This window comes from Lutzomyia longipalpis, chromosome 2 (genome assembly GCF_024334085.1).
Source record: "Lutzomyia longipalpis isolate SR_M1_2022 chromosome 2, ASM2433408v1".
NCBI classification, from domain to species: Eukaryota; Metazoa; Arthropoda; class Insecta; order Diptera; family Psychodidae; genus Lutzomyia; species Lutzomyia longipalpis.
Window position 1 is genome coordinate 39,956,561 of NC_074708.1, and position 143,098 is coordinate 40,099,658.

Below are 143,098 nucleotides of genomic sequence, written 5' to 3' on the forward strand. Positions count from 1 at the left end.
TATGTTCCTACATCGCTATTACCTTGTGGTCAGTACATTATTCGTCTTATATTTATTTATTTATTTGTTTTTCACTGGAATGCAACTTACGTGAGTCACGAAAATTGAGTGAAGTCTTCAAGTTTTTTTTATCATTCAAAAAAACAATTAAAAGAAATTTTATTAAAAAAAAAAATCCAGAACTTTGAGAATTTTTATCGTTTCAAGCAGGAGGGATTTATCTGGGGTAGATTTTAATTCTTTTGGCGAATTATCCGAGGAATGTCGAATATTCCATTTTAGGCTTGAATTTAGTACTTTTGGCTTCAAATTAGTACTATTCAGGTTTTTTTAATCCTTAATCTCAGGCTTTTTATGACCGAGTAATTTTTTTTCGGCTTGAATTTAATACTTTTCAGGCTTCTTGTCCCTAATCTGAGCCTCTTTAAGGCAAGAGAATGTTTATCAGCCGATAATTTTTTTTATTTTCAACGAATCATCTGAATATTTTCATTTGGAGCGTTACCCCTCAAATATTAGATAGAAACTATTGAAATTCCTCACACTTTTTGATGACGATGACGATGATGATGAAAAAAATAAACAGTCAACAAATGAGGTCAAATATTCCTTAATTAGCTCACCTTGGAATTTTAGCGATGAATGTGGTGAAATGTGTGGCAGCAGCAGCATCCACTCAATCTCTAAACTAAAATAGATTCAATACGTTGATGTGAGAAAGTTTTCTTACGAAAAATCCACGATCTTGACCACTTTTCCCGCCGAGACTTGTCTTCCAGCGAATTGAAACATGATCTACCACCATTTGAGATGCCTTGGAGGGGCCCCCATGAGCTTGCACACTCCAGGAGGACGCGTGGATAAAACCACACAAGGTCACGGGAAATCATCACTCTCTGGTATAAAAGCAATAAAGTGCGAGAAGTGAATCGGTGGGATCTTCATCATTTCTCTTCTTCTTTGATACTTCTTCGCATCATTTTACCACCATTTGAGATGCCTTGGAGGGGCCCCCATGAGCTTGCACACTCCAGGAGGACGCGTGGATAAAACCACACAAGGTCACGGGAAATCATCACTCTCTGGTATAAAAGCAATAAAGTGCGAGAAGTGAATCGGTGGGATCTTCATCATTTCTCTTCTTCTTTGATACTTCTTCGCATCATTTTCGTGAATTTTAATTAGAATTTGATACAATTTTAAGAGGAATTTTTGCTTCTCTCACTCACTATTTCTTTGTTTTTAAGCTTTAAAAAAAATACAATTAAGACGTTTTATAGAAAAGTATTTTTTGTGATGAGCGATAAGAGAAAAAGTCAAAGGTAAGTAAATGAAATAAAATCAAGGAAAGACTGGACATAAAAAATAAGAGAATTGGATTAATCTCACAAGGAGATTTTTCCCAAATGTCTAATAGGAGATACGTTACTGGATGACAGTTTATTAATTTTTTAGATTTTTTAACTTAAAATTAAAGAATAGCCTCGATTCTGTAGAAAATTCTTTTGTGATGATTTGGAATTGAAGCGTATAAGAGAGTTGACATATAGAGAGCGGAAATCACTACTCAGTCCGGTTTAAAGTTTTAAGTCAGTTTTTTAGATCTGACTTAAAATTTTTAAAAGAAAATAAAAAAAAGATAAAATAAAGTAAAATAAAAGAAAAGAAAATAAATCTAAATAAAATAGTTCTTTAATCAGAAAATCTTTCATATTCTCCAGGGCAACTCAGGAAAATCTGAGCCAGACTTAAAAAGTTTTTAATCCAGACTTTAAAAAAAAAACTGACCTAAAACCTTAAGACCGACTTAAAAACCGACCTAAAATTTCAAGCCCGACTGAGTAATAAATTCCGCCCAGAGTGTAACACGAAGGGTGAAATAAAGAGTTTGTGACTGATCAGTAGATATAAATCTGTGTATTAATTATCCCCATACCATAGGAGTACCATACCTTTCTTTTCTAATCCCCTTTTTTAAGATATTAATCTATCAAAGAAACTTAATTTATAATGAGTGTCCCGATTATTTTCTTAAATGAATTCATGTCTATAATAAAACGAATAAACTCCTTTTTAGAAAAATCAAACACGAACTTCCTTCTAAAATGAGCTTGAGAAAACCCGCGCGATGAAAGCTAAAGCGTTGGAAATTGCCACGACTGCCAAGCCTCCGTAAAAAAATATCATCAATTTTTTATCCTATAGGTACCTTCAATATAAATCATTCAAAGGGTTCAACATACCAACCAACCAAAAAATGAAAAAGTATAAAGGAAAAACGAGGGAAAATTAAGAATTTGAAGCGCACACACTTTGCATACGAAATACAATAAATTTTATCGATTTATCGTCTTTAATTTGCATATCTGTGTTGCTTTTACAAATTTCATGTTAATTTTACATGCATATCTCAATTTTTTTTGCATTAATTTTTCAGATGAGAACCTCTCATTTTCTTCCTTCTAAATGTTTTTTTTTGTTTTCTTGTGTTTTTCACTGCAAATTATTTCCTCGAAATATTTTCCAATTTTTTTGTTTGTTAATTTGTTGTTCAATAACTATTCTCATTTCATTTCTTTTTTTTTTAGTTCTGTACTTGTGTGGGTATGTGTTTGAGGTTTGTTTTCTTTTAATAGCATTACTTGGGGGGACTAGCAATTGGGAGGAAAAAAATTGTTAAATATTTATGGATTTTACACAACATCATGTAAAAAATTACGAAATTGTTTTCTCACCACTTTTTTTTATATCTCAAAAACACTAGCTTATTTGTTATTACACTCATTTTCTTATTATTGTTTTTTTTTTCTTTAATAAAAATTGTTTATATTTTATTTGTTTGCCAGTATCAAAGTCATTTTATGTTCAACTATTTCTTTTTTTCTTTTCTTCTTTTATTTTTTAATTACTATTGTTTTTTTTTCTCAATCTGTGATATTATTTTTTCTTTTGAGAACATGAAAAATTCATCCTTAATGTTTTCATTTAATGCTACTACATTATTACAAAATCATGGAATATTTCAAAAATATTCAGAAGACATTCTTTTTAATTGAAAAAAAATGGTTTAGTCTAAATATTTTTGAAATATATATTTATCTGTATATTGTTGCGCATATTTTCATTGCATTCTTATGTTTCATTACTAGAAAAATTATGAAATATGTCGTTTTTTTATTTATTTATTCCCTTTTCTTAATTTTTCTCTTTTTTTCTTTATTTCTTTTGATATTCAGCCAAGGAAATAAAAATGACGTGATTTCAATATTCACGAGAAGCGGAAGAAAATTATATATAATTATGTTTTTTTTTCTTTTACTTTTGCAACGATGAAGATTTTTTCAAAAAGAGGGGGCAGGGTGTAGAAAAATGTAAGAAATACTGCTTAAAAATTGCTATTTTCACTTCTTTTTTTTTCATCTCTCGTCTTTAAAACATGTTTTTCATCACAAATCCTTTTTTTTTTTCTTCCTAAAAATCCCGCATCTACAATTTATTTCCTTTCCTATCTCATCAATTTATTTAGAGAAAAAAAATCACATCAATTTCTTTTTTTTTTCTTTTCTTCTTATGGAGAAATCTCCGTGAGTTTTGGAAGAGAGTTTTCTTGACGAGATATTTATCCTTTTTTTTTTCAATTTCAAATATATTATACATTATTCAATTATAAATGGTTTATATATTCTAATCTGCTCTGAGAAGATGCCAAAGAAAAAATGAAAAGCACTCAGTTTTTACTTTTTTTTTCTCAATATTTTTCATACTTTTTTTTTTAGTCACAACACAGAAATTACAATATTTTCATCATTAGAAAAAAATCTCATCTCTTTATTACTTGTTTTTCCTTTTTTTACTTCTCATCCCTTCTTCGCTCCTTTTTTATTATTTTTTTTTTACTTTTCTTTTAAATATCTGATAAAAATACTACACTACTAGAGTAATAGAAAAAAAAAACTGAACTTTCTCTTTAATTGTTTTCTTTAAAAAAAAATTACCCTTTAAAAATCCTCTGATTTTAAAAATCAAAAGAAATTACGAAAGCAAATCTTTATTAATTTTTGACTGAAATAAAATCAAAGGATTTTTCATTCTATTTTTTTTCTTCATTTTATCTCACAATGTTTAATGAATTATCGCAAAAAAAAACTTCATTTCAGAAATACTTTCTTATTATGGTGACGAATAATTAATTCTTAAACATTTTATGCGCGTTTTTCATTTAGTTTATGATTTTTTTTTAATATAAGAATGATAAGTATTGTTTTCTTTTTTTTTTAATCCCACATTTCTCTCTTTCATTAAAAATTTCTACATTTCTTTAAAAAGAAAAAAAAAAGAAAATAAAACGACCTAAAAATTGATTTTATGAGAATAGAAAAAAAAATCAAAAAAAATTGTAAGAGAAATCAAATATACAAAAGATACTATGCAAGTACATAATTAATAATAAAAAGTATAGAGATATTTAACATAAGCGACTTTTTTTCTTTTAAAACAAAAAGATTTTCTTCATTAAAAAAATGCATAAAAGCCAGTTCTCATCAGTAAAACTAATTGGAAGAAAATTACTTGATTTTTTTTTATTTATACTTTTTTTTTAGATAAATCCGACAGAAAACGAAGCTAATTACAATATTTTAATCATTTTTTCTGAATATCATATTTTTTCTTGTTCTGTCATAGCGCGGTTATAGATTAGAGAAAAAAAAGCTCCATAAAAATCTACACATAAAAATGGATAAAAGCTCGGAAAAATTTATTTTTAAATTGAAAAATTTTCTCTATATAAAGAAGAGCTTTTAATGCGTTTGAAAATTCACTGAATCTCTCCAAAAAAATTTTGGTACTAAATTAACATAGATTTTTTTTTATTACATTATGTTTGAAATGTATTACAATCTCTTTTCTAAATCCTAGTTTCATTTTCACCCTCTTCTTCTTCATTATTTTCTCATCATTTCCTTCTTTCCATTCATTTGATGTTGTTGACAGCATAAATTGGGAAAGAATCGTTCAAAAGGAAATTTTTTTTATATTTTTCTAAATCGCAAAAATTCTCATCAAAAGGAAAAAAAATAAACTTTTTACTCACCTTATTGTAGCCACGAAAAAAAATTAATAAAATTGAATTTACGACAAAAAAATTCTCTTTAAAAAAACGTGCAGTTTAATCGCGAAGTACAGAATTTATCATTTTTTTTTCTTCAATTATATATTTATAATTATTATTTTTTTAATATTTTTTTAGCTGAATTTTTTTTGTATGCTTTCCTTTCTCTTTTGTATAATTTTTTTTCTTCACGTTCTTTCCTTTTCTTTTTCTCCCATTTTTTTCATTAATAATTATTAATTCTTATACAAATTAATGCCGAAGAGAAATGTGATTACATGATCGTTCGAGCACACATAAACCTGAAAGAGAATAATTAGTCGAGAAAACTCTTTTTTTTTATATAAATCACAAACAAAATCAAAATGTTTTTTTGTGGAAAATTTCATTTAGAAGAAAAATCGAAACATATAATTATCAGAAGGGAAAAGGCTGCACATGTGAAAATATTGTTGAACATTGAAAAGAACTCGATATATTCACCAAAATCTCCTCCACCCACCAGATTACGTAAAGAGACTTTTCTTTTCTTTTATTTTTTTAGTAGAAGCGCATTAAAGAGAGAATAGTTTTTTCCTCTGTTCACGAAAAGTCAATGACTATGAAATGCCCAATATTTATGATTGTTTTTTCAACTTTTATTTAATTCTTGTGATTTCTATTCGACTAAGGAAAAAGAATACCTTAAAGACGGATTTAAATAATAAATATAAATGGAAAATTAAAAAAAATATAAACTGCAAAGATAAAAATTAAATATAGCATGGATGGAACAGTATAAAGCGAAAGAACGGTAAGTAAAACTTACAGGCTGTGATTCTTTCTTTGTCAGTGAAATGTGAAGATGGCTGAAAATTGAGGATGGGCAAATTTTGAGGAAGGTTTTCTCGCGCACCGAATCACAGCCAACGCTTAGAAATTTTGTGAAAAGCCTTAATCGTGGGCGTTGGCTGTGATTCGGTACGCGAGAAAGCCTTCCTCAAAATTTGCCCATCCTCAATTTTCAGCCATCTTCACATTTCACTGACAAAGAAAGAATCACAGCCTGTAAGTTTTACTTACCGTTCTTTCGCTTTATACTGTTCCATCCATGCTATATTTAATTTTTATCTTTGCAGTTTATATATATTTATCTTTGCATTTTTATATGTATATATAATGTATATATCTATGCATTTATATATAGTTACTTTACTTTTATATGTGTATATATAAAACCCCCCGCTTTGCGGGGCGTTGGACTTGTGCAACTCAAGATATGACATGTAAACTTTAAAACGCGATATCTCCGGAACGGCTACATAGATTTTCTTCATTTTTGGCATAGTGAAAGATATTATAGCCAACTATAACATATCAAAATATGAAGCAAATCTATAAAGCGGTGCTCGAGATATTCATCGAAAACTCATCGAAAATTTTGTTTTCGATTTTAGCGCCACTTGCGGTCATTTTTTGAACTTGCGATGTTTCGAGCAGTTGTAGGGCTCGTTAATATCTTTCATTTGAGCCCGAGTTGATCAAAATCGGTCAAGCCGTTCTCGAGTTATGGCCAATTTTCGATGAAAATTTGTGACGGCCATATTGGCTAAACGGCTTGGCCGATTTTCGAAAATGACATATCGTTGGAAAGGTCTTGATGGCCCCTACAACATATAAAAATTACAGACCTCTAGCTATAATAGGGCCTGAGATATAGGCAAAACAAAATTTGAGGTCTATTCAAAATGGCGGACCATGGGGTGGGGGGGTGGATTTGACCTCATAATCGGATGTCTTCCACCCGATATATGAACTTTGCCGTTGACCGCAAGTCTCTATCTATTACCGTTCTCACGCAATGTAGCGTTATATTCCGGCCGGACGGACGGCCGGACGGACCAATTTTTGGCGCCACCGTTTTTTGGAATGTAGGGACCCTAATTCGTGCTTATCCCAAGTTTGAGCCCGATCTGACGACTTTGCATTTTAGAGTGTACACAGAAGCTGTGCTTCTTTGAAGAAAGAATCACAGCTAATTCTTTGAAGAAAGAATCACAGCTAATAAAGATTAATCTAAAATAGGAAAAAATATGTAAGAACTTAATTACGGAAAATGGAGAAAAAAAAATTTAACTTTAATTATGCCGTCGTGACTACTGGAGAAAATTCCCTACAAACTCTGAATAAAGTTTTTAAAATCAGGTTTAAGGTTTCTTGGCTTTTATTAAGCCAAGTTGGATCATTTTTAATGCAGGCTTGATTTTTGAAGTTAAGCCTGCTTTTTTAGGAAATAGCTCAAAGCTTTTCAAAACAAGGATAAAGTTCTTTTTAACTAGGCTAACTTTTCTAAAGTCAAATCTTTCAGGTTTTCAAATTAAGACAGTCTGAATCTAAGGCTAAAAGAATTTTTAATAAAATTAAAATTAATTAATTTTGACATGGTAATTCGGAAAAATCATCTAAAATCGCATTCAGTTTCAATTCAGTCACACCTAACCTTAAGACCTTAAATACTTGACCAGAAAAAACTTAAGCTTGACCTAAAATGCTCAAGTTTACTTAAAACCGTAATTTTAAATTTTGAAAGGCACAAAGCCAGATTTAATAAGGAACTCCACCTTACAAAAATATGAAATTAATTTTAGTAGGAAATTATAACTTGTTTAGGTATTTTCTTTACTTATTTAGCATAAAAGTTATCGAAATTCTTCACAAAGCATGAGTTCAAGTTGCGGCAGAATTTCTCCTTTTTTTGTCCTTAATTTGTCTTAAGTCTGTCTTTTTTGTACGCTTAGGAGTTCCTTTTAAATTCCTTCTTTATGTTTAATAAATATAGACAACAAAACTGAACTTAGAATTGAAAAGCCTATAGATCTTTCACGAACAAGGAAGAATCCCCCTTAAATTTTACCCTTTTAACACCTCATTGCATGATAAACTAAAACAAAAATTAATTTTTGAAATTATCTCTGTTGAATTAGACACATTTCCTTGCAATCTAAAACACGATCAAAGCTCATTCAAAATTAATTATCTAACATTGGACATTACATGTCTCCCGCACATTGCATGCAATAAACTTCTTTTCTTCCAAACTACACGCTCGCGCATCTTGATATTCTTTATATTTTCTTTTTTTTTTCTTTTCACTTTACAACACACAAACTGCACGCTTCTTTGACTCTTTTGGTTGTAAGAAGAGCAAAGAAAAAAATGAGGCAAGTAAAAGAAAAATATACAACAACAAATGGTTATATGGATAAATACAAAATTACATGTACATTGCATAAAAAAAATGGTTTTAATTTTTTTTGTCCCAAAGAAAGTGAATTATAAAATTTAATTAACAATTGAATTGAGTATTTTATGTGTGTTGTGTGTTTACACTTTGAAGTCTCTTTTTTTTCTTCTTCTTTCATTTCTTTCTAATTCACTTACTTTGCCAGACTTATTTCCGTTTTATCGCTATGTAGTTTTTTTTCTTATAGTGCACTCGGGCATACTCTAGTAGTCTAACTAAAAGTTTCTTCTTATTAAAGTGCATTGAATGCATTTGAGAAAAGATAAAAAAATTAAAATTCCAACAAGAATAGAAGCTCCAACTTGTCTGTCTCTTCATTACATTTTAAAGCTCAATCAAGATAATCCTTTTTTAAATGAATTTTCCCTTCAAAAAAGGATTAAATTGAGGATTAAATCAAGGATAAAATCATTGAGAAAAAAAAAACTTCAAAAACTCTAAAACTGAAAGTAAGTAAATTAAACTTCCTTCTTTGAATGGGTAATAAATTAATTCTCCTCATCTTGCAAACAGCGTTAATTGTGATGCTGAAATGTAAAGTAATATTAAATGCACAAGAAAACTAATAATTTTATGCTGAATAGCGCAGAAAATATGTAAACACTAACACTGAATTTATAATCAGTTAGTCGTACAAAAGACTTCTTGCATATTACTGAAAGTAAATTACGTACATAATATACCTACACCAATATTTATACCTACATAATCTAAAGAAAAGCAAAACTTTTATTCTTTTCTTCCGCAGATTTTTATACCGTCTTTAATGCCTCTCAATGAGGTGAAATTTTGCAAGAAGGAAAAAAAGTTTTTTTTTAATATTTTTTTACATAACAATATTATTGTTCAATTGTTTAAATGAAAGCTTTTCTTCATGGGACAAGTAAAGGCTTTTAGGAATAACAAAATAGTCTCTGAGATTAGTTTTCAGTCAGAGACATTTTGTTGTGAAATAAATTCCTTATCAAACATTTTTCCCCATCACTGAACCTCTATTAAGTTTCCTTCCAAGCTAAGTTCTGTCGCCATTCTCATTTATTTTCACGACAAAATAAAATCCCAATAAATAGTCAAGTTGAAATAAATATATACATTTTTTAATATAAATATTTAATAACAATAAAATATCAAATAATAAGTACCTACTAAAGAATTAATCATCGACAGTTTATCATTTTTTCAGATTTGTTTTAGGTAGATTTAAATACAAAATGACATTTAAAAGCTTTCCAATTTGTCATACATTTTGCACTTTATGGCCTTTTTATATAAATATTTGTTGTTCTTTCAATATGTTGAGGTCATGAAAAATTGAGCAATTAATCATAATACACAGCAGTATGATTAGTCATTGATTTCCCGTCAAGTTTTGCATTCTTTGCACTTTCTTTGCACTTCTCTGCACACCACAGTTGGTTATTAATTTATTTGATTATTTCTTCAAATAACTTTACCGCAGCTGAAAGCTTTTATACTGCCCTTTTAAGGCCATAGGTAGCATAGGTAAGTCATGAACTTTTTACTTGATAGACATCTTTTGTATAAAGACAACAAATAAAATAATTAGGTAAGGATTTTTTGACGTGATCTGATGCCATTAATTTTTAAATGTTCTTCAGAAAGATTTAAGTTTTCTTAAGAATGTCTTAAATTTTTATAAGATTTCATAAGATTTAAAAAAAAAACTTGAGAAAAAATTTAGGATTATTAAAGTTTTCTTAAGAGAAACTTAAGATTTCTTCAGTCAGGCCTGATACACATTTTCCAATGATTTTTCTGATTGCTTTTGGGCATCGAAATTCGTAAAACCCTTAAAAAAATTGCAATTTACTCTTATTTACTTGAGAAAACTTAAAAATCTTAAATTTTTCCTTAGAATTCTTAATTTTTTTAAAGGAATTTTAAGAAAAGTTATGAAAACTGAAAGCCTTTTTTCAAAAGAAAACTTAAGTTCTTCTTAAGGAATCCTAATGTCTGTCTGAATAGTGAATTTCACTGAAAATCAATTTTTCATGTGAGATTTCGTGTGGAGCTTCAGAAAGGTGTCTTCTCATTATTTTTGCTTAATCCTTTTGAACAAAATGAAATAAAATGTTAAATGATTTAAATTTACTACGAGTCCGCTTAACAGGTTAATCGGTTAACATCCTGTCTCTAGATTATTCTAAACAGCAAATGAACCTGGTTCGATTCCCGACTGGGTCAATATTTTTTTTTTAATCTTAAAAGAACGAAAAGTTAACCCAATCCCTTCTATTTTTTTTTATTATTCTACTAGGATGAAAAAAAAAATGATTTTCCTAGTCATGAGCATAGAATTCTAAGACGAGTAGTTTTCTTTTACTTTGATTGTTTTGTTAGAAAAGTTTAACGTTTGATTTCTCATAAAATTTTCCACAAAAACACCAAAAAAAATTTAAAGGAAAAAAAAAGAAGAAAATTATCTTACCTCTAGTACCCGCATGTAAGCAAATAATCACCAAGTTTCTCTACTATCGAAGCAGCCTGCTGCGGTTGAACTGGATCTTCGTAGATTGATACTATCACCGCTGTTAACAAGACAACAACAACAAAAAACGTTAAGATCTCAATTTATTCTATTGGAAGAAGAAAATAAAATAATTTACCTTGATGGGTCTTCATACAGTGTACACCAACTTTGCCTAATTTGGCACGTATGACTCGGTCGGTACCCGACAAATAAATATATCGTTGACCAGCTAAGGTGACACCACCACTTGTGAGGAGGTCCTGCTTTTCAAAACCTTTCACTAGTTTTGATATTTCGTCTTTTGTCACCTAAAAAGTCATATGAAATTTTATTATTTTTATTATATTTTTGCGTTTTAAACTATTTTTTCTCTTTTTGTGACATTTTCACCGTGAAACTCTTCAATGTCTTTGACACACATTGCACTTAGGTGGTGAGGAGATGTCATAAAATCAAGTACAACATTCAGTGTATAGATGATGTGTCTCTGGCAAGTGCCACAGTGTTATCGGATTTAATACCTACAAATTAATTTTATCTTTTAATCAATTAAATAATTTTTTCTTATTTATCGACTTTCAATAATTTTTTTCTTTTTTTTTTTTGTCTGAAAGGTATTTTTTTTAATGATTTGTAGGTACTATACATAAAAGTATATAATATAATGTAAAACGTGTTTTACAGATTAAATAATAATTAGATGAATTAGCTTTTTATGCAGGAACGAATCGCTGTACCAGAAGCTTTATATTTAATTCACACAATAATAATAGGGGAAACTGGGGTTAAGAAGGTCTTTCACAAATCTTAGGAAAATTCATTTTTCATTGCGTGAAAGTGTTCTGAAAGATTTTATAAGAGAATCAGACAGAAAATGAGTGATTCGATCGAGAGATTGACAAACAATTATCCCTATTGAGGCTCTAACGTTGTAGTACAACCTGATAGCCCCCTGCTATTTTTTTTTCAAAGAAATTCGCAAATATTACATCACAGGTTAGGAAAAATGTTGTAATAATAATTTTCTTTGAAGCAATACCTAATTTATTTTCTAATTTTTTTCTGACGTATTGATGTATTGCAAGAGGCTTCCGGTGTTCATCAGAGGAAAATTCCCGCTCACCCAAGGAAAAGCAGCAATTTATGCCAAAGCTTTCGAGCCTAATAGTGGCTCTTCATCAGTGGCTGAAAGGACATATTTATTCAGAACATTGAAACATAAGTTTTTTACATAGTGAGCGGGAATTTTCCTCTGACGAACACCGGAAGCCTCTTGCAATACAATACCTAATTTATACAATTTTCCAAGAGAAAGAAGCTTATAATTTTCAGAGACTTAAACATTTTTCAAACGACTAAAACGGATTTTTTTTTTTAAATTACAAGAGAGGAAAAACGAGAGGAATTTACATGTTAAACCACCATTTTCATGTAACTAATTTAATGCAAATATGCGAAAACGCGACAAAATGGCAAATAATTCATTTAAAAACTTTTTTTTACATGACATTGTATGGCCCATATCATTTATCAAAACTTCCCTTCGTCCTTTGAGGATTCATCATTGTGTTGTAACATTCACAGAAGATTAGTGTGGTGGAATAAATGTTATATTTTAGGGGAGACATTTTTACACAGAGAGAGAGAGTCAAGCACCAAAAAATCATTTCAAATAGTAAGAGTGGAGAGAAAAAAAAAAGAAACATTATAGCCTAAAGAACTCCTCTGAGATTATATTTTTTTTATTTCCTCCCCTCTATACCTACTTTATAAGTAAGTATTATAACATAAAAATAATAACTTACTTTTGTGTTACAATATACCTAAAAATAGACATTTTGCTCTACTGTGAATGTGGGTCTCCTCCACATGGCAAACTCTCTTCACTTTTTTCTTTCCTCTCTCTCTCATCGCAACTTTATAATATTCTCTCTTTCCATATACTATATACCTACTCATCGTGATATTGGCCTCACAGCATTTTTGCAAAAAGTGCGATGCTGTTGATTTGTGGAAAACGCGTCTTTTATGACTATATATAATACTGAGAGAAACCCGTTTGCCACTGTGTCTCATATATATTTTCTTCTTTCAATTCAAGTCAATGTATTTTACATAAAATTAACAACTACAACTACTACGCAGAATAATAATGTTGTTACTATATTGTTAAAAATTATATTTTTAAATAAAAGAAAAAAAAGAGGCTCTTCCCAACATAACAACACTCTCTCATTAATTTATAACATAGTAACAACACACAAAGCAATCATAATGCCATTGAAATTGTTATTCTTTCTCCGACACAAGTCATGATAGAGAGAAAGAAAGGCTTATGCGGTAGAAATTTTTGAAGAAGAAACATTTGACATGTGCAATTTTCTATGCTCTTTTTAGCACCTGTCTTACTTGTCATTGAATCCTCCTTCTTAATCCATCAACTTTTGCAGATGTTAGTTAATAGGAATTTTATTTTCTTTAGTATATAATACCTACTAACAATATAACTGAAGACGTTCATATTTTTCATAAAGTCATGCTTCTCTCTACACAAGCAAAGAGATACATATCGCAACTAATTTGCCTTGAAGATGATTTTTTTGTGCAATTAAATAAAATTCTATTCTGTCAATTTTTTTTCTTCCGCCAAATATTCTTCTTTAAATTGTATATATACATTTGAAACATTTGCAGCCTTCATATCTTTTTAAGAAATTCAGCAAAGCAAAAAAAATCCCCTTCTGTATAAGATTGTTGCTCATAAGTCTAGTCAAGACCGGAAACTTTGATAAGATTAACCATGAACTAGTTGTTCGTTTTTCTCTTTCCTTAAAGAAGAAACGAAAAGAAAGATTTTCTTAAATCACAATCGCAACAAAAGAGTGCGAGGAAGCTTCATTCTTTTAAACTACAAAACTGAAAGGAAATTAAAATATTTATATTTATTATTTTAACATCACAGAAAGAGCCGACGAATTTTGGGAAATTTTCTACAAAATTTATTCAAGAGATAAATAAACAACCAAAGAAAAAAAATATATAAGAGAAATTGAGGCTTATGCTTTGTAGAAAGGAGTTTATTCATTGATATAATGAAAAATTCTTTATTCTTGGAACAATTGGAAAATAATTAATCTTATAGATAATTAAAAGAAAATTAAAATTATTAGAGAAAATCTTAATTTTCAACTAAGATCAGCTGAAAATCCCCTCATAAATGTAACTAAAAATGCAAAGAATGACGTCACTCGTTTGTTTCTTCGAATATTTCGAAATGTTTTGAAACATTTAAAGGTACAAGAAAACAAAATAATGACGTAAATCTTTCCATTTTTGGGTAAATAACTATCGTTTTTCTTTTTTTTTTTTCAGATGATTTCAGTGAAAAATTAAGAGTTTCTCTGACGATTTCCTATTTTTTTCTAATCCTTTACAACATTAAACCCATAAATGTGAAATATTTCTAATATGTCATTGAATAAACTCCTCTTCTATGAAATCCACATTAGTTAAGACACATAAGAAAAACATAGAAAATATAATGATTGCATCATAACTTGAATTCGAAGTTTCTTTTTTACTTAAAATTATTCCTTGATCCAATTAAGAAATAATTGTACACGGATTCTTCTAAGGTTGTAATAAATTCTTTAAGTTTAGAATTAAATTTAACAACGACAATAACGAAATTTTAGAGACATGTGTCTCGACTAAAACGGTCAAATCATCTAACTGAATTTTTAATCTTCACAGAATACATTTCAGAATGCTAAAAACAAGCCCTTACTACAAGAAAATTGGAAGAAACTAAAAGACGTTCAACATGGAATCCCACCCACTACTCAAAAAAAAAACTTTTTGCTATAAAAGAAGAATCACCAAAGGGGCAAAGACTTTAGATATACATACTTAACGTGAAATAAATGGTGCGTTCCCTCAAAGTAAAATAGTATCAAGATCAAAAATGTTTTGTGTATATTATTTCCTTGATCATGAGATATTGCAGTGAAGCGGACATTTGGTGGCGACACATGTTTTCAATTTCATAGCCACCGTTTGAAGGAATTATACATTTACAAACTTACACAACTTTATTTCCCTGTGAGGTGCGAATTAAAATGCCAAGACAACGCGTATAGCCCCATCAATACAATTGAATTGTTTTTTTTTTTTTATTGCTCACTATCTCTGTGCTTTGTAGGTAGGTAGGTACATTATATATGTATAAAATTTGAACCATTGAAAAGTGATGACGTGAATATATGCGAATATAAGGAGAGGCGAATATGCCAGCACACCACACCGGCAAAAGAGAAGAAGAGTTTTTTGAGAGAGAATTTATTTCACGCGTGCACCATGTGGCGCCTTTAAAAGACTATAGCATGTACATTGCCACATGGTGTGGTGGCAAAAGAGGCAACAGCAACAAAATGTTAAGAAGAAATCACACGAGCGCCAATGTGTGCGACTTTATTTGGATGCATATCCGTTTATGGTATTAAATACATCAACCTTGAAAATAAGAAAGAAAAAAAAAACTCCACAATCCTATACATAAGAGCATTTAAATGTGCATTTAGTTTATATTTATTTAAATATGAAATATCGTATCATGGAGCATTTTTTCCCTTTCAAAATTCATAATAATATAAAATGTTGTTTTGTACTTTTTGCATCACATTAACTTGTTACAAAATTAAATCTTTTATCTCCCACCCTCCCCTTTAACAAGAAAAAGAAAAAACAACAACACAATTAAATACATAAACTATACACGATTTTTGTATCACTGAGTGTCAAGTGCATGTGCTTTTTAAAAATAAAATAAAAGGTAAAGAGAAACAAGTACGAGGATACAGCACACAATGTGATATGTTTAGCAATTCTTATGCCGAGAGAGTCATTCAGTGAGAAGTTTTTTTTTAACTTCTTTTTGAAAACCAAGGTGACAAATACACAGAAAACACGTCCAATGGATTACATTTAAAAGAAAAAGAAAAGAAAAACAACAAAAAGGTTGCTAAATTAGCCTTTTTGCATCATATGTAGGAGAAATGGGAGCAAATTCCACATCAAAACTTAAAATACATAAACAATCTTCATCTTGACATATCATTAATCCTATGATAAAATCCAATTTTCTTTTAAAAAAAAAGGTTTTCATTGAATTTTTAACACATTCTCCAATAAATCATGATGGTTAAGAAATGACGAGAAACTTGAGCAACACTGACTTTGAGTCATTGAAAGAAATGTTTAAACAATTTGAAAATTAAATTTTTATTAGTTTTTTTCTTTTTTTCTTTCTTCATTTTTTAATTCTTTGCTGCATTGCCATAGGAGCTAATTTTTTACTAAGGTTCTTCAGATTTTCAAGATGAATTTTAAAATAAAATCATTCATTTCACTTCAATTTTCGGTTTGATTTTAATTTTTAAGTGCATTCTTATTGTGAATAGGATATAAATAGTGAAATGTGTTAAAGAGATAATAAAAAGGAAGCAGACTAATAAAAAAATTCAAAATCCTTCTCATCGGATTTGAACCCAATGCATTTGGGTTAATTGGACGTGCTTTAACCGATTATACTATTAAGACAGCTAATTTGTTTTTAGGGCATTTATCATGATTTTTTTTAAATTTAACTTGTATGAACAATGTTAAAATAATTTAAATTTTTTTTAAATTAGAGAAAAAAACAAGAAAAAAATTTAATTATTCAGTTAATTAAAGAAAAAATCGATTGTTTGGTAATTGGTTAATAAATCGGACCCGTCTTTCCATTTCTTTTTTATAACTAGGCTTTGGTAAACCTAAGTTACTTTCTTACAGTTTATAGGTTTGAAGCATTTGAAGATCATTTTGAACCATTTATCATTGAAATAAAATTCAGAAACTCAAACAATTTTAAAACGCATTTCAAAATTGAAGAAAAAATGTAAACAAAGACAATAAATGTATATATATGAAAATCATAAATCCGGGTTAGATTAACAATTCTCCTTATTACTCGATATTGATCATCAAATTACAATAGATTTAGAATAGAGAAGCAATCAAGTTAAAATTCTTTCACATAATCACCTCTGTGGTACGTGAGCATTTCTTAAAGTCATTTTGTGGTTTATTTCAATTTTAAGAAAAGTAGAGAAAAAAAACGTTTTTGTATATAAATAAAAATGTGTGAAAATGTATTTTTGTAGAAAAGTGCCTCAAGATTACCCTCGCGGTATCTTTAACTTTTGCCACAATTTCTCTGCCTATCTCCTCCTCTCTTGTCTCGCCATTCTATATCTCCTTCTCGTTTTCACGCATTTTAGCATTAAAATCACATCATAGGCTATAAATACACATAGAGAACAAAGTATAAAATATATTTTATGAAAAGTTACAGCCAACCACACAGTGACATATGTATGTATGTAATGTACTACATTGAGAGAGAGAAAAGTTGCATCATTTACCAAGATAATGGTACTTCTCCTCCTTTCCAACGTACACATACATCTTCTTTGCAGACAAAAATAAAATTTAAAAAGCAAAAAATGAACCAATAAATATTGATGCTTAAATGGATAAACAACATTTCACATTTATATTGGAAAGTTCTTATAAATGTGATGATATTATAAAAAAAATTAAATAAATAAATAAAATAAAACACAGATTAACTTTCAAGTTCACCATTTCAAAAAAAAAATCAATCGTATCACATAAGATATAGAGGAGAAATAACCTTGTTTATATTTCTCATTTCTCATGGAAAGTTTTATAATTTGCTACCTCTTTTTTCTCTCTCCCCCTTTCGTCATTTTCTAAAAACGGTGTCACAACATTTTCTTTTTTCTTTCCTCTTTACATATACTTTTCAATCGCCGCCACAAGCTTTAAAAGAAAATGAAGATGGTTTACATTTAATGAGTTTCTTCTTTCATAATGCTTACATGGTGCCCATGGTCAAAAAACATAAGTAATTTTTCACATGCAATTACTTTTTTTCCCTCTTCTACACCCAAAAATAAACCACATAAAGTTTATTACATAAGCTGCATTAGTTCACATATAAATACATAGCAAAGTAAATAAAATATCAACCAAAAAAAATTACTTATCACAAAATTCGATAAACACACAAAATGCTCAAGAGACGCATGATAACACGTTGGCTAAGTCTCATTGATCCACCAAAAGAGTGATATGCAATAATCAAATTGGGAGGGGTCGGGTTTTTTTTTCTCTACTTTATACCACCCAACCTCAATTGAACACACAGAAGACTCCGTCACAAAGACCCATTTCGCATTTTTATATTATTTCTTTCAATTTTTCTTCTACTCCTGGAGTACCTATACCTTTTGAGCATTGGAAGTATATTTCGTTGATTATTTAGAGAGCAATTAAATTATGCTTTTTTCTGATATTGTCTTTTGTGAATTTTTAAAGAATTTCCTTCATGAATTTATTATTCTGTTTGCATATTGTTTGAATTTTTTTTTGGATTCCTTTGGTATTCAAATAATGTATTTATGTTTTATGATTCAATTTATGCATTAATTTTGTCTTTTTCTGTACGAAAATAATTCTTTTTATTGATTTAAATCCTTTAGAATGAAACTAATGTTTTAGTTCGACTATTGTCTCAATAAGGAATATTTTGGTACAATAGGTAGAGTTATTATTTCACAACGATGACTTTATGGGTTCAATTCTCATCCCATCCTCTCTTTAAATTTTCCTTTTTACCAATCATTACCAATACACCCGTAATGGATTTCTTCAAAATTCAATAAAAAATTAACTTTCAAGTAATTGGAAAGCTTCCATCAGCCAGAAAAGAACATTCAATCCCAAAGAAATGAACATATTTTCTGTCAGATCAACATTCTTTTATCTCACCCAACCAATCTATTTGAGAGAAAAATATTTTAAATTTTCGCGAAAGTAGATCAAAAAGTCAATAAGTCAAAAAGCAGGATAGTACTCAAAAATAAAATGTTCTTCATAAAAAAAAAGTTATGATCCTTGGCTCATCGACAAATGTCACACACAAAGTACTCATGTCATTGCATTTTCATTCAAGCAAACTCATTCGTCTATTGAAAATTTTATAGTTTATGGGTGTTGAACCTTCGTGCATGTGTGTCCTCAAAAAAAGAAAAAAATTCGTCTGTGCAAATAGAATTCACTAGTAAACCCTAGCCCCCAATCACGTGTGAGCAAACTCCATTTTAAGCTATAAAAGAGGGGCGTATATTAGTCAAGGGGGATGAATAATACGGTACACCGAAAAATTTTTAAAATAAAAAATCCCGTTATCTGACCCTTCAGCAGGTAGAAAATGGGAAAAAATCAGTTTTTCTGTGGGGGCGCTATAAAGGGGGGTTGGGGCGGAATCCCATATAGCGCTTGCAACTCGTATTGACCCCCTCTACCCCCATACCAAATTTCATCAAGATCGGCCCAGCCGTTTAGGAGGAGTTCATGTGCCACAGACAGACAAACAAACTTTTCAGCTTTATATATTAAGATTATATTTTTGTGTTTATTTTTATGCCACAGATCTTAATTGAAGCTTCAATAAATTTGTGAAATTTATTATTTCAAATTTCATGACCTCTATATTCTTTTTTTTATATTATTTAATTATGTATTTACTTTCACGTCAATTTCATGCTTTTCATGTTACCTACATCATGATGTGGATGACATCGACATTATAAGAAATTAAAAAATTTTTCATTCAACATCTCCCGTCGACCGTTAATCAATATAATATTTGCTTTTTTTTTTGAGATGATAGAGAAATTAAAATAACGAAAAAAGGTCAAATTGTGGAGATTTTAAACAAAAAAAAAACAAGCTTAATTTCTCTTCAAATGCCATTTATGAAAAATTTTTAAATCCATGGCAAAGTGAAAAGATTTTAGTCGGAAGTTCAGTCTCTTTTTCCATTTTTTTTTCTTCTTCTCACATCTCTAACACCCATGTCAATGGAAAATTGTGTTTAAAAAAGAATAACAACGCTAAACACAATACAATGTGTTTAATTTAGTATTCCCTCTGGTTGTATTTTTTGTTGTTTCAATTTTTTTTTGTGGTACAAAAGAAGAGCCACAAAATGATTAAAATAATTTAATTTTCATCACACATATACATCAAATTTATAATTAGACAATTTGCAATTTAAATTTGTGAGAAAATGCTAATCACATTAAGATGCTCATCGCAGAAATACTTCTTCTTCTTATACGCATTCTATGTCACATAGAAGGAAGTTATGTATGTACTATGGAAGAGGAAGTTCTCTTATTTCCCTCTTGAGACAACCACACCTTATTACTGAGCAAGTGAGAGAGAGAGAGAGAGATGATTTGACAAAAATAAATGTGCAAAGCTTGCACACATAGAGAGATGACAATAAGGAAATTGCGGAAATTGCAATTGATTTTCTGTTATATGAAGAAAAAATCAATAATTTCCATAAAATATCGAATGTCTCGTTTTTTCCTCATGAATCCATCTTCAATTGCTCGCCACGCATTTCTTATATTTCTTCTCTGTCACACACAATGCACGCTCATTGCACACAAATCAGACACGTGCCCACTCTTTTCTCCATTTACCACCTTTTCCCTCCTCCTCCTCTTTCCCTGTGCAACAACAACAACACAAAACGGCGCTATGCTGCACCATGTTGTCGTTCTTCTATGCTTCTGAGTAAACACCACCGCACCACATAAAGTAAATCGTTAAAAAAAGGATAAAAATAAAAAAAAAAAGAACTTGAAAACTTTCGTCTTTTTTTTTAGCAGCAGAAGCATGACTCATGCACATTGCACACGGTCTCTCAGACGCAAAAAATGCATGAATGAATTGACAAATTAAATAGGACATTGTACTCTTTAATGTGCAAATTAATTCACATTTCTACTCTACTTTGAAATTCTACTATATGTCCTATATTTAAATTTTACACTCATCGTGTGAGATTTTGGGGGGGAAATTCATTTTGGGAATGTCCCGCATAAAATAAGCTTGTGATGAATCAACATTTCTCCTCCTCACAGAAAGAAATCTGTTGCCAAGGTCCCCCCCCTTTACATGTTGTGTGTGAATACATATTTTCTCGACATCTCATTCATGCACACACATGCACTATTTATTAATCATTTCAAGTTGTGATAAAAGCTTAAATACCTATAACACAAAAGTTTATAATAATTTTTAACCCTTCGTTAAACCACAAAAAAAATTTAAAAAAAAATCACAAAAAGGAGCGTCATTGAACATCAAAATAAAATAATATTACAAAACGATTGTACTGAATGGAAAAAAAAAGAGATTCTTGTCCCAGTTCATATTCTATATACTACTAAACACAATTTTAAATAAAAATAGACTATGTCAAGCATCATAAATTCCAAGTAATTTGCAACACAACCATAAATTACGTGTAAATATATATATCCACAGAATAGGCTTTATGGGAATATTGTGCGTCTAGTATTTTGTATACAATGTTGCCATTTCAACACAGGGTGGTTCTCAAAAGATTAATAAATCATCTCTCTGTGAATTATCCTCTTGCTTTCATTATTCTCTTTAAAACAATTAACCCTTTGATGGCTAAGGGATGGTCCAAAAATTATTGAAAAACCGGAGGTATTATGATCGATTTTCAAGTTAGGAAAAAATGCTTCTGCAGCAAATGCGCCAAAGAAAAATAATATAACCTCAAAATCATTTATTGGTAGAATTTTGAGAGAAATTTGATAAGTTTCCTTTTAGTATATTTGCATTAAATCGTCTCTTTGAATTGTTTTTTAAAAAAATTCTCAATTTCTAACTCCAAATTAAAAAAAAAGTCTGTCTCAATAACAATTAAGAATTTTCGATGAAGCTTTAAGAACAGAAGATTACTTTTTTTTTCTTAGATTTTCTAAAGAAAGTTGTCAAAAAAAATTAAGACACAGCAAAAGAAACGAGGAAACACAGAAAAGATTATCATATCCCCATAATGCTAAAGATTAATTTAAAAAACTCTTCAACTAGAAATAAAAAGCTTTTTGTTTAAAAAATAAATTTAGAATTATTCCTCAGATTCTGATTTCCAGTTTAAAGTTCAAGCTCAGAATAGATTTAAAAAAAATATCCTGTGAAAAAATTCCCTTTTCATAGTTTCAGAACTTTATGAAAAGTTCTTCATGAATTTTGATCTTGAAGCACATCTTATCAAACCACCGATATGCTCGGATGCAAGAAATTTGAGACGATGTGAAGTTGTTTCCGCAAAAAAAAAAACATTATTTTAACCAATCTAAATTTGATGAAGCATATGCTTCATTGATTTTTTTTTCAATCTTAAAAATCATTAAAGAAAATGCATTTTTTTTTAATAGGATTTTTTATTGACAAAAAAGACACAATTTATCGTTACAAACAACAAATTCAAATTCCAATAAGGACATTCTAATAGGAATCTTTATTCTAATTACTAAAAATTTAATATTAAAAGTCTTTACAAACACCCTGTTTAATTTGCTTTAAAGGGGTCATCCCAAACGTGACCCAATCTAGTAGCCAAACTTTTTTTTATCGAGATGGGAAGCCCCGGGAGGAATTTTCCATTTGCCCCGCGCCACATCACACACCTGCCTGCTGGCAAAGAGAAGAAGGGTTAAATGCCAATTCATCTTGAATGATGACGTGTCGCACAGGAAGCACGTCGATTTACTTTTTCGCAAGTGAGTGAATGCACTGATAAGACGCACAAATCCATCTCATCGGTGGTGGTGGAGAGAAGTCACCATCTCGCGGCTCCTCTTGTACAACAGCAGCTTGTGGTTAAGTATGGTGTAAATACAGCGATGGCTAAATGGTTGTAATTTCATGCTAACTGAACCAAATAAGAACAGTTATTGGCATAAGTAAGTTGCAAATTTTCCTCCAATCCACCGCGCTTTTATCCCCAAGATATTGATGACTTATCCCCGCAGCGTCTTCAGCGGGGCCCCCTTTTCTGGTTGCTGTGAATCATTTCGCCTGGTGCGCGAGGGGTTAACGCGGGGGGAGTGTAGCCGTCCCGTGGTTGAGATTATTTGGCCCTTTGACGCAGAGATGAGGAAGATGCTTTCTTGCAAATACATTGGAGCAACATTTGGCTCCTTTTTTGGGAGTTTTCTTCACATCAGAGCAGCACAATGCGGTGTCGCGCAAAGTGAAGAAACGTGGTGGATGTGATTTGCACAAAATTCTCTTTTTTGACGGCAGCCATCTTGACATTCGCCGGCGATGACTGTGAACGCAAAAATCCCAGAATTTATCACTCACACCACCAACTGACGCACTTTCCTGCCACAAAATCACCTCTGTTGCCAAATGAGCGAATCACCGGGGTGATTGATGCACCGCTCAGGGTGCTCCCGTGGGGAGGAATAGCCCAAAAGTTCCCCAGACGTTGCCACAAAGGTGTCCCACAGCTCCTCCTCCTCATTTTGGTGGATTTTTGGGAGTTTTCTCGCACATCCAAGTAGGCGATGTGGGTACATTCAGCTTCATGGGGGGCAGGAGCACAACAATGGGTGGTTTTGGGGTGCGTCTGTGTCGCGTGGAGCACATTAGAAAGCCGGTAAAGTGCGCCAAGTCGAAGAGGTCACACCCTTGAACTTGCGGCGAGACACCATGCCTCCCGGACGGGCATTTTTCTCCACAATTTTTCACGTCTTCTTCACACTTTTTCACAACAAATTCACTTAAAATTTCACTTTTGCACCCTTTTGGGGCCTTTCTGTGGCACCTCTAGTGCCCCATACAGGTGAGAAAGGCCTCAAAAAGCCATAAATGGACACGAAGCGTGAGAAAATTGTGATTGAGAAGACAAAAGGCGGGTCAGAAATCTTTTTAGCCTACTCCGCAACCACAAAGGATGTTCCGGAAGAGTTTCATTGTGAAAAAAAGGGGAAACATAAATAAATAAAATTGAATATTTACCTCAAATTCATCAGATTTGGCCCAAACGCCACCGTCGTGTCCAGCAATGGCTGCTTTCTGCACGCATCCGGAAGCCATGAGCTGATTGTCAACGTAATCCTGCCAGCTCATTGTGATTTTCTCGGGGGTTGTAAGATTTGCCCACAAATGAAATAAAGGAGAAGTTTACCCCAAAATGACCGTACGGGTTTCACAAGAAGTGTGGAAAATGAGAGCACAAAAGCGCAACTTTGGGGGGTCTCGGTGTGGAGATTTTTTGCCTCTTTCTTCTTAAACCTTCCTCAAATGCCGGGAATTCTCACTCACGGACAAGCTTTCGCGTTTTCTTGAGTGCTGAGCGAAATGCAGAGAGTACGAGGGCAATGTGAATGGGAATTAACAACGAAATCCAAATGTCGTTGTGCGCAACACCCAAAAAATTTCACCACTGCAAGTTGAATGAATCAGCGCGGCGGTGCCTCCTTTTTTTCCGGAACCTTCTTTCTTTCCCTTTTTTTCTCTCTTCCGATCCTCGCGGTGTTTTCAAAATCTTCCTCCGCGCGCTCCCGAATCCTCTGTAATTTCGTCCTGAACGCTGGGGCGCTACGCTAAATGGCACTGTTCACAGAAATTGCAACTTTTCTCGGTGAGAGAAGGAAATTTAACGTCGACAGAAGTGCGAATGGCGACTACGTTCCAGCGGAACACGAATAAGCAAAGGGGTGCGGCAATGGTGGAATCGTACTCTGATTCCGTTGATTCCGTGTGCGCGAATCACAAAATTTGGAGTACTACGCCGAAATCATTTGGCGGCGGTGTTTAGAGTGAATTTTCATTTTTTTTCTCTGCTCCTACTCAATTTTCAGGCTTTTTCTGCTGCAGGAGGATTCTTTGGGGTCCCCTGTATCTGTTCCGGAGGTTTTCTGGGTTTTTTCGGGAAAGTTAATTTGGGAGGAAAAGCCGCCGGCAGTTTTCGTTTTATACTTTTGAAAATGGTTTAAATTCATATTGTTAGGCCTTTAAATAGCTTTCACAAGAGACAGAAAGGAATTTTCTAGAATAGCTAGAAATCAAAGAAGTTTGCACCCGATTTGACACAAAATATGAAAATTCATATATTTCCCAGCGCTTTTCCGGGAAATGACGACGCTTTAAAAATTAAATTTGGTTAAATCTTTGGGGACTAACTCCTAAAAGTCTGAATAACCTTCTTTCATCGCGATCGGATAAACGGTGTAGATTTGTATAGCTGTTGATGGTCCCAGCCGAAAAGTTTTCTTACCTTAAAAATCGAAAAAAAAACACGAATTTTCACATGAAATTTTAAAATGTTTTTAATGCCCTCAAGATTAGTTTTAAAAGATATTTTTCTCTCATTATAAGTTTGAATCTACATGAATTTTTTCTTATGATTTTGTTTTTTATGGAAAATACAAAAGAAAAAATGAAAATCATTCAATTTTTATTTTTTCAATTTACTTATTTCATCAGTTATTATTCAAAATTACATTCCATATATTTTTTTTTTATTTCTGAGTGTGCAAGAAGTTCTTATTCTGCGTTAATTTCTTTTGCAGTGTCCGTAAAATTAATACAAAAGAGAACACATTGACAAAATTTCATACATTTTGGAGTTTTTTTCTTATAAAATAATGACAAAGAAAACAAAACTGGAGCGACGTGAATATTTTCTTCTTTTTTTTGTTTAAAATTAAAGAAAAATGAGAAAGAACTTTGCAGCAAAGAAAATTCTACCAAAAAAAGCTCTTTTAATAATCTCTGAATTATCTCTGAATTCTTTAGAAGGATTTATTTCTTCTTCTTCTAATTTAATTCTTGATAAAACAAAAAAATAAGGTGATGATAAAATATTTTGTTATCATTTTGTTTTTTAAATTAAATCCGCCACATTTGATGGCATCTCCTCAATGGTGGTGTTGTAAAATTGTTCGATGTCGCGAAGTGTTCGCTTATCGTCTTCAACAATAAAATTAATTGCAACGCCTTTGCGCCCAAAACGGCCACTGCGTCCAATTCTGAAATAGTTCAAAATTAAACGGTTAAAAACGGTCAAAATGGCCGTGAGACGAAGTCTTCCGAATCTTACCGATGAATGTAATTTTCACGATTGGATGGTAAGTCATAATTAATAACTAACGACACCTGCTGCACATCGATCCCCCTCGACAGGAGATCCGTTGTGATGAGAACACGCGACGATCCCGTACGGAACTGCTTCATAATGAGCTCACGCTCCCTCATGTCCATATCCCCGTGCATTGCGGACACCGTGAACGTCCTCTTGATCATCTCATCCGTCAAGTAGTCCACCTTGCGTCGTGTATTGCAAAAGATGACGGACTGTGTGATGGACAGAGTGTTGTAAAGATCGCACAATGTGCCCAACTTCCATTCCTCCAGTTGCACATACACATAAAACTGCTTAATACCCTCCAACGTGAGTTCTTCCTTCTTCACCAAAATCCTCACGGGATCACGCATAAAGTACTTGCTCACTTCGAGCACATCATTGGGCATTGTAGCGGACAGCAGGATGACCTGAACATCATTCGGTAGTGTGCGAAAGACATCTTGAATTTGATCCTTAAACCCCCGCGACAGCATCTCATCCGCCTCATCCAGTACGAACAACTTAATCGACTTCGTACGCAATACCTGACGTGAAATCATGTCAAACACCCTCCCAGGTGTCCCAACCACAACGTGCGATCCACTCTCCAACTTCCGCATATCATCACGTACATTTGTACCCCCAATGCAGGCATGGCATTGTGCCTGCATGTAGTCCCCCAGGGCAATCACCACCTTCTGGATTTGCGATGCCAATTCGCGTGTTGGAGCCAAAATCAGTGCCTGGCACTCGCGGTTTTGTGTATTAATTTGCTGTAGAATTGCAATTGAGAATGTTGCTGTCTTTCCAGTACCTGTGTCCAACAACGGGAATCATTATTTATCCGTTAAAGGAGATTCAGGGCTAAAAAGCTAGATCCTTGAAGTCTTTAAACCGTTTCGTCTAGCAGACTTTAGTACTAGATTTCACTAAGACGGCAGTGGCCGCAAGACTAGTACAAACGTATGTAATTTAAGTAATGATTTAAAGAATAAAATTAAAAATTGGAATTAAAGCTTTGGCTTAATAAATTCGTGAAAAACACATTAGGCAAATTCAAGAAAGCCAGGATTTAAAGGAAAATCAATAAATTTTCTAATAATTTACGGAGCCTAAACAAAAATCGACTTATTTTCTTAAAACGACCTTTAACTTTTTAGCTCAGACTCAAGTCTTTTTTCTTGTAAAAATCATTGAAAACTGTATTGAGCATTCAGCGTGAACTAATTTTAAAATGTTCAAAAACTAAAGCCTAGCTTACAAAAAACCTAAAGCCTGGTTTAGAAAAAAAATTAAGGCTAGAATAACAAAAGTAAGGCCTAGCTTTAAAAATAACTGAGACCTATAATAAATTTATGTTTAGGACAACCTAGAAAACCTAACACCTCATAGGTCTACTAGAAACTGAGATGTTTTCACATTAAGCCTAAACTTTTTAGATCCATTATTCCCGTTCTACATAAGCTAGCAAGTTCAAAAACCTATCAATAGAAAGGCATTTTTAAACTCTAAAAATTTCATTCCTTAACGTTAAGCTTTTGTTTTTATTAAATTTGACAATTTTTGGGTTTTCCATTGTTTCACATGTTAAAGCCTATGATTAAATACTTTAATGCCGCAAGAGTAGTATAGTGATTTAAAAAAATAAAATTTAAAATCAAAATTAAAGCCCTGACTTTGTAACATTTTATGAAAATTATTTTTGAAAAGTTAAAAAATAAAAAAAACTTAGATTTAAAAAAAACAATAAATCTTGTGATAACTTACAAGAGCCGAAAACTTTGTAATTAACAAGTAAATCTACTCCTGAGATGAGATTCACAACTAAATTCGGCATAGTTAGTTTTAAACTTCTATTGCATTAAAGTTAGATTAGACTAAATGGATTTTCTTGGTTGTTTAATCATTTTTTTGGTCCTATAAGACAATAAAATATGCACCTGACTGTTTATACGAGTTAAAATCATCTGGAGCTATATTCAGATCCGATTTAGACTAAACTAATTTTGAAACCCTCAAAATCTGACTTTAAGAAAAACTTAAGGCTAACTTTGAAAACTTAGGCCCGCCTAAAAAACCGTAAAGCCTGATCAAGACTTAAGTCTTGAATAAAAAATTAGGCCTAGCTAAAAAAATGTGTTAGGTTTGATTTTAAAAAAAACTTAAAACAGACTTAGGAGTCAAATTTTTGAAGAAATATTTTATCAGGTTTGGGTTCTTAATCTACGTTCTTAAGCATTCTATTTGGCCTAACTTTTCTTGAAAATGAGTTACAAAAAAGGGCGTGGTTTTGTTGTTTTCTTTTGCAATTTGGTTCCATTTTTTTAAGGCGAATCTAATGGAATTTAATAAGTTTAACTCTTAAGATAAGATTTTTTTTTATTTCTAATAAAGAACAAAAATGAATAGACTCCTTCATTCTGCTACAATTTAATCTGTTTTTTCTCTTGGATTTTTTCTTATATCTTCGATCTCTTTGGCAATTTGCCATGAGGCGTAATCTCAGGATTTTTTCTCTTAATTTTTTCAATTAAAGAAAAATTTTAAAAAAAATCTGTAATATTTTTTTGTGAATTAAACTTCTTTTCAGACTAATTTAGTTTTTAACAAAATTTAATTCGGAGGCTGAATAATCACCTTTTAATAATTCTCATAATTATGTTTATAAATTAGTTTGATAAAGATCCTGATAAGCGATTTAATTTCAATCATTTTAAGCTTAATTTTAATTAAATTGTTGAAAAAAACGGAGCCACGCAATTCTGGAAATTCTAAGGATATCTCCTAACGGTCTTCTCCTAAATTTAATTCCCTTTTTCCACTAAATAAAGGATAATAAATTAAAGGAAATTATTAAGATTAGTTTTGCTTAAAAATAATCTCAATAAATCGTCTCATTTGATTTCAGGACAAGATCTTTCCCATTCCTACCTCAATAAAACACCCCAAATGATCACCAAGCACTTCCTAAATCATCTCAACACCTTCTCTATCTCCAAACTAGGTTAGTAGTGTTGTTGAGGTGCCTCAATGTTGGGCTAGGTCAGTTCAATGAAACTCTTTTTTTTTTTAATCGAAATGACGCAATTTCTTTTTTTTCGTGCTGAAAATTAGTGGAAAATTTTTTTCTCAGCTGATAAGAAACTTTCAGCACACCCTTTTCTGCTGCTAATTTGGCCAGAGAGATACATTGATAAGGAGAGACAACAGAGATCAAAGGGAATTTCTTATTTTTCTGGGAATCCCCTTAAAAGTATGAATGGAAAATTTTTATGTTCAACTAGTGTGTGTGACTCACAACCCTTTGTGCCCTCACAGGGCCTTTGTTGAGCATAATGTGCAACACTTTTAGGGCTAAGAAGATACTCAAAGAATGAATTTAGAGAGGGAAGCATCTTTGGAAGAAGCCCTCAGGCTGAACAAAGAGATTTAAAGGGAATTATTCTTCTTACCAGACTGGGCCTGGGCAATAACATCGTGTCCCTTGATGCATGGTAGAATAGCCCTCTGCTGGATTGCAGATGGTTTCTCAAAGCCATAGCTGTAGATCCCACGGAGGAGTTCTTCTCGCAAATTCATATCGTCAAAATTGTCCACAACTTCATTCCAATTGGTCTCGATCAAGCTATCAGCATCCATTGCGGCACTTGATCTCTCATATACGGACTCATCTCTCTTGCCATCATCCCTGCAATGGGCAGACACAACAAAACAAACTATAATACAGTTCCCAAAGGACTGGACAAGTTGTTCTCCTGGACAACATCCAGGAAGCTGAGAGAAAGGATTCCCCCAACAACAACTTCTTCATTCAATGCTGCGCAAAACTCCCTTCCTGACATTCCTCCTTCATCCACAGGCAAGATTCCGCCCCGAGTATTCTCTGGGTGAGATATTCTTCCCACAAACTCCACTGGATGGAAGGAAAAACACCGTGAAAATGACATTTTCCCCCCAGAGGAAATGGGTTTGTTTGGTTTAGAATTTTCCCCAATTTCACCCACAAAACCCCATTGCGGCTTGAATTTTCCACCCCAAGTGAATGCGGAGGATGTCCAGGAAGTTCGTGGTGCAGCTAAAATGGAAGAAATCTCACGGATTCACGTACATTTTCCCACAAAAAGTTTGGCACTTTTCCACAAGCAAATCGCACTGATGTTTGATTATTAGAAATCAAACGAAGCCATATTGGCGAAAACTACGCTAAAGTTTTTACAAAAGTTTCAACCAAGTTTTTTTTTGCCTGTTCAAATGAAAAATCCGTTGGTACACTGATAGTTTTAAGACGATTTTTTCACAAACGAGATGGCATGAGAAAAATACTTTCCTCTCACTCTGGCATTTTGTGTAAATGAGTTTTTTTTTTTGAGTGTGTGCGTGAATTTTGAAATTGCAACGGTCGGAAAAATTTTAAAAATTAGTTCTTCCAGGAAAAACTCATTTTTGGGGCGCCAAAAGTTGGCGGGTGGCTCAGGGGGGCCAAAAGTAAATACGTTCAGTAAAACTGGCTTTTTCTGCCGCGAATTTTGAGAGTTTTGAACTGGGGACGCCAATTGATGCGGCGTCGCTTCCTGGATTACAAAAAACCTGATTTTCCCGTGAAAACTCGGCGGAAAACGCGAGAAAATGGCAGAAAACTGAATGTGTGAGGGAGACGGATAGCAGGAAAATGCATCCATCTCATTTTCTCTTGAGCAAATAGTACCAAAAATGGCGCCAAATTCAAAAATTCGCAAAAAATGCATGAAATTTGTATGGGGGCGCTATGAAGGAGGGTCTGGGGAGGAAATGAATACGGCCACTCGAAACCACCTAATATAGTGAGCCTCTGTGCCGATTTTCACCACGATCGGGCCAGCGGTGTAGGATAGGAATGCATAACATAAAAATAAATAAAAATTGCTTTTGTTGGGAAAATTAGATTTCTCGATTTTCTTGATTTTTTGACTTCTGACGTTGAATGAATGCTGGAAAAATGGAAAATTGATTTCTTAAAAACGTGGAAAAATCAAAATATTGGTTTTACTATAGCCAATTTTTATGTTTTTTCCCCATTAAGAAATGATTTGAGCACCCCAAGAGCCCCCTAAAGTGTGAAGTCGGAAAATTATATCAAAATGGTAAGAAAATGGAAAATCCAAACAGAGAGGCTGCTTATTGTGTGAAAAGCTTCTGAAATCTTTCTATTTTCTTTCCGAAAAATCATAAGAAAAATACCGGAAAAGCGCCGATTACGTCAAATATTAATTTTTGAAGAGAATTTCACGGATTTTATTAGATTTATAAATCAAATTGTTAATAAAGTACAAATAAAATAATACAAATGTGTAGTTCCTTTACCTTTTTTGCTCCTTCTTCGTGGCCCAATGGGTAGCTTCATCTTCTCAAAAGCAATCTTCCTTCGGTTCGAATCTCCCCCCATTCATCTTTTTTTTCCACCCAATTTAATAAGATCCAATTAAAACAAGTAAAGGAAAATAAAGAAAACTCCCAAAAATTATTCGAAAAATACCTTTATTGATATCTCAATTAGTGAATAGCTATACTCTCTCTATTCGTAAAACACTATCCCTAATACAACGGATATCACAGGTAAGAGACTTCAAGTTTGAGAATAACATTATTAATAAATCTTTTCTTTAAAAAAAAAAGTAATTTGAGTAGAGAAAAAAATTCAAAAAATTCATATTTTTGCGTTGAAATTGTAAGTCAAATGAATAAGAATTGAACTGTGTTAAATGCTGAATATTTGGGGCGGCATTACCACTCCTCATCTTCTTCCTGTGGAGCCGGACCACCCCCTTTGCGGAAATCATCCTGTTTGTGAAGAAGAGAAAAATGATAATTTTCTTTCATTTCTCTTAATTTTCCTGAAAAAAAAAAATTCTTTACCTTTCGAATATCCGTCCCTCCGAATGTTCCTCCACGTCCAGCAGACATCCCTCCGCCGTATTGCTCAAGAAAGTCCGGAATTGGTTGATTTGCCTGTCCCAGGATAGTCACCAACTTCGCACCAATGTCCGAATCTTTCTCCGAATCAAAGAAACTCGTGGCTTGTCCACGATTCCCCAAACGTCCCGTACGCCCAATCCTGTGGACGTACTCATCAATCGACTTGGGCATATCAAAGTTAATCACGTGCTGCACATTCGGGATGTCCAGACCACGTGCAGCCACGGATGTAGCAATCATTATCCCCATACGGCCACTCTTGAAATCCCCCAGCGCCATTTCACGTTCCTTCTGCAGGCGATCACTGTGAATTGAGGTCGTCGGGAAGGTTGTCTCCGACAAGTACGATGCCAGGAAGTCAGCACCTTTCTTCGTTTCCAGAAACACCAAAATTCCCTTTGGATTCTTATTGGGGCACTTGTTCAAAATTTCCTGGAGAAATTTCAACGAAAAAATGAAGTTTTTAAAATTTTTTTTCTTAAATAGACAGTAAAGAAATTATTGAGATAACAAAAGCTCTAAAAAATTATTAAATCAATCAGTTTGATGATTGATTGATCAATAATTGATAAATTAAGTGAGATAGTCAATTATTGGTCAATCTCACGTCAATTCAGATCGCTCAATAATTGATCATCTATGCGGACACACATTGACTCAATATTGAGTCAACTATAACTCAATCAATTATTGATAATGGATTGGCCAACCGATGATCAACTATTTGTTTTTTTTAATTCTTTTATCAGTTGGTCAATTTACACTCAATTATTGATCAATCAATATTGACAATTCAGATTGATTACAAATTGAGCCACAATTGATCAATTATTGACCAATCTTTTTTTTTATCAATCAGTTTGTTCAATAATTCAAGTAAACTTTGCAGAGAAGGTCTAGGGTAGCCAATGAAAACAATTTGTACGATTTTATCAACCAATCAGAGAAGCTTTCTCTTAAACATTGATTCTTCTTCTTCATTTATGTGTAAAATTGATGAAAAAAAATTGAATGAAATCGAATAATTGAAAATAAGCTTAAAAAAATTTAAAATCTGAATTAAATTCTCTCTTTTACAATTTATTTTAGAATGTGATTTGAATTAAATTTAGTCGAAGGTGAAGCATTGATGCAAAGTTTATTTAAACAGAGAATATCAATTTTTTTTTAAAAGTATTCACAGCAACTTTGCATTAAAATTCAATCAATTTAAAGAAATCTGATTTGAGTTTATAGAGATCATTTCACAATTAAAACGTTCCTACAACATTTCTTAATGAAGTATCAATGAAGAAAAAGAAGAAGGATTCAGAGTTCTTATTGGTTATTTGGACAATTTTCTGACATTTTGATTGGTTGACAAATTAAAAGAAATCTTTTCATTTGTCAATTTACGCTTCTTTAAAGGTTAGGAAATTCAAGTTTTTCTTTAATGTTAAAAAAAAATATTTTCACGATAAAAAATACATTAAAAAAAATTAAAAATTAGTTTTTAATCATTAATAGAAAAAAAAACATTGAACGTTAGAGAAAAAAAAACACTTAAAAGAAATGTTAAAGGAAACAAAAAATAATTAAAAAAGAATTGGAAAAATAGCAAGAGAAATTAGAAAAAAAGTAAAATATTCGTAAAGAAAAGAAAGTCATTTTAATTCATTTTCAAAATTTTTAATTAAAAAAAAATATATATTGAATAAATTACTGATTACGCCCCTGGTCCAGTTTCTATTTACAAGTGGGTGGAGCTTTAGTGCAAAGTAAATTTAAATTGATTTTTTTTTCTTTTTCGAATAAGATAATTTCCAATATAAAATTTTATTTCTATATTTATTTAAAAAATTCATTAAAAATTCACCAAAAAAAAAATTTAAAAAAAAAAACTCACCATGAGCATATCCCTCTTCTTCCTTCCGGGCACTTCAACAATGGTCTGCTCGACGTCTGTGCAGGCACTCCCAACAATCCCAACAGCCACAAAGACGTAATTCTTGAGATACTTCCCAGCTAGATGCTGAATCTCTTCGGGGAAAGTGGCGGAGTACATGAGAGTCTGCCTCTCTTCTGGCATCTCCGCCATCATCTTCTCAATGTCCCCAATGAAGCCCATATCGAGCATTCGATCTGCCTCATCGAGAACCACAAAGCGAATATCCTTGAAGCTGATGTAGCTCCTATTCATAAAATCCAGAAGACGTCCGGGTGTTGCCACGAGGATATTTGTGCCACCCTTAAGGGCATCTCCTTGGTACCTTGTGGCTGTTCCTCCGTAAATCTTGTGCACCTTAATGTAGGATTTGTGGGCAAATTTGTGTGCCTGCTCTGTGATCTGGATACAAAGCTCCCTTGTGGGCGTAATAATGAGCACATGGGGTTGTCCAACAGCCACTTCCCGATTTTCCGTGAGCAAAGCATTAATGATCGGCAGGAGGAAGGCTGCTGTCTTCCCTGAGCCCGTTTGAGCGCATCCCATGAGATCACGTCCATTCATTATGACGGGAATTGAGTACTTCTGAATCGGCGTGGGGACTGTGTAGCCGGACTTTTCAACATTTGTCAGCAAAAACTCCCGGAGTCCGGATGATTTGAAATCCGTTATTGGTGGTGGAACATTCTCTCCGGAAACATTAACCGGGATCTTCTGGAAATTCCCAAAATTAACACCCTGATCGATTTTTGAGCTGAAAATCTCCGTTTCATCCGTCGGCAGCTCCGGAGGAATGTAGAACTCTCGTGGTTTCTCCTGATTCACATCATCCGACACCAAATGCGCGGGTTTCTCTTCGCTGCACCCAAAACACGATGTTCTCGAGGCAAAATTCGCCTTGTCACACGCAGGGCATGTCCAATCACCCGGACGTGATCCAGCACGTGGTTTCTCCGATGGGTACGAATCCCCCCCACCATTGTCACCGCTCTTGGGCTCCTTGCAGCTGAAGCATTCTCGGCGTGAAGCAAAGTTCGTCTTCCCACATCCGGTGCACTTCCAATCATCAGCCCCAAAGGTCCTCCTGGCTGTGCTTCCACCACCATCATTGTCACCTCCACCACTCTTTGGCTCCTTGCAGCTGAAACATTCCCTGCGGGATGCAAAGTTTGTTTTCCCGCATCCGCTGCACTTCCAATCATCTGGGCCAAATTCCCTCCTACCTCCTGTTCCATTGGACATCCCCCCATCACCGTCACCACTGGCCACAGCGTCTGAATCATCCTTCATCTTGTGGCAGCCAAAACATTCACTGCGTGAGGCAAAATTGCTCTTTCCACACTCAGAGCACGTCCAATCTCCTGCACGTGGTTGACGTCCTCCTGAGCCGCCGCCGCCTCCTCCTCCTGAACGGCCACCTCCCCCGTATCCTCCTCCTCCACCTCCACGAGATCCTCCTCCGCTGGAATCATTCCCATACCCATTCCCATAGCCCTTGTCATACGATGAATAGCTCTTCTTGTCATTGTTAAACTCCACACCAGCATCACACTGAAAATCAACAAAACAAAAATGTTCCAACAACCATTTTTTTTTTTCAAGAAGAATTCTAGGAAACAGATTCCTCCAAAAAACTTTCCTTTTTTTTTAATTTTTTTTATAAATAAACTCACCCCATCATCCCATTCGTCACCCATTCTGCGTCTGTTTCGTACAACGCATTTAGCGTAAAAGAGAGAAAAACAGTAAAGTTAATAATGTGGAATAAATTATTCGTTGTTTAATTTAGTAAAACACCAAAAAAAAGTTATTTCTTCTTGTACAGTTTCTTTTCTTTGTCGAAAAATGCCGGTAAAATGTCATCTGTGCGCACCATCAGGGATGCCAATCTTGAAGCAACAAAGAGTTATGAGAAGAGAATTTGACTATTTTTTATTTTTGTAACGAATTTTTTTTAAAGTGTTTTTCATTAAAAGGACTTTAGTCAATTTTATATTATTGGAAAATTCTTCATTCTTTTCATTCGAGGACTATTCGGGAATGTCGTAATCCTTGTTAGGGACAGAAAAGACGTCAGACAAACTTGTGATTTTTTTCATAGGTAGGTATTAGCTGCGTAGTCAGTAAAACTTTGTCTAAAAATGCAAAAATTACGTCACTATTGTAGTTGTTATATCTTTTAACCCATACAGCATTAATAAATTAATATATCAATACTTCGTTGATGATTTTTGATAAGGAATAACGTTTCATTTATATAAAAAATGAGAAAAAACACAAAAATGACGTCATTCACTAGTCAGTCTTAAGAGTTTTTTTTTTAAATTTTCTTAAACATGTGTTAATTTTTCTTAACAAAAACTTGAGATTTCTTGAATTTCCTTAAACAAAATTCATAAGTTCTTAAGATTTTGATAGATTATTTTTCATTTTCTTAAGATTTATTAAGTATTCGTATGAAAAACTAAAGATTTTTAAAGTATTCTTAAGCAAAGGATAAGATTTTTTTATTCTAGCTGAACCGGACTAAATAAATATTTTTCGAAGATTTTTTACGAATTTCGATGTCCGAAGACAATTAGTAAAACCTTTGAAAAATATGCATTTAGTCCAATTCAGAATTTGACTTAAGAAATCTTAGCCTTTTACATTTTCTTTAACCTTTATTAGAGCTAGGAAAAGCCGGGAAAATCTATCTTCTTTCTGAATAATTCATTTTTTTGTTAAATGATTTTGTTTTATAATTTAAAATTGTTTAAAGGAAAAATCCACAGGAATAATTCAACTTGATGTATGATTTTGCTTTTTTTTATGCATGACGCAAAAGCATCAGTGCTTCATGAAAGATATTCTGCTTTCTCAGGTACTCGTTAGAACATTATTTTAGCAGCTAAATGTCTTTAAAATCTTATCTTAACATGCTGATTACATTTCACTTGTTGTACTTTAATTAAAAAGTGAAATAAAGTTAAAGCTTTGAAGCATATGCGTATACCGTATACGCTTTTTTCTTACAAAGAACCAACACACAGCTTTTCATATTTTTTCAATTTTCTTTCGATTTTTTTTAAAAGAATAATTAAGATATTTTTTTTAAGATTTGGCTCTAATTTAATTTTTTTTAATGTCACAGTCTCAATATAAAAGTGAATAAACTCTTTCGTCAATTTTATTGTAAAAATTGTTCAAAATTTCTTTTTTTTAAGACTTTTTTTATTTATCTTTTATTGGATTGATTTGATTAAAATGTAATTACACAAAACAGCAAAACCAAAAGGAATCAATTTAGAGGAATATTTGCCCCAATTTCCCTAAAAATCAGCCTACTTTGATCTTCTCGATCGTAATGAGAGCTTTTAGCAAAGTTCTTTGGGAGATTTTTTTGTTTCAGAGGATTTCTCAGAAAGGAGGATAAGATGCAATTTCTCTATTGTCCATCACCCATTTCCCCATCTCTGTGTACTCTGGGAGCCCTCTATGTGGGCGCTAACTGTTTTCACGGCCATAAAACCCGAAACAACATTCCGGGAATGAGAAAAAAGTGCTGAACAATGCAATTTTGGGATGCGCGTTATCTTGATCTAGAGAAGGGTTCTGTTTACAGGCACACCATGGAAGATTTTATTGGATGCCCAAAAAAAAGCCTCAATAGACGTTCTTTTGAAGGGGGGTACCAAGGGAGCAGCTTCAGGGAAACTCGAAGAAATTGCTCATTTTCCGGAAGCCCGCGCGCGAGACAAAAAAAAATGGTGGACAAAAAATCTCCCCCTCGCGGCACGTGGGTTGAAAAAATGTGCCCCATCAGCATATTTTTATCTCAAACTATTGTCTGGGAATGCAATTTGTACACCAAAAGGCCATTTATAAGACAAAATCATTGCAAGAAATGAAAATCACGGCGAAAAACATTTTTTTCCACAAAATGGTGGAATGTTCTTGAAGGAAAATTTTTCTTTCATTTTATTTTGTTAAATATCTAACAATTTTCGCAAATTTTACATGTGAAAAACACAAAAGACGTGCAATACTTACATTTTCCGGAGAAATCTGTCGGGGGAAAAGTAATTTTTCACGTGGAAAAACTTTTTTCAAGATTTTTTTCACTTCTGCTAAAAAATTGGCGCACTCGCGACTGAACCAAGGGGTGATACAATTTTGTGATTCCTTCAGATTCTACGAAGATTCTCCATGGATGAGTTTAACTCACCCACCACTCGTCGTGTGTGGCGCTTGTGAAGTTTTGCGTGGAGTTGGTTTTTTTCATGCCAATTTCTTCGATTTTCCCTAATTTTCTCATGCAAAAAGCAGTAAAATTGTGTTGGAAATTGTAGAAAACTCGCGGGAAAAGTGTTTAGGTGAAGTGGAGTATAAAATTTCATTGATAAACGTGATTGTTTTGTGAGAAAATCAAGGAAAAGAAAAGTTTCAGAGGAAAGTCTGGCTGGTGGAAAGTCATTGTGGGCGAATTTTCGAGACTAAAACGTTTCTTGTGCGTGTGCGGGGGTGTTTACGAGTAAGACAGGCTCTGCAATGGATGCAATGGGATCACAGGGCTTCAGCCCCGATGCGGGGTATCGCTACAAAATGAAGCGGAACAAGGACGATCGGGATCGGGACTACGGAAGGAGTCGCCGTAGTCGCAGCAGAAGTCGCTCCAGGTAAGTCCTCCTGGGCTATTTTGCTCTCCGAATGGTACTAAAATGTGTTCTTTGTTGCTTTTAGGGAGAGATATGGGCGTAGTCGTCGAAGTAGGACACGTAGTCGCAGCAGAAGTCGCAGCCGGACCCGGAATCATTCGTATGACAAGCATAGGAGCTCCGAGAGGGATTCGTACAAGGATTCAGGGGATGACTATCATGGGGATCGCGATAAGGGCTACTATAGCCATCGTGAGAGAGACAGAAGGTTTCCAAGAGCATCTCAAAATGCCTGAATTATTTTTTCTCACAAATCTCCCTGAATCCCTGATTTTAGGGACAGAGACGGCAGGTCCAGGCGTCGCAGCTACTCGCCCAATTTCGACGATGAGTACGACAGTCACGATAGGTGAGTTAGCGGCAGGATTAAGAGGCAACCTCTACTGGATTCTCATTAAATCCTCCTTCCTGTTTTTTTTTCAGTGACACTGGAGAGCGGTACACGACAGCAATCCCATACAACAAGATCATCGTCCGTGGATTAGCTCAGCACATTACGGAAGCAGATGTAAGTCACTTTCCTGCCTCTCTTTTGTCTGCGCTTTTTGGTGGTTTTGTTGTTGATTTTGGAAATGCATGGAATTACCCAATGTTGTTAAATAAAAGATTAGACTTTGATGGAGGAGGAAGAAAAAACAAGCAACAAGGTGTGGTGGTTAAGGTGCTCCAAATTATTCATTGGATGATAAGAGAAATATTTCTTTTCAATTAATATTTACTTTTTAGAATATTTATCTAAATAAATAGAACAGAAATAAATAAATTAGAGTGTGTAGAGCGAAGGAAAAACAAACAAATAAATCAAAGAAAAAGAACAAAAATACGTGAGCTGATAACAAGAAAACTTTTTTTTTTTAATTTTGCATTAAAGTTAAACAGAAAATGAAGGAGTTTTAATTTTTTTCACTCATTTAAAAGCTTTTTTAGACTCAATTTCTTTGAAAAGTATATAAAGAGTCATTAAATGGCTGAAATCAAATTTTTCCTGGAATATTTTTATCCACCTCTCCCTATTTGTCTAATTGCTGAATTAAAATGCATTTAAAACATAAATTAAGTTTCAGAAATTATTTTTTTTTAATTCCTGTAGGGGAGACCGGGGTAAAAATAGTCAATTTGCGTAAATCCTTATCTGCAGGATTCCCCAAGGGCAAGAAAATTTCCTCGATAGGTTATTCTTATAGGAAATTTCCTGGCCTACAACTTTGTCTCAGACCACTTTTCGAGCTTTTCCTAAACCCTTCCGCTTCTGACTTTTTTTTAAACGCGGCGGGTAAATATAGTCACCAGTTGGCTAAATAAAGTCGGTCGAATTTTCCGGCATTTCCAATGATTTTCCACCTGAGAGATTGATAGTAGTTGATAGCTAAACTTCTCACCTTTTGATCCGCGACAAGGAATTTCACTTTTATACGCACTAAAACAGAGAATTTTGCGATTTTCTCAATCACGTCATTTTGCAACAAATGGATAGAAAATATGTCGAAAATTTCGAACTCCCATATGATTTACATGGGTAGACCCGATCTACCCCAAGAGGTATGTTTTGATTCAAATAATTGTTCAGAAAAATCATTAAAAGTTAATGAAAAATTCATCTTGGCAAAGTTTTCTGCACTAATCCAGCTAGTGAGAAAAATTATCAGATGGGAAAACTGCTGAAGGAAATGTTCGGAAAACGCGTTTTTCTCAATACGCAAAAGTTTGGGAAATGGGCCAAAAATCTATTTTCATTTTTAACTCTTAAACTATTGCTCGGATAACCTCCAAATTGCAGTCAATTATTAAAGGTTGGTAGGGCTTTCCACCATAATTTTTTCAAATTTTTCCGGTTATTGGAGATATTGCCATTTGAAAATTCCAAAATTACTTTTTTTACCCCGGTCACCCCTATGTACATAGGTAATTGAAAATTTCCGATGTGAGGAAATTGATCTCATATAAATTAATTATTAATTATGGGAGAGAAAAAGTAATTTTTGTAGTTACATATTAGTATGTTAATAAAGTGAGAAATTAATTAAAATTCTTGGCAAAATTAGAGCACTTTGATGGTCTTTTATATTGTATTAAATTAAATATAAAAGGAGAAAAGTTTTCAATATATAGGTAACTATATAATATATTAAGTATATGTACGAAAATCATGCGAAAATGTGAAGCAAAGTGGCGCAATATATTATAACCAAACACATTTGGTGACTCATTAAAACTCCTATTAATTCCTCCTCATATTAATTTATAAGTAACACAATTCCTTTTAAAACTTATAAAGATATTAAGATGGTGCACATAAGTCAACTCTCATTTGCTCTTGTTTAATTATTATTTGCTACCACCACACGTTATATAATTTCTCTCTTTACATAAACTAATAATAAAATATATGCAATCTAAACTTGTACCTAAAGAGTTATTTTATGAGAAACTTAAATATGTCAACTTCTCTCTACTGAAAGAAAATATTTCCCCAGAAAAATGAATAAATATTTTATTCAATTTCAAGCAATTCTCAACAAAAAAAAAAATGTACTGGTAAGCTGACCAAGCTTACGAGAGCTGTGTTTCTTTCAGTGTACCAATTTTGTGAGAGCAAACTAGAACGCGAATTTGTTTAAAAACGCGCAAAGTCGGGAAAAGTTGAAAAGTCATCCCTCAAGAAATCTTTAAAACGCCTTATCTCGGGAACGGCTTCATAGATTTTCGATTTTGAGCTATCGTTGGAAAGGTCTTAGCCTCAACTATAACATATTAAAATATGAAGCAAATCGATAATGGCGTTTTCGAGATATTCATCGAAAACGCATCGAAATTTTTTTTTTGATTTTTGGCCCCCTAGCGTCACTTTTGAAACTTCGGATATTCTAGAGAGTTGTACGGTTTGTTGATATCTTTCATTTGACCACGGGTTGATGAAACCGGTCAAGCCGTTTTCGAGTTACGGTCGATTTTCGATGAAAAATTGTGGTGGCCATATTGACTAAACGGCTTGACCGATTTTCGAAAATGAGAAATCGTTGGAAAGCTCTTGATGGCCCCTACAACATATCAAAATTTCAGACTTTTAGCTATTACAGGGGCTGAGATATAGGGAAAACAAAGTTTGGGGGTTATTGAAAATTGGCGGACGGGAGGGTGAGGGGGTGGATTTGCTTTATAATAGGATGTCTTCCAGTCGACTTTTAAACTTTGCCGTTTACCTCAAGTCTCTATCTATTACCGTTCTCTCGCAATTAAGCGTTGTACTACGGCCGGCCGGAAAAAAAAATTTGGCGCATACGTTTTTTGGAATGTGGGGACCCTAATTCGTGCTAATCCCAAGTTTGAGTCCGATCTGACGACTTTCGATTTTGCTCGGTACACAACAGCTGTGTCTGAAAGAAACACAGTTAAAACTCCTCTCTTATCAAATATTACCATCAACAATTAAAATAACCAACAACAACAACAAAAAATAGTTTTGCGGTTTATGGTTGAAAAGTTTTTTTTTTGTCAAATAAAAATCCATCTGGGTTTTCAATGTTCCTGACATGACTTTCCCCGCATTATTGTATGTGAAATGAAAAGGGCTCTGGGTGAGAAGGAAAATTCCTGTAAAACTCTCTGCATTTGCAACATTATTGTTTTGTTGTATCCCACCACCACCAGCAATGTTATTTTACCACACTTTTGCATCGCTGCAATTGATGTTTTTAGTCGTTTCCCCAGAGTAAAATATTAAATTTCGAGGAATTTTTTTTCACGTACAGAGGGATCCCTCCATAGATTTCTATTGCAAAATATTATATTCACTGCAAAATGGGGTTGGCAAAATTTGCATTGAGTCTCCCACAGAGAGTTGCTACTCTCAATTACTGTGAGAATATGCATAATTCTGTGTCTTTTTCAAAATATTCCATGTTGGGGCATTTACTACAAACACACAAGAGATGAAAATAGTATAAATACAAATTACTACATATTTGCTCCCTTCAAGTTGGGGTTTTTTTTCAGGGGTAAGAGGAAGGGGTGGATGAAATGCAATTTTCACAGAAAAGCTCAGGGAAAATGTTTAGTTCAAACATAAGTACTTACTAAAAGGCTTTGTAAATTTTAACTCGTAACATTCATTGGTTAATTTTATGTTTTCCACTTTTCTAAAGGTAAAAGCTCATTTACGTAGGAAAAAAACACACATACTGAGGTTGTTATGAGTGCATATGAAGTGTCCAAAGGCCAAAGAAAAAGAATTAAGCGGAAATTCAGGTCTTGTGGTTAAATAAATTAAAAAATTAGTGGTATGAAGAAAATTTTTTTGTAAAAAAAAATAATTAGAGGAATAGAGAATGATCAAGGGGCAAAAGCTCGTAATTCGTATTATTTTAAGAAGATTGCAATATTGAGATTAAAAAAATATGTTCTGAATATTTTGCAAATATAAGAATTATTTTAACCATGTAAAGGCCATGTAATTACTTATACGGAAAAATTAGCAAAATATATCCCTTTTAAAATTGTATAGGTTTTCAGCATTACGGTGGCAAAGGTTACCACAAAGCTAAATACATACATATATATTGTGGTGTTGTATTTAGTGATGTTTTGTGGATAATTTTCATTAGGAAAATTAATGGGAAATTATAGATTTTAATATCTATTTCCACTTCAACTAATTTATTCCTTTTATCTGTATATTTTATCTGTATTTGAAATTATCATTTGATGATGTTTTATTTAGAATAACATTTTAGAACATAATTATTTGTTGCATTAATTTAACAATGTTTTAGATGGAAATTATTATATTGAGAATTGACCGATAAATTGGATATTTCCATCATTAAATTTCACATGAAAAAGCCTTTTTTTTATTGTCCTTATTTTATGACGTAATCAAGCTTTTGTTCATTACATAAACAAAACTCAACATGAGGACAATATTGGCTTTTGCAATTTACAGTGCAATCAGAGTGTTATGTTGTTAATTAGTTAGTATATGCACAAGTTTAGAGAGAGTAGGTATTGAGTGGGAGTAGTATCTTGGAATTGTTTGAAAAGTAAACTTGCTTAAATTGGAGACTAAAACGTTGTATTAGAAACTTTTGAAGGTCTTAAAGGATTTTTTTATGTGATTATTAATTATTTTGGCTTCTTTGTGCAAAAACTATAATTTATGTTTTTAGAATTTTTTTTATTTTTAAATAAAAATCATAGAAAAAAATCGATCAATTTATTTTAAATTCTTTTAGTAAATTAATTTTATTAAAAAGAGTTTTACAGGACATTTATAAAATTGATTCTCACAGATCATTTTGTTCTTAATTATAAAATTGATTCTCACAGATCATTTTGTTCTTAATTTAACCACAAAGTAGATAATTTTTTGACCTCTTCATCATCCTGCGAATCTAGATTAAGGATTTCTTAAGGTATTCAGCATACCTAACATTTTCTTGTTTTTTTCTCTCTTTCCACCTTTTCCAGATAAGCAGTGATTTGATGCAGTATGGATTGAAACCAGTCTCAATTCGTTTAATTAGGAGAAAGAAAACAGGTACGGTATTGCGGAAAAGCGTCGACTATGTTGAAGAAAATATATATTGAGCTTTTTTGAGTATATTATATATATTGGGTGAATTTTACTTATTTTGTGTTAGAATAAGAAAAAGAAGAAAAAAAAAGAGAAAAGTGTTTGAGTAAAAGAGGAACTTTTTAAGTTTATCGGAAAAGTTCCTTTTTTTTGTTTGGTACTCAACTCATACGGGTAAGTATGCGTATATGCAAAAGATCTTCTCTACATGGTCAAAAGGGGGTTGTCGAAGAAAGTAAAAAAAATCACAAACATTGAAAAGATGGTAAATAAAACGATCCAGTGCAAATGCAGTGAGAGACAGACTGAAGAAATGCATCTCAATGCATTGAATTTGAAAGAAAAAAGTTTATTTCTTGGTGTTTTATCTAAAAGTTTTTTTTTTCTAACTATACTAAAATGAAGGAGTTTCACTACCAAAAAATAAATAAATAAAGAGACGAGAAGTTTAGTGATTTGTATTTCGGAAGAAGAAGAAAGTTGAGAGAGAGAAAGAAAATGAAAACTACACACATGATACACAAATTTTTGCCAATATTTCAAACAATGATGAATGTACGTTAAAAATATTTGTGTTTTGCTCTATTTCTTGTATACTCTAGGTGCATCACGAGGATTCGCATTTGTCGAGTTTAATACTGAACAGGAGGCAACACGTTGGATGGATTATAAGCAGGTATCAAAAAGTATCACAAAAACAGCCCCCAAAGAAACCAAAAAAAAAAAAACGTTCAAACAATGCTCTGGGGAAAACGTCCGGAAATGTTCGCAAAAGAAGAAACATATACGAAATGAGAGAGAAAAAAAAGAAAACCACGATGGGAAAATTCTACCCTTCCCTGAAATAAATAAATAAAAATGTATATATCATGGTGGTGAGCCCTCAAAATGCGGTGTCGGCAAAAGATGTCGTCTGTTTCGTTTGGAGAGGAAAAGGGGGCACACATTGGCAGGAAAATTTACAAAACAACACTGCCTAGAGAGATTCTCGAGAGAGAGAGAGAGAGCGAGAAACACGAGAGACATGGCTGTATTTAGGTGGAAAAGTTTTGTGCAAAAGGAATGTGGAGGAGAAGAAAAAAAAATCCTAATTCAATGAATGTGCGAAAGATAAACAAAAACAATATAGCTTTAGGGGCAATTGATAGGCTGAATTGAATAAAAAAAAAACGAAAGAAATTCAAGTGAAAATGTTGCTACAACCCACCCACGAATCTGGATTTCTGTATCATCCCCATGGAATTGAAGTATTTTCCCAAAAATTTTTAACACTAGTTCATCTTTTTTTTTTAACTCTTTTTTTCGACTATTGCGCAAATTTTATCATCTTTGCATTGCCCATGGCGACTAAATCGAAAAGTATGGGGGTGCATAGCGGTAAAATATTATGTTTTGGCTACCACGTATGAGCTTTGGGGTGAAAATGGAATTTTGGCACATGTTAGAAAAATATGCATTAGATTAGAGATGTTACCAAACGGAGGGTTTATCACTTACACACTCATACTTGTCTGGAAGAGAATTTTGTGAGGGGGGAAATAAATATTTTAGAAATAAAATTAAGACTAAATAAAAATAAAAATTTATTGAAAATAATTCATAATTCAATAATTCAATTTATAGGATATCGACTTGAAATAAAAAGCAAATAAAACTTTTTGAGTTTACGCATCTTTTGGCGGCAGAAGTTTTCAGATATCTCAATCCAATCAAAAATTAATCGCGGTTAAAATCATGCCCTAATTTCCTGGCCATCCTGTAGATCGTTAAAAAATTAAAATTATCGATTTTTTTCAATTGAGAAGTGAAAAGTTGTTAGAAGATTGATTACTAGCTGATTGATGTAGGGTATAGATTAATCATATTAAATTAATTCTTTTTTTTTTCATCCAAAAATATTTTATACGAAGACTAAAATTTCAGGAAAATGCTTAAAAATTAGTTAAGAAGACAACAGGAGAAGGAAATATTTTAAAGTTTTAATTATAAATTTTTCTTTAAAATTAGAAGCTTAGGAAAAATTAAAAAGAGACGTCAAGGCTTTGCCTTTGTTTTAAGCTTAAAAATAAAGCAAAACCGGAAAGGAAGATTTTAATCTAATAAAATTCTTTATATTCATTCAAAAACTTTTTCCTTCAAAATTTAAAGCTTAGGAGGACAGCAAAGTCAGGAAGGAAGACGTCAGACCAAGCCCTAATTAATTCTTTATTTTTATTCCAAAAAGAAAAATATTCGATCAAAATTAGAAGCTTAGAAAAAGAACAAGAAAAAGCCACTAAAGAAGATATCGGTCTAAGGAAATTCTTTGATTTTGATTAAAAAAATAATCTATCCTCAAATTAAAAATTTAGGCCTCGAAGAGGAAAGTCGGTAAGGAAGACGTCAGGTCAAGGAAACTCTTTACTTTTTTTCAAAAGTGAAATCTTCCTTCGAACTTAAAAGTTTAGAAAAAGGAGAGACGCATAATAAAGCATTTCCTTATTTTTTTCTTAAAGAATTTTTGTTCAAATTCAAAAGCTTAAAAAAAGGAGAGAAAAGCCGGTAAAGAAGATGTCAGGCCAAGGAAATTATTATTTTATATGCAAAAAATAATTCAAGATTAAAGCTTAATAAGAAAAAGGAAAACAAAGCCGGTTAAGAAAAAAATGTAGAATATTTAACTACTCACTTGGGAATCGAACCTGCGTCCTTCTGGTCCTTCTGTATGTATTTGTATAAAATGAAGTTGGTGCGTTTACCGATTAACCTACCAGACTTCTATAAACTTTTTGGAAGTGATTTTTAAATTTATCATCTTTTATTTAAATATGAAAAAATCATTGAAAATACCTTCTAAAATTCTTCTAATTTTGAGAATTCTGTCAAGTTCATTTAATTCAATTTGTTAAAATGAAGAGAAAAAAAAACATAAAGAAACAATCTAGTCTAATGTATATTTATATACCTACCCGTGAAAAGAAGCCAAAAATAATATTTTCTTATCAAAATTTAATTCAACTTCCCCCATATTTTTTTGATGCAGTCTGCAATATTTTTTTGGCAAAATTTCAAGAATTTTTCATTCGTGGAAAATTGAATTTTATATTTTCCTTTTCAATTCATTCAGTATTGAGTGACAAAGAGGAAGCTTTTATTTTCTTATTTTTGCTTTCAATATCTTTTTTTTTTTTTTTGAACTTACAAAATAATGTCATCTCCCATATTTTCTTAAAAAAAAAAAAAACTTTCTAATATGTGAAGAAAATCGGAGAATCATGATGCTGTCGCGTATGAAAAAAAAAACATATTTATTAGATTGATAGAAAAATAAATAAAATTAATCATCATACAAAGTTTCATCTTGAATGCAATTCCTCGTGGAATTTGCCAAGAATGAATCTTTGCACCTTTCACGTGAGAAGAAATGCAAAAAGAAACAGACAAGAATAGTGAAAGAAGGAAAAGCAAAATTAAGGGGAATGTTGTAGTTATTTTTCAATTAATTGATATTAATCTGTTCCTTCTTCTCCTCTGTGTCTCCTTTCAGGGTATCCTTATGCTCCAGGATCAATATCGTGCTGTTATGCAATACAGTATTACGAAGGAGCCTCCCTGCGTGACGAAGGATAAATATGTTACGGATTGGTATTGTGCCAAGGTGAGTAATATATCTTAATTTATTTTTGTTGAGAGTGGAGAAATAGTTTCTTCTTTCTTCTCTTTTTTTTTTGTTAAATAAAAAAAATCCCTGCAACTACTCCATTCTGCAGGGAAGTATGATCTCATGGGGTTTGGGATCATGGTTGTGAATATATATTACCCCTTTCCCTTTGGGGAATTTTATGTATATAATATTGAGTGAAGAGAAAAATTATTTGCCACCTTCCAAAGTACCTAACCTACCTATGTATGTATGTATATGTGGGTAGTTGAAACTCGTTAAAATCTCATCCTCAGACAGCATTAATATTTCACAAGAGATGAAAAATCTCTCATTTCCCAACCATCGTATCGCTGAAAGAATAACTCTTCGCGCGACGAAAGGCATTGTCTTGCGGTGACCTTTTTTTTTTTTTTACTTTTCGTGTCCCCCGCCGTCGACATAAGAAAAGTTGCTCAAGACACCGCAATGCATATCTATATCAAAGTAATTTATCTAAAATGCAAGATAAGCACAAGAAAAACTTTCGGCAGATGAGATTTTTTTTCGAATGGGGAGAACTATACAAAATTTATATAAATGTGAATGAATTTTATTATAATAGAGGGGTTGGTCAATTGTGATGACTTTCACGAAGAAAAATCGGGGAGAAAAAGCCAAAGAAAAAAGCTCAGTTTGAATGTTGAGAGCTTTCGGGATTTTTTAAACGAAGATTTTAATATTTTAATGATTGAATAAAGCGGAAGAAGTTTAATTAAGCTATATTTGGGTGTGTGTAGTAAAATTAGTACAGTCGAAAAATTTCTTTGTTTTTAGTACTAAAGGAGCTCAATTTGTAATTAAGAAGTATAATTTTACAATTACTAACAAACTACTAAATTCAAGTCTAAAAAGTTGTAAATTAAAAATTATAAAGTAGGTGCTAAATTAAATTCTAAAGAGTACTAAATTCAAATCAAAAATTATTATATTTAAATCGAATAGAGTGGTTCATTTTTTTAGTCTTAAAAAGGTTTAGATTTGGGAGAAAAGATTAAGAATTAGTACTTAATTCAAGATCTAAAAAAATGACTAAATTGAATCCTAAAGAGTACTAAATTCAAGTCTAAAAATGATTGAATTTAAATCGAATAGAATTGTTGAATTTTGAGTCTTAAACCCAAGTTTGAGCCCGATCTCATGACTTTGCATTTTAGGTGGTACACAGAAGCTGTGCTATTCTTTTCTTCGAAAGAATCACAGCTAAAAGGTTCGAATTGAGGAGAAAAGGTTAAGAAAAAGTACTTAATTGAAGACCTAAAAAAGGAGTAAATTTGAACTAAAAAAAAGCACTAATTATATAAGCTCAGTTTTTAACAAATGAAGTTTCTATGATCGAAAAATTCGGATTTGCCATTCGGATAATTCACACACAAAAATCATAGGGGAACGTGGCCCAATTCTGACCTCCAGTGGTCCGCGAATAAAAAGGATGTTCTTAAATTTGGTATCATTTTAAAGCCCATTTAATGCTCTTTCTACTCCCATAATTTTCAATATTCAAAGTTTTATCAATTTCAAGTTACAGCTGATTAAAAAAAGACCTAAGGAGTACGGAATTGGGCCACGTTCCCCTAATATTTAGCAAATAAACACCCCTTGTTTTTGATAGCTTGAAAATAGTATAAAAAATTCTTATTTCTCACAAAATTGCATTAGATTCCGCTAGGAAGAGTTTTTAGAACTTTGTATAAGAAATTTCGAAAATTTTGGATAAGAAATAACTTTTCTAGTTAATTTTAAAGTCTGTCTTTGAGTAAATTTAATATGTTAATAATTTGGAATAAAATGGAGGCGCCTGGTGAGTATATACTAAACACCCCCAATTTATTTGAAAGAAATAATTTTCAGCTTCACAAAAACATATAAAAGCTAGAAAAGCTCAAATTAGTTTAATTTCCTTCTGAAGTTTTTTTTTTTACTAAAATAGAATATTTTCAAACATAACTACCAGGCGCCTCCATTATACTGAAACTCTATGTATGAAAATATTTGCAATTATACTATTTCAAATAAAATCCAAGCTGAATTTTCATTAAAGTAGACAAATATGAGCTTTTAGAATGTGATGTGTGGACAACACATTGAGAAATAATTGGAATTTTCAAAGCAATTTAACTTTAAAACAATGTGTGACTATTATGTTGACACTTGGCAAATATTAACCAGAATATGCTGTACCTATATATATAGGATGATAATTTGCAAGAATTAGGCTACACAACAGACTACACAGGCTACAAACCAAAAAAAAAGAAAAACTATTTCTCTTTAAAATCTTTTTTTTTTGCAAAATTGTAATTCAAGCTCAAGAGAGTGATTCCTTTTGTGTTTAAACTGATAAGAGAGAGAGAGGGAGAGAGTGTTGTGGATAACACTTTTATTCCATGTTCATACATATAGTATGATTCATTAAATTCAACCGTCCAACTTTTGCTAACGAATAAAATAATGACTTGCTGCTTGCATAGTTTTAAAATATCTACGTGAATATTCTCTCTCCTCATCCAACCATCACAACTACGGGATACAGAAAAAAAGTGAAAATATTTGTTTAACCACAAAATGGACGCGAGAGGCGAGAGAAACGTGTTAGGGGGAGGGCTATTTTCACATCATAGCTATAAAATAAAGAGAGGGAGCGAGGATGGATTGTTGCGAAATCCATTGTGCAAAGTTTTCGTATACACACCACATAGTTTAATTTGAGATTGAATGTCTAATAATGTTTCTGCATATAGCTCCCATCTTTCAGTCCATTGAATTGATTATAAACACCGCAATATATACTATCCAAGATGCTCTCAAACTAATCAACTCTAAATTTTGAACTGACTACATATTGCTTGTTTTCTATGAAAATTAATTCACTCTGCGGAGGATAAAAGCTCTTCGTTGTGAGTTTAACTAAAACATTATATAGACTATAAGGTTGTGTATAAGACAGTTCTTCAATACTTTCCAATTAATATTCTCTTCCGTATTATTGTACATAAGAGTTTGTTGCAATTTTGTGTACGCTAAAAGGTGGGATAACACACCTTTTTCACATTGTAGTAATTAAGAGCGAAAGATACCATCAATCATTTATTAAAAACTTTTAAACTATAATATATAACCTGAAAAGGATTTATTGGAAAATCTAACAGAGACAATTACTCTTACATAATGAAAAGAACATGTTCTTCCGTTTTATGATAAATTGGTTGCATCCTCTATAAAATAATAAATTGCATTTGGATACCTTTTAAATTAAAAGCTTCTTTCAATGTCAGATTTTTTTTTTCAAGGGAAGAAAAAAGGTTAAAGAAAATATTGGGAAATGGAATAAATTTTTAAAATTCAATTTGATTTAATTTCCTTTTAATTTTAGTTATGAAAAAGAAGCAGTAGACAAAAATTTCAAGACTACCAGAGAGAAAATGATAATTAAAAAGGAAAGACTTTAGTGCTCATTTTGTCATCTTCTATGAAAGAATAAAATATTAATTAGTTTGAATAACATTAGGTATTACTTAACTTTCAAATTTATTCTGAATATTCTTTTGCAAATTCTTTGCACTTTTGTATAATGTTATGAATCTTATTATGCTGGAAAAGTTTTCATAAGGATTGCATAAAATTGTTTTTTTTTTAAAGTGTTGGTATAGCTTTCATGTAAATGGATCAATTCGAGTTGTTGTTCATTAAATCATTTAAAAAAAGCTATTTAATAGTGAGAAAAAAATTCGAAATAATTTTATTTCTTGGTTTTAATTCAGTTGGATTTTTTTTAAAAGCATAATTCCCTAAGGGAATACATAATCACAAGATTTCCACGTCACAAAATTATGCTAAAATAGTCAATCAATTGCAGAATTATTCATCATTCTTAATACCTACTATTTGGTACTATTAGGGAAGCCACAGAAAAAATCATTAAGCTTTTTGCTTCCTCTTTCTTTCACATCTCTGTGATCACGTCGTACCCCTAACACAGTGCAAGTGGGTAAAAGCCATTTAAAATTCTCCCTCAATTTTAGGTTTTTTTTCTGTGCAGCAGCACCAGCAGTTTTTCAATCAGTGGTGCATCTCTTATTGAGATTGCGGTCAACCTCCAATTCAATTAATGTTTGATCCCATTCATGTGATTACACGATTAACAATTCAAGAATTTTGTGAAAATCTACGAGGTGGTTTTTCGCTTGATTTTTTTTTACGGGAAATGTAGAATATTTTTCATTCTATTTAAATATTTAGTGTTTATTTGTGGTTGAATAAAGCTAAAATTAATGAAATCGCTTTTCCAGTGCTTGGAGAATTTCTAAAAAAAAAGGATTTTCATTCAGTCAATTTTAAAAGTAAAAGTTCCAGTTTTTTTTATTGAATATCAGAGCCAAACTATTACAAACTTTTGTAAATTCCCCAAAAAAATAATTTAAAATAAAACAGCAAGAGAGAAAAAAAATCAGTAAACATTCCTTCACAAAAATCTAATCTATCATAACAAAAAAATATTATAAATTTTTCATCGCCGTAAAGGAGATTTTCTAAAAATAGGATGAGGTGTGTGCTCCTTTTTATGCGGCAAGAAGACATTCATTTTTCCCGTGTATTGTTGTGGAAGTATATTCAGTAAATATGTGATATTTTGGCAACAAATACACCACCCCCGCACATACTATGATGTAATATAAACATCACATATACACACAATTCTTTTCTGAAAAGAAATTCCATTGAGAAAAGCCATGAAAGAGTTTTTCGGGATGAAGGAGTGAATCGCATTGAAGATTTTTTTTTAATAAACCCGAGTGTGTGGACGTGGCCTGGATAATATTTTCTCAACTCACCAGTATTGAGATAATTTTCTTTTTTAAAAAACTTATCCATTTTGATGCCTTGAAACTAATCAAAACATCATTTAAATGCAATGAACTTTATGATAAAAAAAAGTGAGAAAGAAAAATTACCAGAGGAAGTCCTTCTTCCGACAAACTTTCCATTTTGCAACGAATAATCGCATATTAAAGCGGATAAATATGGATTTTAAACTGCTTTATTTAAATCCTTATTAAATCAACATTTTAAATTCGAACAAACACTCCAAAACAAGTACACCGAAAAATGATAAATACTTAATCGTATTTTCCTTTTATATAGTTTTCTGTGAATGAAAATTCATCCATGAGAGTTAATTTCTAGCAAATGTTTCCCATGGCACAAGAAGCGAAACCAAATGGGTTTTGTATATAATATAAATGGCGTCATGACGGCATTTAATTACTTCAAGTTTCAATGAAAGAAATATGTCTTCAAGCACTAAACAGGGATTTTAACTAATTAAAACTCCTTATTAAACTTGTCGTAAACAATAATGCTTTGAAATTTTAATATACAGTCGTGCTCACACATTTTACTCGCATGTATCAGATACCAACTTTACATTACATTATATATGTACATATGTATGTAGGAACATAGAATACAAATGAATATCCATTGAAATTTTGAAAATAGTTTCATCACCATATGTGTTATGTATCTACATTGTAACAATGTACGGAAACTATTATACATAATATATAGCTCTACCTTAACCAGGAACTAAAACACGTTTAACTATTTTTTTTTTAACTTTCGGTATTTAAAAAAGTTTTATTGTAGAGTTTAAAGTTTGAAGCAATTCCACATGAATGACCTAAAGTCTTTCGAGGGTGTGGTATGCGGAAAAAAAATTGACGTAGGTTTCATGAATTAAAAAAGTTTCACACACAATGGTTCTAATTTTAGTCTGTGAATTTTTTTTGATGGACTTAGTTGGTTTTAAATTTTATTACCCTTTCAAATATTATTTGGAAAATCTAATTTCATTAATTGTTCACTTATTAATTGAGAAATTTACCTTGAATTTAACAGAGGGTGCTAGGATGGTTAAGCAGACTGAAAAGCTTACGATTATTGGTTAATTTATTCGATTGATTAATAGATTTTTTCTTCGAAATATTCACTGACTGAGTGATGAGAGATTATTACTGACAAAGTTGATAAAAGAATGTTTATTTCTTATCCGTTTTTATCCTAAATATTATAAAATTTCAAATACGTTTTTTCCTACCCAAATAAGCAAAAGCTAAAGGAAATTATAGAAAAGATTTAAGAAAGGAAATTTCCGATAAACCAATCAATAGTAAAACTCAAGAAATTTTAATCCTTAACGATCAGACCTAGTTTCCGACTTAAAGAAAGGAATATTAAAAATTCTTATCCCGAATAATTCACGTTTATTATTTAAAAAATTTGAGAAAGAAATAAAATTCTGATCTTATCATCGAAATATTCCATTTGTCAGCATTTAGGTGGTTCATATTTAAATCTCTGATGGTCTAAGCCATTCCAATGATCCACTGTATTCTACCTAGAGTTTATTTTTTGTAGAATTTCTCGCGGATCGTTTAAACGAAGCATTTACGTACCTATACTTAAAAACTCAATGATGGCGTTCTCTGTGGGCCTTGATACCTTTTCACACATTCAACAAAGATTTCCTTTATGCTCAGAATAGAATGAGATGAGTCGCTGCAACGTTTCCTTTTGAAGCATTTCAATTGCAACCATTTCTTAATCCTTGATTCCATTCACAGTACAAAATGCAACCACAATCCTTTCTTTTGGTGTATTTGGTAGCAGAACACGGTAGAGAGAGAGAGTCCCATAAGCACGTAACATTAAAGGATTTGAACACTAGATTAGCAAACTTTGTACCTAAACACATTCTAAATCGGAATTGATTGAAAGTTTACGAAAATCCCGAATTAGGAATTAAACGTTAGAAATTGATTATTGTTTGAAATTTAAATTAATATGCATCTAAAACTTGTTAAGGGGTATGATTTTTAATGTCTTAAACTAAACGAAAAAAATATCAAGAAAGTAGAACTAACTCTAATGACAATATAATTAATTTTCTTTGTGGATTTCTCTCTTCTACGCAGCAAAAGATAAATTTATCTGCTTATGAAATTTGTCATTTAGGAAAATAAATTGTCGTTTTTTGAGGTGAAAAAGTTTATCCAAAACAAATGACATCCTTTTAGGAAAATTTCAAATAAAATTAAAATTTTAATTAAAACAAGGTTTTGCTCTTTTATCACCAAAATCATTTTTATTATATATAGTAAATTAATTTATTTTCTCATATTCAGTTTTGGATGAAATAATTTTTATTTTCATTTTTTTTACTTTGTGAAGTTTTAAATGAAATAAACTGAAAATCCGAATTATTAAGCACTTTTTTGTGTGCTTTAGAGTGCAAAATATATCCGAATAATGTCGTGAAAATAATTGCAGATATTTCATTGCAATTTCCGTTTTATTTTCTCTCTTTGAAAGCAATCTGGGAAGGTTTTTGTGTATACCTATATTTTTTTTTGTGGGGGTGGAATTAAATTCTCACTAAAAAATATGCTCAATCTCATGCAATTTATTGTTTATATATGAAAATTCATTAAGAGAATTTTAGGGAACTTTTATGGAAACTTTTGTATAAATTCTCTTGACCAAATTATAAATCCGAAATAATTTTCTCGTTTTATCTTGCATTTTTGGCGAAAAGAATTTTTGTGCAAAGGGGAAGTTAAATGACATTTCCTACCTTTATTGCAATAAATTCTCACTTAAGGGTGTAAATAGTGGAATGGGGTGTGGGTGTGGGAGGTAAATTGGAGTGAGAGAGAGAAAGAAGGAGAAAAAATCCAAAATGCAAAGTAATTACACGAAGGTGCAGTTTAAAATTTATTCAACACAGTTGAGTGTAAGCTGAGCATAGTTAGTTTTTTTTTCTTCACTGTTGGAGCATTCTCTCCTCCAACCCCTTATGAGCTTGAAAATCTAATGGATGGGAAGAGATGCAGAAGATTGTTATCCTTATATTCTGCATTTTCAAATGTTCATCCTCTGCTTTTTTTTCTTCTACCCGCCCCCGCTTCAACTGCGAAAGTCTCGTTGTGTGTACATTGCATTAAATTGTATACACTTCGTTTTTATAAGTCACTAAAACTAAAGTCATTTATTCCCATAAATTTATGTTTGAAGATGAAATAAAATAGCGAAGCTGTGTGAGAGAAAAAGGATTATTTGATAAATAAAATGCACAGAGAGAGAGAGAGAGAGAGAGAGAGAGACAAAAATCCTTTTAAAAAATGTTTGTGATTAAAATATGAGACGAGAAATGTGGAAAATTCAGTGGGTGGTAAAATGATTTACTTTTTGGAGGATTAAGTGGTTTTTTTTCCTTTCTTGTTTCCTTGTCTTTTAGTGTGGTGTTTTAAATTTCAAGCGACGCGACAACTGCTTCAAGTGCTACGCTTCGCGGGAGGAAAGTGAAAAGGGTGGAGAAGGAAGCGATGAAGTCAGCAATATCCTTACTAAAAGTATGTATTAGATAGCACCATTTGCACAATATTTTCTCTCTATATAAGTTTCAATTGCAAAAAACAATGTCTCCATTCGTGTGTGTGAGAGAGAGAGAGAATTTTTGAATTTAAATCTTTGATGTTCTCCCACCCTCATCCCATCTTTTTTCTCTCTATAAGAATTCTTAAAGTTTTCCTTCTAAAACTTTGCATCCACAAAAAAAAGATGAAAGAAAGATAATATATTCAACTATTGTATGATAGTTGGTTAACTATGCACAAAACATAAACTTTCTATTCTCTCTAAAACTTTATATTTTATTCAAAATATTCTTGTGACGTGGAGACATTTATTCACCCAATTTTTGAGTTGAAATTTTTGGGAAATAAATTTCCACGTAAAATGCTCAAATATTCTCAGGATTTGTTCGATTTTCAAAACAACTATTCAATTAAATGCCGTATTAGTTGAATCAATAGCTAGGATTACCTTAATTGCTTTAATAGGAGCCTTAGCACCTTTAAAAACAAGTCGGCAGAAATTGATGGAAATATTATTTGATTGTTTAAATGAGAGAAATTCTACTTTTTTAATTTGAGGACAATTCTTTAAACAAAATTGGTTATCTTACGTGGTTTTAGCATAACCAAATTTTATAGCACCCTAGACATGTACCGAGAATTTTGACATTAACTGTAAAAACATATGTCATAATAAAGTAGCATAATCAGTCCTTTCATCTTCGTAAGCTCTTAAGAACAAATAAGCTTTTTTTATGGAGATTAAAAACAAAGCTTTTAACTAAAGCTTAAGTTTTTATGGCTCAAAATGTGTCTTGGATAAACTAGAATTTTTATGGTTCCATCCATACTATTTATCAAACCATTTTTTCATCCACGCATCAAATGAGAGATTTTTTTTGTAACAGAGAGTTCAATTTTGGATATAAATATTTAATTGTTCTCTTATAATTGGACTGTTTTAAGATATCATTATTATATGAAAATTATTGTAAAATTTTCACATTTTGATGCTTTCTTTTGCCTTGTTATAAAAGAAATGAAAATTTTTCAAATTTCTTTAAGAATCATCTTCTCTCCTTTTTTTTTAAAGATCCTTCTGGGCGATTTCAGGATTAGTTTTTTTTTTTGGTTTTTCTTCTATTTACACAGAAAAAGAACGTTTAAAAAACATAAATTTTGAGTAGAAATATTTTAGGAAGGGTTTTAAAGAATTTAGGAAGAGTATGTAATTTTTTTCTAAATAGATTAAAATTATCAAAATCTTACAATATTATTTACAGAATAGCACAATCCTTACAACTGTTTAATTTTAAGCTAAAAATAAAGGATTTTTCACTAAATCGATCGCAAGATTTCTAAAAATCTTGGACTTCCAAAAAAGAATAAAAAATATTCTCTGCAAAATTGATGATAAATATGTGGCATTCATAATGTTTTATTCTGCGATTTTTCCAGTCATTCAATAATTTTTTTTTCATTTCAGTAAATCTCAATTGTTTTTCGTTAAATTTAGACTAAAGTACTGTAGTGATATATTCAAAGGGTTAATTAACCTTTCTGCTGCATTTCAACTGAAGTATTTTTAAGAGTTTTTGGGCGTTTAGTCATTATACGCGTTAGTTGCAGCAAATTTGTTCAAAACATTACAACTGCAATCAATATCTCGATTTTCTATTTAAATTACCCCTTTTAATCCAACATTTCCTTTTCATGGAAAATGAGGGGAAAAATGCAGAGAAAATGCAATTGTTATCATAGATAAAATCCATTATAGATAGTTTTTAAGGTGGTTGTGTAATCTTGCTAATCTTTGAATAATATGATGCGGCAAAAATCCCCATTTAAGGGCCCTTTACACAGAGAAAGAGAGAGAAAGAAATAGAAGAGGAAAAAGAAGGGATTGTGAGTACAACAAACGATAAGGAGACAAATACCCATTTTTCATTCATCATTTATATATTTTTTCTCACTCTTCCTCTCTTTCTGACTCTAATGGTGGTGTGATTTATGGATGAATTTTGAGAGGCACGTGTGTGTATTTTTTTGTTGTTGTTGGTTGTAGAAATCATGCTGAGGAATTTGGATGTGCTGACAAATGAGGAGGGTGTATTGACGGTGATGCAGGAAGTTGTACCCACTCTTGTGTCGAAAATATCAAAAATTCTCATATGTCGCGATCCTTTAACATCAACCTCGCGTGGGGTGTGCTATTTGTCGTTTGACAATTTAGTGGATTCCATGAATACCCACAATGCCCTCAAGGGACTTGAGCCACCGCTGAAGATTGAGACGCGTGAGGTGTTGATATCGTACTGTGTTGATCCGGAGAATCCAAATCCAACAACAAAGCGCGGGGAGCAATTGATAAATTCGAAGGTAGCACAGGGAGTGGGTGGTGAAATGGGTGGGAATTACCAAAGTGGCAGCGGTGGTGGTGGTGGTAGCTATCAATATACAATGGATGATGTGCCACGTTTGGCGGAATATAGTGCAAATATGTATGCGTCGAATTCAGTTGAGCATGAGCACTACCTGAAATACTACACGCAATACTATATGGGACAAATATCCAAAGGACAATTTAGCAATTTGCCCACAATGTCTCAAATGGGGGGTGAGACAGCAAATTCAGGGGCGGCTGTAGCTCAGTCAGCCATACAGAGGAAACAGATTGCTCAACAAGGTGGAAAATATCATGGTAAGGGTGATACGTCAAGTAATTCGGGAAATTCGGCATCAATGCAGATCCCAAGGGGGACGGATGGAAAGAAATATCCCACACCAGATGTTTCACTATATCAATACGATGAAACTTCTGGGTTTTACTATGACCCCACTACGGGTCTCTATTACGATGGGAATTCCCAATACTACTACAATAGTGAGATCAATGCATACTTGTACTGGGACAATGAGAATAGTACATACGTTTTGGCACCGACTGCATCTCAGGCATCTGCAACACAATCCTCCTCCACAAGCAATAGCAGCGGTAGTGCAGCAGCAGCAGCAAGCTTGGGTGGTGGTGTGGATGGTGATGGGGACAATGGGAAGCAATTGTCCGTCGTGGGTGAAGATGGGACGAGGCGTGAGGGGCGGAAGGAGGTGGCGAAGCAAGATAAAGTCAAAGTGGCAAAGAAAATTGTTAAGGATATGGAGAAATGGGCGAAGCAGCTGAATCAGAAGAAGGACATGAACATGATGGCACCGATGGCTGTTAAAGAGGAGAATTTGTCAAAAAATAACTCTCAAAGTGGGTATGCTGATGTTGGATTTAGTATACTTGAGAAGAAGGAAAAGGGTGCGGGTGGGAGTTTGAAGTTTGGCATAAATGAACCTTCCGGGAAATTGGTAGCTGCCTATGGGTCAGATTCGGAAAATGATCTCGATGAGGCGCATGGGGATGGTGCAACGGGTGGTCCACCGGCAAATGAGAAAGATTACGTGGACTTTGATAAATTAACCTGCCTCCTGTGCAAGAGAGCATTCCAATCCCCAGACATACTGCAGAAACATTTGCAAAAGTCAACACTTCATCTTGAGAATATGCGGAAGTATAATCTGGGGCGTGCCGCTGATGCGGGCAATGCTGGACAATCGTATCGGGATCGTGCACTTGAGCGTCGTATGAAGTACGGTGAGGCGGATCCGCCGCCACCAAATCGCAGCAAAGAACGCTTCCAGCGGGAGATTGAGAAACAATCGACGTCGAGTACGGCGGCATCCACCACAGCTAGCTTACCAATTGGACAGAATAATGTGGGGAATAAATTGCTGCAGAAGATGGGCTGGACTGAAGGACAAGGTCTCGGTAGGAGCAATCAAGGACGCACAAATATCATTGAGGTGAGTCTTTTTTTTATATTTTTTTTATCGTTAAAAAATAAGGTTACAACCTCACATTACATTCTGACCCGGGAGATTTTACCTACCTCCCCCCCTCCCCTAAATTTTTTAATGTCTGTACCTAATACTAAAAATGACATCAATCTTTCGATAGGCAATGAAATTATTTTATTTAAAAAAAATTTAAGTCCGTATTTGCTTGTAAGTTTGATTTTTTTTTAGAACTTTTTTAGCATAATGGATTGGTTGGAGTTTTTTTTAAAGCCAGGCCTAAGTTTACTTAAACCAGGCTTCAGTTTTTATCTTAAGTTTTTTAACTGAGGTAGTGTTAAGTGCATTCTAGATTTAGCCAGTTTCTAATTATTAAAACTATAAAAGCTATATCTTATACAATTGTGTAATTGTGGTAAATTGTGTAACACCTTAAAAAATGTAAGTTTGACTAAAAACCTAAGCCTGGCTTAAGAAACAAAGCTAGGCCTTTTATTAGGCCAGGACTATTTTTTTAAGCCAAACTTTTAGTTCATTTAGGTCAGACTTTAAAGACGCATTCAGACTCAGTTCAGCCTAACTTTGAAACTTTAAAAACCTAACATTAAAAAAACCCTAAGTCTAGTCTACAACAAAGGCCTTGCTTAAAAATCTTAGGATTGACTTTAAAAACATACACCTAGTTTGAAGAAAACTGTAGTTTAGCTTAAAGAAATTTATTCTGGTTTAGAAAAACTCAGATCTGACTTAAGACGATTTTCCTTTAGTTAAAAAAAATCGAAAATTCCTAAATTACAGAGCATTAATTTCAATTTCTGATTTTTTGTTTTCTGATATGTACTGGCGAAAATTAAAGCAAAAAAAGTAAAACCGTGTGACCCGGAGAAATTCATCCTAAATCCGCAGAAGTCTCCGGGTGAAACCCCTAGAGGTGGTAGCCCTATTAAAAAAATTGTTGTGAACTTTATTTGATATTTAATGAAAAATTGGAAAAGAGTTAAGAAAAAAAAACAGAATGTGGGCTAAGGAAGGAATATTTTCCATAAAGATTTTCCGACTCTCTTTTAACAAAAAAATATTACCTAATAAATTTTTTCAATAATAAAATTAATTCTGATAGCTATTTTTAAAACACAACGATTCAATTATTTTAATTAAAAAAATGTCAAATTGTTTAATATTTTCTGCCAAAATTAACCCTTTGGCATTTCAAAAAACATATCTATTAATAAATATTTTTTTTAAAATGAAAAGCTAAATGAGCAAAGAGTTAATTAAAATGATTGAGAGGTTGCTAATGGAAATACATAGGGATATTGTCACTCTCACGCATATCACAATAATTTGTTTTTAAATATTTCTTTTGATAAATCAATTTGAAAATTATCAATCAGTTTATTGATTTCTAAAGAAGAAATTTAACAACAATAACAAAACAAGGACAAACAAGTGAAAGTTTCTATGTAAGAAAGTTTCAAATCTTCTCTCACAAAGCTTGATATTCAAGCTCTAACTAATCCCCATAAAAGCTCTCCTTTTGATTCAATAAGAGTTCAACAAAGACGACGATAGGGTTGGTTTCAATTGAAAATTAAATTTATTTTCGTAAAAAAAAGTTTCTTTTTTTATTTTCCAGTTTGTGACATTTTTTGTTCAAAAAAAAATTAAAAGTGGTTGTTTTCCAGGTGTGGGAAAATGGGCAAACAGGAGCTTTTACCTATATATTTTTCCTTGCGTAACTTTATATGACATTTTGGAGTATAGGGTACTTTTGTATGTACTCCTACACTACCCTTAAAAAGTTTCCGGGCAAGGAAAAATGGTGTATTTTCGAAGGCAAATTTCAAGTGGCTATATCTCCGGCTGTGGTCAACCGATTTTTAAAAATCGACCAGTTTTGGAAAGGTACTTTTTTCACCTTTCCAAAACTGGTAAATTTTTGAAAATCGGTCAACCCATTATTTCTTGGCAGCCATTTTGGTAAAGCTAGGTAAAAGCGTTTTTTTTTCACGATTTCACAAATTTTGACTGACCTTTTGTATCTTGACCGCTTATGTACCGATTTTAACAAATAGACTATCTTTGGAAAGGTAATTTAATTCCTTTTCCAAATCTGATAAATTTTTGAAAATCGGTCAAGCGGTTCGGTCGTAGCAGCCATTGTAGTGAACCATAGTGAAAGAAAAAATACATTTTTGAGGATATCTCCGGTTATGGTTGACCGATTTGAACAAACTCTGTTTCAAATGATACCTATTCATGTCCACTAACTTAAAAAAGAAATTTCATTCCGATTTGGACAAGTTGTGCTTTTTATTGTTTATTGTATCATCCCCTTATGTTACCCTTACTTCATCCGTTAATCATTTACTTTTTATAACTTACACTTTATCCTTTCATTAAAATATTAAGTAGGGGAAGACGGGGTAATTTGGCCACTTTGGCAAAGTCATTAATGGGAATATCTCAAGTATGGTAAATGCTAGAAAATCCATTTCTCCACAGTTTATACTCCCCATAGAGATAATCAATCGTACCAAGTTTGGGGAAAATCCGATTATTGGATTTTCTTTTGTTTAAGAAAAATCATTTTTTCACTTTTTCAAGTGCTTTTGGCATTTTGAATCTACGTCATTTTCGAAAAATTTTTAACACTTAAAAATTAACTTTTAAGCCATTAAGGGTCATTGATCCATCATAAACACGATAGTAACATCCATTTTCCGATATCTCAAACAGATTTTCCTGTGGAAATGGTTTTTTCCGGAAAATTGGAGTGGGGTAATTTGGCCACTTGAGTTTTTCCGGCACATTTTCCGACGCACATTTAAGATATTTATTGTGGTTGTGCCTTTTAATGTTTTCTTACAGATTATAAGCAAAGTAGGATACAAAATTTTATCTAAAAAAAGAAATTTACGATAATTTGAAAAATGGCCTTTTTTAGACTTTGCCCGTTTATGGTTCAGAAAATGTTAAAGTTTGAGGCTCTGTTAAATATTTTTATCTGGAAAATTACTGGAAATGAATCTTAGATAAATAACCTATCTTCCAAAAAAATAATCGAAAAAATAAAATTTTTTTATTGTTCAAAAATTTTCATGTTTAATAATTTGTGCGCCAAAGTGTCCAAATTACCCGTGCTCGGGGTAATTTGGACACTAAGCTAAGGGTCCAGGAGAATGGAAAATTCACCCATTTCTCATCGAGATAGAGAAAAGTGTTATATGGGGAAGTTGTAGGCCGGAAAATTTCCTACAAAATAGGGCTATTTGGTTTTCTTCATACTACCATACTTGCTTGATATATCCCAAAAACCGCCAAAGTGGCCAAATTACCCCGTCCTCCCCTACATACATTATCCTCTCACTGTTAAAAAAAAATCGGTTGGTCACTTGAAAGGAGATTATGCAGCGAACATGTAAAAACTTCCTCTGTCGCAGAATAATTTTGACACTTTTCATCTTGCAGGGAACAAAAAAATACAGAAAAATCACGAGAGAAACTCTCCAATATTCACTGGGATCATATAGAAAAATGCCGAAAAAATATTGCCAAAAAATGCGAAACATTTCATCGCCATTTGCAATTTTTTCTTGCTCAAAATATTTCGAAATATTCTTAGTACATTTTGTCACGCTTTTTGCGCTGAGTTTTTTCTTATAAAATCAATAAAAAAAAATTGGCAATTGCCTTCAAAAATACCCCATTTTTGCTTGCCCGGAAACTTTTGATGGGTAGTGTATTTTATTGCTTGTTTGAGCGTTATGTTTTTTTTCTCGTATGAATTGTAAAAAAAAATGTATATAACTTGGCAAAGTGCACACTTTGCAGAAAAAAGTTTTTTTTTGCACACATCCTGTGATATTGATGGTTAAATTGCAAAATCAGTATTGAATTTTATATTTATAGTTTTCCATTTCATCCAATTTCCAATGTGCTAGGGGTTGGTATCCCTTTCAATTAAATTGAAACGATGGCATTCCATCCAATGAACACTGAAAGGTGACACAATGTCGATGTGTTAAAACGGATAGAGTTGTATAATATTACGTTTATTTTGCGAGAAAATGAAATGCAAGTCCTTCCATCTCCCTCCCACGCCATGATTTCTCTTTTATATATATTTGCGAATAGAGTATCTTGGCAAGAACAAATTTATTTGCTTGCTTTATTCACTCGACTTCATCTCAATCGTATTTAAGTGGATACACTGACGGGGGAAGAAGGCAGAAAAAAAAATGTGGAGAAAGTATAATGGGGGTGGGGTGGCAAATTAATTTCCCTTTTATCAGCGATGCAAACGTAGAATATTAAGTGAATACGATAATACAATTAATCTGTCTGATGTTCTTCGGGACACGAAGAAATGGGGCGAAAAAAAAAGAAGAATGTCGAATTTTCAGACCAAGAATCATCCATTATAGAATCTTTACACAAGTACTATGTATATATTCACGAATGGATGGAGAAAACTATAACTTGGAGTGGAGGAAAATGTGGTTTGAAGATGGAAATGGTGAAAATTTCTCTATTTTCTGCATTTTACCAACTCTGAAAAATCAATTAACACAATTTAGAAGAGGATCTTCCAATTCCAACCCTTTTCTTCGAGTGCTCGTCAGTTTGATATAGAAGATGGAAATGGGTCACAGGGTGAATCCGCAGAAAAAAAATCACAGAATATAATCTTCTATATGGCATGAGAATAAAAATAAAAATTCATCATGTGAAAATTAAATTTTCCCAACGTAAAAGCAACCATCTTTGACTTTCTAACACGTTTTTGGGAATTCCTTGAAATCATCCCATTATAATTAATTTAAATTCGCTTGATTCCATTCAAATAGATTTTCATGACTCTCTTCCCACTGTGTTGCAACATTTTGAATTATGTTTAGTTCCTTTGAACATATGGAACATATCCTTTTGAATTACACACATCCTACATCTTAATATATGTATATAGGAGTGCTATATAGCAAACAAGATGTTCTCGCATCTAGTTAGAGCTCAATGTTTCCGCTACACCCACATTTATTCCTTCAATGAACTTATAGACAATTCTTCGGAGTCTCTCTGTCTCTCTCTGGGTTGATTCTGATGGTGAACGTTGGATGGAAGAACGTTTGGATGAGAAATAAGGATTCGAATAAATTATGTGGCCAATTTTGAGCCCAAACATGCTTATGTCTCAATCCCCATTTAATCCCTCCTGGAATATTGTCCGAGAACACTATATTGCAAAATTCTCCCTTCAATATTATTTTTTTTTTTTTTTTTTTTTTTAACACCCACCCCTCCCTAAGGTCTTCGGGTCTATTGACCCATGTGGACCGCCAACACCTACAATTGATTTACAATTATACCGCAATCCTGTTATCTTTTAGGAATTCACCTAAGAGTCGGAGCGGTTCATTCAGCTTCTTCTCCAAGCTCACTGCTACCAAGTCTCGAACGCAAGGTTCCAACCCAAGAGATTCACAAATGTTGCGCATTCCCAGTCTTCCAACAGAATATTTCCTGCACGAGAATATAACATGGTCTATATCCTCATATGTGTTACACGTTTCGCAGTATGGGTCATCTACCATATCGAATCTTTTAAGATGAGCACGTAGGCCATAGTGATTAGATATAATACGACTAAGAGCCACTATTGTCCTTCTAGGCATAAATGAGAATCCTTTAAACCATTCCTGGAGCTTACATTCTGGTAGGATAGAATGACAGTAACGTCCATTTTCATCATTTGTGTAGTACGTTTGCCAATGAAACAGTACATCAAGCTGAAAGCATGAGTACCAATCTTCTGGTCTATGACAATCTGCATTTGAAGGGATAAGACTAGCCGCTCTTTTAGCTAACAAATCAACCTTCTCATTACCACTTATTCCAACATGTGCTGGGATCCACATTAGCACAATACTACGATTGTTCAAGTCTCCCAATATTGCATTAATGTCACGCAGGACCTTACAGGAATAAAGCTCTGAGCCGTTTTGAATTGCAAGTAAGCCAGACATAGAATCTGAGAGGATATAAATGTTAGGTCTGTTACAGTCTGAAGATAATGCTCTTAACAACGCCATTTTTATCGCAACCAACTCAGCCGTAAAATTTGATGCAGGGGGTGTTAGAGATACACATTCTTGATAATCAAGGGTGGAATCCCATATAGCAGCTCCTACTCCATTTACAGATTTTGATCCATCCGTATAAATCACCTGGGAATCTTGAGAGATGTGTTCAAGCATGCTTCGTACTTGCACAGGAGCTATATATTGCCAGGATTCTTTAGGGGTGTTTCTAAGTTGGTTCCAGAGATCCATTTTAACGTACACTCTGCGTGTGTTGTTTGGACCTACTAGGGGAGCTTCCTGCATTGTGGGGTTAAATCTAAAATCTAGATCCTCCATGGCCTCCAAGATTCTTACCGTACTACTGAATGGGTTCAATCTTCTCAATCTCTCAATGTCTTGAATAAGGCTTGGTTGTCTATAGGATACTCTAAGAAGGAATTTTTCAGTCACGAACAAGTACCTTAATTCTAGAGGGGGGAAACCGCCTAGAACTTCTACTGCACAATTTGGTGAGGAGGGCATTAATCCTAGGCATATCCTTGTAGCTCTGCGTTGAATTTTATACAGTTTTTCTAAATGACCTTTTGCAGCCCCATGAAAGACAACGCAACCATATTCCAGTACGGATCTTATTGTGGTCATGTACAAGATCCTCAGTACTGACGGATGTGCTCCCCAGCTTATGCCGCATACTGCTCTAAGGAAGTTCAGTCTTTTACTGCAGGATTCGACAATGTGCCTAACATGTGCCCCCCATCGGCATTTATAGTCGAAGACGATTCCTAGATATTTAAAGGACGGTACTGTTGGAATACATTCGTCAGCACAGATAATGTTTAAACTGTCCGGGTTATGCTTTCGATTGAAGACAACTACTGCTGACTTTGGAACAGATATTGAGAGTGCCTTTTCCGAAAGAAAGGATTGTATATTACAGCAGGCTTGATTTAATGCTCGTTCTATTTCGAGGAGGTCCTTGTGGGAACAACCTATCACGATATCGTCAGCGTACTGTAAAATGAAACAGCTAGAGGGGATAATTTGTTCGATTTTCCTGACGTATAGGTTATAGCATATTGGTGAGAGTACGGAACCTTGGGGTAAACCTTTAAAGGTTAAGGCAGAGACAACTTTTTTATTGCCTGAGAAGAAATTTAGCTTTTTTTCCGCTAGCAGAGAATTCAGCAAAACTGCTACGTGTAAGGGAAGTCCATCATCAACTAACTCTTTTAACAAGATATCAATTAGCACATTATCGTATGCCGAGGACACATCCAAAAAGATGCAACCCATTGATTTCTTCTCTGCCCATGCTATTTGAATTTTAGTGTATAGGTCAACAAGGCAATTCTGCGTTCCCATACCTCTTCTAAAACCAAATTGAGATTTTGGTAATAGATGGTTTTCATTTGCCCATATCTCAAATTTCTCTAGTACCAATTTTTCAAACACCTTACGTATACATGAGAGTATAGATATTGGTCTGTAATGATTTAGCTGAGTCCCATCCTTATCCGGTTTACGGATTAGGACAACTCTGACATCACTCCATTCCTCCGGAATACATTGTTGTTGCACTAGACCCTTGAAAATATCATAAAGGAGAATCATTCCTTCGTTTGGGAGTTGCTTAAGCATGGTTGCACTAATATTATCTAGACCAGGAGTTTTCTTTTTAAGTTTAGAAATTATCTCTGCTAAATCTTCCAACGTGAAATTCAACCAAGCATTTGTATCTCCTTCAATTTCTTCTACGTCTTCATGGAATGGTTTATACACAGAAGGTGGGGCCATTTTATCTGCAAAAGCACATATTTCTTGCTCCGTTAGGGTATTAGTTGATTGTTTTCCCGCACCTCTGAATTTTCTCGCTATATTCCACATTTCACTAAGAGATGTCGAACTAGAAAAATTTTCACACCTGTCTCTCCAATACGCTATTCTTTTGTTACGGAATGTACGTCTGGCTATAGCATCGGCCCTCCTGTATGCAAGTAAGTTTTCCCTAGTACCGTCTCTTCTAAATGCGTTCATAAGTTCACGTCTTCTTTCCCAAAGAACATAGCACTCATTATCAAACCATACTTGATCTGAGGAATTATTTCGGGTCAGGTTTGGATTATGGTTTTGCCCATAATTCTTGTCCGAGGAAGATAAGTGAGCAGCCTCCAAAATTATGCCATTTAGTTTAGTCATCTTACTGAGGGGATCATCTTCAGTAATCTCATTGATTTTATTCTTTACAAAACGTTTATATTTCCCCCAGTCGATTCTAGATTCTCTAATAATGGGTGTATTTTCAAGGATTTCTCCATCATTATGAGTTCTTATAGCATATGTAGCCATGATTGGGAGGTGGTCACTTCCAAGCGGATCTTCCATTAAATTCCATGTCCATTCAAATGACATTTGTGGGGATACAAAAGATACGTCTAGTGCACTATCACTGCTGTTAGGAAGCCATGATATTCTTGTTGGACGCCCGTCATTTAATGTTACAAAACCATTTTCCTCTACCCAATCATGTAAGGAAGCTCCTCGATTATCTTCATTTGTGGATCCCCACAAAGGACTATGGGCATTGAAGTCTCCTCCTATAAAAACTGATCCAGTTTCATTCAATGTACGATTCAGATCCTGGTGACATAATGCAGATGTTGGAGGAATATATACACACCAAAAATTAATTTCTTTTCCTTTCCACAAGATTTTTACACCCACTAATTCAGAGGAGATGAACTCCATATCTAAATATTCAATTCTTGAGCTTCTAATACTATTTTTAACTGCAATAAGAACTCCACCCCCATGATTAGTTCTATCATTACGATATAATTTGAATCCTGGTATATTGATGTGACATCTAGGAGAAATTTTAGTTTCTTGTAATAGAATAATATCAATGTTATGCTGACTATTCAAAATAATTAAGTCTTGAATTTTTGACCTAAGTCCGTTTATATTCCATTGAAGGACATTCAGGAAATTGCGGTTTGCATTACTCATCATCATTGGTAGAAACCATGAAGCCGAACAACTTTGAGATGAATTTCATCATGTTTGCTTCCAGCCAAGGTACAATAATGTCTTCAAGGAAAGAAACAATTCCGTCGTCAAAACCAAGATCAACAACAAAGTTCATGAACTTGTCCTTCCATTTCGACTTCTTCTTACTTCTCTTCCCCCTCGGGTGTTCAGGTTCATCTTCCTTAGAATTGTTGTCTGCAACTGTTTCTGGGAGCTTTGATTTCTGAGTGCTTCCGTCAGCAGTCTCTACAACCCGGCGGTTCTTTTTCCGAGCCTCATTGTTTCTCTCCTCAGCCCACTTAAACCACGCATTCTCTTCCTCTTGCTTATCGATACTGCGCTTTCGCTTCGGCACAGCTCCCTGACTTCTGTAGACCTCTTCCTCCTCCAAATCGCTTATCTCAATCTCCGAGCTTGAAATTTCCTCCACAGGCAGACTTTTGAATCTATTTTTTGAATTTCCCAGCTCTGGAAAATTTTTCCTGTTTCTCTTTGGGGCCTGGGATGCCTGTGTGCGATTCTCCTGAATCTCACCACCCTGTTCAAGACTCAATCGTTTCATCTCACGACGTTCCGCGATCTGAAGTACGCGATCATTTCTCAACTGTGTAATTTTTGGGCAATCATGAGTTGCTTGCTTGTAGATAATCTCACAATTTGGGCATATGAAAGCAACAGATGCGCAAGCCTTTGCTTCTTCTTCATTAGTGTGAAGCTTCCCACACTTCTTGCATCTCTCCCGGTTGCCACAAAATTTCGCAGTGTGTCCTGTTCTGAGGCACTTTACACAGTGCATAACCCTGGGTGCGAAAGGCTCAACTCGGATTCGGAGTTTGTTCACGAAGATATAGTCTGGCAAAATTGTACCCTCAAAAGTAGCTCGCACAATCGGCGTAGCCAAAAGTTTTTCCTGATCATTCTCCGTGATCTTCCTCTTCAATCTGTAAACTTCAACGATCCTGACTTTCTCGTCAGTACCATTGAATGTACCATATCCCTCTTTCAGAATCTCACTTTCATCCTCTTTCTCATTAAGGAAAAATTTTCCATCCACCTCCGAATCAAGGGCAGGAATATAAACGAAGTACTTAATACAGAACTCCGGATCTTTTGGCAATTTATTTGCTTCGTTCCTGTCAGTCAGGGAAATCTTAATCTTCTCTCGATTAACTGGCAGGATGCGATCAATCGAGGCGTATTTCTTGAAAAGTGCATTTCCGATCGTAACTTCCTGAAGGCTCTTTCTATCTCTAGATCTCAAATATACGAAAAATGGGGCTACGGCTGTACCCCAACTTCAATATTATATTGTTAAGTTAAATTTTGGGCAATTTTAAAACAGAGAAGGTTGGGGCTTGTTTAGCTAGCAGATACACTAGTAAGGTCCAGCTGATGGTTGATAGATTTTCAAAATATCCTCCTATTTCAGAAACTTATGAAAAATATTATTTGAATTTGGCGCGCAATCGAAGCGGGATAATCACCATATTAACCATGGTGAATTCGAGAAATGTGGGGAAAAGGACAGATTTGGTGGCAAAAATGAAAAAAAAATGGATTTTGGAGGCAAAGTGTAACAGATGCAAATGTGCTTGCTCTGTAAATACGTGCAATTTATCGCGTGAAATAAGGAAATTTCGCGAACATCTCCAGTTTTGAAAAAAGACACATTTCTCACCATTCTAGAACTAGTAGATTTTTAAAAATCGGTTAAGTGGATCGATTTTAGAAAATATGAAGATAATCAATTTTCTCAATGAGAAAAATGTCTAGGGCTTAAAGTTAATATGCGGCCATATTGTTAAACGGCTTTTGAGTGATTTTAATAGTTGTTTGACTGTCGTTGAAAAGATAATGGTTTTCCAAGAGACAAGAGCCTAGAATTCTCTTAAACAAATTTAGTTTGTATTTAATATAATTTTGTTAGAGTTTATACTCTTATTAAATCAGAGTAAAAAAATCTACTATTGAAATGTCAATAAATAAGAAGAAGAATTAGAAGCTTTCTCTGATTGGTTATTCAAGCAGAGCAGGATGCTCATTGGTTGATACTCATTTGACACTACTTCTGCACCAGGTAGAGCTTCAATTACAAAGAATAATTAAATAAATTAATTCCTGATTTATAAAAGAATTTTACAACTCAAAACATTGAATTTCTTAGCCCCTAGCTCCCCTATAGAGTTCAAAAATAGCCACAAAATATCTCAATTTAATATTTTCTTATAAAATTTTCTTTTTAAATTCTATAATAAAATAGAGATTTCCAAAAAGAAAAAAAAATGAAGAAAATAGTTAAATTTTCTCTAATTTTGCATTGCGCACCACCCTGTTGAATTGGGAGAGGAAAAGCACGAGAAAAGGAAGCGCACAAATCTTACTAAATGAAAACTCCTTTGGATATTTATGTATATGGGTGGTTTGCCAACACAAACACGGTATCATTTATCCGGTAACACATATTAAACTCAAAGAAACGACGAAAAGTACAACACCAAGGATATTTTGCAGAGGGCGGGGGGTTTGGGTGTACCGAAATGTATTTTATGTGTATGTTTATGGGGGGCAAAAAGGGGGGTCGAGGCATGGTAAAATAAATTCTTTCTAGTCCTTCTTGTTGCCAAAGTGAATTGAAATAAAAAAGAATTAATTTCCAGACAAATTCAATCCATTTATGTGAAATGCAATTCATTTTTTTTAAGAGGGGAAGGGAAAAAAACATGTGAATGAAATCCAGATTTATTAAATTTTCAGTGAGAAAAGAGAATTTTCAATTTTCCTTAACATCTTGCGTATCTCTGTTTTATACGGTGGTGTGTGTTAGAACCCAAAAATCTCTCTTATTTTCTTTTTGGTTTTCTTTTTTATTATGCGAGTAAGCAGCAACAAGGTTGAGAAATTCCAACGTAGAAAAAAAAAACCTTTACCTTTTTTTTTTTTGAGGGGATGAGTGTAGGTAATACGTTAAGAGGTAAATTTGTATAGGCGTAAGAAACCCACGACTATACGTAATAATTTACTTAGGAAATTGAGTTGATTTCATTTTCATTGTAACACGTATTTATCCTTAACCGATATTACTTTTCAACCATCGTTCTTTCCCCCTCTCTCTCATACACACACAATTGCTTTGGGGATGTTTTTAAGCTATATATTGTGGTGAATTTTTCTCACTATGTACATGTTTTTTTTTTTCATGGTAAAAATCCCTAAATTTATTTGATAGGCTATGTAAGTATTAGATGGCAAATTGAAATATCGATTTTCATATAGACTCATTTTTTTATGTAGATATGTACATATCAGGGGCGTAGCGAGGAGGGGGTTTTGGGGGTTAAAACCCCTCCTCAAGCCAAATTAGCACAAGAACAAATTGACCCAAGTTTCAGAAGAATCGCTAAAATTTTCGATTTTGGGATCGTTTTTTTTTCATTTTCTTTTATCAAAACATTCACAATTTACAATTTACATCAATTTCAATGGGTGAAATTCACCATTCAGACAGTCTTAAGAAATCTTAAGAATTCTTAAGTTTTCTTAAAAAAAACTTTTTTTTTTTGATGATTTTTAATATTTTCGATGTCTTAAGACAATCAAGAGCATTTTTTTTAATTTAAGAAATAAAAAATTGTACTTAATTATCAATTTAAAACAAAGAAAATGTATTTTTGAGTGTACAAAGAAGCTACCTCAACCTTCCCCTAAAATTTGGTTCTGGCTACGCCCCTGGTACATATGTATGTATGTATGTAAAAAATGCGTATTATTTTCCCTTTCGATATCTCTTCTCTCTAATATTGATCAAATTGAATTGATATCTCCATGGAAAATGAATGATACACAGGGTTTCTTCTTCTTCCCCCCATGGGTACACCAACATTCACCCAGAGCAGTGACAAATATTACAAAACTGAGAATGTAAAATTTGTTGAAATATATATAAAATATATATATATGTGGGGATTATGATCGTCTGTCGGTGGTAGATATGAATATATTATGCGGAATGGGGTTTTGGCTTAAGAAAATTCAACTATGTAAAGCACTCACCATGAATTTATATTTAACCCAACATCTACCGCAGAATTTCGGGGAGGGTGTACTGTACATACTACATATATGTATATTTGAGTAACTCTAAGAATTCTGTTATGTGTGCAATAAAACTTACCATATCTCACCGCAATACAATTTTAATTTCAACACAAAAGTTTGTTAATTTCATTTTCACACAAAACGCACAACGTCGTGCTCTCACCATCCCTCTCTTTCTCCCTGTGTAAGGTAAAATTTGTGGCAATGTGATACTTTATATCATCTATTTTGACACTATGTATGCTACCTACATATATCAATTGCTATACTACACTCAAACACACTGAATGAGAAAAGCTCCACATATATAGTTTAGCATGTGGGTTAGAAGTTTTTGGGGTTTTCCTCTATGGGATGAGATTGTTGAGAGAATTGTTTGGTTAGCATGAAAGTTTTTTGTTGGAGGTATGAGGGGAGATACATACGAGGATACATACATATATGTTATGTATGTAAGGAGAAGAATTCAATTCCTTATGCTGCAACACTTCAAACTTCACACCCTCTTCTTTCTCTCTCAAAGGAGCCTTTACTTTTTTGTTTCTTTACAAAACATTAGGGAATATGCAAAATATATTTTCCTAATAGGTAATGATTTTCCGTGTTATTCGTCGATTAAATGGGGGTTCTCATACAGAAAAACTAACCTTTTTACGGAGCTTTGGGTTCCGTTCGGAGCCTTCTTCAATGGCTACAGAGAGAAGGAATTTCTTTACAAACATTTTCTACAAAAACAAGACAATTTTCCACTCACTCAAGCGTGGGGAAGTTTTCCCTATCTCTGGAAGTGGAAAATTGTCTTGTTTTTGTAAATAAATTGCTTCTAAGTATCTGTAGCCACTGAATAAAGCTCCGAATGGAGCCGAAAGCTCTACAAAACGTGAGTTTTTCTGGGTGAGAAACCCCCATTTAACCGACGAAAAAGCCGGAAAATCATATTTGTCTCTACACGGCGGAAAATTACTTCTTTTTATATATCTTTTAGTTATCTTTCAATTATTTCATAATTTTTTTCAATAAAAAAACTATTTTTCATTTTAATTTCCCAACAAAACCATTTTGGAAATCATCAAACTAAAATATAAATTCACATGAATGAATGTTGGGGAACTTTTAGCAAAATTGATTTATAAAAATCAATGGAGTATACGTAATGCGATAGTTCAGTACCATACCTACATGCTGCACACACAGATCTGCATTTTGCAATGCATTAATGCAGTGGCATTGTGCTCGTACACTCGTAGAAATGTAACAAATAAAATTAAGGTTAATTTAGGGGGATTTCAAAACATCGTACCATCTGTTTTAGAGCCCATAAATTTTTGGGGGATTTACGACACACGCAGCTTTTGCAAAGGCAAAAACATCTCCTAAAATTCACTAAAACAATTCACAAATGTTTCATTTAACAAACAAAAATTTAACATTGAAAAATGATAAAATATACGTCATCTTCTTTGGTCGTTTTGCATCAAAAGTTGTCAGTTTTTCTATATAAATTAACTTTGCATAAAAGCTCCACAAGGAACAGAAAAATTGAATGAAAATTAACCAATAAACAGTCAATTTGAGTTTATCAACCAATCACCAGAACTTATAATTCTTCTTCTTATTCGTTGATATTTCAAAAGGAACTTTATCTGAGATTTGATTGGACGATGAACGAAAGCTCTATGCAACAGAGAATAAAAGCTTTCACGCATACATAGTAGGTATCTTTGAATGAACTTTAAACAAAGCGAAGAAAAGGATTTAAGTATTTTAACCAATAATTAGGAGAAAATGTATTTTTAAAATCCCCCTATAAGCTTTTATATTTATTTATCACACAAAGTGCAAGCTTATTTCGCGCAAATGTCTTATCCCGTCGTCGTCATCGTGACAGTGATTTCTTTAAACTCATCCTTCGCAATATAGTACAATATTTTTCATGTGGAAAATATTTTGCAATCTTTTCTGTGGAAGAGTAAATGATGCTTTCACTTCTAAAGTAGCTTAAAGTTTCATCCCACCATCGCTCTGTATGAAAGCCCACAAGGATAGTCCAAACATCTTTATGTACTTTAGTTTGCAATGGACACTATCTTTAAATCTTCCTTCCTTCCTTCCTTTTTAATAGACACCGCGCGAATATTCAAAAAGAGGGAAAGAAAAAAATGAGAAAAAAGAGCAAAATCTTGTTGGTGTAATATTGCAAAAATTGAGGTGTGTGGTAAAGTCATGTTAAACTTTTCACAAAGCACAGTTAATACGTGCTATAAAGTTGAAAAGTAAGCTCATGGGAGGTGAATAAAAGCCTTCGCCATGCAAAAATTAGGTCAAGAAGCAAAGCATCTTGGAAAATCTTGTAATTTCTCTATTCTCCTCTTTCCTTTTTCAACACTTGGGTGGCAAAAGAAGGCATTTTGCCAGACTCTTTAGCTTGATGAAGTGGTTCAATGAATAAGGAAAAGCAGCACTGACTTAATAAATGGAATGGGATTAAAATTCTCTTCTCTATGCACTTTAGCTGCAAGTTTTTAATTTGCTTCTCGTGAAAATTTTTTATTTGAATTTAAAGTGAAAATCAAAGCTCGAAGAATAAGTGATTGTTTAAAAAACAAATTAATTGATTTTTTTTAAATCATTCTGTAAGATAGTATTGATGAAAGTTAAAAAGAAACTCCTGAAATTGAATTTTAATGAAGCAGTTAAGATTTGTCTGTAAAGTTGAGCCTAAAAGCAATTAAAGTTTCAATTAACGTGGACTAAAACTATTTTCTTATTCTCACCCTGACTTTCTTTGAAAATCGTTTCAATGATTTAAATAAATTGCCTTCTCTCCCAATGAAATAAAATTGATTAAAATTGAATTTTTTCTCTATGAAATTAAATTTATTTTCTCTTCAAAAATAAAATTGAATTTCTATTTTTTTTTTTATTCAAAAGAAAGCTTCAATAGAAAATTTACCTAGAGAGAGATTTATCTAGAAAGAGAGAGAGAGGAAGAGAGAATATTGAAGAAGAAAATGTAGAGATTCAAAAGCAAAAAGAAAAAAAAACAAGAATCCAACTTTTAGTGTTAATTTATCAAAATGAATTTCACCCCATAATTGCCCAAACTATTCTTTCTCTCTGATAAAGTGCAAATTGTATTTCAGTCTTTTCTATTACCTATATACTATACATAGTGAAAAGTTAGACTTTTACCCCCGCATACAATTTCATTAATCAACGACAAGGAAAATTCGTTGAATTCACTGCAAAAGTTCTGACGAAGAACAAAACGAAAGATTTCAATCAGATTCACATTTTTCCAACGAAATTACAAAACTTCAAGTCCGTTTTCCAAATTTACTTTAAATCCTTTAATTTTTCTCATTTTCTGCAAAAATCAAACCCACCCACTAGCACCACCTACCAACCCCTCATTGACTCTGCTTTATTCGTTGCTGCGTTAAGTGCATTTCCAGATGTGAATTTAAAAAATTAAGGAAAGAAAAAAAAGTCAAAGGACACCAAATGAATTAAATGTAATAAATTAATTCGAAGAGTGATTAATTTTTATAGAAGAGAGAAAGTTGGATGTGGAATAGTTAGAGATAAAAAGAGAGAGAGAAAAAAAAATTTAAAGTGAACACAAAAAGGGGAACAAGAGAAAGTTAATCTATTGTAGTTAAATTTAGCAATGTGCACATAGAAAAAAACCTCTGTGGAAGACAATGAAAATGCAATTGAATTGTACTTTTTCTTCGTTTTTATCAAACACAAAATAAAATGTGGAACTATTCATGCGAGAAAATTCACTTGTTTTCCTTTTCAAGCTTTTTTTCGGTCACATTTTTCAATGAAATTCAATTTATTTTAGAGGATTTCTTGCTAAAATTACATTATTGTTTTAAAAATTCATCTCTGGACCCCTTCCAATCGAATCATGTCTTTTACCGGGAAAAATTGAAGTTTTTCTAATTTAATTCTGAAGTAAATTCTAAAGATTTTTTAAGTAAATTCTGTGTTGAAAGACTCTGCTTCTGAAAGGGTTTTTTTATACACAAAAGAAAGTATTTACTGCAAACCTTTGCAAAAAAAAATGGAAAAGAATTTAATTTACAAATGTATTTTATTTTATTTCCAAGAATTTCCACATAATTCTGTCATCTTGTCAACTATGAGATTTGCATTTTTAATTTGTTTTTGCACAAACAATTTGCGCAGTGTGTTTGTTGTATGAAATCTCGTGTAAATTTATAACGAATAAAATGACTTTCAACTTATTTTCCCTTTTCATTCACTTTCTCGACAAGTAAAAAGAAAATTCCTTTTTGAAGAAAAAATCTTGCAATTTTGCATCTCACAGGACCAAGTTTTTATTTTTTTTCTGTACTCCAACACTCCACCACTTGTGATGAAGCGTGTGGTTGTAATGTGAAGTAATAACACAACTCAAAGGAATGTCAGAGATGAAATTGTTTGAGTAGCTTTATATAATAATTTTGAGAGCTTTGGGGTACTGAAGGACTTTTCCCTAAAGTGGATAACTGTCCTTGGTTCCAAATTCACTCTGTAGTTATAAAGAAAATACAATGGAATGATGTTAGTGACAAGCGGAATGTTCTTAAAAATGTGACTGAAGAAATTTGAAGAGGTCTAAATATAGACTAAATAAACTTAAACAAATAATGGCGTAGTTGTTCAGAATGTTTAATATAGAAATATTTGATTTAAGGACATTAAGGCTTGTTTTAAACACAAACGTCTTAATTATAAATCAATTGGCTCCATCTAATCGTGACTCAGGAAAAGACTAATTGAGACTCAATTCTCCTTTTTGCGACTCAACTCTTCTTTTATTTGGACTCAGCTCACAAACAAACAAAAAGACTTTATTTGATGGATTAATATTCCACTAATAAGATTCTGTTCATTTAAAATACTCGTTGACTTACTTTTGTAACATTAGTTTTTTTTTTTGTAGTACAGATAAGTTAAAAATTGAGTCTACATTAGTCAAAGACTGAGTCTAAATAAGAAAAGAGTTGAGTCGCAAAAAGGGGAATTGAGTCTCAATTAGTCTTTTTTTATGCGTCACAATAAGGTAAATTTGCGTCAACATTAGTTTTAAATCAATTGAATTATTCTAACCATAAAACTTTATCTATCGAGTTAAGAAAATGATCAATTTGCAGGAAATAAATCTTAAATTGAAACAAATTAATTTAGCGGAAAATCTATTTCAAACCTTACATATTATTTTCCCTTAAAAAATATCCCATTTCTTCTCCCTAAAATCCAATATTTCTCCACTTATAACCTATCATTGTAAATTTGTTTTTATCCTTGAAGACTAAAGGATAGGATATTTTTTTTCTAAAAGGAAATTTTCCCTTTTTTTCTTCTTCTGTCTCTCTCGCTCAATTGCACAATAAATTATCACAGAAAAAACTGTCCCTTTTTCCATTTCTCTTAAGTGAGAGCACACACACACACACACTTGTGCCACACACAGTCCGTGCTCTTTCCGGAAAATCTGCGTCTTAAATCATTTAAGTTGGGCACATGTGTCCAAAAAGTCCGTCTTGAAAAGAAAATCATCTCAAATCATTCTTAATGTCTTAAGTGCGGAGACACTTGTTAGGTTCTTCTCTTGTTTTTTGTTTTTTTTTATCTCCCAAAAATAAAAGTGGAGTAATTAAGTTTAATTGAGAAGCCCCCTGAAGAGTATATTTTTTTCTTTGCAGTAGATTTTCTTTAAAAACAATTTTTTAAGAGTGAAAATATCGAAAAATAGTGAGAAATTTCCCACTTAGGAAAGAAAAATCAACTTTTATTGATTTTTCAATGTTGAACGAGGGAATTGTAAATATTTTCTGTGCTCTTGCAGAGAGAAGAAAAAAAAGGATTCAAAAAAAAAGTTTCTCTCTCAGCTAAATCCAACGTCTTTCTCTCCAACATTTATCTTCAGTGCAATATTTCTTTTCTGTGAGATATGGTTGCAGCATAAGAAAACTTTTATACTTTGAATTTTTTTTTTTTTTTGCTATCTTATACTTTCTCTCTCAAATGAAAAAAAAAACTAAACCAATCCTTTTCTCGATGGAAAAGTCGGAAGAACCATAATGAATTTCCGTGGTGATTGAGGGAAAAAAATCTTCGCGCTCTTTCAGTCTCGCAAAATAGTGGATGCAAAAAAAAACAACTCCAAAATCATAGTGAAAGATTTATAGCTATGATGCTCCATTAGGAGTAAAATAATCCCCTTGTAAATTGTAATTTACGACGAATTTTTCCCCAACTATCGTAAATTTATTTCACTAAAAATCTCCCATCAAAATGTGCAAAAAAAAACATGAACATATAAAAAATTAAAAGGTTCTGTTCATCATTTCATTTTTCTGGTACATCATCAGAGTGAAGCAATCTCTAATTTACTTTTATACAATTTGTTGAGTAAATATTTTATGTACATAATATGCAGTGTTTTATTTGTACATAGTCTGTGAATAAAATAGAATTGTGAAAATTTTTGTGCGTCAAAATTATTAATTGCACTAAATTGAATTTTCTCAACCATTTCCAGAATATTCTCTATGTAAATATTTAAATTTTAATTACTCTATTTTACAACAGAGTCTTCAAACATTTCCCCGTACCCATCGTTGCACCCATTGCACATTCATGCAAAAAGCTTCGACAATTTAAATTTGTGCTATATATTTTAAAATTGTTTTAACTAATTAACTCCACATGTTAGCGAGTAAACAATTTTAGTTGAAATGGCATAAATTTTATATTTTTGCCATAAAATTTTTATAATTTAAAGGAATGCAAAAAAAAACATTTTTGGGTGGGGAGATTGTTTTTGGTAGGTAGGCACATAGCTGACATAGAAACTATCGGTATTTAAAAACATATAGAAGTGTAGGTAACCTAATTGACCTAACTAAAAATTTATTTCCACTAACAATTTAGAAGGGAATTTAATTTTTTTAATGTTTGAATAATTTGAACAATGGAACATAAAGCAAAAACTATATAAGTGCAAAGGGGTTAAAATTACTACATATTTAGTTATGTTTCTGAACATAAATATTTCAAGGGAATGTTGATTATTTGTCGAATATTAATTTTTTTATTAAAGGAATCTTTCGGAATATTTATGAATAAAATTAATTTCATGAAAATGAAGGAAAATTTAGGAAGAAAAGATTTTATTCAACCCTTTCGCGTTCTTTAGATTATACGTAGATCTAAACGTGAAATATTTTATTTTTTCAAATTTTTAAGAATTTAATGTTTTTTTTTTTCAAGTTAGAACTATATCAAATACACGCATTAGAGGCCAAAGAAGACGTTCTAACTGGGAAACGTTCTCTGAGAGTATCCACAGAATAATTATCGTTATAAAAAGAGCGTTGGTTTAAAGTTTCAATGTTCACGTGGACGGGAAGGGTTAATTCGGATTAACTCGATTTTTATTTTCTCTAAAATCGAATGAATTCGATTTAAGGAAGAGTTTTAGAAATTCTGATGCGAATTTATAGACAATTTTGAAAAAAGACTTTGTGAAAATTCAAAAAAAATCACTAGGCATATTTGGGTTAAAAAGGAGTTTGTTCGTTTCTGTACGGAAATACTCTTAGTATGAGATAGCAAACAAAACACACACAAATCTGATAGGTGGATGATCAAGAAATGAATAAGAAAATAACTAATGAAACTACGTACTTTCCACGTGAAATTAACTAGAATAAGCCGACAAAGACTTGCTAAAAAAATGCAAGCAATGACCTCACTTTTCTGCTTTTAAATAATAAAATTTCCCATTTATCCTGAAAAAGCTTAAATAAATTATTTTTCAATAAATTTCCCTTAATTTCAATGGGATTTCGACGATCATTTAGGAAAAATCTGCATTCTGGGGCATTTTTTCCAACATATAGCAATAGTGTCCATTCAATAAATCCTCGAATGATTGTTATTGCTTTCCAAAATACATCCATCCAAAAAAAAAAATAAATGACATTATTTAGTTTTTTTTTCAACTGCATCCATGAGTATTTTCACTGCGAGCAATGGGAAGCTTTTTTCCCTCTATCTTGTCGTTCTTTTGATTGAATGGTAAATATAACTGCAGGTTTATATATTTATATGACACTTTATATGTATGTATGTATCTATCAGTTAATTATAAAGAGACTTGCGGACATGATGAAAAGCTGCAAAGACAAAAAAAAACGGCACCAACACCACGAATTTAAATGGTCATTTTAGTGTTTCAAAAAGTTGTCTGTCAATATTTTCACGTCTCTGGTCCACCATATGTGTGGTATATAGTCAGGAGTTTTTTTTTAAAGCTTTTTGGGAATGATAAAAAAATTGGGAAAGTCTATTGATTTTCTCTCTATTGATGAATTGTGAATGGGATATGTCTCTCAATTTTTTGAGGGATGTCTTCTCGGTTTTTTTGTGTGTCTGAATTTCCCCGAGTTTTGCGGCGAATTCAATGTGAAATGACATTTTCACTCACTTCTGTGGGCTATATATGTATACATATGTATGTGTATCTCGTAAATGGTAAGAGAGGGGCAAACCTTCTCATGGTAGTCAATTTAATTCATAGTCGACATTTTGGAGGAGGTTTTGTATGTGTATAACATCTATCGATATAATATATAATTTTCAACGTGGAAGGTATAAAGCTTTCGCAAGAAAACTTTGCCCGTTTATCCTTGGCATTGTTCTCACAAGGGGTTGGAGTATTAATTAAATTTCCTTCCAAAATTTTGTGTGGACAAAAGGTAACATGAAAGATGCATTAGATTTTAAAAGTACTACGGATGGGGTTTAAAATCTATCGTCCTCACGTATTTTATTGTGATTCTTTGGGATGACTTTTGACCTCTGTGTGTGAGGTTTTTCTTTTGTTGACATAGAAAAAAAACATTAAAAATACACCAAGGGGCAAATAATTGAGGGATTTTTCTCCATTTTTGTTTGAAATTTTGTAAAAATAAGGGATAGTTTAATAAAAATTCTTGAAATTCAAGAATTTTTAGAGGGAGCCTTCGTATCAATTTTGAAGGGAAAAGTTTCAATTTATCTTTTATACTTATTAAATTTATTATATTCTTTGCCACTGATATGATTAATTCGATGAATGTTCGGTTTGTGTAATGATTTTTAATGGGAAAGCACGCAAAAGACCTCTAATCTACATATTTTCTCAATTTATTTTAATTGCCGACCTTTCGAGGACATAGGCTTCCCTCTTCCTCGGGCCTACATAAACATATTTACAAAAAAAAACATTTTTAGAACAAGTACCCACAATAAATAATGAAATGAAATGCTTACAATAATTAATTAATTAATAATTATATAATTAATTAATTAACTGATTAATTTCCCCACTTTTCCATATTTACCACTCAAATTCACCATATTTCCTATCCCGTCTCGGTTTCGCGCAAAATTCAAATCAATATTTTTATTAGTTTATTAATTATTTATTACAAAATATGTTTGTTTGAATTTTCAAATTTTTAGGCTGTTTTTTTCTTTAAAGTTTCCGAAGAACAAATGTATAGCATTTTTTAGTACAATAGGTAGAGTTTTCATTTCACAACGACAAGATAATGAGTTCGATTCTCATCTAATCATTAATTGAAAGTTTTTTTTTTAAACATATTAGTATTGAATTGCCTAAAAACTCAATGAAAAAAAAATCTCCTCATTGAGTAAAAAGAAACAAAATAAATCGTCTTTTGAGTTCTTTTCATTTGAATGGAAAACTCATAATTAAAGTTAAAAGAGAAATGAAAATAAGTAAAATTTCTTATCAAACCTCAATTTCCTTTTTTTCTACCTCCCTCTCTCTCTTTTCAATTTTAGACCGAAAGTCGAGCACCAACAGCGGGTTTGGGTACTAAAGCAAGTACTTTTGCTCCTGGAGATGATTACAAATCCTACATAAAACGTATGATGAAGACGAGATACGAGCAAGTGGATATCAAGGATTAATTTTATTGTGGAATAGAATAAAAAGAAACACAGAATAAAAGAAGAATACCCTACAACAAAATACTTGGGAGCCGGAATTAAATTTAATCATTGTGAGTAATCTTTAAATTTCTTATCTAATATATAAATAATTTTATATTGAATAAAAAAAAATGTCTGAAAATTTAGGAATAAATTGACCATCTCCCAATAATATTTTCTACTATACCTATTTAAATGTGAAATTATTCTCCTTTCAATTGAATGAAAGAAAAGTTCTCTCCCTTCTTTTTCTTTTTTTCTTCTTTTTCTTCAAAAAAATATAATTATGAGATGGAAATTTAAATGTAGATAGTGTTGTGTGGTGTAGTATATAAAAAATGAAATTCAATTTGCAATTTTTTGCATGAATGCACCCAAAGGCTTCTTTTGCCTTTACGATGCGGGGGGAAATGAATGCGAAGAAGGAGAGAAAAAAAGGTGAAATTTCCATTTACGGAAAACTTTTTTACCATCCATGGAATAGAGAATAAAAAAAAATTGATTCCCCATCTCTCTGTGGTGTGGGGATTTTTGTGTGACAAGAAGTAAAGCTGAATTATTAAAAAAATCCTTTTTACCTGTATGAATGAAATATAATCTGAATAAATAGTCAAATGAAATTCGTCTCATTGAATATTCCATGTGATTGGCTAACCAAGAACATTCATCTATAGATTCAACGGTTTTTTTTTTATTAAACTCATGCACTCCCTCTCCATTGACTACCCCTAAAAAAATGCGCACGGCTTTTAGGGGTGAATAGGAGTGTGGTGGTGTGGAGGACAAAAAAAAACGACAAATCGCAATCTGCAGAAAAATTGGCAGAGCATAAAAAATATTCAACTGATTAGCGAGGAATTATGCGGTTGGTTTTTTTTTCTAGCAAAACGTCCCTGTGAATAAGCTCCTTCCCACACAACTATAATGTAGGTACGCTAAAATCGTCGCTGTGTTGGCAAATGGGGGGATTATAGACGGAATTATAGTTTGAAAATCCCAAATCCAACTACGTAACGTGGTTGAAATACCAATTTACAATCATTGGACAAATTTTAAGATTAAGTTGAAAGTATGTTTTAGGATTAACTATCTGCTGTAAATTATATTTTCTAATTTTCATATTGACATAGATTTTCACATAAAATCCAGTTAACAGATTTTAGGTTGAAGTTTTGCAAATATTTAAAATAAATCTCGTGGCTTAAGGGGGGCTTTTGAATAAAATACGCAGCAATGGAAAATTGAAAAATTTCAGTAAAATTTATTTAAAAGGTTTTAAAAAGACTATCAGTTTTTTTTTATTTAAACAAAATTCATGATTTATCACTCCGATCTAACGAAAGGAGATTATTCATTTTTATGCTCTCATATCTCGAAATATGCAAAATCTCAAAGTAAAATATTTAATGTGATTAATTACTCATCAAAACCCCAAATATCCTTATTTCCTAGAATAAGAACAAAAATTTGTTGAAAAATGCCACGCCCCCATAGCAACTTCTTTACCTTTTTGTGCATGAAGCAAATGCATCGGTGCTTTTTATATGATCTATTTTAACATGTTAACAAAGTATTAAAAGAATTCATTAATTGGAGCATATCTTAGATTTTTTTTAAGGTTGTGTGATATTATTAGTTCAGGTAAAACCCAGTAAAATAGTCGAGACAATAAAAAGCAACACTCTTTAGCCTTACGGGGCAATCACACTTAAGCTCCAGGTGCTTGAGCATCATAACCTCAATGTGAGTACGAGAGAGACAACAACACTTTTTTTCTCGTTCTGTCACATGTAAAATCTTAAGCATCAAGTGCTTAGAGCTTAATAATAGCTTAATAAGGGAGCTATCACACTTAAGCTCTAAGCATTTAACCGTCCGTATACTGTGACCAAAACACTTACGCGCATTACTATTGGGGTTGCTGACCGACCCCATAGAATTTTTGGCAAAAAAGCAAATTCTTTCGGTCAAATAAGCTTTAACAGACTCCTTGGTACTCCCTAAGAAGTCTTTTGTTCATTTTAGAATATAAAAATAAATTTTAGATGAATTTCTTAATGATTTTTGCAATGTTTTTTTGAGGTTAGAATCTTCTAGAAAGAGACAAAGAGTGACAAAGCGAAGAGAAAATGGAATAAATTTGACCGTTACACCAATTTTTGAATTCCCTCTTCTTACATTTTTGTTAATAATTTTTTTTCTGGTGATCGAATTGACCTCAAATTTTCACACAATCTTCTCATTGTCAGATTATCAAGGAACTTATTTCCAGTAGCTTGGTTCTATACTTCTAATAACTAAGTCGCAATTAATCAAAATATAGCTCTGGGGTCGGTCACCTACCCCTCACAGTGTACGGAGGGTTAATGCTTAAGATTTTACATATGAAAAAACGAGAAAAAACAGCATTGTTGTCTCTCTCGTAATCACATAGAGGTTATGATGCTCAAGAACATGGAGCTTAAATGTGATAACTCCCTTACAGCGATATTTTGATAAACTTTTGTCATCTTTATGCAGTATATGCTTCAAGGATAAAGAAAAAAGGTTTATAAATTTTGGTGGAAATTTTTCCGATAGTATGAATAAGATAGATCCAGATTTTCCAGTGAAAACTACTAATGGTATGTCGGCGGCGGATGTAGCCTGAGAATAAAGGTAACCTAAAAAATTTATTCCCTTGCTTAACCCTTTTGTGTTTAAGGTTTAAAACTTAATTGATTCAGCTGAAAAAAAAATGAGAAAATAGAACTAAGTTGCCCTTTTCAAATCAAAGAGCTTATAAAAGCTATAAAGCTCACTCTGCTCATGACACATGATAGTACTTTCAGTGAGTTAGTAGAGACGTGAAACAGTCGCATGATTCCACTTAACACAATTAAAAATTCCATTGAAAGGGCGCGCTTAGAGAGGGTTTAGAGTTAACATAGAATTTTTCTACAATATTCTTTGCTATGAAAGCTCTAAACGGAGCTTTGTGCAAAATAAACTAATATCGTTTATCACATTGAGCTTTTTTATTAATAAATAAAACTCTGTTCAATAAATTGAAATTCTTCTTCAAAATGGTTCAGAAATATTATCAAGTAATCGGATAGAAATTAAAAAAAAATTGCGCTGATAAATTTTCAGTATATTTATGTAGTTAATTTTCCTATTTTCCCCGTCGCAAATCTCTCTCAGTCAGGAAATATTCATAAGTCAGTAATATATAAATACTACCACCACCATTCCAATTAAGGCGAAAGATCATTTTTAGCATTGCTTGAATAAAATCATTTTAATGGAAACTAATTCGAAATATAAACCGAAAACTACTTTCTATATATGGCTAAAAGCAAAATGCAAAAGCATTTAACAATAAAATACAGCGGATTAAATTTTCGGAAAATGCAATTCCCCCGAGACGAGTATCCTGGAGCTGGGGATAAATGTATGAAATTCCAATTTTGGAGATTCAAATCATTTGCGGGCTAAATGCAGAATTAATTTTCTCAAATCTCTGACTTTTCCATCAAAATTCAAGCGCTCTATCGCTGTACAATGCGCGCATTGATTTGAATTTTGGAATCAACGATGTTATAAAATAATCAAACAGCATTAAAGCATAATACTGCTATACATTGTCTCCATAGTTTGCATTTTACATGCCTCTATTGTTGGCTTAATCACAGAAACAATACCTAGATTGATAAAAAAACCTTTGTACTCAATTAAAATGAAATAATGATGGAATCCTTTGTAGAAAATCGATTTTCACGAAAGGAGTTTATTCATTTTGATGGTTACAAGATGCTATCGTGGTGTCTGCTATGGAGCAATAGCAGCTAAACGATTACTAAAGATTGACAATTTGAGGCTAAAGAACAAAATAAATCCTATTTAACCTTCCAGGAAGAAATATTGAAAAAAAAATCAGCTAATAACGCAATAGAATATTGATTGAAGCACTGAAGCATATGCTTTATGGTCTTTTAAGTTTTTCGATTATCAATTCTGGATTTTTTCAGCTGATCTCAGTTGAAAATGAGAAGACTGCTTTTTTAATTATTTTTTTCTAATTTTTTAGTCTCTAAAACAAATTATCTTTTACTGGTGTATTTTTTGAAAAGCTTTTTACAGGAATTGAAATGAATAGACTCCTTTTTTTGCTGACTATTATTAAGACTATTCGACATTTCTTTTTTAATACTTGACGTCTTTTGTAGCAGAAACTCTAGCTAATCTAGAAAATTTTGAAAGAATAATCGTAATGCTTTTGGTGACAAATTTGTAAAAAAAAATTTAATAATTTTAAATCAAATGAACCTGAAGAAGACAATATGAAATTGTCGAAACGTCACTGTATGAAAGAAAATTTCTATTTATTTCGGCTTTTGCCTATTAACAATTCACCAATTAGGCGAAATTCTTCATACTTTTCTAACGTTTGACGTTTATTCTAACGTTTAACGTTTTCTTTATAAAAGCTTTAGTAAATGCCCATCTTCGTCACTTTCTTAGAAGATCTTTTATTCTATCAGGTCTATTTTGGAGAAAAATTTAAATATTCTCGACTAATTCAAGTACTTTACTTGACTTACTTTGCCCTAGTCTCCCTTTTTTCAAATCCACTCAAATCCCCTAAAATCAACAAATCGAAATTGGCACTTCCTTGGTCTTTTAGCTGTTATTCTTCATTTTACCTTTACTTGGTTTCTCCATCTACAGCTACAAAGTAAAAAGAATTAATTGCCTTCAGAAATCAAGATTAGGTGTCACAAATTGGGGAATTATTGGTATTAATCGTTCACACCGGGAGTTTTCCTTATTTTCGCTTATAATCTACTCTTTTATTTTTTGAATGAAAGCAAAAATTATATTCAAGACATTCTCCCCATCACCCTCGTTGTTGTCCTTTTATCCCCACAAAGCTCCCACTGTGAGAGTCTTGGTGTTATCTTTAGTGACTCTCTGACCCGGGTGAAGACCATTTTGTTTGGTGTGTACTCGACCTCCACCCCCACCCCTCTATGCTTTTCCCACGGCGATAAGCTTTTGTGCTTTTCTGTTCACAACGAGGGTCAGTCTTGCTGTTCATTTGAATTTTCCTGCACACACACACAGGAGTGAATGAAGTGAGAGATGCCTCATTGGTGAGAGGAGAAAAATGTGGGGAAGGAAACGCGCGAGAGTTCTTCCACACACCAGGAACATATTTTCCTCTTACCACGATGAACTCCTCGGGAACAACAAATTATGTCAGCAGAAGCTTCAGCTTTTTGGTTGTTTGTGGGGTTGGCGGGGGGGAGGAGGAACTTTTGCCTCTCCTTCTCCTCTCTGTCTTTTGGGTGAGAGTGCTAAGGGTTATAAACCATAAAAGTTGGTCAGTGACATTGTCGGGATCCACATACAGTGAGATGAAAGAGAGAGAGAGAGCGAGTGAGCGAGTTATTCTACCACAGTCGACAATTTTGGTGGGAAACGCATGGTTTTGCTAGAAGTATGTATGTGCTGTGCTGCAAGTCTCCGGTCTCATCATTTGATCAGAAAATTAGAATTTTAGTCTGAAATTCTGCTTTTGATCAGTAGAATGTTCTGATTTAGTCAGGAGAATGGCTTATTTTAGTCAGAAAAAAAATACTCCAATTTGTTACAAAAGTTTGCTAAATTTTAAAATTTTTCCGATCGACTTTTAGACAGACTTAAGCTTTTTTTTTTAAAAGATTCTTAAAGTTTTCTTAACACACTTTAATCAATTTTGTCCTCCGTGTTGTATTTAAACTTTAATCTCAATTATCTTTAAAAAAAAAAAGAATTTTCTCAAGATTTTCTTTCGGCTATTCTAAAAAAGTTCAAATTCCCTACACATATTAGATGCAAAGTTTACCGAGTTAAGTCCGATAGATTTTATTCTGTGACGATTTTAAGATTGAAATATTGGTAGCGAGTACCAGTTTTGTCCTTCAAGAATATATGTTAAAAATATCTTAAGTTTTCATAAGTTTTCTTGAGAAGAAAGTTAAGAATTCTTAGGAAAAAATTAGGATTTTTAAGTTTTTTTTTATAATTCTGTAGGATCCTTAAAATTCTTAAAGTTTTCTAAAGAATGCCTTAAGTTTTCATAAATATTCGGTTCTTTAAAAAAAAGTTAAAAATTCTTAGAACAAAATTAAGGATTCCTAAGTTTTCTTGAGCGGAACTTAATATTTCTAAAGTAATTCGAGCAAAATACATTTATTAATGATTTTTACGAATTTCTATGCCCGAAAGAGATAAGAAAAAAATCATCGAAAAATTTGCATTTAGCCTAACTGAAGAAATCTTAAATTTTTCTTAGGCAATCTTAAGTTATTTTTTTAAAGAATATTAAGAAATTGATATTATTGATATTTTAGGCTTTTTCCAAACCCTTAAGTGACTTTATTAGCCCCTATACTTTCATGACCAAAGTCATTTTCTTCTGATCATTTACCCGTTTAAGAAAAAAATTTAAGATTCCTTAGAAAAAATTAAAGATTCTTAAGTTTTCTTGAGCGAAACTTAAGATTTATTTAGTAAATCGAGCTAATTGTATAATTTTTTATCATTCTTTCAATTTTACTTAAGTTTTCTTAATATTCTTAAAGTTATCTGAAGAATGCCTTAATTTTCTTTCTTAAGGTTCCTTAAAAAAAAAGTTAAGAATTCTTAGGAAAAATTTAAGTTTTTTTAAAAACTTTTTCTTTTCTTAAAATCTCAAGTTTTTCTTAAGAAATCTCAAGTTTTTTTTTGAATCTTAAGAAAACTTAAAATATTCTTAAGAAAACTTAGGTCTGACTAGGGAATTTCAGTCTATGTTTTTATACTTTCATGACGAAAGTCATTTTGTTCTGATCACTTACCTGTTTAACTGATCAAATGCTCATCCTGATCGAATGGAACATTTTCCTGATCAAAATGGAAGATTTCTCTTGGAATTGAATCATTTTCTTCTGATCAAAATTAGCATTCTCTTGGCTATAAAAAATATTCTCCTGACCAAAACGAAACATTCTTCAGACCAAAATCCTAATTTTCTGATCAAAAAAATTTAATCTGCAAATCTCAATGTGAAAAAGCAACGCGCGCCACAGAAGGAGGGAATACACGGTGCATGTTGAACATGTTATTAAATTTATTATACAAAGACTGGATATTGGTACAAAAATAGGGTGGAAAACAAGCATTTCCGGCGGCAGCGTGGAGCGGTGTGTGAAGCTTATGCCGTATGGGCAGGCTGAAGGGTATCTGTTGGGAATTTTGGCATTGGCTGATCCACAGCAAAGCACTTGCAGTTGCACGATGTTACGGGACATTCGGTGTGTTGCTGAAACCACTGAGCCAGATGCTCAGTGTGGCCCCCATGGCGGCATGTCTGGCACCACGAGAACCACTTGGAAAATGGCCTGGATTGCCACCCTAAGGCACTATGCCCGCCACATAGGTGCTGACTCCCCGCATTCCCCGTCATTGTGCCCATATGATGGAGGCACAGAGCACACCGTGGCAGGGGTTTGCGACAATTCGGGCAGGAACTGAGCTTATTCACGTGTGCCGTTCCCGTGCGACTCCGCACCTCCTCCTGAATGCACCCACTCACATTCTTCCCGCAGAAGCTGCACATGAGGAAGACTGACTTGGAGACACGCGGCGGGGAACGAATGGCCCCCAGGAGGATATCCATTTGTGCCCGTTGCTCCCACAAACCCCATGTATTGAGCAAATCCTGATAGCTACTTATCCAGTACTGTACCCTGTAGTCGCGTATCAAATCAATCGGCATGAAATGCACGGCGATTAGGGCCACCGTTTGTACATCCTCCGTCCAGTCGAGGTGACTCTGAAGGAGAGTAATACCCTCATTGGTTGCCCCCGTGAGGAGAATCCCATTGAGGTCACCCTTCTCGATGCACGCCGCAATGGAGGATTTCACATAATCCGACAGGCGCTGATCCGAAAGGAAGACACACGCGAAGCCCATTCTGTCGCCTTGAAATGAGCAAAAAAAAAAAGACAAAAATATATATTTAGGTAGAAAGGATTCTTCTTCAGTCTCTGCGGGATTTAGATGAGACAAACACGCGCCAAAAATTAAGCTCTGCACAATTCTCCCAAAGGGGCGTCGTCTCCTTGTGTACGCTACGTCGCCCCCCATTTATAGACCAAAAATCAGACAGAAAAGTCTCCTTTTGACCCCATTCATCCACAACTTATGCTGAAATTTATATATATTTCTTTATTATGTACTTTGTACGTTATTCTGCTACAAAGATTGATTTCTTTTCTAAATAATATGAAGGAACAAAAAAAAAAAAGAAAGGGTGCTTAGAAAGAAGAAAAAAGGACTTAATGCAAGGATAAAAGTCTTTTGAAAAGGTGATTAAACATTCGTGAAAATCATGATAAGTTTCCAGGGAACTTCTGGGAAATCTCTGATATTTCGTGTCAAATAAAATTCACAGAAATATCACTAAAAGTCTCATCTCTTGAATACTCGGAAATTTATTTAATAAATTTCACAGAATTTTCCAGGAAAATCATCTTACTTTCCCTGAGTCTTTAATTAATTGATTTCAAAGACTACAAAACTGAAAATTGAATTCTTTTAAATCTCCAAAAAGGAGGCTATTCATCTACATATGGGAGTTGCCTTGGACCTAGAAAACATTTTTACCCCACAAAATGTTATAGAGAGTAAAAACAAAAGAAAGAGAAATCGTCAAAGAATTAATATTTTATAGCGATAAATTCATCAAAGAAACATTAATGGGAAAGTTTTGAAACGTTTAATAAGACTAAATTATTAAATTAAATTATACTAAAGCATTCTCATTGTTTTTTAATTCTCTACAAAATTCTGTGGGTTAAAATTGATTTATCGATCCAGAACAACTCTCATATATAGATGAATAGACTCCTTTGTCAAAAAACCTTTAAAAATAAATTTAAAAAAAACCCAATTTTTGGCAAAAGAAAATAAATCCCATATTGTCCCTATTATTTTTCCCATTGATTTTATACCCAAATTTCAATGCTTTAATGGTATTATGTGAAAATTATGATATCGATTAATTAACTCATCTAACACATGGAAATGGCACATAAAGGGGGAAAGGCAAATAGTGCAATGAAATAAATGAATTAAACGATTTTCCAATCCAAAAAAATGCAATTTCCAGTCAGCAACATGCATAAATTTATGAAATAGGGAAAGAATGCCTAAGTACGATCCTTTAAGATTTTTATTTTACAGAATTTAAATTATAGAGCAAGCCAGGCTAGGCTAGAATGCTCCGAAGCTATGACGTTCTTATCCCGAATTCCTTTCAATTTGTTCATTATTTAAAAAATAAATAAATAAATAGAAGCAGAGTTTTATCAAAATAAATAAATTATATCGAAAATCTAAATTTTGGGTTCGATTCTGATAAAAATCTTTTCTTTTCTTTTATTAAATAGGTACTTAAAAGTTTTTGCAAGATTTGGACAGTTCATATTTTAAAATTGTTTTATTGTAATTCTATTAAAAAAAAAAGAATTAATAAGAATTAGTTGGTATACCACAATCGTGGCATACCAAGTATTAGTAGTTAGAATTAGTTGTTCCAGAAAACAGTCAGGAAGAACTTTAAAGATCCTTGGAAAAGTAATTTTCCTTCAAAAACCCAATTAAAGAAAGAAAGAAAATGTCAAAATCTTTAAAGATTTTTCCCAGAACATTCAAAATCTTATAGCTGATGAATAGTAAGAAAAGAAATGAAAAGATTTATATCAGAATTTAAATTTCTTTTTTTAAAGATTTTCCTTCTGTAGGAAATCTTAGTGTTTTTTACAATATACCTACAATTACAATTTGTAAGATTTTACTGTCATTTTTTTTTAGGAACAACAAAGAATTTTATAGCTATTCAGGGTAAACCATAACGTCATAGCCAAGACACTTTTCACGTTATGTAAGAAACATCTGTAAATCCATTTTTTCTTGGATATTTATTACTATAATAAGTTTAAAGCAAAGGTAAACGCGAATCTGTAGAGATGGATAGTTTTATAATCAAATTAAAAATAATCATGCAAGACCAAGTTGCAAGACATAAGTTTTTAAATTCAAGTTTTTATAGCTCAAAATGTGTTTTGGCTATTACATTTAAATTTTTTTTTTTTATTATTACGGGTTCCATCAATTCAGATGATTTCCTCGGTGATATAATTTTGTTTTACAAATTAGTGTACATAATTTTTAAATTTAAATGGGTTTAAAATTTTTGAATCTATCATTCTAACTGTTTTTATTCAACAATTTTAAATCTTTCAAAACGACTAAAAAAAAACTATTAGTTATATAAAAAATAGGTAAGAGGTCGGAATTAGGCCAACCTCCCCTAACTTTTGCTAATATAAATAAAGCATAAACAGCATAAATTTGTTGGTTTATAGGTAATTAAAAATAAAATCTCCCTATGGCAATATAGTTTTAATAATATTTTAGCATTGTAGATATTTTTTTGAGTCTGAAAATATAATAACCTGACTGAAATTTCTAGTAAATTCTCAGAAAAAAAAATTGAAAGTTATTAATAACTTATTTTCATTAAAAATCCACCATATAATTCAAATGAAATACAATTGAAGTTTAGATTTAACGAGAAAAACATAAAAAAAAAACATTTTGATCTAGTATTTCCATGTAAAACTATCAAAGCCCTCCTGTAATACAGAACACAGAGTTCTTGCAAAGAAAACGACCTCGATTGAATGAATCTCTTCTGCATGTTCATCCCCGGAAGACACTGAAATATTTATTTGACCTCTTTCAAACCAATTTTGTTCCCTTCTCTCTTCCCCTTTGTTGCGACCAAATCTCCTATTCCCAATTCGCAAAAGAGTATAGGGCAGCAGACTGACTATATAGCATAGCAAAAAAATGCTAATCATTGTATAGGAAAACACATGCAAAGCATTCAAGTTAAAAAAGAATTATTCAAATCCACCATTTGGGGGATTTTATGTGAATTTAATGCAGCAATTCGATGCAGCTCTGTGGATCAGTGAGTAGAAATTTGCATTTTTTTTGGAATTGGAAAACTATGCATATATATAGGAGTGGAAAACACAAAAACCACAGAAAAATGCATTTAAAAAATGCATCAGAAATCCTTTTGGATTTTCCGTGTAATTTTGCATTGAAAGTTAGTTTATTTTTTTTTGTTAGTTCTCTTCGCGATTCTTTTTTGTAGTGCAAACAATATTATTTATTTACTGACTAGAATGACTTTAAGCTTCCACACAGAAGATTTCCAATACAAATGTGGAATGGGTAGAATGTGAAAGCGAAGAGATAAATTTCAAATTGCATTTTCATGTTATGTTCTGTGAATCATTAAATATAAAATCAGAGAAAGACATTTTAAAGCCTTTCGCTTTATTGCTCAAAATAAACTTTAAGGATCTGCTTACTGTCACATGGGGTTACTTTTATTACTCTGTATAGATTTTCTTTTTAATGTTTTTGGTTCGGTTACAGTTTTTGAGAAAATTTATTTTAAGATTTGCGACATTTTTGTAAATATTTTTTCGTCTTGAAAATAAATAAATTTAAACTATTTAACATAAAAAGTGTTAATTAGCTTTATTTTATTAAATTTTTAGTCATTGATTTGCCGAATTTTATGCTGGCAACATTATACTATCGATTTATCCGTTTTATCAGCTGAATTCGGCCTTTAGGCACATGAGGATTTATCTGGATGCTGATAATTGGGTTCAAAAGCTAATTTATCGATTATTCCAAAGAGATTTATTGACCTAAAAACATTTTTACTCGCAATGAAAATTTAATTCTAATTTTAGATAAGAAAAAAAACATATTTTTCAAATCCTATATTTCAATATAAGTAATTGTTACAGCGAGGTCAGACTGTAATTAGATATTCAGTCACACCGCCTAGCGGGAAACACTTCAAACTTTCTGTATCAACATAAACATTGCGTAATTTCTTTTGCTCCTAAATATTCTAAAATTTTGCATAAAAATACCCAATCTGTTAAATAATTAATTGAATTAAAGAGGTAGTGAATAGTACTGGTGGTAATTTGTTAATTAATCAAAGCGGATTCAGCCAAGGAATTGCAGATTGATTGGATCGACGCGCAACCCAGTACTTGCTCGCATCGAGAGACTATAGACAACAAAAAACCGGTCACGTCGAACAAGATTAATTATATATTAACAATCATTTTCTCTTTCATACACAACAATCACCAAGGTACTACACTCACTCACGGCACATTCACGCACGGACCAATCAAATAACAATCATTCTTCTTTTCATTTCACGCAATCCTACAAAGGTACATCAGCTCAATCACTCTTCATTCATGTAAGATTCACTCAAATAACAACAAGCATTCTTCTCTTTCATACGTTAACTACAAAGGTAAATTAACTCAACAGTAATTGACATATTGAAATATTTTATTGATTTTTTCTATATTAAATTAATTTCCCTGAAAAAATACTCAATACGTGTCAAAGTTTTTATTTAAAAAAAAATTCTCACATAGAAATCATTCAAGTGTGAAGCTTTGTAATTTAATTCAATTTACCGACTAAAATTCCCTTTTTGTATTTTTCCACAATGATGCAAAAAAACACACAATTTGGGGTTTTTTTTTAGTGGGTGCAATCGACATTTTGAAGATGTATTTAAAATACTCCAACTCTCACCCTCTATATTCGCATTTTGTTAAATTGTTACAATGAACATTAATTAAAATTAAAGGATATTTCATTGCTTGAATCGCCATGAATATTATGGAATTTTCAACCATCACAGAGAATACTAAATGCCAAACCCACCGACAAGACCTTTTGGTATGTTAATTGAAATTTTTCCTTTGACTTCTCACTCTGTGGGTGCACTCTCACGTGAATTCATTTGTTAATTAGTTAACTAATAGAGTTTAATTGTTCCAGAACTTGGCTCTAGCTATTCAACCACCAAGTTAAACACTAAAAAATTTACAAGTCGGTCTCTCATTCTGTGTAATTCGAAGATGTAACCAAAAAAGGGATTTACAGTGAGATAAAATGCCTCAAATATTTGACTTTTCCTCTTTACGGAGAAGAAGACTTTCACCAACCACCACGTACAAAATCCACTCTTCTTCTCTCCTTCAAGACAATGCTCATCCTAAAGAGATATAAATATAAGACTTTATGGTTCTTCCAATTTACACTTCTCCTCTTCTTTTCACTTTTAGTTCCCCCGGTTTTTCAGTGTGTGAAAACTATTAATTTAGCACACAACTTTGCAGAATTAACCCCATTGAGATACAAAAAGCAATCGATTCGGTAGCAAATATAGAGGAAATTTGTGAGAAAAACATTTGGTTTTTCAAGCAGAATGAAGGAGGGCAAGAAAAGCAAAAATAAATTGCAAACTATTGGAAAATTCTCTACATGGGAAAGGAAACTAATTAAAAATTTTTCGGCAGTTTGAAATTGATGCAAAAAAGAAAATGGAGAATATGTTTAATTTTTGAAAGTTCTCCAGGGAAGGTGGGTTGAAAAGCTAAAAATTTTTGCAGAATACACAAAATAAACTTAGGAGAAGGAAATGTGCTGGTTCATTATTTTGGAAAGATAGGAAGAAAATTACTATTTAGACAGACTTAAGATTCCAAAGGAAAGTCTTAAGTTTTCTGAAGATCCTTAAATTTTCCTTAAGATTCTTAAAGTTATCTTAAGGTTTCCTTTAAGGGTTCCTTTCTTGGGGTTAGGACGCAGTGGCAATTCTTACCAGTGTAATAGTTTTGTTTTGAAATTATTGTTGACTGTATTTATTGTCTTTAATTATGTATTAGATAGATAGTGCAAATATAAGCCCATCGGCAGTGAAAAAAAATTAATAATTCTTAGGAAAAATTAAGGATTTTTATTTTTTTTTAAGCAAAACTTTAAGATTTCTTAAGTATATCGAGCTAATTGCATATTTTTTTATGATTTCTACGTTTGTTCTTAAGTTTTCTTTAGATTGTTAAAGTTTTCTGATGTTTCTTTAAGTTTTCAGAAGAATGCCTTAAGTTTTCATAAGTTTTCTTAAGCTTTCTTCAAAAAAAGTTAAGAATTATTAAGAAAAATTTAAGATTTTAAAGTTTTTTTTCAAATTAAAACTGACTAGTGAATTTCACCCCATACACTTAAGAAATCTAAACATTTGCATACGATTTTTCTTTGTTCTTAAACGATATCGGAAAATTCTGAAGGCTTGAGAACTTTTTGAGTGATCTTTGAGTTTAATTTTGAATTTAAAAAATTATTTTTGTTAATTTATTTCATTAAAATTTGATATTTTCATATTTTCTTCGGAAAGTTTCTTTTTAAATGAATTTTTGAATTCTATTTCTCAACTCAATACTTTGGTTAGTTCTTGTCGATTGTTCATCATTACTGGAGCAACCCTAATTTTTCTAGTTATTTTTGCCAAAAGGATAATATAAATTCTAAATCTTCTCCTACCAGAACTCCCACTGTAACTTAAAAAATATATATTAATGCGAATTGGGAATAAAAAAAAAGTTGAATGCCCTCCCAAATAAAAGTTCTATCTCTCTTTTTTTTTTACCTACACCTGTGTTCTCGCCCAGTTCTCGCGATATAATCTGCCACATACTGTGATGGTGGTACAGTTGGAAAAATAACAAAAAAAAGAACCTACTCTTGTGAACATCAATCATTGAAGGTATTTGGAATTAGGCGAATTTCAGGGATTGCAGGTGAAGCTGCAATGCAAAAAGTTTTTCGAGATTCTTTGACAGTTTTACCGGATGGATAATGTCGAATGTTTTAAAAGCACCAGTGCCCAGTTTGGTACCCTCTTCAATCAATTTAACTGTCGTAGACAGGAATTGCTGATGTAAAGTTTTCCTCGAATATACATAACGTAGCATATGTATATAGTTACAATTGATGGGGAAATTTCGTGGAAGTGAACAACAGTTTTATAGTATGGAAAGTTTGCGAAATTTCAATATTAAACGTACTAGTTTTTGGTAAATGACACCTCCACCATTTATCTCCTTTCTTTGTCCATTTTGTAACATTCAACCTTGTTTTATTCCCCCGTTGTGAATGCAATTGATGGTGTTTGTGTATACCCTAAATAAAACATCAGCTTTGGGGGGTACCTATAACTATACCGTGTTGAAAATTATCATGCAATAGAAATTAAAGGTTGACCCATAAACCTTTGACTCACTAAAAACTATTCATTTTATTCAATAATTTTTACTATTTTGAGAAGTTTTGATTTTGCTTAATTTGATTAATCGTTTCGTAATATGTATAAGGATTTTCTTTAATTTTTGTTTTAAACCAGCAATAAAAAGCTTAAAAATAAAAAAAAAACCATAAAAATTTAAATTTTCCGCTTAAAGAAAATGGTCTGATAATTTTAAAATGGCGGCCTAATCATAAATAAAACTTTATTTAAAAAATCTGCAACATTGATTTGAAAACTTGGCAGCAATTGAAGCTGAACTAAACTATTAATTATGTTAGTTTTATCCTCAAATATAATTCGTAAAAGAACCATGAAATTGTCATCTTCATTTCATTGACTCATGCAATCTCTATAAAGGACCTAATACTTGGTTAGAATTTAGATTAGTGAGGTTAGTTTTTAACATATTGTAGGCATTGAGACCGAAGGCCAAAAATATTATCCCGTGCCATGGTCCGTTATGTGTGTAATCTCTCTCGGAGAGGGCTGTGATGGTTGATAAGCGTTGCCCTAGCGGTGCTTATCATGCGTTGGTCATTCTCTCGTGAGCCTTGATGCCGAGAGGACCGGTACGCTGAAAGAGGGTTGGCTATCACAGTCACTCTCAGTTAATAAAAAAAAATCGGCGCCTACAAATTCAGAAGTGGGATACAACCAAAATTGTATCCATAGAAGTGAGTATAAAAAAAATCCAAGTGCGTAGCTGTGAAAAAGTGAAAAAAAATGCAAAGTCGTCGTGGCGGCATGTGGAAAAAAGAAAGTGCGCCACATGGATGGCACTTGGAGGACGTCAAGGAGGTGCTGCTGGGAGTCCCTAACGGAACATGAAATGGGACTGGAAGGCGCAGGAGGATTAATCAGCGTATCGGTGGTGTTAAAGTGCTCCATGATCTTGGAGGAGCAGGAAAAAAAAGGAAAAAACACGTTCGAACATGTCGAGACATGTTCGAAGAATGCGTGTCAGTGGCTTGGGCATAGTGTGGGCAGAAAAAGGAGGAACAACGTGCTCATGGATGTCCCAAATGGGGGTCTTGAGGGTGATCGTCAACAGTTTCCAGCTGAAGTGTATCGTGCAGTGGCTTGTGATGTCGCGTGCAGCGACAAATGCACCCACCAATTGGAGCGGTTTTTAGTGCCAAGGAGGAGCACATCAGGGGACTAAAAACTTTGCCCATAGATCGGACGTCACGGGAAAAAATCTCACACCAAAAGTGAGAAAATTGAGAAGAAAAAGCTGCGCAAGAAGGCAGAAAGGCAGCGAAGTGGCTCGAGGAAGTGGAGGAGAAAATTCAAGGGGATTCAGTGGATGAGAAGGAGGCACGAAAAGCCTTCGATGGATCCCATGATCTCCGGTGATTGCATGTTGAGCATGATGCCAGAGAATTCACCGAAGGGAAATCAATGATCCTCACGCTAAAGGATCAAGACGTGTTCAATGAGCACGGGGATGCTCTCGTGAAGGTCAATCTCACGGACACAGAGAAAGTGCCTACATGAGAGTCAGGAGTTTCCCGCTGCAGATCGGGAGGGCCGAAGGCAGTGGCAGGATGATGGAATGGTGGGCGATTCCATCTTGGGCATCTTGGGCGGCATGCTAATCTCAGGAGGAGAGGATCAGCATGGAACTGGACGAGTGGGAAATAAAACTCGGTGAGTTTGTTCCATGTTTTTAATTATTTCTGTAGGTTAATGGCCACATTAATTGAGGAAATGGCCAAAGAAGAACGGAAATAATTGAAGAGTAGCTATAATGCATTAGTGTGGACCCTAATGCAATCTGCTAGTGTGGACCCTAGTGGATGTTGGCCAATACATTAGTGTGGACCCTAATGTGATCTGCTAGTGTGGACCCTAGTGGATAATGGCCAAAGCATTGGTGAGAGTCCAATGCAATCTACTAGTGTGGACCCTAGTAGATGGTGGAGTAATTGGTCAGTACATTGGTCGGAGATCCAATGTGAACTACTAGTGTGGACCCTAGTAGATTATAAGGTTGACCAATACATTAGTGTGGACCCTAATGTGATATGCTAGTGAGGACCCTAGTATGCGAAGGAACGTAAAGAAATTAGTGAGGACCCTAATTTGAATTACCCTACATGCCACCCTACATAGACCTAAGGCGTTGCCAAGGGACGGCAACAGTGTCAGGGCTGGCCGAATTGTAGGCATTGAGACCGAAGGCCAAAAATATTATCCCGTGCCATGGTCCGTTATGTGTGTAATCTCTCTCGGAGAGGGCTGTGATGGTTGATAAGCGTTGCCCTAGCGGTGCTTATCATGCGTTGGTCATTCTCTCGTGAGCCTTGATGCCGAGAGGACCGGTACGCTGAAAGAGGGTTGGCTATCACAGTCACTCTCAGTTAATAAAAAAAAATCGGCGCCTACAATATTATTAGCCCGCCATTTTAAAGTCATACGCCATTTTCCTTAGGCGGAAAATTTAAATTATCATTGTGAAGTGTTTGTTTTTAATAACCTTAATAACTAAATTGAATCAACTTTATAAATATGTAGGTATACTGTGTAGGTGTATGTACATATAGCGTGCCAATATATAAGATAAATAAACAGAATTGACCAATATTTAAACGATCAAACAAATATTAATAAATAAAATGCTGCAAAATGTACCTGAATTGCAATTAATCCGATTAATTTAAGCGACATATCAACTCAATAAACCTTTCATTGTATGGAATAGGTCAACCACGAAAATGTTTGCACGTGATATGAACTTTTGTTTGTCACTGTTTGATTAAAATAATATTTTAAATTTCAATTTAAATAAAGCTTAACTCATTAATATATAGATTTTTTTTGTTTGTGTGAATAAAACTATTCTTGTGCCGGTGCGGAGCAAGTGATTTCCTCTTTTGGGTGAAGAAGAAAAAAATATTCTTGAGTTAAATAGATCCATTCTTCATTCTTATCTTCTCTCTTTTTTTTCTGCAAGAAGACCAATTCATCATTGAGAAAAGTGAATGAGAGAGTGGAATTTTTTTTCCTCGTGATTTCCACTCTGAGTGAGTATTATTTGAAAATCATTCTCTCCTCTTGTATCCCTTTGACTTTTTCGCTTTTCCACTTTTCCTGTGCTCTCTCTTCCTTTCTCCCTCTATTGCCCCATAGAATGATTTGCCAATTTGTGTCAACTGGCTCATTCACGTCAATCGTTTGGTGAACCATCGTTGGTGGTGCAAAAAAAAGGGTTATGTGAGGAATTTCCTCTGCAGAAGATTACATATGAAGAGGCAAGAAAAAAAATCTCACAAGTACTCTTGTTTAAGCTTGTTGAAGTATGCGATTTTATCTGCAAATAAATTTTAATGCCGCATAAAGACTGTGTTAGTCACGTAACATATGGCGGAAGCCGTGCCCGTGGTACACGCACTCTTCTTCTGCTTTTTTATGGATGAATACATCATATTCTCCCCGCGAAATCATTGATGGCATTTCATCTGCATTTCAGTGTTATAACGCCCGTTTTGAGTCAGTTATTCCCCGACAAAATGTGCTACTTTGAGCAAGTGTCTGATACATCTTTCTTTCTTAAAAAAAAAACTTCTCCTCCTGCCTCCTTCATTCAGCATAGGGGTGCACAATGAAGCAAGTAAAAAAAATGATTTCTCAGTGAAATAAATAAATTTTATATCATTTCCCTTATTTTCTGCCAGAACTCATTTCAAGTGGTATGTTTTCTTTGCTTTCTTTTGCCCGCCTTTGCTTTCCATTCAATTGGAATTCCTTCAGCACATAGAATGGAGAACTCTTGAAGGAAAATTTCTTATACTTTGCGCATGTAACAGGAAAGAAATCGACCGACTTTTAAAGAGTATTTTACTTTCTTTTTCATTTTCTTCTTTTTTTTCTTGGTTTTGTGAGGGAGTGTAAATATATTTCGAATTGTATATACACAGCATAGAGATGTATGGGGGAGAGAAATGGAAAACGATTAATCCCCCAACAAATACATATATAACAAATACAACAAAAGTCTGTACAATTTAGAATCGATGGAAAATCCATGGAGAAGCAAAAGTAGAAAGTAATTTGTCGTCTTAAACACCAATTAACAGGCGCAAAGTACTTTCATAAAATTGACTTCACTACGTGAATTTTTACACTGAAAACTCCCGAAGGAAATTTATTCTTTTTTGTAATTGGGGCTGGTGTTGTTATTTGGAGGGTATTGGGGTGCTATTGTTATCAATTTATTGATAAAGATTTAGTCAATGGGTGAAATTCACTAGTCAGACAAACTTAAGATTCCTTACGAAAGACTTAAATTTACTTAAGGATTTTTTAAAAAGTTTTATTAAGATTCTTTCAGTTTTCTTAATATTCTTTAAGTTTACCTAAGATTCTTAAACACTTAAGATTTCTTATGAAAAATTTAAGATTTCTTAAGTAGATAAAGATTTTTCCAAATTTCTATGCCTGAAGACAATAAAAAAAATCTTCGAAATCTTTGAAGAAATCTTAAGTTTCGCTTAACCCCCTCCTTACTTAAGATCTTAAATTTTTCTTAGGAAATATTAAGTTTTTTTGAGATTCCTTAAGAAAAAACTTAAGATCTTATAAGAAAAATTTAAGATTTTTAAGTTTTCTTAAGCAAAACTTAAGATTTCTTCAGTCAAGCTGAATTGGGCTAAATGCATATTTTTTGATGATTTTTTTGTTCGCCTTCGGTCATCGAAATTCTTAAATATCATCAAAAATATGAATTTTGTTCGATTTACTCAGAAAATCTTTAATTTCCTTTTAAAAACTTGAGAATCTTACATTTTTCCTAAGAAATTTTAAGATTTTCTTAAGGAATCTAAAGAAAATTTAAAGAATCTTAAGAAGACTTAAAGAATTTTAAGAAAACTTAAGTTTGTCTGACTAGTGAATGTCACCCAATATATTAAACTTTCCCTTCTAAAAGTAAAATTAAAAGCTTATCAAATAATTTTCTTCTTGTTTTCCCTCAAAAAAAAAAGAAAGAAAATTTTGTCAAATAAAGATCCAAAAATTCTAAAGACATTAAAAAATGACTTTAGAGCATTTCTATCAATTCCATTTTGTTTGCTAATACAAACTATGTGTGTTCCATACACATAATAAAGCTTTGTTTGTACGTTTAAAATTTTTGGCAAGAGCACGTAGTGTTGAGAAAGATGGGTTGCCAAGGAAGGAACTTTTCCACCCGAAAACGGAATGAAGAAAATATCAAGAGATTTTCCTCCTTCGTGCACAATCAACATCAACATTTATCATGGGGAGCATTGTTTATTAAACAGTACCTCGTACATCTCCGTTGTCCTATGAAATTTCAAAATTCCCCCCACCCCCACCCTCTTGAGAGACGCCAATTGCTGACTTTTCCCTATGAGAAGGCAGACACGATGGTCCTTCCTTGTTAAAATTATGTGCTAATGTTTGTTCTTTTTCGAAATGTTTTGGACACTTTCATTTACATTTTCTCTCATGCAACAAATGTGTAAACGCTGCTGCTACTGCTTACAAAAGCTCTTGGAGTTGTTTTGTGCAAAAATGAGTTGGGCAATTTCCGTGGAGATGAAATCAAAAAAAAAAAAAAAAAAAGCAAACATATATAACAAATTTTGCCATCTGAAGCATTTTTCTCGCTGAAACGCCACAAAAATTTTTACATTCTCCATCCCCAAAAAGAGATATTCTTGTCATACAATGAGGCAGTTGTCAGAAAGAAAGAGATGCTATGAGATAAAATATGTACAAGCATATTTTTTCTTACTTGTTATTTAACATGAATTTTATGCATACAAAGGGATGCAAAAGAAAATATAACAGAGAAATGCAATCTTTGCAAATTTTGACCATTTTAGAGCCTTTTCCGCCTTTTCATAAAACCCTCTGTGTGTGTGAATTGTACAATATTATGCAATGCATGTGCTTTTTATAAAAGAGAAAGCTCGCGTGAGAGAGGATGCATCTCTACAATTGATTCTTCATCTAGAAAATTTTGCAATAAAATCCTATTTGAAAATTCTTAAGAAAGTGTGAGAGTTTATTTTAGGTTAAAAAGAATTTTTCTTCTTCTTTGAAAAAACTAAAAAAAAAAAAATAAAACAACACCATAGACTTGAAATATGCTGATTATTAAAGTTTGAAAAAGACATTATAAATGGTTTCACGTGATGGTGGGGAAAAAACGTGCTGCAGGTAATCAGAAAAAGCTTTTCTAAAGAAAAATTCTTTTCATTCTCTTCATTCTTGAGCACATTTAAAAAAATAAAATTCTTTGGGTGATTATGACATAGGGATTATGGGTGGCAAAAAACCTCTTTTCCCAGCTTTCGTTTTTTTTGGGAGAGGGTAGGAAAAAAAGGAAAGAAAATATATACAGAATAGTCTAATGTCTAATGGCTACCACCATGTTCTTTTTCTTTAAATACCCATAATGTGTGGAGAGAAAAAAATTAAAATGTTTCAGGGTAATCATGTTATTATGGGGACATAATTGTTGTACATAGAGGTAAATGCGGAAGGAGCTCTATACCCTTAAAGAGTTTCCCGGTGAGTAAAACGTGAGGATTTTTTAACCCAGATTGCCCAAGAACTTTCCGGCAAAATCTGATTTCGAAATGAATCTACAAAAGTCAATTTTCAGTGATAATTATTGAAATTTTTTCGCATAATATTCTAAAATTCTTCTTACTTTTATTTTTCTTTGAACTTCAATCAATAAAATTCAATCTGATTAAAAAGAGAATGAGTTTTGCGGAAATGTCCACTAAAAAACTCATTTGGTTTGATTAAAAATAAAGTTTGAGAACAAATTGCAAAAAGCGTTCAAATGAAATTTTATATTTTTTCTTGTGGGGAAACTTTTGCACATATGTACACCTGACGACAATACCCGAAATACCACAAAAGAAGTGTTCAGAAAAAAAGAAGAAAGAATTCGTTCTTAGATAAGCTTTGCTTGTTCTTTAACTTTTCAAGATTAAAAACTTTTTTGCAAAGATGAAAAAACTTTTAGAATGAATTTTATAGTACATACAGAGCTTTTCTTGGGGATTTTTTTTAGAGTTCTTTAAATGGTATAAAAATTACTAGTATTTAGGGGAGAGATGAGTAATAAAAGTGACAAACAAAAGGTATTTATCTGGCGAATATTTTGGATTTTTAAGGGAATCATCAGAATATTTCAGAATATCTGAATATTTGACATCACATAAACAACTTATGCTAAAACGGAATAACGCAAAACCGAAAAATAATCCAATAACGTATTTAGGAATTTTCGGTTTGAATTTAGTCTTTTTTTTACGTTCAATTTACTACATTTTAGCATTAATTTGCTACTTTTCGGTTTGAATTTAGTCTTCTTTATGTTTTAATGATTTTTTTTAAAAGGTTTGTACCTCAATCTGTGCTGTTTTGGGACTGAAAACCAATATTTATCGGCTTAAAAGTCTTTTTTTTTGGGTTGAATTTACTACTTTTCGGCTCAGTTTAAATCTTTTATGCTTGAATTAAACATTTTTAGGCTTAGGCTTATATTTTAATTTTCTTGGCAAATCATCCGAGTATTAGCAAATAATCTGAATAATTTCCTCTAGATTAACCCCCCTTGGTTGCAAAAGACTGGGAAAATTATAAATATATCATACTTACCAGAGGAAAGTAGGAAATTTTCCACCCTTTAACTCCTTTTAACCCTTTAACTTGTCAAGAAATACTTACGTTATTTTGAGCTCTTATCCTAGTTTCTCGAATAACTTTTCTACCCCGGTTTCCCCTAAGTGAATTTCATGCGCAATAATTTGAAAATTATTAGAAGTAATAAGAGAGCAAACTCACCCAGTGATATGTCGTTTTCATTGAGCACCATTTCGTACATTTCCGCTGAATCAGGAGCGAGGAATGCAAATATAGCCCGTAGATAGGGATCGGTGATTTGGGCGTGAGCTTGATTGCATTGATTGCGCCAAATTGCGCTCTTTTCCACACTAAATCCCGACAGAGCGATGGCTGCCATGCGATAGCTATTAGCGTGCTCGGGTGCCGCTAAATCTGCACCCTTGGCTAGGATTTCAATGGCATATTTAACACGGAGATGAACAACAGCCACAAAGGCAGCTCGTGTGAATTCCTTGCGCACCATGAGATCATCAATCCATGCTGTGAATGTCCCATCGCGTTCCCGATCAAATGTCCACCCGCACAGTTGCTGCGCAAAGTCCCGATGCTCACTCCGGAAGACACGAATGTAGCCAAATGCCGGGAAATCTGGCCATGGAATGTTTATAATTTCACTTCGGTGCATTGTTTGCACCACATCGGGTGTATTGGAGATACCCAACTTCTTCTTCAACCCCTGTGCCCAGTCATCGCGACTCATATGCGCCAATAACTTCCACACACTTTTGAGCTTTGAATTTTGCGTTAATTCCTCATTTCGCTGCAAATCCGTCCCATGCCCATAGTCCATCATTGCACGCCGATAGATAACAACAGCTATATCATCATCTGTGCTAGATGACACATCTGGTGCTGCATCACCGGACACAGTTGGTGAATTTGCAGGGAATTGCATAAGATCCAGCCGTACCCCCGAAGATCCCCACAAATTATTCTTCGTGTCCCATGCAATTGCAACACGCTGTGGCACCTGCAATAAACGAGAAATTTTCACATCAGCATTTTCTCCTTTTTTTCTCCTCTTCTTCTACTTTTTTTCTATCACACCACCCCCGCACAAATGATTTCTGCATCTCATTTTCCCTCATAGCACTCTGAAAAATTGGATTCACTTGCAGTGTTATGGCAATGCGGTTGGTATGGAGAAGAAGAAGAAAAAAACTGATGCAGATTCATCTCATGTTTAGGAGTGTTTTCCAAACATCTAAAACGTGAAAATCTTGAATGGAAATTACATTTTGAAATTTTATGATTTGTGCACCAGCTTTGAGTAATTTAAGCTAACATTTTCTCTTCGGTGGGTGGAGGAAATGCCGTGAGAAAATCAATTTAATTCTAAGTAAAAAAAAAGAGAGGAAAGAAAACAATTCTTTTCGTCCATTCTTGGCACCTTCAGCAGGTCTATTTTACATAAGAAAATTCTTGGCCGCAGCTGCAGGTTAATTATATTATAAAATCGACCTCCAATCACAACAAAATCACTCAAGAAAGTGCCAAAGGTGAATGAGGAAGACTTTCTTTCACACCTACCTCATATAATTATGCAGAGACATATTATAAATTCAAATTTCCCTCGTGCACGTTGCGAGAAAAATTCGCCATGTATTTTTTGGCAAAGAAACTGCATAAATTTTTAAAATATAATCTCTTTTCGAAGCTTTAGATTTTAAATTTTCATCAAATTAGAACTTTTCTCTTTAGCCACAATTTAATTTAAGAAGAAAAAAAACATCTAAAAGTGTTTCAATTTCATAAAGTTGTTTGAGATGCTTTTCACACAAAAATAAGAGCTTGTCACCCGTCAGAAACATCTTTTATTTGTTGCCACTAGAAAGCTCAATAAAGTTGCTAGTCCAAGAATAAAGTTCGGTTTGGCTTTAATAAATGAAAAACTTTAATTATTTCTTAAACTTTTAAGTGAATTTTGTACAAAAAAAAATAATTCCCAAAAGTTTGTGAAAAAATAAAATTTTGAATTCAGTGCTAAAGTAGGGAAATTTGCATTTGAAAACTTTAATAACTAATACTTATAATTCGAAAAAACCACAAAGAAAATTTAAAATTCAAAAGTTTTTTTCTACACGGAAATAATATTCTTATTTCTCTTGATTAAATTGCCAAATTTGAAAGATAAATGTAGGTGAAGACCATACTTTTTTAGAAAGTTCGTGTGCAAAATAATGTGTTTCCTTGAATATAGATCACGCTATTTATTGCATAATTTTGTAGAAATTTATGTAAATGTATTTTGAAATATATTTTATCAGACAGAATTTGTACTATTTTATTCAAATATTAAATTTTGATACAAAATTTTTAAAGAAATAAGCTTGAAATGAAAAATTCTAAACTTACTTCTTTATTCATACTGTTAAGAAAAATTCAAGAATAGGCATTTATTTAGTCAATAAAACATTAATATATTTTGCTATTTAGCGACATTTCTATTTTCTTTTATTATCTTCTATCAATAATTGTAACTTCTATTTATTAATTTAATCGTAACGTCGCCAGAAAGCAGAGAAATGAGGCGATGCTTATTACTTCCTACGCCTCTGAGAATTTTTGCACAATATTGTTAAATTTCTGATAAAATAAAATTAAGATTTATTCATAAAAAAAATCAACGATATTTACCAATTAATTCTCAATTATTCATAAAAAAAATTCGAGTGAATTTCGACGAATCAAACAACATAAAATATTATAATGAAAAGAATTGAATATACAAATCATTTTCACAATGCCCTAATTGTTGGCAATATATAATCATGATGAATAACCAAAAGGCATGAGATTGCCATATCCTTCCTCTTGTGAATAATTTTTCAATTAATTTCCGAATCATAATTAGAGGAGTTATGTTTTCTGACATGACCACTCATTTGTCACACTATATAATCTTCTGTATGTGTGCAGTGCACTAAAGGAAGCTCAAAATTATGCAATGTCAAAATCCTCTGGTTGATACTTATATGTATATTGCATTGGAGATCAGAAATATTATATATGTACACTACCCTCAAAGAGTTTCCGGGAAAGCAAAAATGGGGTATTTTTGAAGGCAAATTTTAAGTGGCTATATCTCTGGCTGTGGTTTGCCGATTTTCAAAAATCGACCAGTTTTGGAAAGGATACATATCTCACCTTTCCAAAACTGGTAAATTTTTGATAATCGCTCAACCTGTTAATTTTTGGCAGCCATTTTGGTAAAGCTAGGTAAAAGCGTTTTTTTTTCACGATTTCATAAATTTTCACTTTGACCTTTTGTATCTCGGCCGCTAGTGTACCGATTTTAACGAATTCACTATAGATGGAAAGGTAATTTAATTCCCTTTCCAAATCTGGTAAATTTTTAAAAATCAGTTGATCACAGTCGGAGATATACCTACTTAAAATTTTCCTTAAAAATACCCCATTTTTGCTTGCCCGGAAACTTTTTGAGGGCAGTGTATATTGTTCGAATAACTTAACTATGACATAGCTTTAAATTTTTTACATAAAAGCATAACTCATATATGCTGCATGCATAGGTACTGACTTCACGTGGATAAACGGCAATGGTTGAAAAGAGAATGGATATGACTTCTTCTCCGTTGCATCCATGAAAGAAATTCACTCAGGGTTTCGCTCCATTCGTAAAAAGAACCCTGAGTGAGCATTCTCCATATATATAGTTGAAATTCTCATGAAATATCACATACATAAATCCCTCCCCTGATGTATGCGACTTGGTGGGGGCTGTGGATATTCGTTCAGAGATAGAAATTTCAAAAGTATATTGGGATAGGAAATTCGATACACTACAAACACTTTCGATGGCACATTTGGTGGGCTAGTGGGTGGTGGGTGGGTGAATGTATATAGTTTGGAAATTTGTCATACATATAGAATAACTATATACAATGTAGGGAGAGTGGGAGAGAGGGAGGACAGAGTATTTGTATGCCGATTTCGACAGAAAGATTGCACTTCAGCAAAAATCCAGCGTAATTTGGGGGGCGTCAAGGGAGCTAACAGAGTATAGTCTAACAGTCTAACGCACTCGGATGGATTTGTGGGAGATAGGGGGATGGTGGGGGGGAGGGTTGGTGACTTTTTCCAACATAGCCTTGTATGTGCCTCCTGTTTAGTATTTCAAGGGATTATAGAGTGTCGTGTGAAGAATAAAAAATCACATTGAATTCTTTTCTCTTTTTTTTTTCACACCCTCCACACCACTTACCTGGAAATCCGTCACATTTCCCGCACCAGTTACAGCTAACATCCTTTCCAAATCTTTTGGATGCCACGAAATGTGCTGAATTGTAATATTCCGTGCTCCGGACAGAATTTTGGACTGGAAGGGAGCAGCATAGCGTTTCATGGTGTAGGGTTCACCTTCCATGTCACTCCCACCCGACCAATGGAGATCCACAAGATGAACAAATGGTGAATCCCTCTGAAGAATACTCAAAACACTACTCCTTGTTGGGCACCAAATCAGATGATTGATATTCTTCTGTGTCTGCCGCTGACTCAGCGATTTCTCGATATTCCGCACATCCCACAGAGTCAAGTTGTTATCGATGTAGCTGGCTAAATAGCGACCACCAGGAGCTAAGCACAGCCCATGGATGGCCCTTGTACTCGTTGTTGACACACTCGTACCCCCTGACCTGAGATCCCACACCTTGATGTGCTTGTGACTCATGCCTGCAACACAGAGAGGTAAATTCCACTGATGTCAGATGAGAATTATCCTCCTGGCAGGATGATTATTTAGGATATATACACACACCCCACCACCCCTCCCAAAAAGCTTCACCTCCTCTGTATGAGCCAACCGAACACTCAAACCACCTACCCCGAAGAGCCTCAAGGGCTGCGCCTGTCTAGTGGGGAATTTCAATTATATGCATGAATTTCTTGATGGAAAGCTCACACACAAGCACAAGAGAGAGAAATCTTTGCCACGTATGAATCAACATTTCTGTTGGAAAGTCTAATTTATGTAAACAACAATTCAGAAGTTTGAAATACCAACTATATCATGCTTTATTTCAAGCATCCTAACGTGTTGTTGCACATACATATAATCTCAATCTATAGTGACGTGAGGGATTTGTGTTTGATTTAATTTTAATCGAAATTTAAATGCTTTTTAATTTTCTTTTAAATGTTTCTCAATTTTCAATTTTTAGTCAAATAAATTGGTTTGATTGTTTTATGTGGGAAATTCAGTCACTTTGCAATGTAGGGGAATGAAAACACAGGAGCTGACTTTATTGAATTTATGCGACGTTTCGGAGACTTTTTTCTCCTTCTTCAGGCCTGCAATTACACTATGGACAATTCTTTTTGAAATTTTCATTTTTTTGCGGCAAGGACGTGCCGATACACCTCCTGTCGCAGTCACTGCCATCACAACACTGACTGTCCCGACAAGGTTGGCGATCGTTGTCCCGTTAATCCCCGTTAATCCGCTCATACCTTACTGTTAACCTTACACTACTTTAAATTACTTTTTAACAATTAACATAAAGAAATATCTAATGATTTTATATAAATGTAGTTAAGGCAATTTTTAATTCTAATCTAATTCTAATTCTAATATTCTAATTTCAATATTTAATTTTTGTTGTGGGGAAATTTTGAGAGAAAACTTTATATTAAGGTTATTGCTTTGTTTATTTTTAAACTTTCAAAATTTAATTTATTTGAAGATATTTAATTCTAAATTAGAATGAGAAGGTTGAGGGATGTTTAAGTACCGAAAAACCTCCTTTCTAATTCAACAAAAAAGTAAAGTGTTGATTCTGATAAAAATCTTTGCTAATGTTGTAAGATTTTGACATTTGATAGTTTTAAAAATCTTTCTTTTTTTGTTCTGCGAAAGAAAAAAAAATAAGAATTTGTTCAAGAAAACAGTGAGATGAGAAAGGTCTTTAATAAGGTCTGGAAAAGTAATTTTCCACATAGAAGATTTCTGCACTTCAAGAACATTTTTTAAAGATAGAAATAAAAAGTCAAAATCTTGAAAGATTTTTCCCAGAATACCAAAAATCTTATAATCGACGAATTCTAAGACAAAAAAGAAAAAAGAAAAATCTACTTCTAATTTTTAGTAAAAAAAAATCTCCCAAGATTTTTTTTCAATTGTTCTTAAAGGGTTGTGGTGGAACAAAAAGCTGTTGCAATTGAAAGATGCAATTTATTTACTTTTCTTTCTTTCAAGATTTATACGTTATCGGATATCGCATTTTTTCCACTTGGTTTCATTTCATTTTCAACAATTGAATTTTCAACACATCCCTCAAATTGAATTTGTCCACAAGATAATTTTAATAAATTCATTTCGTTTGGATTTTAACTTCTTAATGCTTTCTCAATATAATATGTACAATGTATATAGCAATCAAATCACTTTGAATTGGACAAAAGTCATTCCTTGGATTAAAATGTTTAATTTTTGAATTACAACGCGTAATTCCCTGAAGATTTATCAGAGCATTTAGAGGAGGTTAATTGAATTTTTGTAGGGGCTTTCCTTCAAAGAAGAAAATTCTCACTCAAATAAAATCATTAAAATGATTTAAATTATTTCCTTTTCATACCCCTCTCTGCAGGGACATTCCAATCATTAATGGGTGCTATACTTTTGGGGACATTAAGAAAGTATGCTGCTCCACTCATTGGGAAATGCACTAAAATTTAAATTTCCCAACATTTTCTCTTATAGGAGAAAAATGTTAAATTGAAAGAGCAACATTCTGTTTGGAGCACCCGCATGAAGCTTTTCTTTTCGCTCACTTCCCGTTTATTATATACACATTTTGGTTTTCTTTTCGAGAGCAATTTCGCAAGTATCATTAACGACGTCCAGGAATTTTCTTCTGTTTGAACAATTTTTTCCCATTGTGTTTGTTTTATGACTATGATGTCCATTTTGTGTGGAGGAGAAGGAAAATAAGGCGGAAGAAAACGGAGTGCCACGGGGGTTGAGATGAAGAATGCCACGAGGGGGGTGAGGGTGAGGGTTGGAGTTGGAAGAAGACTAATCGATTTTTCTTCTTAAATGGCTGGGAAATAAAAGTTTAAGCATTTTTGTGCTAAATTGGAAAATTTCCCTTTTTGTTAGCAAAACTCCCTTCCCTCACAGACGCAAAGTATTTCGGGGGCGGCGAGAGAAGCCTCCACATGAAAATATTTGCGCACAAAAAGCATCTCACGGTTGGGAAATAAATGAATATTACCCAAAAATGGGTAAAGTAAGTTTTGAAACACTGCGTCAACGGAGGATTTTGGAGTGGATTAAAGTGTTGACTTTATGTCCCCTTGAGATTTCTTGTGCAAGATAATCTCAAAATGTAGCGACATGTGCTCCACACTGCTTATCTTAAAATAATATCGCGTAACCTCTAGGAGTATAGTGTCTCAAGGGGTTGAAATAAATGGCACACAGACCCCCCAAACGCGATAGATGGGATAAGGATTAATAGCAGACTGGTGGAGAATGGATTAATACAAATTTCAAAATTTTTCCCAAAAGGAATATTTATTCTTACCCTGCATTCACGTTTTCTCTCACATTTTGCGGATTTGGTTAGTTTGGTGGGTGGAGGAAGATGGATCCCCCCCGCAGAATGAACGAAAGAATTCCATGAATGAGTAAAGATTTTTCTTGAAAGGAGAAAAAAATCCCCACCTCAAATCTGGGCGCGCAAAAGGGTGAGAAATCTATAAATTTTCAGCTGTAAAAGACTCGGTGAAGGGTATAAATTTTACAGCATTGTTATGTTCAAAGTTACCCCCGAAGAATGAGCAATCGGAGTGCATGCTCTCGGAAGGAACTAATTTTGTGTATAAAGCAATGCATCTTAAAGTTTTATGCTAGAACGACCATCCTTAAAATAACTCTATTTTGCTGAAAAAGTTGAATTATTCGTTCCTAAAGAAAAAACTCTGAATATCCTGTAAGATATTAAATCAAATAACCTTTCAATCTGTCTACTTTTACATCAATTTTCTTTGCAAGAATTTGCATAAAAGTAAATTCAATTTGATGATAAAAAAATTGCATAAAACTAAATTCAATTCTGCCCTGAGTTTATGCTGTATTATTCGCTTTTGAAAAAAAATCTATTTATCAACTTTCCAATATTCTCCCTGAAAGAACTTTCTGCAAGTTCTTTTCCGTCTTTGGCCGTCTAAAAGTGAAAAATTAAAACGATTCCTCATGAGATTATTCTTCTCCTCCCACCCCTCCCCGTTCCATGCAAACTGATTTGTGGTCTTCAATGTATTATTAAGCAAGGAACGTGAAACATATTGCCATAATACATTTGTTGGATTTGAGAAAAATTATCCTTTTAACGTTACCCCCGTGTGCACCAAGGTTGGATTGAAAAATAAAGCGATTTTCTTTACCCAAGCCTCAGACAAGAGAGCTGAGAGCGAGCATACATACATGAAGGGAAGAGAACATGCATTTCTCAATCGCTTCCAGCAAGACGTGTGCTGAAAGTAATGTCTTACATTTATGTTTTACTTACTCAGCTTCCTATTTCCTTTTCCGCTCTTACACTGTCCCCCCACCCCCGCCTGTTCGTCTCAGTACATCTCCTTATCATTATCACACATTCAATATTTTCCCTCACAGCAATTCAACAAGGGCAACAAGGTTATAAATAATAAGTATGGATAACTTTGAAGAGGAAAACTTTAATAGAAACTCTGCAACTTTAAAATGTTAAGATCGATTTATGGCAGGTTTAGTGATGAAGGTGAAGAACTAGCAAAAATGTGTTCTGAAAGAAAATTAATTATTAATCAAGGGGTGTTTGTCTGAATTAAATTATATTCGGATGATTTGCTAAAGAAATCAAAATATTACTTTCTAGACTCAAAATGGCTCAGATTGAGAAGCAAAGGGCTAAATTTAAGTGAGTAGTAAATTGAACCCGAAACGGGCTAAATTTAAGCCTAAGAAGGCTAAAAAAAAAAGCATAAAAATATTTTTTTCAAGATTAAAAAGACAGAGATTGAGGAATAAAAGCTTAAACAAATCAATTCATGCCTAAAAATATTATTTGGTTTTCAGTCCTAAAAAGGCAGAGTCTTCAGTCTCAAAAACCTTTAAAAAATATTTAATTAAAGACTAAAAAGAACTAGAATTAAAGCCTAAAAATTAGTAAATTTTATCCGAAAAGGGTTAAGTTTTTTTTTCGATTTTTATTCGGTTTTGTGTTTGAAAACACATTTTGAAAGATTTTTCAAACAGAAATAATTTATTTTTATTTTGAAGCCAAAAATACCTGCAAAAATACCACCTATAATATAAGTATTTATGGCTACATCCTTAATCTAACTTGACGAATTTTGATTAATTTTAGTTAGCGTTTCAGAAGCTTCTATGCATTCTTTGAGAGAAAATTAATCTACCAAATCGTTCTTAAGATATCATAAAACATAAAAAAAAGTCCTAATTGAAATAATAATTAAAATTAGAAAACTAAAACATTAAAATTGCATCGTTTGAACACCTTTTTAACAGCTTAATTAAATTAAGCTTTATTCAAAAGAAAAAAAAAAGGAAATTTTGTATTCAAGCGATTTTATGGAAGAATTCACTTCAATAAAGGAGAAAATAAATTCAAATTTGGAACATTCTACCGCAATATAACTCACGAAGAACATTTTTATGAATATCTTTCCAAATCAATAAAAAAAATTCAAGAGGAAAACACGAACGTTTTAGCTCTTCATCTTTTTCTCATATATCATTTTTTTATATTTATTTTATTTAAGAAAATGAGGAAAATACATATAAATTATCTTCTCATGAATTAAAATGAGGTGAAATAAATTATATGCTTATATACAGCTGAATACGTGATTTTTTGCAGAATAATTTTAATGACTTCAAAGAAGTCTTTTTTTATTTGGGGCTTATTGAAGAGGAGAGAATTGATGGGGTTAAATAGTATGGGCAATAAGGGGCTAAATGAGTCATTATTTGTATTTGAAAATCCAGCGATTTCACACAAAGACACGCGAAATGAAACGATAAAAAAATTCTACAAATTATTGTTAAATTATACTTTGTTCAAATGAGCTTTTTAACAAAGCTCTACCTGGTGGTGACGTTGAAGAGATTAAGTGGCCAATGGGAATGTTTTGATAGAACTTATGAACCAATCAAAAGGCTTAGAAAGTTTTTTTGACCTATTTTCCCCATATTAAAAAATCATTATAAAAAAATTTTGGTCCTTAGCCAATGTATTGCTAATCTGTTTTTTATTATTTTATCCTCAATTTTATTCTAAAAATCTCTCTGAGCATAGAAAAGCATTCAGAGAGCATAAAATATAGAAGAGAAACTTAATTTATTCATTAAAATTAAAGGCTATTGTAAAGTTCTCTTGCAACGCAAACCCATTTAGCCACTATGTGGGGTAATTATTATGAATTACATACAAACAATTTAGTGGTAAATGGTATGTATCTTATCCTGTGTTGAAGCTGTGGGTGGTGAAGGGGTTTACCAAGAAAACCATCCACCTCTCAATAGAGCCAATTATTGGGTACATTCAATCATTTTAATCTCATTGTGCGGCCATAACTAAATCTCTTCAGGCACGCATCATTTGCCGCCTTAATTCTTTTAGCCGAACCACCACCAATTTTGGCCGGATTGGGGTGACATCCGCGGGAAATGGTGCCCTCCACCCTCCCCGTTAATTGACTTTCCCGTCCAATTTGACTCTCCCAATCTCTCTCACACACATGCAAACATATAGAGAGATTGGGGTGGGATTAATTGAAAATGCATAATTGATGGTGCGGAGTGAGCTCTCCTATCTCTTTCTGTGTGAGATAGGGGTGGGTGGGTGTGTGGGGGATGCAATTTGGGGATTGGCAAGGATTAATTCAGCACAGGAGTCATGTACCTGCATAAATGACACGAGCATTCTTGTCCCAGCAGAGTGAATGGGCTGTCTCCGAGAGGCCGAGGTGCTGGACGATACTCAGTTCCTTTGACGTGTCCCACACAAAGATACTGTGGTCCGATCGATTCCTATCATACCCCATGGCCAGTAGATTAGTCTCTGGTTCACTCCATGCCAGACAGAGGCAGGGTCGTGAGTGCTTTGGGGTGAATTCGATATTTGTGTCCGAGTGCGGAGTGGTCAGGAAATTGCACAGCACAGCTTTCCCGTTGATAAGACCCGCGGCGGCTAAGAGGGAATTCGGTTGGAAGGATGGTGCTGTGCAGCGGATGTAGACGTATCGTGGTTCCGACACCTGCAACACCCCCGTGGTACACGGTGAGAGGTCCAGGTATGCATTGGATGGCACAGACTGCCTCCGGAGCGTTGATTCCACTTTGTACACATTCATTTCACAGCCCCACGTGTAGAAATAGTCAGGGTTACGTGGGTACCAATGGAGACCCTCGATGGAACTCATTTTTGGTCACTTTGGTGTCTTTTTGTCGCACAAAAACACTTCAATTTACGCACTTCGTCACCACTGCACCGTGTTGTTTACGTTTTATCAGCTGTTCTTGTAAAAAATAAAGTTGATGGTAGCGCTCGCGCACAACAGCGGTTGTCGCTGGCACTACATCGTTACACACAGTCCATGAATTCAAATTTAACGAATTCTCGTTGAATTATTTTTATTCCTAAAATTTTAATGTATGTAATTAATTTTACATTGATTTTATAATACATATTGTGATTAGGACATGAAATCTAAGGAAATTAGTTAACGAATTATGCTAATATATCTAAGAATTAACCCTTGGAGGACTTTGCTGGCCAAAGTGGCCAATTTGACATTTTCTAAATCGTCACAGAATAAAATCTCTTAAACATATCGTGATAATTTTTACAACTGTGTGTATGGAAGTTCAATTACTTCAAGATCGTCAAAAGAAAACTCTGAAAAATATTTTCTTTTAAGGAGAAAACGAAGGTTAAACTTTTGAGGTTAGAATCCTCAATCGTCCAAGTGTTAATAGGTTTCAAGCTTTTTATAATTAGGGGAACGTAGCCCAATTCCGACCTCCAAAGGTCCACGCAGAATAAGAAAAAATGCTATAAAATAAAAAGTAAGACCTATTCCAAATAAATAAAGCCCATTTAATGTTATTTTAACTCTCATAACTTTCCGCATTTAAGATTTTATCAGTTTTAAGTAATTGCGAATTGAAAAAGGCCTTAAGAGATCCGAATTGGGCCACGTTCCCCTACTATTACTGGTAAAATTCGTAGTAAGATTTTTCTTAAAAATTCTCTAAAAAATCAAGAGAGAAAATTAATAATTTTGGAGAAATCTTCTTAATCTTTTATTTTCTGCTTTTTACGCATCTTTTCTCATGGGGTCTTTGGGTCCTTAAATAAAAGCTTGACAAAGCTTGATAAAAGCTTGTTTTTGAATATTTAAAAATTCTTTCCTAGAACTTTATGTTTTTTTTTGTCTATGATATGACTTTTCTTTTTTAACGTTTGACGTTTGTTTGTTTTAACTTACGTTTATTCGAACATTTAATTTTTTTTTAGCGTGTGACTTATGTTTTCTTGTTTTACATTAATTTTCTATTGAATAGGTTTTTATTTAACCTATTTAACGTAAAAAAAACCTTCCTTTTATTTTTTTCATGAAATTTTTAATCTGGAAATAATTTTCTTTGATTTCTTTTGAACAATTGAATATCCTTAAGTATTAAAGGTGTTTAGACACCCAAACACTCTCTCTGGCTACGCACTTGCTCTCTGCCATTTTAACAATTGACCGCCATTTTGTTTAGTTTAAAAATTTTCAAAATTGAGACGCTTTTAGTTCCTTCTAGTTAGATGCCAAATTAAAATATCCACACAGTAAAGTAAAGTAAAATCAATACGGTGTTCAAATGGATTAAACCATTAATAATTAAAAGCTTCTAAACTCAAAATTTAATTCACTCAAGGCGTTATGACGCCATTTTGTGTGTATTGGGTGTGAATGAAGACTCATAGATACTTCGAAACAGTTTCATTAAGGAACAATCAAAGAAAATATCATTTCCCAGCAAGCACAAATTGTCATTCAGTCCATTTGCCTTGTACCTGTGAGCACAAATGAAGTCCTGGGTTTCTCTTATATTTAATTGCTATTGTACCATCTCCACACACAAGTTAGCGCACCATAGATGCTCAGCTCATCCTGTGTCCACTCTATTCACCTTTGTGATTGAATCCTCTTTCTTCTCCTCCTCCTCCTCATCTTTCTAAATTGTAAAAGCTCCGGAATTTCTATTTCAAACCTCCCTTGAGGCAGTTTTCACATCTAACAATTGCAAAATTTTCATTTCACCCAAAAATATTGTTTTTTATTATTATATTTCGGTGGGAAAAATCAATAATAAAATTTTCTCATGCGGCCCAGCCTTTCGATGCTCTCTCGCTTTTGGCTGTTTGTTCAGAAGATTTTATGCACTAATGCGACAAATCTCTATTTTATCATGCCTTCCTGTGGTGCTTGCCATTTATAACACGAGGGGGGTGGCGCGTTATGAGGAGAAACACTGGTGAATTTTAATTTATATGCACCAAAACCTAATTTCCCATGAAACTCCAGAGTGGTAGAACTTTCGTGCATCAAAACTTAAAGATAGAGTGGACTAATTTGAAATTTAAAATTGGCGTTCATGCAGAAAAGTTGATAGAGCTTTTACCCCCGGTGTAGAGCTCTTGTCTATTTGCTTAGCCTTTTTCAAACCCGAGTTCAATGGGGAAACTTTTACTAATCTCCCACGGTATACACATATATGCAAAATCATTCAAATATTTATATATTCACTCTGCATCTCTATTCATTCCACATCCCACCCACCTCCTTTATATATATATATATATATACATATATGTATATATAAATTTTTTTTTTTTTTTTTTTGCCTCATTTATTTTGTTTCTCTGTGTACCACACATTACAACATTACTTGACAATTGAACTCTGACATGATAAGGGAATAACCAGTGCTCTTACCCTTCAAAAGTTTTTACTAATACATAAAGTACAAATAAAAAGATGACAAACTAATCTTCATACAAGTCACAGGGCCACCCTCTATGTAACCTCCTGCTTGAGTTGAACTCTAAAATATCACTTTGAACGACAGAATTTGGGTGAGTACTAAGGCGATCCCTGTACGATTTGCTCCTTTCCAGTGCTAGCTCCTTAACAGACTTTATGCCCATGTCATTCAGTATCACTTGATTTGGAACATACCATGGTGCTCCAACGATCCTCCGAACAGTTTTGTTTTGAAATCTCTCAAGAATCTCAAGATTTGAGGCTGCTGACACACCCCACAGTTGTATACCATATGACCAGATGGGAATGATGACGGTTTTGTACAGCAAGATTTTATTTTCCAAAGAGAGTCTCGATTTCCCTCCCAGAAACCAGTACATCTGTCTCATCAGCTGGGTAAGGTGCTTCCTTTTTGACCAGATATGATTTCTCCATGTCAATCTTCTATCAAGCCGCAGCCCCAAGTATTTCACCTCATCGACTTGCGGTATGGGTATATTGTTCAGGGTTACTGGTGGGCAATTTCCCCGGCGTAGGGCGAATGTAATATGCTGAGACTTGCTCTCATTTGCCCGAATCCTCCAGAATTTCAGCCACTTACCAACTGCACACAGATGTCCTTGCAGTTGGCTACTGGCAACCTCGGGGCTTTCATGCACTGATACAATAGCTGTGTCATCAGCAAAGGTGAAAACAGTTGTACTTTCCATAGTTGGGAGATCAGCGGAGAACATGAGATACAGGAAGGGCCCGAGCACACTCCCCTGGGGGACGCCGGATCTAATACTGCGAAGCTCTGTAGTTTCACCATGGATTTGGACACAGAAGAATCTCCCCTCAAGGTACGACTCAATTATTCGGAAAAACGGAGCTGGAAGCACTTTTCTCAATTTGGCACATAGGCCCTCGTGCCAGACCTTATCAAAGGCCTGGCTTATGTCCAAGAAAGCTGCTGAGACGTACTTCTTCCCCTCCAGTCCAGCATTGATGGCGTTTACAAGCCTATGCACTTGCTCCACGGTCGCGTGCCTCCTACGGAATCCAAATTGGTGACTGGGAACAAGTTCCCTCTCGGTGATGAGTGGAGATAATCTTTTGAGGAGAAGTTTTTCGAAGAGTTTAGAAATAACAGGGAGTAAACTAATCGGTCTATAGGATCCCACTTCTTCAGGTTTCTTGCCCGGCTTAGGAATAACCACGATTTGAGCTACCTTCCATTGGGTGGGGAAGTATTTTAGCCTCAGAACAGAGTTCAGCAGTACTGTAAGAAACCTGAAACCCTCATCCGGGAGCTCCCTCAAGACTTTTGCTGTAATTAAGTCGAAACCTGGAGATTTCCTCGGATTCATCTCTTTGCATATGGTTCTCCTCACATCCTTCACAGAAAAATTCTGAATGCAGTAGTTGGCTTCTATTGGAGGCTCTGAGTTGTCCCACTCACAATCATCATCCACCGCTGAGTTTGGCCACGGAGAAAAAACAGTCTCCAGATGATCAGCAAAGACTTGAGATTTTTCCTTACAGCTCCTAGCCCAGTCACCATCTGGTCTGCGAATTGGGGGCATATGTTTTTGTGGCTGCTTCAGATTTTTTGTGACCTTCCAGAGATCATAGCCCGTAGCTTCTGTGGGCGTAAGCTTCTCCAGATAATTTTGCACCGACTCATTTGCTAACTCCTTTAGAAGGCGAGACAACTCTTCAGTCGCTTTATTCAGGAGCTTCTTGTCTTGAGGAGAGCGGGTGTTCTGCCATCTGCGCCTCAATTTCCTCTTTTCCTTAATTCTTGCCTGTACGTTTTCAGGGCAGAAACCCAATGCAGCTGAGCGTCTCACATTGTTGGGCACTGTCGGTGTTGAGCTCCAAGCAGCTCTCTGAATAGCAGTTGTAAAATGCAGCAACTGACTCTCCAGCTCACTAGGTGATTTAAGAGAAACATTCATCCGAATTTCCTTCTGTAAGCATCTCCTGAACGAATTCCAATTTGTTTTTGAGTTATGTAGAGAGGGTTTTTTATACATCGGAGCTATTTCAGTGAACATCTTTCCAATCAGCGGGGAGTGATCAGATGATAAATCAAAGCATGATTCTATGGACAACTTGGTCAAATCCACTCCTTTGGTGATGCAAAAATCTAAAAGATCAGGGATCTTATTTCTATCTGTTGGCCAGTAAGTTGGCTCTCCGGTGGATAGATGCTTCAGGTTGTTTTTTTCCATTGTCCTATAAAGTTCGCGACCCTTCACAGTGGTGAGTCTGGAGCCCCAAAAAACATTTTTTGCATTATAATCACCAGCTGCCAAAAACTTGCCGCCCAGTGTATCGAAGAATTCTTGGAAATGAGGCATTTTGATATTGTGTTTGGGCGGGCAATAAACAGCAGAGAACCGTATAGGGCCATTCAGTGTTTCAACAGACACCGTGGTAGCTTGCAAAAAATTCTCGCAGAACTTTTCGCACTCGTAGTGCTTTAGTGTGGATTTAACAAGGATCGCCGTCCCTCCGTGAGCCCTGTGATCGGGATGGTTTGTGTGATACAAATTGTAGTGTGGTACTTTGAGATAGCTTTTGTCAGTTAGGTGGGACTCCGACACTAACATAATATCAATTTCATTCATGACTAGAAAGTGCTTCAACTCTTGTGCATGGTGGCACAAGCCATTGGCGTTCCAAACAGCAAATTTGAGCAGCAAAATCATGTTGATTCCGTATTGTTGCTGTCTTGGTTGTTGTTCTTTTGTATGAAGATGGTGAGTAGATTCAACATGGAGGTCATTTGCTGCATAAGATGTTTCATCATTTCCTTAAGCTCCTTCATGTCGTCATTATTTGAATTTGTTTGTGGAGAATCTTGCAATGCATCTGTGCCTCTTGTAGCATCTGCGTATGTGTGCCCTGTGTTTTGTGACGTCATTGGTTGTCCCTCTCGCTCTCTCTCTGATCTCTTTTCACGAAGCTTTGGGTAAAGCTTTTGCTGAAGTTGCTTGTGGACAATGCAGCCTCGGTAATTCGCCGGGTGATCTCCATCACAGTTGACACACTTGACATTTTGATCCCGAGATTTTCGCGTGCAATCTTTCGTGTTGTGATTTTCCATACATTTCACGCATCGAGGAGGTCTATGGCAGAATGATTTGGTATGACCAAAACGCTGGCAATTTTGGCATTGAGGAATTTCCCTTTTTGGGTGAGGTGCCTCCACCACAACCACAGTGTTCAGCATGCGCGTGATCTCATAAACTTCCTTGTTATTGGGCTGCTGCTGCAGATTTATAAAAAACATAGGAAGAGGAGCTTTGGTGACTCGATTCCTTATGTTGGTGATGCCTGTGACTTTGTGCCCCATACTTTCAAGAATCTCCTTGATGTCCTTGATGTCAGTGGAGTGGTGTAAATTTTTCAGCACAACGCGAAAATTTCTATCTTTTTTGCATTGATATGAATGCAAGTCAGTGTTTCTCTTCCTCAATTCTCTCATTACGTCTCTATAGACCGCAATTGTCTTTGGCTGAATTTTCACCTGTTGATCCTTCATACATTTCAGCGAATAGCCATCCTTTGCCAGGGATTCAAGCAAATCAGTCAGTGGCTTAATTTCAGTCACTCCGTGCACAAATATTGGTGGAGGCTTTGGTTCATTCTCCGCAATTGAAGAAGCAGCCACAGCAGCTGGCTCATCATTGTTGACATTTTTTTCCGTGTTATCACTGTTGTCATCGGCGCCATTTTCCATGGTAACGTCTTGAAGAGTGTTGAAAATATTCGGTGATTCCTCAATTATTTTATCACGTACTACCCAGCCATCCAGGGTTTTCGTCTGTTTACTTCTTGGAGAAGCAGGTGGGCTGCCTCCGCGTCTTTTTCCTCTGGCTGCAGTCCAGCCCGTCATATCCTTAACGGAAGACATTCCGACAGGTTGAGAAGGATAAAAAGCTTTTTTACGGCCTTTTCAGTCCACGGATAATTTCGCCCACAACTTGTGTTGTTCCCGTGGACCTAATTAGCCTAGAAATAATTGCCTCAGTGGCTCAAACACAAAATCGTGTGAGAAAATTCCAAAATATCAGGAGTACCTTATTTTATTGGTCAATGGTACTTGCCTTTCAACCTGTCACTATGTATATATAAATAGATAATAATTGTGCGGGTGGTTGCGAATTGAACATAAAAATGTTAAATTTTGGGGTTGTTGGGTGAAATATTCATATCGATCTCATGCAATTGCAGTGTTAATTCACCTAAATGAGGTAGAGGAACTTTGCCATTTGGGATTAATATTTTTGTGGTGTGAAATATCTGGGATTTTTGGAATATTTTAGAGTGCATCAAAATGGTAAACAAATTAATTTGGAGCATGTGAATATTTTTGCATCCCTGCAATATGTACATATTCCAATTCCAATGGAAAAAAGGTAAAATATGTGCTTTTGTGAGCTTTTTTTATGTATTTTTTTTTTAAATTTTTATGTGACTTTGAAGTTTGAAACATTCATACAAAATGCATTAATTTTTTTAAAACATTTTAAAAATGGATTAAAAAATTTTTATAAATTGAAACATTTTATTTAAAGTATCCAAAAATAAATCAAATGGTCATCAAATGTAAATTAATTCTTGTAAAAAATATTTTTTTGAACTGTAAGAATTTAACTCAAATATGTCTTTTATTTTAAGTAACAATCAAGATGGGATATGGAAAATCTGTAGAGGATCAAGAAGAGATAAAAAATTCCCAGAGATTTTCCATTTTCCTTTAGAAATCAGTGAGGAAAAGTCAAAAGAGATTTCTTAAAAAAAATCCAACAAAAGTCGTCCTCCTAAAATGAGTTCAAATTATATTTTTTAATAAATAAATAAATTATTGTTGCATGAGAGGAATATTTTACGAGCCTCAAAAGTAAACTGAATAAATTTCCAAATTTTTTTTCTTTACATTATTTTTGAAAGGAGTATTTATTCCTTTTTCGGTTGTTCATGACATCACTCAAATAAACGTTGAAAAATATATTCTCGGAGAGAAAATCATTAAAAACATTTCATTTTATGAAAACTCTGAAAAGCTGTCCCCAAAAATACAAAACCACGCCCCTATTGTACTTTATTTCATTTACCTTCAAACACATAAAGCATATGCTGCATTGTCTTTTTTTTCATTCAAAAAACAATAAAAGAAAGATCATCATGAGTTCTTGGAGTTTATGGATCAATAAAAATATTTGAGCAACAAAAATAACCACCACACCTTCATTTCCAGCTGACTCTTCAATGTTTGTTCAAAATCGTAATAAATTTTGATAGCTCTCACTCATCAATCTGCATTTGACATGAGAGTACATTACGTTTAATAATTGAAATCAGTCAAGCCGACACCTGAAATGACGATGAATAATATTGTAGTTGATATATAGACTTTAAATTCATCAAATTAATTTAATTATATTAGTTACATGAAATCTGTGGAAATCACTGCAAATAAAACCATAAATGTTTTTTTCCCCGCTGTCATATCAAATATAGTTATGCAAAAGCAACATGCGAAAATATAAAATATGGAATAAAAGCAGAAAAAGTGTGCCACCGTGAATAGTGTTAAAAATATTTTCATGATTGTTTAGTTTAAGTCGCATTCTGTGGAGAGGAAGTGGCATTTAATTGAAATTTATGTATGTTTGAGATGCGGTACCTACATACGTCTTGTATAATCCCAGTTAGAATTTCATAACAGCACAGTCTTTTGCTGTGTATGTGAATAAATAAAGGAGACCTTCCGGCTATGTAAATTGCACTAGGCGCATTACATTCATACGTGGCAAAATCGTCTATGTAACCCCAAGTGCTGTGCCATTCCTAAATCATCTTTCTGTATGTTATGTATGTTGTATATGTATTTCTAAAGGACCTCTTCCTCCCCTCTGTTGGAGCTTCCGTTTTGTATTATTTTCTCAAGGAAGAATTTAACACTTGTGCTCATTCAAATCACATGTCGGAAAATTCTCACTTCAACACATGAGAATGTCATCACTGATGCCTCTTTCGTGTTCCTGTTGGTATATATGTACATATATATTTAGAAGAGAGATAGAACATCGCTCCAAATGTGCATGGGGTGGCAGGCATAGGGGGGGGGGAGGTGGAGACATAAATTTATTCCCTAATTTTATTCCTTCTTACTCAGAGGTAGTCTACCGTTAAGAATATTTTGGATACATTATGCAAAGACAAAGGAAGATCGGTATAACCATGATTGACAACGTTAAAGTTTTACTTACATAATTCTCTATTTTTTTGTAAAGAAATATATTTTTTAATTAATCGCGAGTGGGTTGTTTTAGTGTGTAGAGCATATGCTTATATGTCCATTATCAGGCATTCAGTTGTATCATAAATTGCACCACATATGCTGCTCAGAATTCTCAATTTGGGAAGCAAAACGAAGCATTTTTTATGGTTTTAAATTAATCAGAACATCGCTGAAAGTGACAAGATGTTCGATTTTTTTTTGAATGCTCCGGAAATAGGAAAAATTCAATTTATGCTTTAGCGCTCCATTATGTTTCATATTTCATGAGCAGAAATTAAAGTATATGTTGGAAATCAAAGATTGAAGCTTATGCTTCATGCATATAAATACCCAGAAATTTAGATACAATAGGGGCGTGTTTTATGCATTTTTTAATCAAAGCTTCCTAATTTTTATAAGAAATTTTTTCAGCGTCATGATCGTAAAATCTAAAGGGTTTTTTTTTTAGAAATCTTTCCAATGACGAGAGCTCAAAAATGAATACACTCCTTTTTTGTTCTGAATTCTTTTTTTTTATTAAACATTGCAAACTTCTTGATTTTGTAAAAAATCCAAAAATTGCAAATTAATGTTTACAAAATAGACATTATAGATAATTACTACCAGAGATATCTAGTTATGCTATGTATCTTATTTTATTAAATTAAATTAATACTAAATGTGTTTAGAGAACGTGAAAGTTTTCTCTTTGATAATTTACTCAATTTACCACGGAATACTCATTCCAGAGTTTGTATTGCCAAGATAATTAAATTCGCGTAATAGGTGGATGTCAAATGGCTGGCGTGTGTGTAGGACTATACAAAACATTTTCAGTTAATCTTCATTATGCACATAATATATGGGGACATTTTGTATATTATGTATGGTTCCACGTATTATTCGCTGCATTATTTATTTCATGAGAATTCATAAGCAAAATGAAATGAAAATAACAATGCCATTGCTATGCTAATAGTACAAAATTATAAACACACTATCACATGTTTTTAACTAATGTGCTGTCTAAGAGGAATGGAGATGTGAAAAGTCATTGCTTTCATACGGGGAGGATATTCCCACATACATACATATGTAGCTTGAGGGGTTATTTGCATTGAAAGTGGATTTGGTTTCTGTTGACACTGCAATTGAAGCGAAGTCCCACACTTAGGGTAATCCCATGATATCCAGAGGTTAATGAAAAACTCCAATTTTCTCTTGGTTCATTATATAGTTTTATAACTTCGATGGAATTGATTTGAAATTGATTCAAATCTTTAAATAGTTTTCAATAATTAATTTAAAATGATTCAGAAAGTCCCAAAACATGAATTGCTTTCATCTTCAATGAGTTTTAAATCAAGTTACGAAATTTAATAGGTTTATATACTTACTGTAGCATTATTGTTTCTCTGAATGTGAGATATGTATTAATATCATAACTGTCGCTGATTGTATAATAAACACATATGTGCATGTGATCAATCCTCGGATTAATCTATGTTTATATGTTTGCTAAATATATGTACATTAAATATGATTTATTGATCTGAATAAGAGGTATGTTTGATAATGTCTATGGAATGCATAATGCTCCTCTATTGTGGCAACATTTGAATTATATCAAATGGACAGTAATAAAGAAATATTTATGCAAATGTTTCAAATAGAATGGAGAATATAGAATTTAGAAAATATTTAATTAAAAATAAGAAGCTTTTAAGGTGTTCTGAAAGACGAAAGATTTTCTTTATTTACTGTGAGAGCTTAAAAATAGTATAAAAAGCTTTCATTTTCACAAAAAGTCAAATGGTCAGGTTAAAAGAAGAGTTTTAAAGTTTTTATTGCATCGAATTTCAAGAGCTTTGGTTGAAAACTAAATTTTCTACACATAAATTCATACATAAAAGATTTAATTTTAATTTAATAAATTAATTACTTTAATTTCAATTTAATTTTTTCTTCTTTTTCCAAAGAAAAATATTTCTTTATAAATCCTTCAATTGATTACTACATTGAAAGAAAGGAATCAAATTACAAAAGGTCAGAGATTTAGATCATCTTTCAAGTATCTAAATCTACTTTCCTATATAAAATTAATACATAGAATATTCTTCTTTCTCTTGTAGATAAATCTGTGAAAAAGTTTCCTCCTTATAGGTAATCCTGTAATATTTTGAATTAAATTAAAAATTGTCCCCGCCCATAATTCTTCTGAGAAAATACTAATTTTTCGGTTCATAAAATTCTCAAATTACCGATTTGCCACCAAACCCCCCCACCCCCAAAAGCCGCCCCGCGGTGTTTGCTCCCCCGGAAAAGTTGGAACCACGAAGGCAAAAGGTATATATAGATAAGCGATATTTGATTGTTATTGCTGCGAAGAAAAAAAAAAGCTCGTGACTCCTCCCTGAGGAAAGAGTTTTAAATTTTGTCTACTAAAAATAGGACTTTAAAGTCATTTCGCGGAAATCAGAGAGCATAATGAAGGGGGTTGTATGGGGTTTGTGCTTTGAATTAAAATCAGCAATAATTTTGTATATAACCATCCCCCTCATCCTCATAAAATCCACAGAATTGCAATTAAAATTTCTTTGGGGAAATTGAATGAAAGGCAATCGATAGCGATGAGTAAAATTCAAAAGGAAGCGCCGCGAGCGAAATTGTGGTATTTTATGGGAAAATTTCACTCCCCAGTGTGTTTCATGTTGAGCAACTTAAACGCCCCCATGTCGTCAATTGTTTGCTCGCTTATCGCAACCCCAATGAAGAAGACGAAAAAAAACCAGAGGGAAGACAAGGCGACTGCGGTGGTGTATAAAGAGGGGTTGAAAAAAGGGATCCTTTTGCCGTAAAAATTTGAAAACATATTTTCCATGAAATTTATTCGGGGGAAATTTCTCACAGAATCAATGATTTCAAAATATCTTACCGGTAAAATATGATAGAACATTGGGGGTGTAATTCACAGTGTGGTACCACCCCCATAGTGCTGCATTATGTACACGACGATGCTGTATTTGCCGTAGGCTAACTCTCCGCACTCTTCACCTTTCGCATTATGTAATCCAATTACATTATATACAAAAGGGACCGATGGGTGAAGGAGGAAAATATTTGAAGCGTCAGCGAGTGACATTCTGTCTCGCTCGCCTTTTCGTCCTTTCGCCCTCCCCAAACTCCATCGAGCACTTTTGCAGAGAGAGAAAAGGTTTACGATGGCTTGGGAAAAACCTTTCCTTTTTTTTTATAACTATAGTTGTCACATGGAAGATGAAACTTCCACCACCTACTACCCCCCGAAATATCTCATCAATTCACATTGTCACCCTCGTTGTGACCTGCTTGCTCCATTGTTTTTCACTTTGTTTACTGGGCATATAAATATGATGAGAAGTGTAGTCACATTTAATGGCCGAACCTCAATGGGGCGGCATGAGAAAAAAAACAGGACACCCTTCACGCATAAAAGGGAAAGAGCGAGTGCTTTTGAAGTGTGATACCAAAGGTCGAGAGTTGAAGGATACTATACATAGGTATATATATCCACCACTCTCGCTCCCACCCACTGAAAACCAACGACAATCTGGGTTAAATATTCTCTGTATACCTATGCAAAGGAATCCACCAGAACCACCCACTATACCCACCCAATTAACAGAAAAAAAAATGTTAAAAAATAATAATAAATCAATTTTCAAATTAAACACGAAAACAATGGCAATGATTAATAACTCATTTGAACACACCAATTAATGTCCTTTTTCTTTTAATTGTGCTATTAATCAGCGAGAATGATAAATTGATCGCGTAAGGTTGTAAAATAGGGGCAATATAAACCCCCTTTTGGGCGGACGTTATTTTCACCCTTATTTTAGCAAAAATTTAACCCCTCCTTACGCAGTTCTTTCGTCTGATTTGATTACTTCTACGAGATAATAAGAAATGAACTAACACGACACTCAATCTCACCATGAACCTCACACTGACTTTCCCTCATTCATGGTGATTTCTTCAAAGTGCACGAAGGAGAAAGAAAAATCTTTAGAAACTATTAAATCCTAGAAAACTATTCAACCGGGTTTTTTTTCTGCAATCATTTGATCAATGGGTGTGTCAATGCGGAAGAAAGAACCCCATCCGTATAGATAAAAGACATTTTCATTGAAATATAAAACTTTATTGAATACCCCCAGAGGGGGCAAATTGGGGGATGGGAGCAAATCAAACTTTCACATCAAAAGACATTCTAATAGAGAATTTTAAAGAAGTTAGAAGCATTCTTTCCAAAGAAATTTTAAATGCATTTAGAAAAGTTTACAAAAATAGTTTATTGAAAAGAGAAAATTCATTGGAAAATAAACAATTTTCCTCTGAGTAGATTTGATAGTTTTATAAGTAAACTACTGAAGAGATTAGAGTTTATTTGAGAGATCATGCTATGTACATAATATAAGACAAGCTTAGATAGTTTAATAACGCAGAAAAAACAAGGATTAATTTGTAGCGGAAATGCGGAATAAAAAAAAGAAAAAAAGTTAAGAATATATAAAGTTAAGTTTTCGCTTTTTAATCATTTTCAATGGGATTCTATCGATTATGTTTTTCTTATTTGAAAGATTAAGCTGAGATAAAATATTAGCCACTAGGAGATGAAAAAGTAGGTATTTAAGTTTTTAAGGGAAAAATCAATCATTGGAGAAATTTACTAGGTAGTCAAAACTAGTAAGAAAACTTAAGAAGAATAGTCAGTTTTCTTAAGATTCTTTATTAATTTTCTTTAGTTTTTTTTAATCGAAAGTTTTTAATGTATAGTCCATAAGGAATCTTTATATGTTCACTGGGCATTAATAAAGTAATTCTATTCTTCTTCTAAAAAAATTTAAATAATTCTGAATAGTACTTCAAAAATCTTAAAAAATCTTAATTAAGTGATTTTTTAAAGTTTTCTTAAGAATATCTTTGAATGTCCTTAAGAAGAACACAAGATTTTTAAAGTTTTCTTAATTGAACCTTATGTTTTTTTAAATCAAGTTGGATGCAAAATTTTTGAAATATATTTTTTTTAAATATGCCTTTAGTCAGTCTAACTTGTATAATTTCAAGATTCTCTTATTAAAAAAAATTTAAGAAAAATTAAGTTTTTCTAATGAAAACTTTGGACATTCTTAAAACATCAAAACTTTGGCTTTAGAAAACTTAAAAAAAAACTCTTAAAAAAAATTAAAATCTTAAATTTTTGTTAAGAAAACTTAAGGAATCCTTGATAAAAATTGGGAACAATTAACCAAAAATTAAAAAAAAAACACTGAACTAAAAAATTAAAATTATCTTTAGATTTTCTTAAGAAAACTTGAGAAACTTTAAGGAAATTGAAAATATCTTTAGAAATCTTAAGATTGTCTGACTAATAAATTTCACTCACAATCAATTATAAAAAATCTCTTTATAAAATCTCTGACAAATCTGTGAAGTTATATTAATATATATAAATGGATAAAGTGGTGAGTAAATGTAGCATGACTGTGGGTGGAATGACTAAAATAAAATATTACTTTGATTTATGAAAGTTTTGAATTAACTGGAATAAGTGCGGGGATTTTGTTAGAGAAATCACATGGAGAGAAGGAGCACCATGTGCTCATATGAAAGTGATTTCTCGTAAGTAAATCTCCCGACAGTTTTGAGAGAAAACACAGATAAATTTTATTTAAGGAGCAATCCCCGTTTCCGAGTTCAATTTCCAAAAATTTATCATATTTCAACGTAAAATCCACGTCTCAAAAATAATAATAAAAAAAAAAAAATCGCAAAATCTTTCGCATTGATAAGGAATTCTCTTTTCTTTCTCATACTACGTTATATAAGTATATGAATGTAGGTACCATAAAATATACGAAGGGAGATTAATTTCAAGAATAAAATGGTTTTCGCGCACACCGCTACATCATGATAAATTACATTGCCCCATACCTCCCATCCAACGATGTTTGAAGGCTCCTTCCCCCGTTCACCCCAAAACCGACAGGAATTTGGGATAAATTTTGTGTTAGTTTGAGACAGTTTTGATGGGAACTTTTCGCGCACAATGCAAGAATGCAAAAAGGTATGATAAATTTTCCTGTGCACCATCTACAAAATTTCTCCTTCTTATTTCATAATTAACACGATGTGAAATGTTCACACAGAGTGATAAAAGGCGAGGGTGGCTCGACAAAGAAAAAAAGCTCCGGGGGTGACTGAGAAATTTTCTCTATGCAAGCATTCATACCCCATGCCGCGGGGGGAAGACATGGTTTGTGTGAAAGACATGCGAAGGGGCAAAATAAGAAAAATTAAGATTAAGAAATGATAAAAATTCCCCATTTGGAGTGTTGGCGCAATGGAGCAGTTTGAAGTGAAACGATGGCAAAAAGTTTTGTACAAAAAGTACTCCCGTTGAATTGTTATTGTATGTTAGCACAAGAGAAATGAATCAGCACCAACCCGAGACTTTCCATTTTTGCTTCAATAACCCAGGCGCTTTTTGGTTTTACTTCTCCTGCAGACGTATACTTTGTCACTTTTTTGGTACACATTGTCCTTGTGGTTTCGCCTCCCAACAAAATGCACATAGTCACCAAAATGTAAACAATGTGAATAGCCATATAAAGTAGAATACATAGCAATAGCTATATATAGCAATAAATAAACATTAATTGTCGACTTTTTCGGTGTCGATGTCGCTTCTTGTTCATCCAACTGCATACTACACCGGGTATACCCGGGAAAGAGAATACCCCGGATATAAAGGGGAAGAAAATTTTCCCTCGCACTTGTATGTACTCACCATTAGTAAAGCCTGTCTCCTCACATTCCTGACGATACAACTTGGTGCTATGCTCAAATGCTGGTACAGGACTTTTCTCTCTCTCTCTCTGGCTTTTCTTCGTCTCCATTTTACATATAATGTGTGTATAATTTTTAAATAAATATATAAAGCCCTTAAGATTGGCATTGAGATTGTGTGGTTTTGAAAGAGGAAAATGTTCTCGTTACAGCGGAAGACAAGATATACTTAAGTGTCGTACAAGTGTCTCACAGTATTTTTCACAAAAGTATATTATATACCCACCAATATAGTTATCTTTTCGTTACTTTAAATATCACAGAATTTGCATAATAAGTGCACATAGTAAGAGGCCAAACAAGATGGTTTTTCCTACATAAGGAATTTCCTTGATGATTTATCTGAACTATTTGCCACTGCCAGGAGGTTACCTACCTACTATCTCTAACCACACGTTAACCTTTCAATGTTGATAAACTTATGTACATTGACGTTGCTTGAATTGGAGCTTTACACATGTCCTTTTAATCTTGACCTCATATGCTTTTAACTTCAATATTAAAGCTCTTCAGGTTTGACTTAAAGTGAAACAAAAACGAAAGACTTTTGAAGCTAAGTATTGATCAGGGTTATAACCCGAATAAGTTAAGGATTTTTTTATTTTAAATTTGCGCAAAGTCTGATTTCTAAATTATTTATAAGGATCTTGTCACGAAGTAACAGTGGAGGCGCCGGGTAATGAATTTTCTTTTGATATGGGTGAAATTCACTAATACAACTTAGAATGGCTTAAGTTTATCAGGTCAGGTTTAAGTTTTCTTAAACTAAAACTAGCTTTAACCAGTGTTTTAGGCCAGGCTAAAGTTTTTCCGGCTAATCCTAAGCCTAAATTCTTAAAGCCAAACTTTAGCTTTATTTTTAAACCGCCCTTAAATTTTATTTAATATTTAGTCAGGCTAAATTGGGGCTAAGTCCAAAACTGCATTCAGCCGCAATTTAACCTGTTAAGGATATAATCCCCAATAGCATAATGCTATATCACTCATTTTGAATCCTTAATGGTTAATTATGGCGAAGTTTCGTTCTTTTTTGAAACTCACAAAAATTGAAAGGCGAAAGTAAAACTTACAAGTAGATGGTGCAAGTTCTCAAAGTGAATTTTGGGTACAACACTTCATCTGAAAGTTTCCTTTTTGTAAAGGTTTCATGTAGTACAGAACTTTCAGCTGTGCTTATGTACTATCTATAACTATGGAATTTACATGAGATGCAGTGCATATGTAAATGCCCTTCCCAGTGATGCTGTCAACAACATTGGGATTAAGAGTGGAAGACATAGAGTGGAACAGCAGAAATATACAGCATGGACTGAAGGGCGTGTTTGGACTTACACAGAAAATGTATTTCACATGCTTTTGGTTTTATAACAATTCCCCGTGTTTTCCAAGCTGTAAGCCAGTGATGCCCAGAGAGATACCTAGACTGGTGCAATGATGGTAAAAACCAATCAATGGATGGAACAAAAGGAAAATATTTCCTGTATCAGGTACCACAGCGTATAAAGAAAGTTCCTTTGTACGCTTTTCTTATTACAGCATTCCTAACAACTCTTTCTCTCTTCTTAGCTCAATTTGGATTTTACCGTGGAGAATATAACGAAGACACTGACGCAATTTCTTCAACATTGGGTATTTTCTCTTAAATAATTGTCACCAGCTGCTAGAGGGTGTTCCTTCTTCTTTTTTTCTCCTTCTTCATCTCAATCTCTCTTCCTTACAAGAATTGTCGGGATTTTTTTTCTTTCCTTCATTCCCGTAATTGTCCCCTCTATGTAAGCTCGTGTTCGTAAGATTTCCTAGGTGCAATTTTTGCTATATATCTCTCCGCCTCTCCAAGTGTGTGGGTGTCTTGATAAATCTTGTAAAAATGTCTTTCCCTCAGTAAGATTAAGTCTTGTGTGCTATATTTAGGCGAAAAAGGAAGCGACATGGCAATTTTCTTTTATTCCCAGAATTTGGGAAATTCTCTGAATTCATTCTATTAAAATATATAATACGAATTTGTTTAAAAAAATATAGGAAGTTTAGGGCACAAGTGTGGGTTAGTCTGTATTTTAAGGGTAGGCCGATTTTAAGTATCCTAAAATCAGACTTTAGAGGTCAGGAGGTCAAGCTGAATTGGAGCTAAATGTATTTTGTATGATTTTTACGATTTTCGATGTCCGAAGGCGAACAATATGTGCAAGGTCTTCTTCATGTACTAAAAATCGGAAAAATTATCTAGAAAATCATCTAGTCCCTATTCAGCATGACCTAAATCTTGAAACTTTAAAAGTTTAACGTAAAAATGAAAAAAATAGAATTTGGCCAAAAGATTTTAAGTTAAACTTAAATTAAAGTCTGAAACCTTGTTGAAGAAATCCTAAGACTAGCTTTAAAAACTTAGACCTATATTCAAAAGTTTAGGCCTACATTCATAAATTTAGGCCTAGCTTTAAAAACTTAGTCCTAGCTTAGGTCTAGCTTTGAAAGTTTAGGCTTAGCTTCAAAACTTATTTACATTCTATTAGCTTAACAAGATTCTGGAATGATTTCTAAAACCTAGATTCTTCTAGGTAACTTTCAGGTATTCCAAAGATTTTGTGGATATTTCTCAAATTACCTGCAACATTTGGTTTGTATATAATGTGGAATTTTCCAAGGAAACTTTTAGTCCTTTGAGAAGAATCAAATGTATTTACCATATCTCACCGTTTCAATCTTTCTCGCAAATGCTTGTATGTACACACACATCTTTGAGCCGTCTTTTCTTCGTTTAGATAGTGGCCCAAAGTAGAAGAAAAAGTTGCAACGTTCGATGTCAAGATTAATGGGTTCTATGTGGGTTTAACTTTTTTTCCTGTGTGTTTGCAGCTATACCAAATCGTGTATATGGTAATTTTTGCTCTTTGACTTTCGTGTGATGATTCCTAATGAGACTGAAGAGTCACTCAATTGGAAATGGAGTTTGAATTGCATGAGGGAGGAAAATACACACTCTGTGAGGCAAAAAAACAAACCCAGGAGCGCCCTCAAGAGTTTTGCTATATAAGGGCAATTTGTTATATGTATACATCGTGCATATATATAATGTAATGCTTGAGAAGCTTCTATAACCAATTCTCAAGAAGAAAAGAGTTTCTTTTGGAGAAAAGTTGGGTGCCATAAGTGCGGTATTTTCCTCACATGCTATATCTGTGGGGAGAAAATGCTGCTCTCTCTTCTAGAAGTTTTGTGTGTTCTTACGGTCACTCTTGCAATTTTAATGTACTTATTTTGGAATTAGTTGCAAGACATGGCGCCATGGGCATTTTTTGCTGCAACTTGTTGCACAACTTGCATTCTGTGCAGCGCGAAAAACTTTCAGATCTTCTTTCTCTCCGCATCTCCCGCAAATACATATTTTATCATCACTTTTGTGTCGCTGGAAAGCACAGCAAAAGGGACGTGGTGCGGTTTGTGACGGTTGGGGGGAAAGTGTTAAAATCAAGTTTAAATAATAAATTCTGAAAAGATGTAAAATGCAGGTGTTGGGCGCGAAAGAAAAATACATGTATCGCATGAAATATTCATAAAATATGAGATAGAAAATCACAAGATGTTTTCACGTGAGAGATATAGCACGGCGGGGAGAGGATAAAAGATGAAACTTGTGGGGTAAAAATACTACAAGGCGAGAGATTGAGGTTTTCTCCACCCACACCGCCCATTCCTCTGTCCGCACGTCTCTTCCTCCCTTAGTCGTCAGTTTTTTTTTTTCTATTCCGTGACTCGGTGGGAAAATGTATGAGGCGTTAAATGCTTACAAATATTATTCAAGTGCGGGTGGGAAAGATGAGAAGAATGTTGCGGGTGAAACACCGGGGTTACAGCACACAGCATCAGTTGAAAGAGAGAAGTAATTTGTGCCCGGTGTTTGTATGTATGGCTCCTTGACAAAATTCTCGAGGGTATTTCACGGATACCCAAGCACCAAAGTCAAAAACTTTTCCTATTGTATTAAAATAATTTTATCATTTATCATGCAGCAACTTTTCCTCATCTCCCCCCTACACCTCCTTCTCCCTTTTTGCGTTTTCTCTTTGATAATTTATATATGCATATTACGTCTATATATGCATACATCACTTCCCATTTCCTTCATGCAAAAGACTATACTACATACAAACTCTGGGAGGGTGGAGGAGTAACAAAAAAAAAGAATAACGATAAAAAGTTTTGCCACCATCGTCCAAAGACAACCTCTCAAGCACACACACACACGCAAGTGAACGGAAGGAAGGGATGAAAAAAGGAGAGAAATATGATTAGACGGTGTGGAAAAAACTGGACATTTCCATTTTCCAACACTCTGACTCCACGGCGTCTCTCTTTCACTTGGAAAATAGAAAAGTTTTTTTTCATCCCCCTCCGCACTTTCCTCCCCCGTCCCGTAGACAATTGGAAAAATTCATCGGATGGACCTCAAAGAGTAGATTTATGAATAAAAATTTTTATATAATGGTAGCTCGCACAGCTCTCTCCCTCAAGCTTAAATTTATTGCTGTTTTCAAAATGAGCTGCAATGACATGACGGTGTGGGTTTCTCAATGGGAAAGAGCTTCCTGAGAGTGATGTATGTATATATACATAGCAGAAAGCCACGTACAACGGAGAGAGAGAGGGAGAGTATTATCAAAAATTCCAAAATTTATGAAATTCATTTTTGCCACTTCAGAAAAGGATGATTTCCTGCCATAAAGGTTATCATTCTAAATTGTTCTACATTTAATTTTAAAAATTTATACCATCTGGTCTGCAAGTGGAGAGTTTTGTGTGAGAGCTTTAAGGAATTTTCTATATACAAATATCCTTGCTCTTTTAGTATTTTCTACATTCATGTGAGTTTCATGGGAATGCGAAAAATTAAATGATCCATAAAGATGTGCTTTGAAAAACATTCATAAAATTTATCGTGCTTTTATGTTGGTTGTGTATTTGACTTAATAAACATTAGAATTTTATTTTTCAACTGTTTATTGAGTTTAATTTAATTTTGTGAATTTTAAACACGTTTGGTTTCATCGTTTAAAGCTCATGAAAGCTCTTTAAAAGAAGATTGATTTCAACAACTTTTTAAATTCAAAAATTTCTGGAAAATACTTTAAACGTTTTCAATGTAAATAAATGTTTGAGATCCACATGAAAATCATTTGAATTTTCCCAATATGTTGACCTAATTAACATCTAATGAGCTGCAAAATCTTTGCAAAGAGCCAAAATGAGGTAAATTGGTATGGTATACATATTACATTCAGATGTAAAGCAAATGATTTTCACATTTTCCCAGTTATTGCTATTGGGATATTCATGATTATTTTCATTGATTTTCTATGATATTTCCAATGTACTGAACATATATGATTTTCTATTGAAAAGCTCCGTTTACACAATTGGAAAATTTAGGCTTATTTTGTATATAAAATATGATCTTGCTATATACAATCTATGTAATTTTGTAGTGCGAGTATAAGATTCTTTGCCTAGAATTTAACAAAAGGACATTAGTATCGACATTATTTTCATCACAAATAATTATTACATTTTTCTACTTTAGGATTTCTTAAGGAAACCCTCACTGTAATTTAATAAAAGAAAAACTAATTAATGGGAAAATAAATCAAAAACTAAAAGGTTGACTGAATTTCAATTCTATAGTGAATGGATGTCACCTCAAATTTAAAATGCAGGTACTTCACATTTTTTTTAAAATCATTTTTCATTCTTTCATTTTCCATTTTCTCTATCCTACCTCCACAAATTATATAGGTACACCTTTGTTCATTTGAATGAATTAAAACTTTTCAAAATGAGAAGCGAGCATCTTCCAAATTATATTTCCAGCCATTAATAAAATAAATAATACTGCAGAGGAAAATATAATTTTTGCATTGAAAAGAAGAATGTTGAAGTGAGAATTTCATAAAATATCTCATACACCCATAAAGTTCTCTGTGTATATAATGGTACAAATTTGTCGGAAATGCAAGAGGAGTTGTCTTTGTTCCGTGAGGATAAGAGAGACAATTACAATCTTCAAGTTATTCACTAATGGTGTTGATGATATGTTATTCAAGCAATTATTGTCGCACATTTTCGTAATTGTTCTATTCTGGTTGGAAATATATTTCATTCATGTATTTTCCGTGACAGTGGTAACGTTTGGGGGGTGGTTGCGAAAGCGCACATATTCCAATATTATCTGCAAATGCGCTAAGTTTCACATCCTTGATGCTTTCAACGGAGAGCGAATGTTTATTATCATATTTGTCTGTAAGTTGAGAGTTTCCCATAGAAAATGGTTAGAATCGTAGAAAATGATTTAAAAAAGATTCAAATTGAAAATTTTCCAATAAATAAAATTTTAATGGAAAGGACAAATCATCCACAGATAGATGGTGGAATAAATCAACGAAATATGATAAATATTTGTGTTTAATTAGTGAATGAAGCTGAAATTATTGGGGAATAAATAATAAGTTGTAAGTCTTCGGCGGCCATTTGGGTATAATTTAGTAGTTTGGCAATAAATTTTATACGCCGCATTTGGCACAGTAATTTTATGAGAATTGAATTATCATCAACAGTTTCCTAACCAATTTTATATCCATAAATTGCAATTAAAATACAATTTTTGCTTCCTTCACAAATTGCTTTATTTATTGAGTAATATTGCATAAAATATTTATATTTAAAAATAATAATTTTCCATTATTTGAGATGATGAAAATGAAATGACAAGAAAAAAATCCTTGTTCCCTTTGAATGAGTCCAAATGGGTGAAATCAATTAAAATTAAGTACAATGGCCCGCAGGAATTCCTTCTTTTACCAACTTTTCAGCGATTTTATTGAATGGTGGAGCAGGGAATTTTATCAGGTTGCTCCAAGCAATTGTGTGCAATTTTCCAAAGTCTCTTTTCAAAAAATTCCACCATCAACTTCTTTTCTATTACTTCCACATCCGCAGGTATGCTGGTATGGTGGCCGGTAGAAAGAAAAGGGCCATTTACAAAGTTTTATTACTGTGGAATCGATAACGGAAATGAAGACCCTTAAATGAACGGCCAATGATACATAATAGCCACACAATTGCAGCTTTGGGTACAATCACGCGGTATAAGACGAACAAAAAAACATCCAATAAACGATTACTGGACTAAACTTTTATTTGATGGATGATTTTTTGTTACTTTTGCTACGTTCTGCAGCTGAAAGCTTTCCTGAAATATTTTTGATTGAGCCATCTATGGATAAAAATTCTAGTTCGAAGGGCAGGGTGGCTGAAAGAGTGAAAAGTGCAGTAAATGTAGTCAAAGTTTATGTTAAATTTGTTAAATTACTTTAAGCTGCAATATTCAACCATATATATACGCCACTTAAAAAAAGAAACTTGGAAAAGCTTCAAAAGCTCAACTTTGTTCATTATGATTGCAATGAGTTGATATAAATTCATGGATGAATGTAAAAAATGTAAGTTTCTTTAATTAATTTATGGAAAATGGAAATTTTCCCATAATCCAATTGACCTTTTAAACTTTATTATATAGCCACCGTGCAAAGTAATATTCTTGGAAATTCAATGGGAAGCGTAAAGTAATAATTTGAGCTTTAAATCCATTCATAAAAGAAAACTTTTTTGGACTTTTTTCGTTTGTAAAAAGGGCGCAATATGTTTCAAAATTCAATTCCAATTGTAATTTCTTCCAACTCTTTTGGCACCACGAATTTGAACAATAAAAAAGAACTCACAGAAATATATACCTACCTATGTGATGTATATAGCTGAAGTGAGATGTAAATAAAATCCTAGCTGAATCTTTTCCGTTTAAAAATTGGATTGAGGTGTTATATAGGGAGGTTGTAAATACAGAAAAGAAAAAAAATAGAGAAATCCATTGAGAGGAAAGGTCGCCACACGCCTTTTTTTTGGGAAGAAATTTAATTCAATTGGCAATGCCACACTTTAAGAGGAAGACAATGGATTTGTGTCGAAAAGACTTTTATTTAAAGTTTCAACTCCCGTTTCGGGGAAAACCCACCAAAAGGCAGCTCAGCCCACCCACCCACTTCCGCTGTAATTCTCTATTAGCTATTTATTTTTCCGGGAATCATCACTTTTGGGATTTTTCCTTTTTCGCACTTTTTCCCTTAAAATGCTGGCTCGTGCCTCACCTCGAGTCTCTTCATTGTTTTCCATCCTCCCTTTGACTTAGGGATTTTCCCTCAATGTTCACGGTTCTGTGGGCTTTGTAGATAAATTCGGGGCTTTGTGAGCTCATGACACCTCCCTAGGAGGAATTTCTTTCGCACCTCGCCGCCCCCACCTTTGCTGTGTGGCTAAAATCACCTCAAAGGTCCAATGTATTGTTCATTGACAAGAAATACACCTATTTTGAAAGCATTTTCTCTCTTCCTTAATATTCTGCTTCATCTTCTCCTATATAAGGCACAAAGTATCGATCCACACAGAATTATTTTCGTGTTGTACTGTGAGATAGAACTGCTGCAGTATCTTTTCTCATTTTATAACGAAGAAACTTTTCTTCGGGAAATACCTTCTAACAGAGATTTACTTTCGCGTGTTTCTCAATTATATTGCCCTTAGATACTTAAGATTTCTAATTTTGCCCCCAAAATATTAGATAGGTACGGATATACCAAAGTGAAGTTTGAAAAATCCATCAACGATTAATTTGTGTGTTGGGAAGCGAAATTCCTGCTTTAAATTCCACGGTGGATGGGTATGAAATGAAAATTAGTTATATGAACTTTGTAGGGAAGTTTATGTTGGATCTCTTGGATAATTATTTTGGATCCATCATGTAATATCAGGTTATTAAGCCCAAGTGTGGCACTATTAAACTCCAAAGCCATCATGTACAGGGGATGGTAAAAATTAACCCTTTGAAGTTTATATAGAGAAGAGTATTAGGAGGCTCAATTTTTTCTAATTAGGATTTTGTATAAGCATACTTTTGCCTTTATAGGAAAGAAAAGTTTTGCGAATCTGATTAAAAATTTAAATTTTTAGGGTACTAATTTTAGTTAATTCATGGAGATTTTAGCCTGATTTTTTAACGAATAATATTAGTAAATAAATTACTTTAAAAATTTTAATTCTTTTATTTTGTGATTGGTCAAATTAATTATTTCATTTGCCATATCAAGACACTAATTGACCAAACCAAAATGACTGAAAAATGTTAATTTGGTTATCAAAAACACACATTCAGAGTACTCTGCTCAATATAATGTATCAATGAGATACTTAATAATAATACACAATTATGTTTGATATCAATTTTTTAAATTAATTAATTAAAATAAAAAAAACGTATTTTCGAATTTATAAATAATTTTTCAATAAATGATAAAATATTGATTTTTCGTCAATTCTTTGCTTGAATGATCAGAAAATTTAAATCTTTTAAGGAGTTTTTTAAGTAATTTTATTACAGATAATTAATTAATAATATTATTATATTTGCGGGAAAAATTAACTCAGATGAGTCCAGGAAGTTTTTTCTTTTCTATTTTTGCTGAATTTTACTTGAAAATTGTCTGAAAAGTCAATTCTCAATCAAAGTTCTTGAAATTTTAG

General features: G+C 33.2%; 5 protein-coding genes across 7 annotated transcripts; 1 reads left to right on the top strand and 4 right to left on the bottom strand.

Moving 5' to 3' along the window:
• Positions 1 to 2,334: 2,334 nt before the first annotated feature.
• LOC129791426 (profilin) lies at positions 2,335 to 24,599 on the bottom strand. Its single transcript, XM_055829599.1, has 4 exons — positions 23,875 to 24,599; positions 11,021 to 11,192; positions 10,843 to 10,942; positions 2,335 to 5,412 (listed from the first exon to the last, which is right to left on the bottom strand). The coding sequence occupies exons 1-3, from the start codon at positions 23,983 to 23,985 to the stop codon at positions 10,845 to 10,847; spliced, it is 381 nt and encodes a 126-aa protein (XP_055685574.1). The 5' UTR covers positions 23,986 to 24,599; the 3' UTR covers positions 2,335 to 5,412; positions 10,843 to 10,844.
• Positions 24,600 to 25,161: 562 nt separating this feature from the next.
• On the bottom strand, positions 25,162 to 30,199 carry LOC129791424 (eukaryotic initiation factor 4A-like). Its single transcript, XM_055829596.1, has 4 exons — positions 30,093 to 30,199; positions 29,437 to 29,672; positions 25,961 to 26,798; positions 25,162 to 25,889 (listed from the first exon to the last, which is right to left on the bottom strand). Coding segments are annotated over exons 1-4 (1,221 nt in total). The 5' UTR covers positions 30,095 to 30,199; the 3' UTR covers positions 25,162 to 25,744.
• A 1,282-nt stretch (positions 30,200 to 31,481) lies between these two features.
• Positions 31,482 to 38,032, bottom strand: LOC129791423 (ATP-dependent RNA helicase vasa). The gene is made up of 5 exons (XM_055829595.1): positions 37,893 to 38,032; positions 35,534 to 35,564; positions 33,822 to 35,411; positions 31,877 to 32,368; positions 31,482 to 31,801 (listed from the first exon to the last, which is right to left on the bottom strand). Exons 2-5 carry the CDS (start codon positions 35,555 to 35,557, stop codon positions 31,745 to 31,747), a joined length of 2,163 nt encoding a protein of 720 aa, XP_055685570.1. The 5' UTR covers positions 35,558 to 35,564; positions 37,893 to 38,032; the 3' UTR covers positions 31,482 to 31,744.
• Positions 38,033 to 38,062: 30 nt separating this feature from the next.
• On the top strand, positions 38,063 to 83,907 carry LOC129791417 (RNA-binding protein 5-like). 3 transcript variants are annotated; one of them, XM_055829587.1, is made up of 10 exons: positions 38,064 to 38,518; positions 38,583 to 38,765; positions 38,835 to 38,906; positions 38,981 to 39,065; positions 44,021 to 44,090; positions 44,729 to 44,802; positions 47,653 to 47,763; positions 56,102 to 56,216; positions 58,285 to 60,068; positions 83,138 to 83,907. In XM_055829587.1, the coding sequence occupies exons 1-10, from the start codon at positions 38,391 to 38,393 to the stop codon at positions 83,264 to 83,266; spliced, it is 2,751 nt and encodes a 916-aa protein (XP_055685562.1). In that variant the 5' UTR covers positions 38,064 to 38,390; the 3' UTR covers positions 83,267 to 83,907. The 3 variants fall into 3 exon arrangements, with proteins under 3 accessions (XP_055685561.1, XP_055685562.1, XP_055685563.1); XM_055829586.1 differs by lacking the exon at positions 83,138 to 83,907 and having other exon boundaries at positions 38,063 to 38,518; positions 58,285 to 61,136; XM_055829588.1 differs by lacking the exons at positions 38,064 to 38,518; positions 38,583 to 38,765; positions 38,835 to 38,906; positions 44,729 to 44,802; positions 83,138 to 83,907 and having other exon boundaries at positions 39,022 to 39,065; positions 58,285 to 61,136.
• A 6,497-nt stretch (positions 83,908 to 90,404) lies between these two features.
• Positions 90,405 to 117,832, bottom strand: LOC129791418 (GATOR complex protein MIOS). The gene is made up of 4 exons (XM_055829589.1): positions 117,177 to 117,832; positions 110,471 to 110,940; positions 106,405 to 107,215; positions 90,405 to 91,276 (listed from the first exon to the last, which is right to left on the bottom strand). The coding sequence occupies exons 1-4, from the start codon at positions 117,694 to 117,696 to the stop codon at positions 90,507 to 90,509; spliced, it is 2,571 nt and encodes an 856-aa protein (XP_055685564.1). The 5' UTR covers positions 117,697 to 117,832; the 3' UTR covers positions 90,405 to 90,506.
• Between the last annotated feature and the right edge of the window lie 25,266 nt (positions 117,833 to 143,098).

What these genes read in the sequence shown, in the direction of transcription:
- LOC129791424 (XM_055829596.1), bottom strand. An exon ending in TATTGCCCAGGCCCAGTCTG is followed by an intron (nt 26,799 to 29,436) that starts GTAAGAAGAATA and finishes TGTTGGACACAG; the next exon opens with GTACTGGAAAGACAGCAACA. An exon ending in CGTGAAAATTACATTCATCG is followed by an intron (nt 25,890 to 25,960) that starts GTAAGATTCGGA and finishes GAACTATTTCAG; the next exon opens with AATTGGACGCAGTGGCCGTT.
- LOC129791423 (XM_055829595.1), bottom strand. Translation starts at nt 35,557, where the DNA reads ATGGGTGACGAATGGGATGATGGG. An exon ending in GTGACGAATGGGATGATGGG is followed by an intron (nt 35,412 to 35,533) that starts GTGAGTTTATTT and finishes GTTGATTTTCAG; the next exon opens with TGTGATGCTGGTGTGGAGTT. An exon ending in AGAAGAGGGATATGCTCATG is followed by an intron (nt 32,369 to 33,821) that starts GTGAGTTTTTTT and finishes AAATTTCTCCAG; the next exon opens with GAAATTTTGAACAAGTGCCC.
- LOC129791417 (XM_055829586.1), top strand. Translation starts at nt 38,391, where the DNA reads ATGGATGCAATGGGATCACAGGGCTTCAGCCCCGATGCGGGGTATCGC. An exon ending in CATCGTGAGAGAGACAGAAG is followed by an intron (nt 38,766 to 38,834) that starts GTTTCCAAGAGC and finishes CCCTGATTTTAG; the next exon opens with GGACAGAGACGGCAGGTCCA. An exon ending in GAGTACGACAGTCACGATAG is followed by an intron (nt 38,907 to 38,980) that starts GTGAGTTAGCGG and finishes TTTTTTTTTCAG; the next exon opens with TGACACTGGAGAGCGGTACA.
- LOC129791426 (XM_055829599.1), bottom strand. Translation starts at nt 23,985, where the DNA reads ATGAGCTGGCAGGATTACGTTGACAATCAGCTCATGGCTTCCGGATGC. An exon ending in CCAAATCTGATGAATTTGAG is followed by an intron (nt 11,193 to 23,874) that starts GTAAATATTCAA and finishes ATGACTTTTTAG; the next exon opens with GTGACAAAAGACGAAATATC. An exon ending in CTGTATGAAGACCCATCAAG is followed by an intron (nt 10,943 to 11,020) that starts GTAAATTATTTT and finishes TCTTGTTAACAG; the next exon opens with CGGTGATAGTATCAATCTAC.
- LOC129791418 (XM_055829589.1), bottom strand. Translation starts at nt 117,696, where the DNA reads ATGAGTTCCATCGAGGGTCTCCATTGGTACCCACGTAACCCTGACTAT. An exon ending in TGCTCGTGTCATTTATGCAG is followed by an intron (nt 110,941 to 117,176) that starts GTACATGACTCC and finishes TCTGTGTTGCAG; the next exon opens with GCATGAGTCACAAGCACATC. An exon ending in GAAATGTGACGGATTTCCAG is followed by an intron (nt 107,216 to 110,470) that starts GTAAGTGGTGTG and finishes CGTTTATTGCAG; the next exon opens with GTGCCACAGCGTGTTGCAAT.